General features: G+C 51.5%; 1 protein-coding gene across 5 annotated transcripts; it reads left to right on the forward strand.

Annotated features, from left to right (window-relative positions):
• The first annotated feature begins 33,882 nt into the window (after window positions 1–33,882).
• On the forward strand, window positions 33,883–109,104 carry LOC116938868 (uncharacterized). 5 transcript variants are annotated; one of them, XM_076060326.1, is made up of 2 exons: window positions 33,883–33,976; window positions 102,200–109,104. In XM_076060326.1, exon 2 carries the CDS (start codon window positions 102,209–102,211, stop codon window positions 108,089–108,091), a length of 5,883 nt encoding a protein of 1,960 aa, XP_075916441.1. In that variant the 5' UTR covers window positions 33,883–33,976; window positions 102,200–102,208; the 3' UTR covers window positions 108,092–109,104. The 5 variants fall into 5 exon arrangements, with proteins under 5 accessions (XP_075916441.1, XP_075916439.1, XP_075916437.1 ...); XM_076060324.1 differs by having other exon boundaries at window positions 33,900–33,976; window positions 100,457–109,104; XM_076060322.1 differs by lacking the exon at window positions 33,883–33,976 and adding an exon at window positions 42,754–43,902.
• Window positions 109,105–144,179: the final 35,075 nt, after the last annotated feature.

Below are 144,179 nucleotides of genomic sequence, written 5' to 3' on the forward strand. Positions count from 1 at the left end.
CTCAGCCGCTCACACGCTCACTCACCAATGTCCACTCACCCACACACCATCTCAAATGTACCCACGCTCACCGACTCGCCAAACACAGAAAGACAAAGATCCCCTGTATAGCCTTCACAGACTGTAGGGGCAAGTGCTGTTAGCGAGCACCTATGAAGGCCGGTACGGCACACGAAGTGGGTGGGTGGCCAGCACCACGCCCGGCCGCCTTTGTCTCCCCAGTGGCGATGTTCACACACCGCACCAGGTGCTCATCTGAGGCTGAGTCGACTTAGGGGAGTCCCAGGACCGGTTCAGATATTCGTCACTGCTGTTGGCCATGAGTGGGAATCCAACCCAGGTCGCCAAGTTCACAGTGCAGCGTAGTCCTAACCGCTACACTACGCGGCCACTCACCTGTTACAATCCTCAGCCCCTCACCTAATCCTCGCTCACTCACTCACCCAGTTACTCAGAGTCAGCCAATGTCTCCCACTCACCCACAGTCACCCCACATCTCCCACTCACCCACAGTCACCCCACATCTCCCACTCACCCACAGTCACCCCACACCTCCCACTCACCCGCTCACCCACAGTCACCCACAGTCACCCACAGTCACCCACAGTCACCCACGGTCTCCCACTCACCCAGTCACCCACAGTCACCCACAGTCTCCCACGGTCACCCAATGTCTCCCACAGTCACCCACAGTCACCCCACATCTCCCACTCACCCACAGTCACCCCACATCTCCCACTCACCCACAGTCACCCACGGTCTCCCCACTCACTCACACACAGTCACCCACAGTCACCCACGGTCTCCCACTCACCCACAGTCACCCACGGTCTTCCACTCACCCACTCACCCTATGCGACATGGGTCACTGCACGTCAACAATGAGGAATGGGGGGGGGGGGGGGTCAACGCTCCATCACCACGAGGAGGGGGTTTGGGGTGCCCAGAGCAACGAGGAGTGAGGAACCACAGTAGGGCAGAGCGAGTGGGGGGGGGGGGCGTTAGGGAAGAGGTCACGGGGGGGGGGGTGCGAGTGGGGGGGGGGTTCGAGGGGGGGGGGGTGGATATTTGGGAGGGGGGCGAGAGAAGGGGGGGGGTGTGGATGCGGGGAGCTAAGGGATGGATCAATGAGCCCCTTTGAATGAGAGAACGATGCATATTTTATGAGGTTTGTGATGTCGCGCTATCAGCGTCGTCACGGGACAAAGGCGTGTCCCCCCCCCCCCGGGATCGGAGCTCCGCAGCGAGCGGTGCACCACCCTGCGTCGCAGAAGCGGCCCCCGGAAGACGACCTCACGGAACTACTCCTGAAGACAAACTGCTCGGCCTCGCAGCTGGAATTTCGCCAAATGTAAACCTCTCACATCGTACTCCGAGTCGCTGCTGCTGCTGTTGTTGTTGTGCAGGCGTTGTTGACCGGGTTGAGACCATCATCGAGTCGCTCCACTCGGCAACCCGGTTTCATCACGGCTCAGTCTCTGTGGGTGTATTGGTCTCTCTGCGATCGTGCGGTTGTTCTACGTGGGGAGCGGTCGTGTAGGGGTTAGCGCTACGCTGCACTACAAAGCCGGCGACTCGAGTTGCATTCCCGCTCACGGCCAACGCCTTTGACGATTATCTGAACCGGTCCTGGGTCACCCGTAGGTCGACTCGGCCTCAAATGAGTACCTGCTGCGGTGTGTAAACATCAGCACTGGGGAGACAAAGGCGGCCGGGCGTGGTGCTGGCCACCCACCACCTTTGTGTGCGACGCGTCGGCCTTCATAGGTGCTCGCTAACAGCACTTACCCCAAAAGTCTGCTCAGGCTATGCAGGGGATCTTTGTCTGTGTCTGTGGATTTGTATGTGAGTCTACTAGTCTCTATGTGATCCTATGGGTCTCTATGTGTAGTCTAAGGGTCTCTATGTGAGTCTATAGGTTTATATGTGAGTCTATGAGTATACATGCGAGTATATGGGTCTCTACGTGAGTCTACGAGCCTTTATGTGAGTCTACACATTTCTATGTGAGTCTACGAGTCTCTATGTGAGTCTACGGGCCTCTATGTGAGTCTATGCGTCTGTATGTAAGTCTATGCATCTATGTGAGTCTATGGGTCTCTATGTGAGCCGATGGTGATCTCGATAATCTAGAGAACCCGGGTTTAATCACAGACTGCCTGAGTTCGATTCCACGCCACGGCTTTAACATCAGCGGCGAGGGCGATCCGCTCACTCCAAGCCACACCGAGCGGTTTGATTTCAACAGCCCCATGCAAGCAGAACAACGTCTGTGGGTTTATTTGTTAACCCTCCAATTGTTGAGATCTAACGGCTTGCTGCTGTCGCCGGTGGTAAAAAGAGATTCATTAATAGCTCAGTGGGCTTGACTCAGTGGGAAATCAACTCCTGATCCCGATTGTAATAATTGCCATTCAAACTTTGTTTTTAATTTTAACCAGGTAAGGCCCACTGAGATACGTAGTTGTGTTTCAGAAGCGACCTGGCTATCACAAACGACAGCTCAACGAAGTGGCTTATCATCACGTGGAAATGTGTAGCAGCCAAATACTCTAAAACGCGTGATGTTGTTTCTAAATGTGGAGGTGAAACACCGGAGGACCCGGAGAAACATCCACACGACCACGAGGAGAGAGAGAGACACACCGCAAACTACAAATATACAGCAGCAGCAGGCGTCATCAGGGTCGGGATCGAACCCACGACCTCCTGCATACCAGGCGAGGTAGTTAACATCTCCTAGCCACCACGGCAATCGGTGAGCCTGTAGGTCTGCGCCGCTCACCTGCGTGATGCGGGAGTCTTCACGGCCGCCGTGGCAGCTGAGATCACAGATGCATGGGAGGGGTGGTGGGCGGTGGAGGAGGGGGGGGCGAGAGATGGGGGCGGCAGTCCGGATGCTTCACTTCCCATCTTCATATTCTCATCGACATGACGCTATCCAGGCTGCCGGTCCTGATGAGCTCCAATATTCCTGAACGCATCATCAGCAACAGGAGGGACGTCACGAGCAGAACTACCGTCACCATTGATACTGTCGCCATCGCCGGCAACGTCATTGCGTTCATCATCAAGAGCAAGCGGCCGTGTGTTGTCGTCATGATCATCAGTAGAATCATCGACATCAGCAGCATCTGTAGTATCCGTATCACTAGCAACAATTGCATCATTAATATCACAAGCAGCATGACATGTTATCATCATCAGCATCAGAAACAGCAGGATCGTCCTCACCATGAGCAACAGCTAGATCCGCAGTCATATCACGATTAGCATCATCATCATCATCAGCAGCAATTACAGCAGCAATATCATCATGATCAATATCATCAGCTGCAGCTAGAGCAGCAGAAATATTATGATCAACATAATCATCAGCAGCAGCAGTAACCAGAGCAGCAGCAATATCATCATCAGCTGCAGCTAGAGCAGCAGTAAATATCATTATGATCAATATCATCATCATCAGCAGCTAGAGCACCAATAATATCATGATCAACATCATCAGCAGCAGCAGCAACCAGAGCAGCAGCAATATGATCATGATCAATATCATCATCAGCTGCAGCTAGAGCAGCAGGAAATATCATCATGACCAATATCATCATCATCATCAGCAGCAGCTAGAGCAGCAGCAAATATCATCATGACCAATATAATCATCATCAGCAGCTAGAGCAGCAGTAACATCATCATCATCAGCTGCAGGCGCATCGCCGCGACCATCACTGTCATCGCGATCTCCGCCGTGGGGTGGATGGGGGCGGCGCTCATTCATCGTGAACCGTTCCGTGTCGTCTGCGAGGTCCTGGGGCCCCGTGTGTGGTCTCGCATTACCGTGGCCACGTGGCTGTCACGCCGTGGAAGGGCCTGCCCGCCGCCGCCGCTGCTGCCACCTGAACGAGTGCCCGTGGATGTTCCCATGCGGAGTGAAAACCGTTGAGAAATCGGCTCGATAACAAAGGTTACATATTGGTGGAATGTCCTCTAGGGGGAAGGAAACGGACTGAAGACGTTCAGAGCCTCCGCAGCGGTTGCTGATGGTCTCGAGATCAGGGAGGCGGGCACGTGCGTAGCCGCACCTCGGATTAGCGCGGTTGGCTACGTACGTACGGCGCGAAAGAAGTCCAACGTGCATACATACATACAAGCATAGTTAGTCACCGCCTCTGCCCGGCTATGGGATAATCCGCGTGGGATGCACACGCGCGATTTTCACCGATATTGGTGAACACACGTGAACACACGTGAACACACGTGAACACACGTGCACACACGTGAACACACGTGCACACACGTGCACACACGGATACAATCATATGCATCATTCGTCTACGTTAGCACGCCAATTACATTGGCTCCCTGTTCTGGCGAGCATTCTGCCACCTAACTATCAGCAGAGACATCTACGTAGGAAGAGGCCTTCGCTACCAATATTATCCATGATCGAGGTTTTTGGGGTTAGATCGCGTAAATACAAACTCTGTCTGTCCGCCTGATGATGCTGGTTGTAATTACTGGCGAAACGACGTAACCCCGATTGTAAAGTTGTGGGTTTACTCTCCAACAAACCACCGCTGTGCTGTATTAGTAACGCATTGGCACGTTCTGTTTACGTGACACACCTCACTAGTTGGCTGTGTCGGGTGGCGGCGGGTTCAACGACACATTTATATATTTACGCGATCTAACCCAAACAAAAAAAAACACCTGTATTATGTTGTTGGTCGCGAAAGCCGGCTCCGTGTTAAACTGAATAAGCATCTCGTTCGAGACTGAAACATCGCACCCTCATGTCTTTGACATTCCTCCTCCGTGACACCACTGGCGGAGCCGTCAACCGCATGAGAACATCGGCGAGGCCGCTGCGCAACATGTCGTAAGTTTGACCATTAAACACCCGGCTACAGTAGTGCGACTGTGGACACGCAACGCCAACCTCAGGGCCACAGGGTAAAACCACTACAGCCCTGCCTACCTTCAATGGAGGAACGGCAGCACCGAAACGGAACTCTCCCTCTCTCTCTTTCTGCTGATGCCCTCTCGTCGTGGCCATCAGCAGATCTCGACACTGAGGATCTAGCCACCGACTCACGCCGCTGCTGCTAGCATCACGCGCGTAAGGACACAATTAGCACACTTCTTCTTACAAGGGCTGTTAAACTACAACTCTGAAACCGATAACCTATTGAAATAATGCTTACGGCTGTGCGGTGGTAGTGCATTATCCCATGACGGTTGTTGAACGATGACTACCGCTATTTAGCAGTGGTTCGCGTTGGTTTGCTAACGTCGCCGGTTCGCAGAATCGGGAACCGGTGATGTTTTTTTCCCCGTTGGAATTTCAAAGCAAATCATTTCCTAGCTCACACTCTTACGGGTTCCGGTCCGTCGCGAATGCGCACTAATCACGCGCGGTAAGCTCTTTGGAACGACACCGTCTTTAAGGCTCTTGCAAAACTGACTCAGCGATGGATCCCCAAACGCGAGCCGGTAACCCGTTGCGGGTCTTCGGAGCCAGAGACCCCGAGACTGAACCTATCGCACGAGGCGTCCGCGCGGCGGTGACAGCAGATCGCCGTGGGGCTGCGGATCGTAGACGGTGCCGATCTGGGTCTGTTGAGACCGGTGCACGTGCCGATCGGCAAGGTGGGATGGAGAGGAATTGTGCAGACTCTTGTAGATGTGTTGTTACGGTTGGCTACGTATGGGTGTGAAATAAGATCATACTTACATACGTGGGCAATGCTATGGTTAATACAAAATAAACATGTATTTTTATTTTACCCGGTAAGGCCCACTGTGCTATGTAGCTCTTTTCCAGAAGCGACCTGGATATCACAAATGATAGCACGGCGAAGCGGCTTATCACGTGTAAATGTGTAGCAGCCAAATACTCTGAACGCGTGATGTTGATTCTGAATGTGGTGGGAAAAACCGGAGGACCCGGAGAAAAATCCACGCGACCACGGCGAGAGAAACACCGCAAACTCCAAATAACCAGCAGCAGGCGTCAGGGTCGGGATCGAATCCACGACTTCCTGTATACCAGGCGAGGTAGTCAACATCTCCGAGCCACCGTGGCGCCCTCAATAGGTAGCCCGTGAAGCTGATCTCGTCTTGAAGTCGTGATCGAATCAAATTTCGCCTTCCGAACTCTCCAAACGAGCTGCAGCGTTTAGCTTCAAGGTAAAGGCGCAGGCCCGCAATTGCTCACTGCTGGCAGAGGCACGCCCCCCCCCCGTTCACTAACAGCCACGGGTACACGCTCCAGGCACACGCGTAACGCGTGGAGCAAACCAACGCGTGAACCACACACACATAGATACACATGTACGCGTGAACATGCGTGTACTCACGAATGGACAGCAGGCACCTTGTTGATGTCTTCACGCTACACGATGGGCAACACACATCAACAAAATACATAAACACACAGACACAAGACACCCCGTATAGTCTTAGGAGACTGAAGGGGGCAAGTGCTGTTAGCGAGTAGCACCTATGAAGGCCGGCACGGTGGCACACGAGGGTCTGGGGTGGCCAGCACCACCCTCGGCCGCCTTTGTCTCCCCTAAAGGCCGATATTTACACACCGCGCCAGGTACGCATTTAAGGCTGAGTAGACAAAGGCGATGCCCAGGACCGGTTTAGATAATCGTCACTGTTATCGGTCGTGAGAAGCGAATCGAATTCGGGTTGGCGGGTTAGCAGTTTAGCAGTGTGCTAACCACTGCGCCACCGCTCCCCACACAATACACGCGCGTTCATTCACACACGCGCATGGAAAAACACACACACAATACATAAGGACACAACATTTACACGACTAAACACACATTGCATAATAACAAATATAGACTTTTCGTGTAATATACACATAGGCATACATTTAACAGCAACAGGCATGGATGCGTTAACATCGGGACCGATATACATCTTATAAACATACACACACTCACACACACTCACATACACACACTCACACACACTCACACACACACTCACACACACACTCACACACACACATACACACACATACACACACTAACATACACACGGAGACATCAGCCGTACAGAATTATAGACTGTTGGGGTAAATGCTGTGAGCGAGCATCTATTAAGGCCGGGACTTTACACAAGCAGGCTGGTTGGTAACATCACGCCCGGCCGCCTTTGTCTTCCCAGGCATAGTGCCGCACAATAAGAGGCCTAGGACCGGTTCCAGATATCACTCGCCACTGATGTTAGCCGTGGGTAGCAATTGCAATACCAGTTATCCGTGCGTGCAGTGCAGTGCACACAAACAGCACACCAGTTCATCTTCATATCGCACATGCGCATACAATATTAATCGGATATGACTACGTACAATACTGCACTTTAATCATATAACCAACGTAAAATGAAACTAAAAAAATAATGATTCATAGCTTTTTGTCAATCCACCTCCACGCTGTGTCGGTTATGGGGATCGTTTGTCCATACTTCGCCACCCTGGTCAGTGCATGTTTTTTTATATAATAGGGGGGCGCCACTGACGTTAGCCGTGCACCCCGAATTGAAACCGGGGGTCGCGACGCAGCGCGCTAACCGCTGCCCCACCGCTCCTCACGCAAATTAACATGAAAGAACTGATTAGCAAACAACAAAACTCCACGTGTGTATATATACATAAATATGTATATATACATACATAAATATGTATGTATATATACATATATACATGTGTGTGTATATATATACATGACTACACAATAACAAACACAGAGGCACAGTATTGTTATCACGCTGACACACGAACGTGAATTCACACATATACGTAAATGACACATTTTGATCAATCCACAACCAATACATAGTTACATCATAACACATCGTCAGACAATTACTGGAGCTATGAATACATACACAATAACACACACACAATTGTATTTAATGTACATAACTATGTATTAAACTTTACACATAATAGTATATATACAGCCTCTAGCACATTTTATTGTACACACACACATTTGTTTAAACGTATTAGTACACCATATATACGTAAACATTAATACACACACGATAATAAGCACGCGGGCAGGTTTATACACGCACGTTAAGTGACAATACAAAGATTCCCCGTGTAGCCTTAACGGGCTGTTGGGGCAAGTGCTGTTAGCGAGTACCTATTAAGGTCGGCATGGCACACGAGGGGGTGGGTGGTCAGCACCACGACCGGCCGCCTTTGTCACCCCAGTGGCGATGTTTACACACCGCACCAGGTACTCAATTTGAGGCTGAGTCGACCTAGGGGAGCCCCAGGACCGATTCAGACAATCGTCACTGGCGGTGTTGGCCGTGACCGGGAATCGAACTCGGGTCGCCGGCTTCGAAGCGCAGTGCTAACCGCTGCACCACCGCTCCCCAAAGACAACAACATACATCACAAGCACATTCATACACACACGAATACACACACACTAATACACAACAACAACCGCCATTCGCCACTAAGTGGCGGTGACGTCACCACGACGCTTGTGCCAGGCCATGTGCACCTTGAGGCCACGTGAAGTGTCGAACGCCCGCTGGCAGGAGGTCACGGGGCAGACCCAGGTGCCACGGGGTGACTAAGATGACTGGCTGATGCACCACCTGTGCCCCCTACTGTGCCAACCTGCTGTGCTTTAGCCACCCGGCGCTCCGCTCGTTGTTGTGAGCGTCGCTCCTCCGCCCACCGTTGTTGTTGGAGGGCGACTGCCTCCAACTGCCCAGTAGCGTCCTTCACGAGCCTCCTCCACAGAGGCCGATCTTGACACCGCTGGTACCAGTCATCGGCAAGTCCACTCAGCTCCACGTCCCCCGGTACCACATCACTCCATCTCTTCTCTAACTCGTGCTGCGCCCGTTTAGCACCCTCGATCCGGCCGAACAAAAGATCTTTCAGCATGCGGTGGCTGGGCATACAGGCTACATGACCCAGCCAACGCAGCCTTGCCTGCCGGAGGAGCTCACCGATGGGACCTTGCCCAGATCTTTCAAGGATTTGTGAGCTCCTCACACAATCCAGCCTGGTTAAACCCAGGATGGATCGTAGGCAGGCTAGCCTATATGTTTCTAACCGGCGAAGATGTTCCATTAAGGGGGTCCACGTTTCGCAAGTGTAGAGAAGGGAGGGAATGACCGTGGCCGAGAAGACCTGAAGCTTAGTGCGGAGCTACAGACCAGGTAGCTTCCACACAGCGTTACGCAACCGATGAAAAGATATTGCCACTCGACTGATTCGGAGTGAGACCTCTGCTGTTAAACTGGAGCCGGTCATAAGCACGCTGCCCAGGTATGGGAAACTCTCCACTCTCTCCACAACTGCCCCATCACCGATTGGGAGTTGTGGGGTGGAGTGTCCGATGGTACAAAATACCCAGGCAGGTGCTTAGTTTTGGTGGGGCTGATGGTAAGGCCCCATCTCTTAGTGGCACGCTGCAGTCTCAGCAGCAGCGTCTCCAACTCCTCCTCTGAATGAGCAGCTATTACCAAATAATCGGCATACATAACGTGGTTGAGCAATAGGGAGCCATCCCTTGACCGCACCCGGGCATCGATCAGCCTCCCATTATATCTGTACCAAATGGAGATTCCCCCGGTACAGCTATTGAAGGCGTCACGAGCTACGTGGTCAAAATAGATGTTAAATAATGTGGGGGCCAGAGGACATCCCTGTCGCACCCCAAGGTGTACCATCACGAAGGTCCTTAATGATCGTGAGCAGAGGGTCAGGTACTTCAAAAGCACGAAGGACAACCCAGAGCCTAGGCCTACTGATGGTATCATAGGCCTTGACCAGGTCAATAAAGCAGAGATGTAGGTCTTGTTGGAATTCCCTACACCTCTGCTGTAGCAGACGGACAGAAAATACCTATCCGTGCCTGGCAAGGCACGGAGAGGTCCAGTGGTCCAGATATTGCCACTGTTATGATGTCATATAGGGCAGTCTGTGCACAAACGCAGCATTTAATAATACACAACAACAACAGCCATTCACCACTAAGTGGCGGTGACGTCACCACGACGCTTGTGCCAGGCTATGTGCACCTTGAGACCACGTGAAGTGTCGAACACCCGCTGCCAGGAGGTCACGGGGCAGACCCAGGTGCCACGGGTTGACTGAGTGAGATGACTGGCTGATGCATCACCCCCTACTGTGCCCCCTACTGTGCCCCCTACTGTGCCCCCTACTGTGCCCCCTACTGTGCCCCCTACTGTGCCCCCTACTGTGCCCCCTACTGTGCCCCCTACTGTGCCCCCTACTGTGCCCCCTACTGTGCCCCCTACTGTGCCCCCTACTGTGCCCCCTACTGTGCCCCCTACTGTGCCCCCTACTGTGCCCCCTACTGTGCCCCCTACTGTGCCCCCTACTGTGCCCCCTACTGTGCCCCCTACTGTGCCCCCTACTGTGCCCCCTACTGTGCCCCCTACTGTGCCCCCTACTGTGCCCCCTACTGTGCCCCCTACTGTGCCCCCTACTGTGCCCCCTACTGTGCCCCCTACTGTGCCCCCTACTGTGCCCCCTACTGTGCCCCCTACTGTGCCCCCTACTGTGCCCCCTACTGTGCCCCCTACTGTGCCCCCTACTGTGCCCCCTACTGTGCCCCCTACTGTGCCCCCTACTGTGCCCCCTACTGTGCCCCCTACTGTGCCCCCTACTGTGCCCCCTACTGTGCCCCCTACTGTGCCCCCTACTGTGCCCCCTACTGTGCCCCCTACTGTGCCCCCTACTGTGCCCCCTACTGTGCCCCCTACTGTGCCCCCTACTGTGCCCCCTACTGTGCCCCCTACTGTGCCCCCTACTGTGCCCCCTACTGTGCCCCCTACTGTGCCCCCTACTGTGCCCCCTACTGTGCCCCCTACTGTGCCCCCTACTGTGCCCCCTACTGTGCCCCCTACTGTGCCCCCTACTGTGCCCCCTACTGTGCCCCCTACTGTGCCCCCTACTGTGCCCCCTACTGTGCCCCCTACTGTGCCCCCTACTGTGCCCCCTACTGTGCCCCCTACTGTGCCCCCTACTGTGCCCCCTACTGTGCCCCCTACTGTGCCCCCTACTGTGCCCCCTACTGTGCCCCCTACTGTGCCCCCTACTGTGCCCCCTACTGTGCCCCCTACTGTGCCCCCTACTGTGCCCCCTACTGTGCCCCCTACTGTGCCCCCTACTGTGCCCCCTACTGTGCCCCCTACTGTGCCCCCTACTGTGCCCCCTACTGTGCCCCCTACTGTGCCCCCTACTGTGCCCCCTACTGTGCCCCCTACTGTGCCCCCTACTGTGCCCCCTACTGTGCCCCCTACTGTGCCCCCTACTGTGCCCCCTACTGTGCCCCCTACTGTGCCCCCTACTGTGCCCCCTACTGTGCCCCCTACTGTGCCCCCTACTGTGCCCCCTACTGTGCCCCCTACTGTGCCCCCTACTGTGCCCCCTACTGTGCCCCCTACTGTGCCCCCTACTGTGCCCCCTACTGTGCCCCCTACTGTGCCCCCTACTGTGCCCCCTACTGTGCCCCCTACTGTGCCCCCTACTGTGCCCCCTACTGTGCCCCCTACTGTGCCCCCTACTGTGCCCCCTACTGTGCCCCCTACTGTGCCCCCTACTGTGCCCCCTACTGTGCCCCCTACTGTGCCCCCTACTGTGCCCCCTACTGTGCCCCCTACTGTGCCCCCTACTGTGCCCCCTACTGTGCCCCCTACTGTGCCCCCTACTGTGCCCCCTACTGTGCCCCCTACTGTGCCCCCTACTGTGCCCCCTACTGTGCCCCCTACTGTGCCCCCTACTGTGCCCCCTACTGTGCCCCCTACTGTGCCCCCTACTGTGCCCCCTACTGTGCCCCCTACTGTGCCCCCTACTGTGCCCCCTACTGTGCCCCCTACTGTGCCCCCTACTGTGCCCCCTACTGTGCCCCCTACTGTGCCCCCTACTGTGCCCCCTACTGTGCCCCCTACTGTGCCCCCTACTGTGCCCCCTACTGTGCCCCCTACTGTGCCCCCTACTGTGCCCCCTACTGTGCCCCCTACTGTGCCCCCTACTGTGCCCCCTACTGTGCCCCCTACTGTGCCCCCTACTGTGCCCCCTACTGTGCCCCCTACTGTGCCCCCTACTGTGCCCCCTACTGTGCCCCCTACTGTGCCCCCTACTGTGCCCCCTACTGTGCCCCCTACTGTGCCCCCTACTGTGCCCCCTACTGTGCCCCCTACTGTGCCCCCTACTGTGCCCCCTACTGTGCCCCCTACTGTGCCCCCTACTGTGCCCCCTACTGTGCCCCCTACTGTGCCCCCTACTGTGCCCCCTACTGTGCCCCCTACTGTGCCCCCTACTGTGCCCCCTACTGTGCCCCCTACTGTGCCCCCTACTGTGCCCCCTACTGTGCCCCCTACTGTGCCCCCTACTGTGCCCCCTACTGTGCCCCCTACTGTGCCCCCTACTGTGCCCCCTACTGTGCCCCCTACTGTGCCCCCTACTGTGCCCCCTACTGTGCCCCCTACTGTGCCCCCTACTGTGCCCCCTACTGTGCCCCCTACTGTGCCCCCTACTGTGCCCCCTACTGTGCCCCCTACTGTGCCCCCTACTGTGCCCCCTACTGTGCCCCCTACTGTGCCCCCTACTGTGCCCCCTACTGTGCCCCCTACTGTGCCCCCTACTGTGCCCCCTACTGTGCCCCCTACTGTGCCCCCTACTGTGCCCCCTACTGTGCCCCCTACTGTGCCCCCTACTGTGCCCCCTACTGTGCCCCCTACTGTGCCCCCTACTGTGCCCCCTACTGTGCCCCCTACTGTGCCCCCTACTGTGCCCCCTACTGTGCCCCCTACTGTGCCCCCTACTGTGCCCCCTACTGTGCCCCCTACTGTGCCCCCTACTGTGCCCCCTACTGTGCCCCCTACTGTGCCCCCTACTGTGCCCCCTACTGTGCCCCCTACTGTGCCCCCTACTGTGCCCCCTACTGTGCCCCCTACTGTGCCCCCTACTGTGCCCCCTACTGTGCCCCCTACTGTGCCCCCTACTGTGCCCCCTACTGTGCCCCCTACTGTGCCCCCTACTGTGCCCCCTACTGTGCCCCCTACTGTGCCCCCTACTGTGCCCCCTACTGTGCCCCCTACTGTGCCCCCTACTGTGCCCCCTACTGTGCCCCCTACTGTGCCCCCTACTGTGCCCCCTACTGTGCCCCCTACTGTGCCCCCTACTGTGCCCCCTACTGTGCCCCCTACTGTGCCCCCTACTGTGCCCCCTACTGTGCCCCCTACTGTGCCCCCTACTGTGCCCCCTACTGTGCCCCCTACTGTGCCCCCTACTGTGCCCCCTACTGTGCCCCCTACTGTGCCCCCTACTGTGCCCCCTACTGTGCCCCCTACTGTGCCCCCTACTGTGCCCCCTACTGTGCCCCCTACTGTGCCCCCTACTGTGCCCCCTACTGTGCCCCCTACTGTGCCCCCTACTGTGCCCCCTACTGTGCCCCCTACTGTGCCCCCTACTGTGCCCCCTACTGTGCCCCCTACTGTGCCCCCTACTGTGCCCCCTACTGTGCCCCCTACTGTGCCCCCTACTGTGCCCCCTACTGTGCCCCCTACTGTGCCCCCTACTGTGCCCCCTACTGTGCCCCCTACTGTGCCCCCTACTGTGCCCCCTACTGTGCCCCCTACTGTGCCCCCTACTGTGCCCCCTACTGTGCCCCCTACTGTGCCCCCTACTGTGCCCCCTACTGTGCCCCCTACTGTGCCCCCTACTGTGCCCCCTACTGTGCCCCCTACTGTGCCCCCTACTGTGCCCCCTACTGTGCCCCCTACTGTGCCCCCTACTGTGCCCCCTACTGTGCCCCCTACTGTGCCCCCTACTGTGCCCCCTACTGTGCCCCCTACTGTGCCCCCTACTGTGCCCCCTACTGTGCCCCCTACTGTGCCCCCTACTGTGCCCCCTACTGTGCCCCCTACTGTGCCCCCTACTGTGCCCCCTACTGTGCCCCCTACTGTGCCCCCTACTGTGCCCCCTACTGTGCCCCCTACTGTGCCCCCTACTGTGCCCCCTACTGTGCCCCCTACTGTGCCCCCTACTGTGCCCCCTACTGTGCCCCCTACTGTGCCCCCTACTGTGCCCCCTACTGTGCCCCCTACTGTGCCCCCTACTGTGCCCCCTACTGTGCCCCCTACTGTGCCCCCTACTGTGCCCCCTACTGTGCCCCCTACTGTGCCCCCTACTGTGCCCCCTACTGTGCCCCCTACTGTGCCCCCTACTGTGCCCCCTACTGTGCCCCCTACTGTGCCCCCTACTGTGCCCCCTACTGTGCCCCCTACTGTGCCCCCTACTGTGCCCCCTACTGTGCCCCCTACTGTGCCCCCTACTGTGCCCCCTACTGTGCCCCCTACTGTGCCCCCTACTGTGCCCCCTACTGTGCCCCCTACTGTGCCCCCTACTGTGCCCCCTACTGTGCCCCCTACTGTGCCCCCTACTGTGCCCCCTACTGTGCCCCCTACTGTGCCCCCTACTGTGCCCCCTACTGTGCCCCCTACTGTGCCCCCTACTGTGCCCCCTACTGTGCCCCCTACTGTGCCCCCTACTGTGCCCCCTACTGTGCCCCCTACTGTGCCCCCTACTGTGCCCCCTACTGTGCCCCCTACTGTGCCCCCTACTGTGCCCCCTACTGTGCCCCCTACTGTGCCCCCTACTGTGCCCCCTACTGTGCCCCCTACTGTGCCCCCTACTGTGCCCCCTACTGTGCCCCCTACTGTGCCCCCTACTGTGCCCCCTACTGTGCCCCCTACTGTGCCCCCTACTGTGCCCCCTACTGTGCCCCCTACTGTGCCCCCTACTGTGCCCCCTACTGTGCCCCCTACTGTGCCCCCTACTGTGCCCCCTACTGTGCCCCCTACTGTGCCCCCTACTGTGCCCCCTACTGTGCCCCCTACTGTGCCCCCTACTGTGCCCCCTACTGTGCCCCCTACTGTGCCCCCTACTGTGCCCCCTACTGTGCCCCCTACTGTGCCCCCTACTGTGCCCCCTACTGTGCCCCCTACTGTGCCCCCTACTGTGCCCCCTACTGTGCCCCCTACTGTGCCCCCTACTGTGCCCCCTACTGTGCCCCCTACTGTGCCCCCTACTGTGCCCCCTACTGTGCCCCCTACTGTGCCCCCTACTGTGCCCCCTACTGTGCCCCCTACTGTGCCCCCTACTGTGCCCCCTACTGTGCCCCCTACTGTGCCCCCTACTGTGCCCCCTACTGTGCCCCCTACTGTGCCCCCTACTGTGCCCCCTACTGTGCCCCCTACTGTGCCCCCTACTGTGCCCCCTACTGTGCCCCCTACTGTGCCCCCTACTGTGCCCCCTACTGTGCCCCCTACTGTGCCCCCTACTGTGCCCCCTACTGTGCCCCCTACTGTGCCCCCTACTGTGCCCCCTACTGTGCCCCCTACTGTGCCCCCTACTGTGCCCCCTACTGTGCCCCCTACTGTGCCCCCTACTGTGCCCCCTACTGTGCCCCCTACTGTGCCCCCTACTGTGCCCCCTACTGTGCCCCCTACTGTGCCCCCTACTGTGCCCCCTACTGTGCCCCCTACTGTGCCCCCTACTGTGCCCCCTACTGTGCCCCCTACTGTGCCCCCTACTGTGCCCCCTACTGTGCCCCCTACTGTGCCCCCTACTGTGCCCCCTACTGTGCCCCCTACTGTGCCCCCTACTGTGCCCCCTACTGTGCCCCCTACTGTGCCCCCTACTGTGCCCCCTACTGTGCCCCCTACTGTGCCCCCTACTGTGCCCCCTACTGTGCCCCCTACTGTGCCCCCTACTGTGCCCCCTACTGTGCCCCCTACTGTGCCCCCTACTGTGCCCCCTACTGTGCCCCCTACTGTGCCCCCTACTGTGCCCCCTACTGTGCCCCCTACTGTGCCCCCTACTGTGCCCCCTACTGTGCCCCCTACTGTGCCCCCTACTGTGCCCCCTACTGTGCCCCCTACTGTGCCCCCTACTGTGCCCCCTACTGTGCCCCCTACTGTGCCCCCTACTGTGCCCCCTACTGTGCCCCCTACTGTGCCCCCTACTGTGCCCCCTACTGTGCCCCCTACTGTGCCCCCTACTGTGCCCCCTACTGTGCCCCCTACTGTGCCCCCTACTGTGCCCCCTACTGTGCCAACCTGCTGTGCTTTAGCCACCCGGCGCTCCACTCGTTGTTGTGAGCGTCGCTCCTCTGACCTCCGTTGTTGTTGGAGGGCGACTGCCTCCAAATGCCCAGTAGCGTCCTTCACGAGCCTCACACACTAATACACACATTAACACACACCGCACCAGGTACTCATTTGAGGCTGAGTCGACCTAGGGGTCGACCGGGACCGGTTCAGATAATCGTCACTGGTGTTGGCCGTGAGCAGGAATCGAACCCGGGTCGCCAGGTTCATAGCGTAGCGCGCTAACCGCTACCCTATCGGTCCCCACACACGAATATACGCACACACTAATACACTCACACACATTAACACACACACACTAATATACTCACACACATTAACACACACTAATACACACACACTAATGCACTCACACGCATTAATACACACACTAATACACACACACACTAATACACTCACACATTAACACACACACACACACTAATACACACACTAATACACATACACACACATTAACACACACACTAATACACACACATTAACACACACACTAATTAACACACACACTAATACACACACACATTAATACACTCACACACATTAACACACACATTAATACACTCACACACATTAACACACACACATTAACACACACACTAATAAACACACACTAATACACACACACTAACACACACATTAACACACACACTAATACACACACACATTAATACACTCACACACATTAATACACTCACACACACATTAACACACACACTAATACACTCACACACATTAACACACACATTAACACATTAACACACACATTAACACACAAACACCCCCACCCCCCCCACCACCTTCTACCCCCATCGCCACGCAGCTCCCCGCTAATGGACGCCGCATCTCTCATCCCGACTCGCGACCTCCCTCCCCTCTTCTCGGCGGCAAATTCACCCGATTATAATCCAGATTATAATCCAGATTACAATCTAGATTACAAATCACGGCAGCGCGAACTCAATTAGCGGCGTAAACAGCGATAACTGTTCCCCCTCCCTTCCTCCTCCATCCCATACCCCCCCCCCTCTCAGCCCGCCAACAAACCCCATACCCCTCGATATCCCCTCGATATCCCCTCGCTAAAGCAACAGCCCCGACACATGCACAGCGCACACTCATTCACAGCCAACCCCGGCGACGCGTAAAGACCCCCCTACACCCCCCACACCCCGTCTCTTGGCTTCAGAGGGCGAGCGCTTTGCCAACAGCATCGTGCGCCCTACTCATTTAAGGCTGAGTCGACCTAGGGGAGGGGGGGTGTGGCGGAGGAGCCAATAATAATAACAACCACTGCGGCGGAAGCCAGCGGCGTTTGTCTCACGAGCCCAATGCCGCCGATGAGACCCGCCAAGGTGGAGGCCGGTGCTTTGCTTTGCTTGCAGAAGTGGCACAAATGCTGCTGCTGCTGCTGATGTGTGGCAATGTTGGTGCGGGAAAGCTGTGGTCAGGCACCCACCCATCATGCCGTGTCGACACCCACACGCGGTTTAACCCACGTGTTCTTCTTGTCCAGGGGAATTGAGTTGTCAGCTCCATACGACGCGCAGTCGTTTCAATACATTTTGTTTGTCGATTTGTGTTTCTCTCCCCTTGTGATGGTGACTTTGTAGGATGAACGTTGAGCTTTATTGAGGGTGCACGGGGGTGACCAATAGGGTCTCGAATTGGTCTGTAATAAGGTAGGGCACTGATAAAGGGTTGACACGTATGTAGTAGTGTGGTGTATAGTAGTGTATAGTGTAGTGTATAGTCGTGTATAGTATATTTTAAAGTAGTGTATAGTGTAGTGTAGTGTATAGTGTAGTGTATAGTGTAGTGTATAGTGTAGTATAAAGTAGTGTAAAGTAGTGTATAGTGCAGTGTATAGTGCAGTATATAGTAGTGTATAGTGTAGTGTATAGTGTAGTGTATAATGTAGTGTATAGTGTAGTGTATAGTAGTGTATGGTGTAGTGTATAGTGTAGTGTACAGTGTAGTGTATAGTGTAGTATAAAGTAGTGTATAGTGTAGTGTAAAGTAGTGTATAGTGTAGTGTATAGTCGTGTATAGTGTAGTGTAAAGTAGTGTAGTGTATAGTGTTGTGTATAGTAGTGTATAGTGTAGTGTATAGTAGTGTATAGTGTAGTGTATAGTAGTGTATAGTGTGGTGTAAAGTAGTGTAGTGTATAGTGTAGTGTAAAGTAGTGTATAGTGTAGTGTATAATAGTGTATAGTGTAGTGTTTAGTAGTGTATAGTGTAGTATAAAGCAGTGTATAGTGTAGTGTATAGTAGTGTATAGTGTTGTGTATAGTAGTGTATAGTGTATAGTAGTGTATAGTGTAGTATAAAATAGTGTATAGTGTAGTGTAAAGTAGTGTATAGTGTAGTGTAAAGTAGTGTATAGTGTAGTGTATAGTAGTGTATAGTGTAGTGCATAGTAGTGTATAGTGTAGTGTAAAGTAGTGTAGTGTATAGTGTAGTGTATAGTAGTGTATAGTGTAGTGTATAGTCGTGTATAGTGTAGTGTAAAGTAGTGTAGTGTATAGTGTAGTGTATAGTAGTGTATAGTGTAGTGTATAGTAGTGTATACTGTAGTATAAAGCAGTGGATAGTGTAGAGTATAGTAGTGTATAGTGTTGTGTATAGTAGTATATCGTGTATAGTAGTGTATAGTGTAGTATAAAGTAGTGTATAGTGTAGTGTAAAGTAGTGTATAGTGTAGTGTAAAGTAGTGTATAGTGTAGTGTATAATAGTGTATAGTGTAGTGTATAGTAGTGTATAGTGTAGTGTATAGTAGTGTATAGTGTAGTGTATAGTAGTGTATAGTGTAGTGTAAAGTAGTATATAGTGTAGTGTAAAGTAGTGTATAGTGTAGTGTAAAGTAGTGTATAGTGTAGTGTACAGGATGAACGTTGAGATTTGTTAAGGGTGCACGGGGGTGACCAATAAGATCTGAATTGGTCTGTAATAATCAGGTAGGGCACTGATGAGAGGTTGACAGGTCATGGGGTACCAATGGGAAGTTCAAAAGAAGAACGTCCGATTCGTATGCGGGGACACTGGGACCGTCTTCGTTCATTTAAGTACCCACAATGCTCCACGCTGTCAATTCGTCGTTGTTGTTGTTGTTGTTTACGCTGTTGCTTCCGTAATGTAGGTGACACCCGTCACTCTGGCGAATGCGATTCCTCTATCTTGGGTCTCTGGTGGCGTTCTCATCCGGTGAGACGAAATCAACGTGGAACTCGATTGATTCGAGGTGTAAATAAAATCAGACGATGTGTTTTACCCCTTCTGGCAATAAAACAGGGAGGTGTTGAGATGTTGAAACACCAAATAAGATACATTTAGCAAGGCATCAAGTCTGCATTAACCACACGTACCTGTGGCAAAACATGTAAACAAACACGCTCTGATGACAATAATAATAATACAAAGAGCACTGTATTTGAAACTTATTGGCCTACACCAGAGACAACCTTCTTTATGGCCTTGTATCACCACCAGTGTCAGACCAGGCATTGATTCTCCTTCTCTCTCTATGTGTATACTCTAGTGTGTGTGTGCTGTCGCATGTGTAAACGCACAAGCACACACACAGACATCAGTCCTGACCTTAACTCGAACCTTCACTTCTCACCTCGCTGGTTGCGGTTTGGCTTCGGGCAGTGTTTTTTTTGGTACCTCGGCTCCAGATCAAGAGCCACAAACACTGTCCTACATACACAAAGACAAAGATCCCCCCGTATAGCCTTAACAGACTGTAGGGGCAAGTGCTGTTAGCGAGCAGCACCGGTGAAGGCCGGCACGGTACACGATGGGATGGGTGGCCAGCACCACGCACACACATTGTTAGACCGACACAGAGAAACAACACACACACACAGACGGACATATACATCCACACAGCCACACACAGATGGACAGGACGAAGACCCCCCGTATAACTTAGTTTTGGGGCAAGTGATGATAGCTAACACCAACGAAGACTGGGTCACCAGCACCACACCCGGTCGCCGTTGTATCCCGAGTGGCGATGTTTACTACACACCGCACCAGGTACTCATTTGAGACTGAGTCGACCTAGGGGAGGCTCAGGACCGGTCCAGATAATCGTCAGTGGTGTTGGCCGTGAGCGGGAATCGAACTCAGATTGCCAGGTTCGTAGTGCGGCTCACTAACCGCTACACTACCGCTCCCCACTGACACACACAAAAACAATAGCAAAGATTCCCCGTATAGCCTTAACAAACTGTTGGGGCAAGTGCTGTTAGCGAGTAGCACCTATGAAGGCCGGCACGGCACACAAGGGGCTGGGAGGCCAGCACTAAGCTCGGCCGCCTTTGTCTTTCCAGTGGCGATGTTAATCGCATCCGCACCAAGTACTCATTTGAGGCAGTCGACTGACACACGCACGCAAACACACACACAGACAGACTCACACAGACACACACACAGATATACACACACACAGACACACACACAGACTCACACAGACACACACAGACATACACACACACAGACTCACACAGACACACACACAGACACTCAGACACACCCACACTCACACAGACACTCACAGACACACACACAGACTCACACAGACAACACTCACACACACAGACTCACACACAGACTCACACAGACAACACTGACACAGACTCACACACAGACATACACAGACACACACAGATTCACAAACAGACATACACAGACACAAACACAGATTCACGCACACAAACTCACACAGACTTACATAGACACACACACACAGACATACATACACAGACAGACACACAGACAGACTCACACAGACAGCACTGACACACACAAACTCACACAGACCACACTGACACAGACTCACAAAGAGACACACACAGACACAGAAAGATTCACGAACACAAACTCACACAGACGCACACAGACACACACACAGACTCAGACTCACACAGACAACACTCACACACACAGACACACACACAGACTCACAGAGACACACACACAGACACATACACAGATACACACAGACACACACACAGACTCACACAGACAACACTCACACACAGACACACACTCACACACACAGACTCACATCAACAACAACCGCCATTCGCCACTAAGTGGCGGTGACATCACCACGACGCTTGTGCCAGTTCATAGTTCCATAGTTCCATTTATTTGGTATAGCCCTGTGAGCCATTCGGCTCTTGAATCGGGTGCAACCGCAAAAAAACATAAACAATAAAACATCTTAAAGTGACTTTGTGTGACTGTGCAAACAGAAAATCCAGGAAAAAACATCAAAATATTCCTGAAATAGCACCGTACACCAACGCCAGGACATGTGCACCTTGAGGCCACGTGAAGTGTCGAACGCCCGCTGACAGGAGGTCATGGGGCAGACCCAGGTGACTTACTAAGATGACTGAGATGACTGGCTGATGTACCACCTGTGCCAACCTGCTGTGCTTTAGCCACCCGGCGCTCCGCTCGCTGTTGTGAGCGTCGCTCCTCCGCCCTCCGTTGTTGTTGGAGGGCGACTGCCTCCAACTGCCCAGTAGCGTCCTTCACGAGCCTCCTCCACAGAGGCCGATCTTGACACCGCTGGTACCAGTCATCGGCAAGTCCACTCAGCTCCACGTCCTCCTGTACCACATTACTCCATCTCTTCTCTAGCCCGTGCCGCGCCCGTTTAGCCCCCTCAATCTGGCTGAACAAAAGCTGTTTCGGCATGCGGTGGCTGGGCATGCGGGCTACATGACCCAGCCCAACGCAGCCTTGCCTGCCGGAGGAGCTCAATCCAGCCGGGTTAAACCCAGGATGGATCGTAGGCAGGCCAGCCTAAATGTTTCTAACCGGCGAAGATGTTCCATTAGGGGGGATCCACGTTTCGCAAGCGTAGAGAAGGGAGGGAATGACCGTGGCTGAGAAGACATGAAGCTTAGTGCGGAGCGACAGACCAGGTAGCTTCCACACAGCGTTACGCAACCGATGAAAATATATTGCCGCTCGACTGATTCGGAGTGAGACCTCTGCTGTTAAACTGGAGCCGGTCACACAGCCACACAAAACAGACAACACACACACACACACAGAGACAAAGATCCCCCATATAGCCTTAACAGACTGTAGTGGCGAGCACCTATGAAGGCCGGAACGAGGGGGTGGGTGGCCAGCACCACGCCCGACCGCCTTTGTCTCCCTAGTGGCAATGTTTACACACCGCACCAAGTACTCATTTGAGGCTGAGTCGACCTAGGAGAAGCCCGGGACCGGTTAAGATAATCGTCACTGGTGTTGGCCGTGAGCGGGAATCGAACCCGGGTCGCCAGGTTCATCGCGCAGCGCGCTAACCGCTACACTACCGCTCCCCACACGCACAGACACACACAGACAGACACAGACACACACACACAGACACACTCACAGATACACACAGACAACACGTCTTACGGTTTTGGTCCGCGTCAACTCCTCCTCCTCCTCCTCCTCGTCGTCGTCTTCATCGTCGTCGTCTCGATCGTCGACCCGGCCACAATGACTTTGGCAGGAGCGGCGGCCCCGTAAAGGTGGGGGCGGCTCAGTGGTGGGGGGCTCAGTGGTGGGGGGCTCAGCGGTGGGGGGCTCGAGGCGATGCCGACTCTGGCGAGGCGCGTGGCCCCTCACCTGGGAACGTTGAGCACCATCGCCCACTGAACGTGCGGATGTCCCCCGTTGTCTCCCTGTGTCTCCCGTTGTCTCTCGGTGTCTCCCTGTGTCTCTCTGTGTCTCCCTGTGTCTCCCAGTGTCTCTCTGTGTCTCCCTGTGTCTCTCTGTCTCTCTTTGTCTCTCGGTGTATCTCTCTGTCTTCCGGTGTCTCCCTGTGTCTCTCGGTGTCTCTCTGTGTCTCCCTGTGTCTCTCTGTGTCTCCCTGTGTCTCTCTGTGTCTCCCATTGTATCTCTGTCTCTGTGTCTCTCGGTGGTGTCTCTCTGTGTCTCTATGTGTCTCCCTGTGTCTCTCTGTCTCTCTTTGTCTCTCGGTGTATCTCTCTGTCTTCCGGTGTCTCCCTGTGTCTCTCGGTGTCTCTCTGTGTCTCTCTGCGTCTCTCTGTGTCTCCCTGTGTCTCTCTGTCTCACGGTGTATCCTACTGTCTTCCGGTGTCTCCCTGTGTCTCTCTGTCTCTCGATGTATCTCTCTGTCTTCCGGTGTCTCTCTGTGTCTCCCATTGTATCTCTGTCTCCCGGTGTCTCTCTGTGGCTCCCATTGTATCTCTGTCTCTGTTTCCCTGTGTCTCTCTGTGTCTCTCTGTCTCTCGGTGTCTCTCTGTTTCTCGGTGTATCTCTCTGTCTCCCGGTGTCTCTCTGTCTCTCGGTGTCTCTCTGTGTCTCCCGGTGTCTCTCTGTGTCTCTCTGTCTCTCAGTGTCTCTCTGTGTCTCGGTGTCTCTCTGTGTCTCTCTGTGTCTCCCGCCAAAACGTGACAGCGCCTGCGGTGTCGTCTGCACCTCGAGAGGCCGTGGGAGACGCCACGCAACTCTCCTCTCCCCGACACTCTCCCCTACACTCTCTCTGCTACACTCTCTCCCCTACACTCTCTCCTACACTCTCTCCCCTACACTCTCTCTCCTACACTCTCTCTCCTACACTCTCTCTCCTACACTCTCTCTCCTACACTCTCTCCCCTACACTCTCTCTCCTACACTCTCTCCCCTACACCCTCTCTCCGACACTCTCTCCCCGACACTCTCCTACACTCTCTCCCCTACACTCTCTCCTACACTCTCTCCCCTACACTCTCTCCCCGACACTCTCTCCTACACTCTCTCTCCTACACTCTCTCTCCTACACTCTCTCCCCTACACTCTCTCCTACACTCTCTCTCCTACACTCTCTCCCATACACTCTCTCCCCTACACTCTCTCTCCTACACTCTCTCCTACACTCTCTCTGCTACACTCTCTCCCCTTCACTCTCTCCCCGACACTCTCCCCTACACTCTCTCCCCTACACTCTCTCTGCTACACTCTCTCTCCTACACTCTCTCTCCTACACTCTCTCTCCTACACTCTCTCTCCTACACTCTCTCCTACACTCTCTCTCCTACACTTTCTCCCCTACATTCTCTCCCCGACACTCTTTCCCCTACACTCTCTCTCCTACACTCTCTCTCCTACACTCTCTCCCCGACACTCTCTCTCCTACACTCTCTCTCTCCTACACTCTCTCTCCTACACTCTCTCTCCTACACTCTCCCCTACACTCTCTCTCCTACACTCTCTCTCCTACACTCTCCCCTACACTCTCTCCTACGCTCTCTCCCCTACACTCTCTCTCCTACACTCTCTCTCCTACACTCTCCCCTACACTCTCTCTGCCACACTCTCTCCTACACTCTCTCTCCGCTACACTCTCTCCGCTACACTCTCTCTCCTACACTCTCTCTGCTACACTCTCTCTCCCGGACACTCTCTCCGCTACACTCTCTCTCCTACACTCTCTCCTACACTCTCCCCTAAACTCTCTCTGCTACACTCTCTCTCTCCTACACTCTCTCCCCTACACTCTCTCCTCCTACACTCTCTCTCCTACACTCTCTACTACACTCTCTACTACACTCTCTCTCCTACACTCTCTCTGCTACACTCTCTCCCGGACACTCTCTCCGCTACACTCTCTCTCATACACTCTCTCTCCTACACTCTCCCCTACACTCTCTCTGCTACACTCTCTCCTACACTCTCTCTCCTACACTCTCTCTGCTACACTCTCTCCCGGACACTCTCTCCGCTACACTCTCTCTCATACACTCTCTCTCCTACACTCTCCCCTACACTCTCTCTGCTACACTCTCTCCTACACTCTCTCTCCTACACTCTCTCTCCTACACTCTCTCTCCTACACTCTCTCTCCTACACTCTCTCCCCGACACTCTCTCCCCTACACTCTCTCTCCTACACTCTCTCTCCTACACTCTCTCCCCGACACTCTCTCCCCTACACTCTCTCTCCTACACTCTCCCTGCTACACTCTCTCCTACACTCTCTCTCCGCTACACTCTCTCCGCTACACTCTCTCTCCTACACTCTCTCTGCTACACTCTCTCTCCCGGACACTCTCTCCGCTACACTCTCTCTCCTACACTCTCTCCGCTACACTCTCTCTCCTACACTCTCCCCTACACTCTCTCCTCCTCCTCCTCCCCACCACCCACACCCCACCCCCTCTGTTCTTCCCACCCCCCACACATTCTCTACCGAATCTGTTGCACGCGCCCCACTCTCTCTGCCCACACACTCTCCCATACAAACTCTCCCCACACACTCTCTCTGCCCACACACTCTCTCTGCCCACACACTCTCTCTGCCCACACACACTCTCCCTCACACACACTCTCCCCCACACACACTCTCTGCCCACACACACTCTCCCCACACACACTCTCTGCCCACACACACACTCTCTGCCCACACACACTCTCCACACACTCTCTGCCCACACACACTCTCCCCTACACTCTCTCTCCCCACACACACTCTCCCCACACACTCTCTCTGCCCACACACTCTCTCTGCCCACACACTCTCTCTGCCCACACACACTCTCTGCCCACACACACTCTCCCCTACACACTCTCTCTGCCCACACACACACTCTCTGCCCACACACACTCTCCCCTACACACTCTCTCTGCCCACACACACTCTCCCCTACACTCTCTGCCCACACACACTCTCCCCTACACACTCTCTCTGCCCACACACACTCTCCCCACACACTCTCTCTGCCCACACACACACACTCCCTACACAATCTCTCCCCACACACACACACTCTCAACAGGTACTATATCTGCCCATATACACACACACACACTCTCTCCCACACACACACACATTCTCCACACACACACACTCTCCCGACACACAACACTTTCTCCTACTCATTCTCCCTCCCCCACACTGCGATCCCTCCCCACACAATGCGGGCTGGCGAGCGGTACGCAAGTAAACTACAGCAATGGATTTTCAGCTGCGATTCCCTCCACGTGTCAGCGTCGTACCCACGCAGCAGCTGACCAGCACCCATGCAACCCAACCGGCCACCAAAGCAGGCGGCGCCCCCGCTTAGCTCCCGAGATCTGGTGAGATCTCTGGCGCATTCGGGGGCCGTGTAACGAGAGCCCTCTCAACCCCTCCTCCCCCCACCACACTGGCAGCCCTTCATTCTCCTCTTGCACGTGGCATCGCGTTCGGGAGGCACATGCCCAATCGTCGAAACTTGCTGATCAGAATCTGCGTTCGAATTCAGGACGCCCATTCCGCCCGGAGTGCTTTGCACTCATCGGTTGAGTTTGAGGGCAACTCGGGCACGCGGTACACGATGGAGCGGTGGGGTCGTGAGGTCAACGGCATCGGCTCAGGGAGTGCGGCAATCTGTGAGGTGGGGGTGGCCCAATATTGGAGTTGTCTCGCGAGGTCGCTCACAGAGGCTGTTCTAGATCGTGCCTCTTCTTGCCCTGCTCATCACAGCGTCGTCACTCACGCTCACGGTCTCGGACATTTAAGGCTGTAGGAGCGCTGCGTTTAAAATCAGTGTTTGTTGTTATTCGACATTGTTGTTGTTGTTGAAAACAAATCTCGTGGTGGTTGTCCAGGGTGGCTCCAACACGTAGCTTTGGCCACCAATAGGGGGAGGGTGGGGGGGGGCAAGGCATCCCACCCTGCCCCCACATCAACAACAACACACCAACAACAACACACCAACAACAACACAACAACAACACACCAACAACACACCACTGTAACACTCACCAATGAAACACGCAGATGTTCAATTCGTGAACTCAACAATAAGAGGCTGGCGTGTGCTGACGGCCGTGCCGCCGATGGCTTGGCAGAGCTCCGGATTCGTCTCCACGCACAGAGAGTCGAGTCGGACTGTAGCTTTGCTCCATCAGGCTGTGTGTGGGTATAGTTATTGATTGGCATTCAGAATCAGTATTTATTCCGGAGGAATCCGATAAGCAAAAAAGCTCTTCTTCATAGATGTCCAGTAGGGGGCACGCGGTCAGAAGGTTAAAACAACAACAAACAATATTATTTGATTCTTTCGGTAAAGTCACGTAGATAAAATTAAAAAAAATTTAAACAACAAACGTTACAAAAACGCGATAGGAGTGCAGAGTAGAGGAAAGGTAAACAAATAACTTTAAAATATATACAGACAAAACTAAACAATGTTTTACTCATCTTATCAGGTAAACCCCACCGAGGTATTGAGATTTATTTTTTCAGAAGCAACCTCGTCACAAATGATAGTTCAACAAAAGTGGCTTATCACGTGGAAATTTACAGCCGCAGGAAAAAAAGATATAATCTAAAACAATCTAAAATGAATGCGTGTTTCCAGACGACAATGAAGCAGAATCGCTGACAGCAAGGGTGGGGAAAACCCCCATTTTTTTGCCCGACAAATCGGGTTATTGGTTTTAATGGAATTAAACCCGATTTTGCCGATTAAAACCTGATTGTATTATCGGCGTCTCGTGCACACTTCAATCCTGCTCCTCCTCGTCTTCGTCGTCGCTCTCGCCGCTGGACTCGGTGTTGTCGTGGCCGTCGCCGGGCGTGGGGTAGTCGTAGAACGCGTTGAGGTTCGGCTTAATGAAGACGAGCTTCTCGACTGTGCCGGGCGCCAGGCTGCTCCTCAACTTGGAATGGATCAATCCCAGCGTCGAGAAGAAGTTTCGCTCAGACGCAGCAGCAGCAGCAGCAGCGGTCGACGTGGCCCCGCTGAACAGTTTGATGGCCGATCTTCTGGAGCGCGCACGGCGGCTGAGCCCGGGCCCCGGCCCGAACGCCGCTAATGGGGTGCGTGCGTGCGACTGAAATCCCGACTTAACTTCAATAAAAGCGAATAAAACCGGATTTGGGCAGGATCCAGGTGCTCCGGTTTTATATAAAAACCGATTAAAACCCGAATGAATGAAGCCGGGCCGTGCCAGCCTTGGTTGACAGTGGCAGAGGGGTTGAGAACCAGCGGCTGCTGGACAGCTGGGCGAGGAGAAGCCGGGCGAGGTGACCCATCCCTGGGAGCGCGGTGCATCCACAAAGCGACTCTTCAGTTCCTCACCCCGGGCCGTAGCTGGTTAAACAGAAGCAGGTCGTCTCGTGTGTAGTATTCATTCATTGCCTGATGCTGCTGCTGTTACGTTGGCAGAGGTAGCATCAGCACAATTAAACAGAAGAAGAACCCCCCACCCCCTCCCAACACATTCGCTTTAAATGGCTAATCTTTCTATCTTCTATACACACAAAAGGGAAATTCGTGAATGTGTGTCTGTTCAAAATGTTTAGCGTACTTCCCGACATGCATCAAACTTGAAATTTGCCATGTGGGTACTTTCCAGACTGTACACCATGCAAAAATTGTAAAAATAGACTTTTGTATATTTTTTTGGGGGGGCGCAATAATGGATATATTTTGCACGGCAAGTGAGCTGTGACGTCACATCTCTGTGATGTCACCCGCATGCGGCAGCGTTACGCAGTGCGCCTGCTGATGTCACGCCCCCCCCCCCAACCCTCCGCGAGTAAAGTGCCAGACAAATGTGGTGCTAGTATGTAATATGCGATGCTTCTCTCCGGCCTCTGTACGTATGTATGTACGTTGAACTTCTTTCTCGCCGTACGTAGCCAACCGTGCTGATCGTAGGTGCGGGTGAAGGACAGGAAACTAAACGCGAGAAGCAGTTCGAAAGAAATTCGTTTAAAACGATCTAAAAAAATCGTTTTAAATCGAACGAGTTTTCAATGGTTTGATTCAAAGAAGAAAAGCCCCTCATCTGCACTGTGTGTGCTATGAAGGAGGGCCATTTCCCGAAACGTCGCCGATTATACAGTGTTCTCCCTGAAGGCCACATACGGTGCTGGTATCGACCGTGTTGAGTATTGTCTGGAAGGAGGAGGCCTGGGCAGGGAGCTCCGTTGGCCGGAAGGGAACGGCGATGGGGGGAAGACCGGTGGCGGAACGGGAGTCAAAGGCGACCCCAGGGCACCACCTTCGTGGAGATGGAGCCGCGGGGGGGAGCTTCACCGAGCATGAGTGAGACGGTGGCAACACCCCGCCTCGGTGTGCATCCTAAGATTAATAATAGATACTGATCGATCAGCATGCATACACCGTGATAGAGTAAACACGTTGCATGCATCCCGTTGTCTATCCACTGCTGGTTGAAGTCTTCCGGCACGCCTCTGGATAATGGGGATTTATTAATCTTACTTCACCACGCCAGGGACAGCTTGCGATCTCCAGTCGCGATAGCTTGGCTGGGAGTCGAACTCGTCCGTGGCCGAGTTCACAGCGCAGCAGTTCGCTGCGGCAACCGCTGCGCCACCGCTCCACCCGACCGCCCAGCAGTGGCGAAATGGTGAAACACACAGCGCGATCCATTTATAGACACCCCACTAAAAATATATAACAAGGGCTGACGATTGATTGCACGTGCTCCGCCAATCCCAGTTGCACCCGTTGCATCTCTGGCCTAGCACTCTGCAAGACACGGAGCCACCCCATTGCATTCGCCGGCGTCAATCGATCAGCTGCCGAGGAGAGAGCGAGAGGACCATTATATATGCGTGGGGTATCTATAAATGGATAAATCGCCCTGCACCGTACTCTAAGCGTGCTGTGACCCCGCTCACAACGCTGAGCTCGAGGGAGCTCTGGAGAACCGAGCCAACTCCCCCCCCGCCGCCGCCCTCTCTCGAGGGTCTTTGGCCTAATCTTCCACGCTGATCAGACGGCGTGGGAGAGAGGTGGAGAGTCCCCCACGTGTCGTCGCCAGCACACCAAGGGGTGTTGGGTGCGGGAGTCCGCGCCTGGGGACGCGTGAACATCAACTCGGCCGACCAGTTACTTCTGCCGTGCCGGGAGATCGAGCAGGCGACCTGTGGGTTGTACAGCCGGTGGGATTGACCACGAAATGCACCTTGCAGGGTGTTAAGTCTGTGCAGGGTGTAGCCTGTGCATGGTGTAGTCTGTGCATGGTGTAGTCTGTGTAGGGTGTTAAACTGTGCAGTGTGTACTCTGTACAGTGTGTACTCTGTACAGGGTGTAGTCTGTTCAGGGTGTAGTCTGTAGGTTTTGTGAAACTGGACAATCATTCCCTATCCAAACCCTGCTTCCCCACCCCCACAACCCCTTAATATACCCCCAGCACCCCACCCCCCACTCACACACCCCCTCTCTCCACAACCCCAAATCCCTATCGCCTATAGAACTAATATGAAGATCGCAGTGCAGCCTAACAAAGAGTGTTAGCGAGCACCTATTGAGGTCGGAACGGCACGCGACGGGGTTGGTGGCCAGCACCACGCCCGACCGCCTTTGTCTCCACTCATGTTTAGACACCGCACCAGGAACTCATTTCAGGCTGAGTCGACGTAGGGGATGCCCTAGGTCCTTAGCGGGAATTGAACTCGACTCGCCGGGGTCGAAACGCCGTGCGCTAAACACAGCGCCACCGCTCCCCACACACACATACACCCTACACCCATCTCTCCCCACACACACATACACCCTACACCCATCTCTCCACACACACACATACACCCTACCCCCATCTCTCCCCACACACACATACACCCTACACCCATCTCTCCACACACACACATACACCCTACCCCCATCTCTCCCCACACACACACACATACACCCTACCCCCATCTCTCCCCACACACACACACATACACCCTACCCCCATCTCTCCACACACACACATACACCCTACCCCCCATCTCTCCCAACACACATACACCCTACCCCCATCTCTCCACACATACACCCTACCACCCATCTCCCCACACACACATACACCCTACCCCCCATCTCTCCACACACACATACACCCTACCCCCATCTCTCCCCACACACTCATACACCCTACCCCCATCTCTCCCCACACACACATACACCCTACCCCCATCTCTCCCCACACACACACATACACCCTACCCCCCATCTCCACACACACACATACACCCTACCCCCCATCTCTCCACACACACATACACCCTACCCCCATCTCTCCACACACACATACACCCTACCCCCATCTCTCCCCACACACACATACACCCTACCCCCATCTCTCCACACACATACATACACCCTATCCCCATCTCTCCCCACACACACATACACCCTACCCCCCATCTCTCCACACACACACACATACACCCTACCCCCATCTCTCCCCACACACACATACACCCTACCCCCATCTCTCCCCACACACTCATACACCCTACCCCCATCTCTCCCCACACACTCATACACACCCTACCCCCATCTCTCCCCACACACTCATACACACCCTACCCCCATCTCTCCCCACACACTCATACACCCTACCCCCATCTCTCCCCACACACTCATACACCCTACCCCCATCTCTCCCCACACACACATACACCCTACCCCCATCTCTCCCCACACACACACACATACACCCTACCCCCATCTCTCCCCACACACTCATACACCCTACCCCCATCTCTCCCCACACACACATACACCCTACCCCCATGTCTCCCCACACACACATACACCCTACCCCCACCTCTCCCCACACACACACATACACCCTACCCCCATCTCTCCCCACACACACACATACACCCTACCCCCATCTCTCCCCACACACACACATACACCCTACCCCCATCTCTCCCCACACACACATACACCCTACCCCCATCTCTCCCCACAAACACACATACACCCTACCCCCATCTCTCCCCACACACACATACACCCTACACCCATCTCTCCCCACACACACATACACCCTACCCCCATCTCTCCCCACACACACACATACACCCTACCCCCATCTCTCCCCACACACACATACACCCTACCCCCATATCTCCCCACACACACACATACACCCTACCCCCATCTCTCCCCACACACACATACACCCTACCCCCATCTCTCCCCACACACTCATACACCCTACCCCCATATCTCCCCACACACACACATACACCCTACCTCCATCTCTCCCCACACACACACACATACACCCTACCCCCATCTCTCCCCACACACTCATACACCCTACCCCCATCTCTCCCCACACACACATACACCCTACCCCCATCTCTCCCCACACACACATACATCCTACCCCCATCTCTCCCCACACACACATACACCCTACCCCCATCTCTCCCCACACACACATACACCCTACCCCCACCTCTCCCCACACACACACATACACCCTACCCCCATCTCTCCCCACACACACATACACCCTACCCCCATCTCTCCCCACACACACACATACACCCTACCCCCATCTCTCCCCACACACACATACACCCTACCCCCATCTCTCCCCACACACACACATACACCCTACCCCCATCTCTCCCCACACACACACATACACCCTACCCCCATCTCTCCCCACACACACATACACCCTACCCCCATCTCTCCCCACACACACACATACACCCTACCCCCATCTCTCCCCACACACACATACACCCTACACCCATCTCTCCCCACACACACATACACCCTACCCCCATCTCTCCCCACACACACACATACACCCTACCCCCATCTCTCCCCACACACACATACACCCTACCCCCATATCTCCCCACACACACACATACACCCTACCCCAATCTCTCCCCACACACACATACACCCTACCCCCATCTCTCCCCACACACTCATACACCCTACCCCCATCTCTCCCCACACACACATACACCCTACACCCATCTCTCGCCACACACTCATACACCCTACCCCCATCTCTTCCCACACACACACACATACACCCTACACCCATCTCTCCCCACACACACACACCCTACCCCCATCTCTCCACACACACACATACACCCTACCCCCCATCTCTCCCAACACACATACACCCTACCCCCATCTCTCCACACATACACATACACCCTACCCCCCATCTCCCCACACACACATACACCCTACCCCCCATCTCTTCACACACACACATACACCCTACCCCCATCTCTCCCCACACACACATACACCCTACCCCCATCTCTCCACACACACACATACACCCTACCCCCCATCTGTCCACACACACACATACACCCTACCCCCCATCTCTTCCCACACATACACATACACCCTACCCCCCATCTCCCCACACACACATACACCCTACCCCCCATCTCTCCACACACACACATACACCCTACCCCCATCTCTCCACACACACACATACACCCTACCCCCATCTCTCCACACACACACATACACCCTACCCCCATCTCTCCCCACACACTCTCCCCCCTCTCTCCCCTCCCCCACGTGTAGAAACTCGCGGTTCCCTGCGGCTTTAGAATTCATGCACAGAGGGAGGGAGAGACGAGAGGGGGGCGAGAGCGAGAAGGGAAAGAGGGGCGAGAGAGAGAGAGGTGGTGGGTGGAGAGAAGGGGGAGGGGGAGACAGGAGAGAGAGGGGGAGAGCGAGAGAGAGTGGGGGAGGCAGGATAGATAGGGGTGGGGGGGGAGACGTGGAGGGGGGGGATAGAGGGGAGGGAGACAGGGGAGGGGGAGAGGGGGAGGTGGGAGAGAGAGGGGGAGGGAGACAGGAGGGAGAGAGGGGGGGGGGAGACAGGAGGGAGAGAGAGAGAGGGGAGAAAGAGAGAGAGAGAGCAAGGCGGAGATCTCGGATGTGGAGTACAGTCGCATGGAATATGTGGTGGTGGTGGTGGTGCCGACTGTCGCGGTTTTAATAGACCTCGGTAAGAGCTTCTTCATTCATATTTAACTTTCGTAATTTTCACCTTCCGGATAATGCATTTCTTGAAATACATTTTACAAATATATATGTAATACTAATCATTACTATGGCGGGGTTGTATTTCGTCTTACGAGGTAATTTTACTGGGAAGTGAATTTGAGATTTAACACACGAGGCAAAGAGCAAGCCGGCTGAGTGACACGCGCACAACAAAAACACAACACACACACTATACCATACACAGTACACACACACTATACCATGTACACAATACACACACACTATACCATACACAGTACACACACACTATACCATACACAGTACACACACACTATACCATGTACACAATACACACACACTATACCATGTACACAATACACACACACTATACCATACACAGTACACACACACTATACCATGTACACAATACACACACACTATACCATGTACACAATACACACACACTATACCATGTACACAATACACACACTATACCATGTACACAGTACACACACACACTATACCATGTACACAGTACACACACACTATACCATATACACAATACACACACACTATACCATGTACACAATACACACACACTATACCATGTACACAATACACACACACTATACCATGTACACAATACACACACACTATACCATGTACACAATACACACACTATACCATGTACACAGTACACACACACACTATACCATGTACACAGTACACACACACTATACCATGTACACAATACACACACACTATACCATGTACACAGTACACACACACTATACCATGTACACAGTACACACACACTATACCATATACACAATACACACACACTATACCATGTACACAATACACACACACTATACCATGTACACAGTACACACACACTATACCATGTACACAGTACACACACACTATACCATGTACACAATACACACACACTATACCATGTACACAGTACACACACACTATACCATGTACACAGTACACACACATTATACCATGTACACAATACACACACACTATACCATGTACACAATACACACACTATACCATGTACACAATACACACACTATACCATGTACACAATACACACACTATACCATGTACACAATACACACACACTATACCATGTACACAGTACACACACACTATACCATGTACACAATACACACACTATACCATGTACACAGTACACACACTATACCATGTACACAGTGCACACACACTATACCATGTACACAGTACACACACACTATACCATGTACACAATACACACTATACCATGTACACAATACACACACTATACCATGTACACAATACACACACACTATACCATGTACACAATACACACACACTATACCATGTAGACAATACACACTATACCATGTACACAATACACACTATACCATGTACACAATACACACACTATACCATGTACACAGTATACACACACTATACCATGTACACAAGACACACACACTATACCATGTACACAATACACACACTATACCATGTACACAATACACACACTATATCATGTACACAATACACACTATATCATGTACACAATACACACAATACAATGTACACAATACACACACACACTATTTCATGTACACAATACACACACACACACTATTTCATGTACACAATACACACACACTATACCATGTACACAGTACACACACACTATACCATGTACACAGTACACACACACTATACCATGTACACAGTACACACACACTATACCGTGTACACAATATACACACTATACCATGTACACAATACACACACTATACCATGTACACAATACACACACTATACCATGTACACAATACACACACTATACAATGTACACAATACACACACTATATCATGTACACAATACACACACACTATACCATGTACACAGTACACACTATACCATGTACACAGTACGCACACACTATACCATGTACACAATACGCACACACTATACCATGTACACAATACACACACACTATACCATGTACACAGTACACACACACTATACCATGTACACAATACACACACACTATACCATGTACATAATACACACACTATACCATGTACACAATACAGACACACTATACCATGTACACAATACACACACTATGCCATGTACACAATACAGACACATATACACACAACACAGTTACACACACATACACACTATACCATGTACACAATACAGACACGTGTACACACAATGCAGTTACACACACACTATACCATGTACACAATACAGACACGTACACACAATGCAGTTACACACATACTATTCCATGTACACAAGACAGACACGTGTACACAACGCAGTTACACACACTATTCCAAGTACACAATACAGACACGTGTACACCCAATGCAGTTACACACACACTATACCATGTACACAATACAGACACGTGTACACAACGCAGTTACACACACTATACCATGTACACAATACATACACGTGTACACACAACACACACACATTATACCATGTACACAATACAGACACGTGTACACAACGCAGTTACACACACTATACCATGTACACAATACAGACACGTGTACACAACGCAGTTACACACACTATACCATGTACACAATACAGACACGTGTACACACAACACACACACAACACACACTATAAGCATCACATATACACAATTACACGTATGAACTCACACCACAGCAAACACACACCCTATACCATGTACACAATACAGATACATACAGAAGGACACAAAGACACGTACTCACAGTTAACACACACAAGCATCACATATACACAATACAGACACGTGTATGTACTCACAACACAGTTACACACATTAAAGAACATATACACAAAGACATGTACTCACACAGCAGGTAACACAACACATCACATATACACAACACAGACACGTGTATATACTCAACGCAGTTAACACACACTCTAACATATATACACACGCACACAAAGCACAAGTGTGTACAACGCAGTTAATCGGTACACACCGTGTACACACATACAACACATTATGCAATGTATCAATGCGTGTTTAACACACGCAGAACTTAACGCGTACACCATACACAACATGGCCTAAATAATGTAGCGTATTCATAACGCACCCAACACACACACACACGTCCTCAACACACAACCAACACACAATACAAATAACCACATACAACACAAGCCACACACATAAGGGGACAACAATCACCCATACAGCCTTTGACAGACTGTTGGGGCAAGTGCGGGTACACGAGCGTGTGCGAACATCACGCCCGACCGCCTTTGTCTCCTGAAGTGGCGATGCTTGACACATCGCACCAGGTACTCATTTAAGGCTGAGTCTACCTAGGGGAGAGGGATCGGCGCGGATATTCATCGCCGTGAGCGGGAATCGAATTTGGATGGTCGGGTTCGTAGAGCAGTGCGCTGACCACTCTGACACTCGTGCTGGAGGACACACGCAGGAACACACATTAAAGAGAGCACCACCACACACATTAAAGAGAGCACCACCACACACATTAAAGAGAGCACCACCGTGACACAACATCACAAGGATCACAACACCGCACGCGTTGCATGCAAGTGTACACATGCGCGTTCGCAATACGCATAGCACGCGGACCGCACACACACACCGCACACACATACACACCACACACAAACTCCACACACACACCACACACACATACACAGATACACACCGCACACATCGAACACACAACACACACCGCACACACAACACACACCGCACACACAACACACACACACACCGCACACACACCGAACACACGCACACACCACACACAACACACACCGCACACAACACACACCGCACACACACACACACCGAACACACACACAGACCGCACACACACACACACCGCACACACAACACACACCTAACACACACACACCGCACACACACACCGCACACACACACACACACCGCACACACCGCACACACACACCAGACACACACCGCACACACAACACACACCGCACACACAACACACACCGCACACACCGCACACACACACACACCAGACACACACCGCACACACAACACACACCGCACACACACACACCGCACACACACACACAACACACACCTAACACACACACCACACACACCGCACACACACACACCGCACACACACACCGCACACACACACACCGCACACACACACAACACACACCGAACACACACACACACACACCGCACACACACACACCGCACACACCGAACACACACACACAACGCGTCTATTCACTGCGCGACAAATGATGAGCTCAAGATGGTTAGGAAGGTCGCGTATGCACCGCGTGCAGCGATACACAACAGAGGCGCAACATGCAGCGCATCAACACAGACGAAACACGCGCACACACCCTCGCTCCCAACTTGCAACACACACAACACACACACTTAACGTGCATTACACACACGCGTGACACAACACAGCCACGCAGAACACATACACTGTATTCGCAGCAACACAGCAACACGCACGCTTATTGGCCTAAGGCATCTTAAAATATATCGAGGACCGCAGATCTTGGGCAACTGTTGTTAGTGCATGTTCAGAGACGGTGGCTTGTTGCTCTCATCTTCCCGCTCGTCTGTAATTCTTCCTCGCTCCACCTCCAAGTCGCTCTCAGACGAGAGAAAGAGAGAGACGGAATGCTTACCAAGTGAACGTGCTCATGAATCCGTACAATTGTCGAGGAGACCGCTTTATTTGCCGGTCCATGGCGGGTGGTGGAGGGTACACAGCACGTACACTGTATACTCACAGCACGTACACATTGTATACTCACAACACACACATATTGTGTACTCACAGCACACACACATTGTATACTCACAGCACATACACATTGTGTACTTACAGCACATACACATTGTGTACTCACAGCACATACACATTGTATACTCCCAGCACGTACACATTGTATACTCCCAGCACGTACATTGTATACTCACAGCACATACACATTGTATACTCACAGCACGTACACATTGTATACTCACAGCACATACACATTGTGTACTCACAGCACATACACATTGTGTACTCACAGCACGTACACATTGTATACTCACATCACACACACATTGTATACTCACAGCACGTACACATTGTGTACTCACAGCACATACACATTGTGTACTCACAGCACATACACATTGTATACTCCCAGCACGTACACATTGTATACTCCCAGCACGTACATTGTATACTCACAGCACATACACATTGTATACTCACAGCACGTACACATTGTATACTCACAGCACATACACACATTGTATACTCACAGCACGTACACATTGTATACTCACAGCACGTACACATTGTATACTCACATCACACACACATTGTATACTCACAGCACGTACACATTGTATACTCACAGCACATACACACATTGTATACTCACAGCACGTACACATTGTATACTCACAGCACACACACACACATTGTATACTCACAGCACATACATTGTATACTCACAGCACATACATTGTATACTCACAGCACGTACACATTGTATACTCACAACACGTACACATTGTATACTCACAGCACACACACACATTGTATACTCACAGCACGTACCCATTGTGTACTCACAGCACATACACATTGTATACTCACAGCACGTACACATTGTGTACTCACAGCACACACACATTGTATACTCACAGCACACACACATTGTATACTCACAGCACATACACATTGTATACTCACATCATATACACACATTGTATACTCACAGCACACACACACATTGTGTACTCACAGCACACACACATTGTATACTCACAGCACGTACCCATTGTGTACTCACAGCACGTACCCATTGTGTACTCACAGCACGTACACATTGTATACTCACAGCACATACACATTGTATACTCACAGCACATACACATTGTATACTCCCAGCACGTACACATTGTATACTCACAGCACGTACACATTGTTTACTCACAGCACACACACATTGTATACTCACAGCACACATACACATTGTATACTCACAGCACACACACACATTGTATACTCACAACACGTACACATTGTGTACTCACAGCACACACACATTGTGTACTCACAGCACATACACATTGTGTACTCACAGCACATACACACATTGTGTACTCACAACACATACACATTGTATACTCACAGCACATACACATTGTATACTCACAGCACACACATTGTATACTCACAGCACATACACATTGTATACTCCCAGCACGTACACATTGTATACTCACAGCAAGTACACATTGTATACTCACAGCACGTACACATTGTGTACTCACCACGTACACATTGTATACTCTCAGCACATACACATTGTATACTCACAGCACGTACACATTGTATACTCACAGCACATACACACACATTGTATACTCACAACACATACACACATTGTATACTCACAGCACACACACACACACATTGTATACTCACAACACATACACATTGTATACTCACAGCACATACACATTGTATACTCCCAGCACGTACACATTGTATACTCTCAGCACATACACATTGTATTCTCACAGCACGTACACATTGTATACTCACAGCACATACACACACATTGTATACTCACAACACATACACACATTGTATACTCACAGCACACACACACACATTGTATACTCACAACACATACACATTGTATACTCACAGCACATACACATTGTATACTCCCAGCACGTACACATTGTATACTCACAGCACATACACACATTGTATACTCACAGCACGTACACATTGTATACTCACATCACATACACATTGTATACTCACAGCACGTACACATTGTATACTCACAGCACGTACACATTGTATACTCACAGCACGTACACATTGTATACTCACATCACGTACACATTGTATACTCACAGCACACACACATTGTATACTCACAGCACGTACACATTGTATACTCACATCACGTACACATTGTATACTCCCAGCACGTACACATTGTATACTCCCAGCACGTACACATTGTATACTCACAGCACGTACACATTGTATACTCACAGCACATACACATTGTATACTCACAGCGCACACACACATTGTATACTCACAGCACACACAAACATTACGTATACCGCACACACATTCACAACTGGCATACTCAAACATGTAATCACAGCACCTTTCAACAATTGACTGCCATGTCAGTTCGAACACACGTTATATAAATTGCACTTACGCTATATGTATGCTGTACACACATATACTATATATGCTACACGTGAGTGTATGTATACACTGCATATGTTTACGTGCAGACCCTTCCGATGTAAACTCTAGACTGCAAGTGTTCAAGCGACAGCCGCTTCTGCCATAACGTTTCATCCAAACGTAGACTTATCCCAATTAATCTAACGACAAAAAAAATACATGTTAAGTGAACAAAGTTAAAGTCACACTGGGAACAAACACGGTTCGTGTTGAACTTAAACAAAACCGCATCGGATCGCCGCATCCTCTGGGTGCATTTCAAATAAAGCCGTTGTGCCCGCATCGCGAGCGATCAGCTGTGCGAAAACGAAATCTCTCTCGGAGCAAAAAAAAACCGGTTTTAAATCATCGCCTGCAACCGCTGTGCCCACGCGTCTGAGCGGGTAGTTGCGCACCGAGCGCGTTTCACGGGTACTTTCACCGCCGAAGTCATCGGCAAAAAAAATATAATCAGTTTCGCAAATCGTGCGACGGAAGTCGCCACGACCGTCGCACGAAGCAAACCGGTGGCGCGGTCGCTCGCATGCAACCGGTTGCTCGTGCAACCGGTTGCATGCGAGCAGACACCCGACATGTGAGCGATTCGGTTGCGCGGAACGGTCCCCCTGAACCCCGTGGGGGGGGGGGGGGGGCTTCCACACTCACCACCACCATCCACCACCACCCACCACTACCCACCACCACTACCCACCACTCACCACCACCACCCACCACCACCACCCCTCCATCTCACCGCATAGAGCGGCGTTCTAAGCTAACTCGTTATCGCTTTCTCGTTCGCTTTGAAGCTAAATAAAATGAATACATCGGACGGACAAGTTCCTTGCATTTTGAGTTTGAAAACTCCTGCACTGCCACTGCGGTTCCCTCGCCGTCTCTTCAGACATCCATCGCGCGGCCTCTCGCAAAGACGTCGCCCTTCCCATTCGCCTCTGTCCGTGGGCTCTGTCACCCACGTGCTCTGCTCCGGATTCTCCTCCCTCCCAGTAGCCTCCGATTGTCCCCGATTCCGTTTGGTGGCACCGAATTCGCTGCCCTCTCCGCCTTCGTGGCACCGAAATGGTTTTAAACGATCAGCGGGGTCTCTCCGCAGCTTGAATCTCTCTACTTGGCGAGCTGCGAGACGTGCAGTAGTATATAGACAAAGACAAAGACAAAGAACCCCCGTATAGCCTTGGTGGACTGCTTGGAGCGAGTGCTGTTGGCGAGCACCTGTGAAGGCCGGTACGGCGCACGAAGCAGTCGGCACCACGCCCTTCCGCCTTTGTCTCCCCAGTGGCGATGTTTACACACCGCACCAGGTACTCATTTGAGGCCGAGTCTACCTAGGGGAGGCCCAGGACAGTCACTGGTGAGCGGGAATCGAACTCAGGTGGCCGGGTCCGTAGTGCAGCGTGCTAACCACGACACTGCCGCTCCCCTACACGTGTGTGTGTGTGAGTACATGAATGTTGTTCACTTCCCACGTGTGTGTGTGTATACATATACACACACACGTGGGAAGCGATTTTCTGATGAAAGGAAAACCCCGCTGCACGTGTCATCGCTAATCTTCCACGACGATTGCCACCCTCTCTTTGGCTTCTCTGCGCGCTGTAGACAAGGGTTATTGCCCGAAACGTCGCCGATTGCATGCGTTTCAATTCGTTTTAAGGCCACAGTGTTCGTGACGAATATGCTGAGGTTTTCCCCTCCAGGGCTCTCTTTGAGTCGTGAACGTACGGCGAGTGGATGTCGTGCATTGTAATAGCCACACGCAGTTGATTATAACACAACAGGTAGTTATTGTTACGACGACGCCGGCGATGACGATCATGACCACTGATGATGATTGTGATATTGATGCGAGGTATTGTATTCAAATGTGTGTGTGTGTTGTGATACGTCACGAATCATCATCCACAGCCCTTTGCCAAGGCACTGTTGGATGGACGAAGCATGGCTATGCATATATCGGTCGAGCGAGTTGATCGACCATACTTCACTTTGGTTAATGCGGTGGGGGGGGGCTTGTGCATGACCGGTGGATGGGAATCGTGCTTAGATTGACAGTGCGGTGCGCTAACCACTGCGCCACCGCTCCACCCCACACTGCTGTATATACGGTTTAACGTTCTCAAACATTTTTTGACCGGCTGTCTTCTATAAGCATTAGCACGGAGCAATTGTACTGTGGATGCTCGAACACACACATGCAGCCTGCACAACATAGTACTTGTTCGGAGTTTGAAATCCCTTCTGATAATATTCATGGCATCGCCAAACGCTCGGCTGACTTTAGGCCGAGTCAACCCAGAGGAGGCCCAGTCCAAGTTTTTTTTGTTTGTTCACATTACAATTACAGCATCGCACCAACCCCCCCGCTGGCGGTGAACGCGTATCGTTGCCAGGAATCGAACCCATCGGCCTTCGATGGCGTAGCCCGGCAGCGTGAATCACTCAGACGGCAGGCGGCTGGCTACACCCCCACACACACACACAGGCACACGTGCTCGTCACTCCATCCGACTCGCGCAGTCTTCGCGTGGAGCACCGCGCGGTGAAGTATGGCCAATTGACGGGCGTGGAGGAGGCCCTCATCCAGCAGTGGATTTGGCGATGCTGCGCGTGAGTACGGACGGCGCTGTGTCTCTCGTGCTGCGCGCTGTTCGCGCGGAGCGGTTGCGCCTTGGGGTTGTCGCTGCGCTGCGAACCCGGCGGTCCGAGTTTCGAGTTACCGCTCGCGACCAACAACAGTTGCGGATGTTTGAACCGGTCCTGGGCCTCCCCTAGGTCGATTCAGCCTGAAATAAATTAGACCCGGTGCCGTGTGTGAACATCAGGTGGTGGTGGGGTGGGGGAGACAGAGACAAAGGCGGCCGGCCGTCGCTTCTGACCAACCCACCCACCCGCTCGCTCTCTCGTTCGTGCCGGTGCCGGCACTGAGTTTTTATTTTTTCGCCGTTCAGGGCCATACGGAGCGGTGGTGGTGGTGGTGGATCTTTGCCTCTGTCGTGTTTTCTTGGCACACGAGGCTCTCTCTGGGGCTCGGCCCCACGAGGCGAGGCACCGTCCGGCAGTTGTCGCAGTGGCAGCGACTTTCTCGGCTTTGTGTTTCGCCTTTCGTAGCCGACGCCGCTGCTGTGGACGCCGCTGCTGCACTGTCCAAGTTCTGGGGCCTCCTCTCTCCGCCGAGGTCGACACAGTTACCACCCCCCCCCCCCCCCCGAACTTTTCAGTATTGGGAAGACAAAGGCGGTCCTGGCCACACCGCTCATTCGTGTGTCGTTGTCGGCCTTAGCATGTGCTCTCAAACGGGCACGTGTAATCCCCCCCAACGGGCGGGGACCTTGTACAGCTTAGGCGGGGAATTGTTCTGGTTGTCTGCTGTGCTTGCTCGAGGTGCCGAGGCTCACCTGCAGTGATGGATGGTCCGGTTTGTAATTACGGCCGCCCTTACACTAAACTTATTTTATTTCACCAGGCATAGCACACTGAGCTGTGTAGCTCTTTTTTTCTGAAGCGACCTGGCCACAAATAATTGCTCAACTAAGTGTGGCTTATCACATGGAAATGCATATCAGCTGAATACTCTAAACGAGTGACGTTCATTCTAAATGTGGAGGGAAAAACCGGAAGACCCGGAGAAAAATCCACGCTACCACGGGGAGTACATGCAAACTCCAAATATACAGTCGGGATCGAACCCACGACCTCCTGAACACCTGGCGAGGTAGTTAACATCACCTAGCCACCGAAAGCTAAGCAGGCTAGGAGCTTGGCGAGTACTGGACTCGAATCGGAGACTGTCCTGGGAATACCGCAGGCTATGGCCAATGTAAGTCAGTACAGCGGGTGGATTATTCAATACAACCATCCGTGCTGAGCACACGGTGCGTGTTGTGGTGGGGAAGGGGGGGATGTTCTCCAGGGCTCCCGGGTTTCCTTCCACGCAAAAGTCGAACTCCCGTTGAATTGTATCGGTCGGGGCCACCATCCTCTCGACACGCAGAGTCGTGCGACTCGGCGAGGCTTCTTCATCCGGCCAAAGGAGTGAATCCCTACTCCCCGTGTTTACTGTTCGAAAAAATAAATACGTTATAACAACACATCCTCCGTGGGGCAAGTGCTGTGAGCGATCACCCATGATGGCCGGCATGGCACACGAGAGGTGATGGGTAGCCAATAACACGCCCGGCCGCCTTTGTCTCCCTGGCGCCGATGTTTACTACACGCCGCACCATGTACTCATTTGAGGTTGAGTCGACCTAGGGGGCAGGGGCCCCAGGACTGGCTCGCATCAACGTCACCGAAGTTGGCCGTGAGCGGGAATCGAACTCGGGTCGCCGCTTCCCACACACCCGCTCGCTGGATTGGTAGCCGAGCGCGCTCCCCGCTATACTTTACACATATACACACACACACAAGCATAACTCCCGTGTACGCTGTCGCAGGCTGTGGTGGCAAGTGGTGTTAGCGAGCACCTATTGGGGCCGCGCTGTGGGCAGCGGCAATCGCGATCAAAACACGTGTCCACCAGACACCGCGACTCGCACACCGAGCGAATGGACTGCCTACGCCACAGCTGGACTGCAGGCCCGGATTAACGCAGTGGCTACAACAACAGGCCGGGCCTCTGGAATCGAGAGGGCCCAGAATTTGTGTGTTTTTTATACACACTATTGTTGTTTGTTTTATTTTACCATTTTCTAAATTTAATTACATTTTTATACCTACGTGACTTTACCGAAAGAACCAAAGAGTATGGATCCCTGCAGTCACGAACGCTTCAAATCAACATTACACTGTACATTGCTTTATAATGGTTCAAACGCAATACTTTATCGTGATAAGGACGCGCGTTGAACTTGTTTAGCACCGTACGTAGCCATCCGTGCCCATCGGAGGTGCATAGGATGCGCATGTAATATGCGACGTTTAGAACAATGGCCCCTCCTACATAGCACGTGGCCATTCGGAAGGGGCATTGTTCGAAACATCGCCTATTATTTTCATGTGTATCCTCCAAAGGCCGCGCTGCGTACGATTGTGTTGGAATCCGTGGTGGTTGACGCTGCGTGTGCAGTACCAACAGCAGCAGCAGCACTGCTAATTACACCAATTAACAGAATCATAATCTGTATTTATACTGCAGGAGGAATCCGATGAGCTATAAAGCTCTTTGTCACAGATGTCCAGTTGGGGTATGGGGTAAGCACGTTACAACAACAGTTACACAAACACGACAGTAGCGCGAAATACAGGAAATGTAAACAAATCGACCCAAACACATACTAATACAACTAAACCATCCCCATCTTACCAGACAAAGCTCACTGAGGTTTGTCAACTTATTTTTCAGGAGCGACCTGGCCACCACAAATGATAGCTCAACATAGTGGCCCCGTCATTTTGGACATTCACAGGCAACAAAAATCATCAAAGTCATCTCAACGCATGCGCCGCCGTGATTGGCGCAGATAACGTCGCTACGCGGAGCGCTCGCTCCAGGTTACTTGCCGAAATAAAGACACGAGTTTTGTTTGTTTACATGAAAGGGAAACAACAACAACAACACGCGTTTAAACTTCACGATTCCGAGTGAACATTTCATGAATATCTCAACAAAGGGCTCGAGCCAAGAGCTGTGGTGGTGACCCAGTCAAGGGGTAGGAATTTAATTTACAAATTGTAGGGGGCAGGGGATTGCCCCCCCAAACTATAGCAGCCCCCCCCCGCCTCCTCCTCATCCCGCCCATTAGCCTTGATCCGTCCCTGTTGATATGGAAAGACGGGGGGGTGGGAGTTGGTTGGTTGGTGGCGGTTGGAGGATGTGAGATGTAGGGGAGAGATTTGGGTAGGAGTTGGGGGGGGGGTGAGGGGCGATGGGGGTGGAGGGAAGATGAGATAGGAGGAAAACATGGTTGCGGCAGGGGTTAGGGGGCTTGGCAAAGAAGGGCGGTTGAGAGTTTGCAATTGGCGAGAGTGATATTTGGTCTGCGTGGTGTTCACGGTAGGCGAACACAGCGCGAAGACAACGAGCACCTGTGGAGGCCGGCACGGTGCACGAGGGGGTGGGTGACCAGCAACACGCCATGCCACCTTGGTCTTCCTCGTGTGTGATGTTTAAACATCGTACTCGGTACTCATTTGAGGCCGAGTCGACCTAGAGGATGCCCAGGAGCATGAGCGGGAATCGAACTCGGGTGACCGGTTTCGTAGCGCAGCGTGCTACCCGTTGTATTACCGCCCCCCCTCGGCACACCAAAGACAAAGGTCCCCCGTCTAGCCTTAACAGACTGTTGGGGAAAGTGCTGTGAGCGAGCACCTATGAAGGCCGGGGCTGTGTCACACGAGTGAGTGGGTGGCCAGCACCATGCCCGGCCACATCCACGTAAACACACACACACATCCACGTATACACACACACACACAAAATCACATGTACCACTCACAATATACCACATACAACATGCACAACACACTGGAACCACACGTACACAACCCATACAGGGTTAGAACACGTACACTACAAACATGATGCAATACAACCCATACGCACAAATACACACGTACGCACACACTAAATACGACACTCCCACACACGCACAGCCAGTGCGTGTGTATATACACACACACTTTGTGTTGAGCACCACGTGACATTTAATGTTCTTAAATACGTGAATTCTAACACGTGATAATGATAACATTTATATGGCCGGCTATGCACTGAAGCGTGTAATAATCCACTTACACACACATTTGACATTCCAGTATTCACCTCATTCTAAATGCACTGCTGGATGGACGGTCTCTCTTCACCCCGTCTTCATCCCGCACGGCTCCAGTGGTGTCCCAGTCCACCTTACAAACATTCGACTTCGCAATACGCACGCAACAGAGAGTTAATTTATACTCTTCAATGGCACGCACACACATGTTTTTTAAAGGACGTACGCGTGTCTACTTTCATGAACACGAATTCGGGCAGTGCATTCCATTGTGAAATCGTTCAAAGTGTTAATTTGTTTGTAACCAGGCGAGGAGGACTCAAAGGAGAGCAGGAGGAGTGTCGTTCGCAAGCGTGACCCCTGCGGGGGTCACCGCGATTGTAAAAGCCAAACAAATTAAATAAAGTAACAGCAACGAAGCGAACACAAATACATTCACATCGCTCACCGTTTTAGCATTTGGACAACACACAGCTACCATAATCAACTAGCCACTACAACAACCAACCAGTCATCACAACAACAAGCCACGACAAAAAAAACAGCCAGTCACTACAATAACTAGCCACAGCAACAACTACCCACCACAGCAGGTAGTGACTACAACTAGCCACTACATCAACCATCCAGCCACTACATCAACCAGCCACTACATCAACCAGCTAGTCACTACAACAACTAGCCACTACATCAACCAGCCAGCCACTACATGAACCAGCCACTACATAAACCAGCTAGTCACTACAACAACTAGCCACTGTATAAACCAATGGGCCAGCCACTACAATAACTGGCCACAGCAACAACTGTCCACCACAGCAACTAGCCACTACATTAACCAGCTAGTCACTGCAACTAGCCACTGCAACAACCAACCGGCCAGTCACTACATCAACTAGCCACTACATTAACCAGCCAGTCACTACATCAATCAGCTAGTAACAGCAACAACTAGCCACTGCAACAACCAACCGACCAGCCACTACAACAACTATCCACTGCTACAACTAGGCACCAAAACGACCATCCACTAAAACAACAATCATCCGTCGCAGCAGCCAGCCACGTCAACAGCCCACCAGCCACCACCATCACCACCACCACAACAATGGGACGGCGACAACAACCGGCGAACAGCAAGCATGCGCCACAACAATGAGACGGCCATTTCGGGAAAAGCGCCGTGTGCCCGTTGGCGCGATGTAGTTGACGATGTTGGAGGTCGTCACCTCGTTACTTTGCTAAAACGTGACCGAGTCGGCTTACCGTCATCACCAGCAGCTACGACAACTGGGGGGGAGGGGGGGGGGTAAGAGAGGTTGACTCGCGCAGTCCTTGGGGCGAAAGTAAATATCAGCAGAACTCTTTGCTCTATCGGGGCATACGATAGGAGGAATAATAATCATCATCATATACATTTACATTTCATCCGGAGATCCGGCCATGGATGGAAAGGCAGGAGACGAACAGAGAAGCCCGCTTAGGGCAGACGTCCACAACCGACGGCCAGTGTACATGTTTACATGTTTGCATGTTTCCATGTTCACATGTCTACATGTGGGTGAGCACGTGCGAGTCGCACTGCCAATTCGGCCTCTTCCCCGCCCGTCCTGGATTCCGCAGGCCGACGCGAATCCGGCAGCGTCGATGTCTTGACGTGAACAGCAGACTCGGGCAGGCAGGACGCCCCTGGGTTCACCACGCAGATGTTGGAGTCTCAGCAAGAAGATGCCCTCCCGTCCATTTTGCAGAGATTGTGATTCTGCACCCTCGCCCGATTATAGACTGTATATATATACTGTACCGGTTCTAGCACGGGGTTTTATTTTATTGTTGACGTCCCATTTGTCAATTTCCCCCACGCCCGCGCGCCGCTGGATGAAAGAAAGCCTTCTCACGCCCTGTCGCTCCTCGGGGTGGATTGTTGAACCATACTTCGCCGCGCTGGTCAGAGCGGGCTTGGTGAAGGATGACCGTCCTGCTGCTGCTCATACTGCCGCTCCCTATTTCTCCCCGATGTGTTGTTATTCACGGTGTCCGACGTTCCGTGCAGAACAATACCCTGAAACAACCCGAGGGCTAGGCTACTCGTCACCGATTGTTAGCCCTGGCCGGGAATCGAATCCTGGGTACATCGGCGTGTTACGGCAACCGTTGCGCCACGGCTCCCACACCCTTGCAACACAGGCTATATACTATTTGTTTTGTGTGTGTAGCAGTGGAAGATGCCGGTACACGCTCGAAAGCCCTTTCACTCATACATAGAGGACTATGCAGGTTCATGCTCAACAGCACTGGACCCTGTCGCTGTGTGCACGTGTCTTTGTGTGTGTGTGTGCACGTGTCTGTGTGCACGTGTCTGTGTGCACGTGTCTGTGTGCACGTGTCTGTGTGCACGTGTCTGTGTGCACGTGTCTGTGTGCACGTGTCTGTGTGCACGTGTCTGTGTGCACGTGTCTGTGTGCACGTGTCTGTGTGCACGTGTCTGTGTGCACGTGTCTGTGTGCACGTGTCTGTGTGCACGTGTCTGTGTGCACGTGTCTGTGTGCACGTGTCGGTGTGTTTAGTATGTGTGCCGTGCCAGGCCTTCGTAGGTGCTCCCAAACGGCACTTGCCCCCGACATAATGTTAAGGCTATACGGGGGATCTTTGCAGTTGTGTATATACATACACACACTGGTTCGTGTTGTATAACTGGGCGGTGGCGTTTGCACAAATACGACTTTTATAACTACCGGCTCTGCAACTGTGCCACACTAAACACACGCGCACACATATACACAGAGATAAAGATCCCCCGTATAGCCTTAACAGACTGTAGGGGCAAGTACTGTTAGCGAGCACCTATGAAGGCCGGATCGGTACACAAGGGGGTGGGTGGCCAGCACCACGCCCGACCGCCTTTGTCTCCCCAGTGGCGATGTTTACTACACACCGCACCAGGTACTCATTTGAGGCTGAGTCTACTTAGGGGAGGCCCGGGACCGGTTCAGACAATCGTCACTGGTGTTGGCCGTGAGCGTTCATAGCGCAGCGCGCTAACCGCTACTCTATCGCTCCCCATCATATACACATACACACATTCACATACATATATACACATACACACATACATATATACACATACACACATTCACATATATACACATACACAACAACAACCGCCATTCGCCACGAAGTGGCGGTGACGTTACCACGACGCTTGTGCCAGGCCATGTGCACCTTGAGGCCACGTGAAGTGTAGAACGCCCGCTGGCAGGTCACGGGGCAGACCCAGGTCCCACGGGTCGACTGACTGAGATGACTGAGATGACTGGCTGATGCACCACCCGTGCCCCCTACTGTGTCAACCTGCTGTTCCCTAGCCACCCGGTGCTCCGCTCGTTGTTGTGAGCGTCGCTCCTCCGCCCTCCGTTGTTGTTGGAGGGCGACTACCTCCAACTGCCCAGTCGCGTCCTTCACGAGCCTCCTCCACAGAGGCCGATCTTGACACCGCTGGTACCAGTCATCGGCAAGTCCACTCAGTTCCACGTTCTCCTGTACCACATCACTCAATCTCTTCTCTAGCCCGTTCCGCGCCCGTTTAGCCCCCTCGATCCGGCCGAACAAAAGCTGTTTCGGCATGCGGTGGCTGGGCATGCGGGCGACATGACCCAGCCAACGCAGCCTTGCCCGCCGGAGGAGCTCACCGATGGGACCTTGCCCAAATCTTTCAAGGATTTGTGAGCTCCTCACACAATCCAGTCTGGTCAAACCCAGGATGGATCGTAGGCATGCCAGCCTAAATGTTTCTAACCGGAGAAGATGTTCCATTAGGGGGTTCCACGTTTCGCAAGCGTAGAGAAGGGAGGGAATGACCGTGGCCGAGAAGACCTGAAGCTTAGTGCGGAGCGACAGACCAGGTCGCTTCCACACAGTGTTACGCAACCGATGAAAAGATATTGCCGCTCGACTGATTCGGAGTGAGACCTCTGCTGTTAAACTTGAGCCGGTCATGAGCACACTGCCCAGGTATGGGAAACTCTCCACTCTCTCCACTCTCTCCACAACTGCCCTATCACCGATTTGGAGTTGTGGGGGTGGTGTGTCCGATGGTACAAAATACCCAGGCAGGTGCTTAGTTTTGGTGGGGCTGATGGTAAGGCCCCTTCTCTTAGTGGCACGCTCCAGTCTCAGCAGCAGCGTCTCCAACTCCTCCTCTGAATGAGCAGCTATTACCAAATCATCGGCGCGCACACATATACACATACACACATATACACACACATATATACACATTCACACATACACACATTCACACACATATATACACAGTACATACACACGTTATTCACACATATATACACAGTACACACACACGTTACTCACACATATATACAGTACACACACGTTACTCACACATATATACACAGTACATACACACACGTTATTCACACACGTGCACCACCCAGGGCTTCATTTCTCGCTGATTATTCTCCCTGTCGCTGCTAGACTGGTAATAGGTCACGGAACTTTGGGAGTCATAGCCATCGCGAGGAGGTCTACTGGATGTGGCGTCCATAAACAAGGTTTTTGGGATAAATCGCGTAAGTGTAAATGTTGTGTCGTAACCCTCCACCACCCGACACAGCCAATTAGTAAGGGATTTGTCCACGTAAACAAAACGTCAAGTAATTACTACTGCAAATTAGTTACTACTGCAAGTATTAACTAATTGTAGTAACTATTTGGCGTTTTGTTTACGTGACAAATCCCTTAAAAATGGCTGTATCGGGTGGTGGAGGGTTACGACACAACATTTACACTTACGTGATCTATCCCAAAAACCTTTATTATGAATGACATTGGTCGCGAAAGCCTCCTACGTGGTATACTGGATGTGGCGTGCCGGATAGCGGGCACATTTTTCCCGCTGAAATACATTTTTCCCGCTGAAATTAAGCAATGCATATAAAGTACAATACACATACTTACGCACCTTTTGTCACACACACACACACATGTACGTATACTCATATACATACACTGATACACACACCACTGGATGCGTACACACTATTATCACACAAACATGATTTAGACTTTCTGGATGTCATCAGCAGTCATTCTTCAGAATAAAAAATATTAGTTTTTTTGTCTCCCGGAGGAGTTATAAAGTTACTTCTCACAGATGTGCAGTCGGCTTGCTAGACCGGTCCACAGCTTTGTTCGCTCGAACGAACCCTGTTTGATAATATTATTAACGTACAGACTTGCAGAGACGAACTCAAGACACCTACACTTATATTTATATAAGACAAATATCAGCTGTATAGCCTTTACACACTTTTTGGGCAAGTGCTGTTAGCGAGCACCTATGAAGGCTGGCACGGGGGGGGGGATGGGCGGCCAGCACCACGCCCGGCCGCCTTTGTCTCCCTCGTCCCGATGTTACACAGCGCCGGGTACTCGTTTTTTAAGGCTGAGTCGACCTAGGGGAGACCAAAAACCGTTTCATGTATCTGTTTCAAATTCACGTATACGTACTAACACGTGCACACACTTATACACAAAAAATACGTGCACGCACGTATACACACAACACACGTGCACGCACACAAACACGTGCAAGCACGTATACACACAACACACGTGCACGCACACAAACACGTGCAAGCACGTATACACACAACACACGTGCACGCACACAAACACGTGCAAGCACGTATACACACAACACACGTGCAAGCACGTATACACACAACACACGTGCAAGCACGTATACACACAACACACGTGCACAGGTGCCGATGGCAAGCCATCAGAATCAACTGTCCACACCGTTTTAAACGCCGTTGACGACTCTGGTTCAGGTCACGCTCTCTGAAAACAAAGCAAAGGATATGCGTTTTGGAAAATAACATTTATTGGGACTGCTTTTTATTTGTAATATATACATATCGCTCATCCCAAGTTTATGAACAGAATGGCAACCAGAATGTTAACTGAACATCTTTCAACTAATCTGTAGTATGACGATAATTATGATGATGATGTTAGTGGTGGTGGTGATGTTGGTGGTGGTGGTGGCGGTGATGATGTTGTTGGTGGTGGTGATGATAATGATAACAAACATCATTGAATAACATCAATATTTGGAAGATGAGTTTAAAATATATATATAAATCGTGATTCATCCGTTAACAGGTGTTTCTCTCGAGGGAGCGATCCTCGCCAGCCAATCCACTGCATTCAACCACGAGTTAGTAGTAGTAGTCGTGGTAGTAGTCCGTTTCCCAAGCTCGGGTCACACCGTTTCAATACTACGACTGTCGTAAGATGTGGAGATGGACTTTACTCTCCCCTTACTCTCAGACTGCGTTCTGTTTGACGCATTGCTGCCTCCTGCTCGCGTTACGTTTGCCTCTCGTGTTCTGAGCGTGATGACAACCAATCGTCTTACGATGAATCAATAATATTAACGGTGAATTGTTTGTTTTTACGAAGTGCCCTAACATCTCGTGCATCTCACGGGGTTGTTTGTTTTTGTTGCCGAGCCTGATTCTTCTTCTGTTGGGATTAATCCACGCTTCCTACGGCGCAGGTCAAAGGGCTCGCGCATTGTGTGCATGGGCAGGAGGAGTAGTGAGTGTGCATGGGGAGGAGGAGTAGTGAGTGTGCATGGGGAGGAGGAGTAGTGAGTGTGCATGGGGAGGAGGAGTAGTGAGTGTGCATGGGGAGGAGGAGTAGTGAGTGTGCATGGGCAGGAGGAGGAGTAGTGAGTGTGCATGGGGAGGAGGAGTAGTGAGTGTGCATGGGCAGGAGGAGGAGTAGTGAGTGTGCATGGGGAGGAGGAGGAGTGAGTGTGCATGGGGAGGAGGAGTAGTGAGTGTGCATGGGGAGGAGGAGTAGTGAGTGTGCATGGGGAGGAGGAGGAGTAGTGAGTGTGCATGGGCAGGAGGAGTAGTGAGTGTGCATGGGGAGGAGGAGGAGTAGTGAGTGTGCATGGGGAGGAGGAGTAGTGAGTGTGCATGGGGAGGAGGAGGAGTAGTGAGTGTGCATGGGGAGGAGGAGTAGTGAGTGTGCATGGGCAGGAGGAGGAGTAGTGAGTGTGCATGGGGAGGAGGAGTGCATGGGGAGGAGCAGTGGGTGTGCATGGGGACAACCTGTGCATGGACACGAGGAGTGGGCGTGCATGGGCAGGCCGAGGAAGAGTGGGTGTGCATAGGTAGGACGAGTGGATGTGCATGGGGAGTAGGTGGGCATGGGCAGAGTGGGGTGCATGGGGAGGAGGGGAGGGGTAAGCGAGGCCGGTTGAGTGAGGTGGGGGAAGGGATCTGGGTGTGTTGGTACGACGACGACGAGGAGGGTGGGGGGACGATGTTTAGGATGTAAACATTCTTAGATTCGTGTTCACATAGGCCTACACGCGTTACATACACGCGCACATACTCACCCGTACACACTCCGTACATGTATCCGAATACGCACACCGCGCTGCGCCTTGTACATGCCGGTGTATCAATCCACTGCTGGATTGGGCATCCCAACACCTTGTGGGGGGGTATCGGACATTGGACCATACTTCCCCACGCTGGTCAGTACCCGTTGAGATGGGTGCGGGGGGAGGGGATGTCGCAGCACAGCGCTGAGATTTTGCCGCTGTGCCCTTTGCTGCACGCGACCCCTACAGCACCTCTTTTGTGTTTGTGCATCACGTGGTGTGCCCATCCGAGCACTGTCCAGGCTCAAACGCTGCTTAGCTTCCGAGCTTCGAATGAAAAATGAAAACGAATTCACCCCGCACCACCACCACCACCATCCGCGCAGCCTGGAGAGAGAGAGAGACTCATCCAGCAGTGGATATGCAGACGCGAGCGCTCGCACCGGGCGTCTGTTTCGCTTGGCTTGCACACGTGGGGCGCTGCCTCGTCGCCCCACACGAAGTCGGTTCCCGCTCACGGCCAACGCCAGTGACGATCGTCTGAGCCGGTGCTGGGGCCTCCCCTAGGTCGACTCGGCCTCGAACGAGTACCTGGTGGCGGTGTCTTAAACATTGAGTACTGGGGAGACAAAGGCGGTCGGGCGTGGTGCTGGCCACCCCGGCCGCTTAGTGCGCCGTGCCGGCCCTTCGTAGGTGCTCGCTCACGGCACTTGCCCCAACAGTCCGTTGGAGGCTATACGGGGGACCTTTGTCTTTTGTCTCTTGTGTGTACGTGTGCATGTAGGTCAGAGGCGACTGCTGCTGATCTGTACGCTTCTTGCTCTGCAGGAGGGACGGGGGGTGGGAGGGTGGCAGTGGAGGGAGGGAGGGGCGGGCATGGGGCCAGGATGGGGTGGGAGGGAGATGGGGAGGGGGCATGGGGACACGGGGGTCGCGCTCCCTCGTGCCGTGTCGCCTACTTTGTGCATCTACCCCGAAGCCCACTCATCGATCTCTCTCCGCCTCTCTACCTGTCTAACAATCTGTCTCTGTCTACGTGACTCCCATCATCGTCTCCGTCGTCGTCAGCCATTGTCTATACGCTGCTGGATGAAGGCTTCGACACACCGTCGCCACCCCTCGGGGTGCAGTGCCGTTGTCCGTTCTGTATCGCCGCTGCACGTGCGCCGATCTCGGCGCTCCGTCTCCGCGACGGCCGTACCCCTCTATACAGCTCTCGCCTGAGCGCCCGAACGTCTCTTGGCGTGCAGTAGATTAAAAGTTGAACACGTAGACTTTCGCGACCATTATGAAGATTTAAAGTTGGCTTCAAGCGGGTCGTCCTCGTCGTTTGCCTCGGTCGCACTTGACACGAATTTGGCAAAAAAAAAAAGATCGGACGGTCGCTTGTTGTGATCTATTTATTTTTTCTACCTACGTGACTTTACCCAAAGAACCAAAGAGTAAGAATTGGCATTGCTCCGTGTGGCGCCGTGTTTGTTGTGAAGGATCGGAAACCCTTGTTCGTATAAGTTGAAACTAAACACATTTTTATTTTACCATGTCAGGCCCACTGAGCCCCATGTAGCTCGCTTTCAGAAGTGACCTGGCCACACAAATGGTAGCTCAACGAAGTGGCTTATCGTCATCACGTGGAAATGTAGCCAAATACTTTAAACGCGTGGTGTTGTTTCTAAATGGGGAGGGACACACCGGAGGACTCGGAGAAAAATCCTCGCCACCACGGGGACAGAGACACGCAAACTCCAAATATACAACAGGCATCAGGGTCGGGATCGAACCCATACCCTCCTGTATCCCAGGCGAGGAAGTTAATCTCCTAGCCATCGTGGCTCCCTTGTCCATTTTGTTCAAATGAAATACCATGTAAATATAAAATTATATACCGTATATATAATTATATACCGTATATATGTATAATTATATAGCATATATACAAGTATATACCGTATATATGTATAATTATATACCATATATAACTATATAGCGTATATATTATCACATACCGTATATATAACGATTCACAAAAAACACTCTTCTGAGACGTCTTCGCAGCACAGAAGAGGAGGCCAAAATACGCACCCCGCCCCCCGTAGCTCGAGTGGCAGTGGCGTAGGCAAGACATTACAGGGCTGCGCCTTTACCCACGATCCTGTGATCAAAACAACTGCCAATCCTGTGGAATGAATACGGTGACGCTGACTTCATCCCGGTAAATTCGCCCTTTTGGGCCACTCTGTGTCAGTGTGTGTCTCTCCATCTGGCTACCAAAAAAGTATTCCGCCATCGATATTTTTAAAATCATTTGACGATCTTGTGTATCGGTCTTGCCAGTGAATTGTTCATGAGAAGTGATTAAAAAAAATTAGATGCCCACTAAATAATCATCATCATTCACTCCAGGTTCTCTATGAACTTATTTTGATATATAAATGAAGGATTTGGGAATATTTTGGTCCCGTATCGAATGATACATCTTCGTTCATCGCGGGTATAATTATGTATATATTAACCTCTGATATGTTGTGAACCGTTTAAATTAGAAAACACGACCATGGTTTAAGAAAAGCTTTATATCTTGTCTGGGCTGAGAGGTGGATTCTAGCGCTGGTCCGTATGGGGCGCTGATTTTAGTCATTTATATGAACTCAGAAAAAGTCAAACCGATTTCCGGCTCAAATGAGCAGCATCGAGGAATTGGTGTGCATCTCCCGTTTACATCCCTTGCAGAGCCAGTGGTTGAAACTCCACATTCCCATGACGGGGGCGAGTACGTACACATGGCAACCACTGTTGACATCCGCCACAAGGTGGTAGCCAACCATGGTTTGAACTCGCGCACCGCCGCTTGTGAGCCACTCGCTCTACCCACGAGCCACGCGGCTGGATATATATGGGTCAGTGATTCTTTCCAGACGTACAGTATTCCTTTCCATTTATTGTATCTTGCCCACGATGACAATGTGTTAAGGAGCGAAATACATGATAGCCACGAGGAGAAGGCTTGTTCGTACGTTTGTTGAACTTCTTTCACACTGTTCGTAGCCAACATCACTGATCGGAGGGCAATCAACTAAACACAAAAAGCAGTTCTAAATGAATGAGTTTTCAATCTGGATGATGATTTGAAAGTGCATAGTTATAGTGGCTTCCTAATGTCGGAAGAGCGTTCCAGACGGCTGCAGCAGCGCGTCATCTGAAAGCGGCCGCTGCGATGCGGTATCCACCGTCTCTGTTCGATGGCTGAGCCAAAAGCCGCCGCTGCTGCTGCGAGGATGTCCGGCTTCGTTAGAGTTTGTGTAAGTTTTGCTCTTTTTCTTCCTCCTCCTCCTCCTCCGTTGAAGGAGCTCAGGCTACAGCGGTTCACAATGCGGCCCACAGTTTTGAGTTGCATGGCCACAGTCACACTCCTGTGGCTTTGCGTCTTTAATTTTGCTTTCATGAAGGAGATGAGCGCTTCGGCCTCAAGACGTTCTGATGCGGTTGGGTGCGAGACGGTAGTCCATTCTCGCCGCCCACCTGCTCCGTGTTACCTTAAACGTGAACTAATAGCGTCATCTGGACGAAACGGACATCGTTAATTCGAATTATCCATTAAACTAAAGAGAGCCTCAAAGAGCCGCGAGACTCCTTTCAGGAGGATCCTGCGGAATTTGGATTTTTGGCCCCACAGCTACTCTTCTCGGGAGAACGGGTTTGGTTGAAGCCCAGCACTTGGTGGCATCTTCATCATAATCACCGCACGTTGCCTGCCTCTTGTGTTACAATTATCTAATTAGTCCACCTGATCCTGGAAACCCTGGGGTGGACTATGCTGGCTTCTCAACCTGCAGCAGCGCCCTATGTCTTCTCGCTTTTCGAATTAATCAGAAATCTGGCTATTTAGACTGGAGGAGGAATCCAATGAGCTATTGAAGCTTTTTTTTTTACTGATGTCCAGTAGGGACGGGTCAGCAAGTTACAACAGCAAACAATACCAAACACGATCGGTGTGTAGAATATAGAAAAGGTAAGCAATTGGCGAAAGTTAAATAAATACGAATAAATAAAGTCTATAAGTACAAATAGCGCAAGCACATTCCTGATGGGGTTTTCTGTTTTTTTTAAACACCGAAAATGCAAACGTGGGCAAGGCAGAAAAACAACAACAAAAACAGTCCCAGACCACACCAAGACAACATTAAGATTGCACGTAATAATAATAACAAAAATATTACGTATAAGATAAGATCATTAAAAAAAATCAGAATAATGTTCGATGCCACATTGTCATACGTGTATTTTTAAAAATATAGCCCCGGATTGATCCCGGGTACGTGACGTCACCGGAAGCGACGTCACGTCTGCGACCCGCACTTCTGCTGAAAAGTGGCATCACGTGGTCACCGAGACATCAGCGCGTCGTGAAGTTGTCATTAAACAACCGAAATCTGAAATAAATAAATCTTAAACTTATCTCCAACTTGGAAATACGAACCGCCACTGCCGATAGTCCCACAATCCCAGACCAGTGGTGACAATTCCTTTATCTGGCAAATTCTGTCCTTGCATATGGCAATGTGTTCTTCGTAAATCTCCCTACGTATACTCCGACTGATGCTTCTGTTGTTGTGGAGTAACTCATGCAGCTCTAGGATTTGGTGTTACATGTTATTTACTTAGTTTAATGTAAAAATTCGGTCACAGTCCCTATGATCACTGTTACGTTGCAATTATGGCTTTATTTTTTGGTGATTTCGAAAACGTTTTTTGGTTTGGACATGTTTGTTTTGTTGTAGTACGGAGTTAGACTGATGGCCTTAATCTTAAGTTTTCTTGTGGTTGTTGTTGTTTGACTTGCATCCCACTGGGATTTTTTGCACACAGCGTTGGTGTACGGTGCTTTTTTTCAGGAATATTTTTGCTATTTTTTCATGGATTTTCTGTTTGCACAGTCACACATAGTCACTTCAAGATGTTTTTTTGTTCGTGTTTTTGTTTTTTTGTTTGTTGTGGTTGCACCCGATTCAAGAGCCGAATGGCTCACAGGGCTATACCAAAATAAAGAAACTGAAAACTGAAACCCTCATAATGCGACAGTTACAGACACAAACCACAGTAGCGCGATTGTGGCCATGTAACCCGAACTATGGACCACTCAGTGAACTCATAGAGACATACAATAGAGACTCATAGAGATACGTAGAGATACATAGAGGTTCCGCAGATACCCGTAGAGATACATAAATATACATTTAAGGACAAGCTACAGGAGTGCAATTGTCATGCAACCCAAACTACAGACCATATAGTCAACCCATAGAGACACAATAGAGACTTATAGAGATGCATAGACACATATACTCATTAAAAAATACATAGAGACGCATAGAGATACATCGACACACAGAGACTCAGATGCACAAAGTAGACTCCAAAGATACATAGAGCCACGCAGAGATACCTATCGACCCATAGAGGGTACATCGAGATGCATGAAGCATTAAGCCACAGTGCGATTGTGGCCATGAAACGTAAACTATGGACCGCACACATTCGCAAACCAATGTGGTCTGCGGTCCTTCAATGGAGGAGGAACAGGGACACGACACGAACTCTCGCTCTCTGCTGAAGCCCTCTCGTCGTGGCGAGCATCAGCCAGGGCCTCGACATTGGCAGCATCGAGCTTCTGAACGTATTGCAAGAATATGGCCAATCTAAAAATAGAAACCCAATGCAGGACGTGGGACAACATTGTGGACTGTGTGTACTGTTTGGTACTACATGGGCTGTGTGTGTACTGTGTGCTACTAGGCAGGCAGCTGTCTCCTCGTGCAATGTTTTTTGGAACGCATCTACTACTACTGCCACGGTGGCTAGGGAGATGTTAACGACCTCGTTTGATATACAAGGAGGTCGTAGGTTCGACCCCAACCCAGACGCCTCTATATCTAGAGTTTGCATATTCTCCCCGTGGTCTTGTGGATTTCTCTCCGGGTCCTCCGGTTTTCCCCTCCACATTTAGAATCAACGTGAATTTAGAGTATTTGGCTGTGATGTTGATAAACCACTTCGTTGAGCTATCATTTCTGATCGCCAGGTCGCTTCTGAAAAAGAGCTACATAGCTCGGTGGGCATTACCTGCTAAAATAACATTAATAAAAAAACTGTTTAGTTTAGTGTCCTAGAGGGAAGACCCCCGACTTAAGTTTTATTGTCAACACGACTCGCAGGTAACCGAGCCTGACACGCACTTCCACTGACAAGTTTGATCCCCCGTTTAGCTCGATAGCAAATATTGTGTAAACAAACCATGCACAGACGTCATACACACACGCAGACATATACACACGTATGCACATACAATACACAGAATAACAGGTCCCTGCAGGGTGGGCTGGTAGGAACATTGGAATTTTGCGCAATTTTATTTTTACACCCCAACAGCACGAGATTCACTTCGTTAAAGTATTGAAAGGGGACGGACGGACACATTAATCTATTGCAGGCTGGTACACTCAGTTTACAACTTCGTTCCTACCAGTAAAACTCCGACATATAGTAACCACACTTACACACATAGCATGAATACAAATGCGAAGATGACCCGTATAGCCTGTGACTATCAGGGGAAGTGCTGTTTGCGAACACCTATGAAGGCCGGCACAGCACACGAGGGCGTGGGTGGCCAGCACCACGCCTGGCCGTCTTTGTCTCCCCAGTGACGATGTTTACGCACCACCACACTAGGTACTCATTTGAGGAGTGTACAACAGAACTACTCGTGAGTGAACCAATGAGTGATTAATTTTATTGACCAAACATCCCATTCATGGAAGACCCTCTTGGGGAGGCCCAGGACCGGTTCAGATAATCGTCACTGCTGTTGGCCATGAGCGGGAATCGAACCCGGGTCGTCGGTGTTTTTAGCGCAGTGCCCTTACCTCTGCACTAAAACTCACAGACGCACACACACTCGTACATAATACTACATAAGATAATGTTTTCCCCCTTTTTTCTGGCAACAAAACAGGTGTTAAGATGTTAAAACACCAAATTGAAACCTTTTACAAGGAATCGTGTCTGCATTAACCACAATACTTGTGGTCGCAATGCAAACAAAAAACATACTCTGATAATAAATGCATTGTCTTTGAAACTGATTTGTCCACACCAGAGACAGCTTTCTTTTGAGCCTCGTCTCAAACGGTGTTAGACCAGAGGACGCCAAAAGGCGTACGGTACAATACTCCATAGGCTCACGCACAGTCACACAGATCAACAGCAAGAGGAGACGCCATTCGCCACGTGAAGTGGAGGTGACATCACCACAGCGCTTGTGCCAAGCTAGGTGCCACGTGAAGTGTGGAAGGCTCGCTGTTGGTTGGAGGTCACGGGATAGATCCAAATGACACGGGGCTACTGATTGAGATGACTGACAGATCACATGCAATCTCACGCACGCTGTCTCGCCCATGTACACCTTAACCTCATGATGCCACGGTGGCGAGATGTTAACTACCTCGCCTGGTGTATAGAAGGTCGTGGGTTCGATCCCCGACCCTGGCACCTATATATTTGGAATGTTCTCCTCGTGGTCGCGTCGACTTTTCTTCTGGTCCTGCGGGTTTTTTCCTACGCATGTATAAACATGCGTTCAGATTATTTAGCTGCTATAAATGTCCATACGATGAGCCACTTCGTTGAACTGTATAGCTCAGTGGGCCTTACCTGGTAAAATAAAAATTGTTTAGTTTTAGTTTGCAATGATGTCCGAAACGCGCTGAAGTCGCGAGGATTTTAACTAAAACGCTCTTCGTAATGCATTCGCTCTTCGAATATCGAACTCCCACGTTCTTCTGTATCAGCGAATCTTAATTAATCGCGAGGCTTCCGAACGAGGGGGGGGGGAGCATTCACATTAAGGCAAAACACATTTACGATTACAGCCCTTGGGGAAGGAGGTCTTCATCCAGCAGTGGATTGATCACGGCTGATAGCGATGACGAGTGACGATGATTGAAGACCTATTTATTGTAAACTGATTATCCGCTGAATGTTGCTGCAGCTGCTGCGTTGGCAGCGGCGCACAATTAACGACAACATCAACAACAAACAAAAACACATTCGTCAATAATACAATTGCGGTCTTACAATAATAGATAATCGGCGACGTTTCGGGCAACGGCCCTTCTTCGTAACACCTGTGTTAGCGATGATGAATGTGTGGAGTTTTTGTTGTATTGATTCTAAACGTCATTGTTAAGTCAGTCGGGTTTATTCTCTCTCTCTCTCTCAAACGTGTGACTGCATCTGTCCACGTGTCGTGAACTTCATGATGATGATGCTGCCGATGATGATGATGATGCCGGGGTAGCGGCAATAGTCTGTGACAACCGGCAGGTTTAAAAATAAAAGAAAACCAACAACATGACGCTCAAATGTATCAGCGGCTCTTCCTCCACGTGGCCACCGCACTCATTCGGACCATTTCTCTGCCAGATGTAAACGCGAGCGGCGTGTGGGGGGGATGGGGGAGTGGGGGGGGCGACGTGAATTGAGAGTGTGTGTATGTGCCAAGATGTGTGTGTGTAGAACTGTGTGTGTGTGTGGTGGGGGGGAGCGGTAGTGTAGCGGTTAGCGCTACGCTGCGCTACGAACACGGCGACCCGAGTTCAATTTGGCCAACACCAAGTGACGATTATTTGAACCGGTCATGAGCCTCCCCTAGGTCGACTCGGCCTCAAATGAGTACTTGGTGCGGTGTGTAAACATCGCCACTGGAGAGACAAAGGCGGCCGGGCGTGGTTCTGGCCACCCACCCCCTCGCGTGCCGTGCCGGCCTTCATCGGCGCTCGCTATCAGCACTTGCCCCAACAGTCTGTTAAAGGCGACACGGGGGATCTCTGTCTCTGTGTGAGTGCGCGACTTAAGGAGGAGAGAGAGAGAGCGAGAGGTAAGATGTACGTACAAATGACAGCGAGAGAGAGAGAGTTAAGCGAGTGACATGGCTATTAATGTTCACGAAGCCAAGCGCAGATCGCATTAAGATCAACAGCACAACAGTAGCCACAGCATAAGTAGCAGCAGTAGTCGCAACAACGGAAGTAGAAGCAGCGGCGGCACCAACAGTAGCCACAGTCACAGGAGCAGCAGCAGTAGCAACAACAGAAACAACATCATCAGCAGCAGCAGTAGCAACAACAAAAACAACATCATCAGCAGCAGTAGCAACAACAGAAACATCATCATCATCAGCAGCAACCACAGAAACATCATCATCAGTAGCGGCAACAAAATACGCAGCAGCAGCAGTAACAGCAGCTGCAGAAAAAGCAGAAGCAGCTGCGGTTGCATCAGCGACAGCAGGAAACAGTGGCGTGCCGTCGTGTGTGCGAGCGCCTATTAGAGCCGGCACGTCACACAAAGCACGGCACGCCCGGCCACCTTTGTCTCCCTGGGGCTGACGTTTATTGTGTACGGCGGCTGGATCAGCCACTTCTTTTTTGTTAAAGCCGAGTCGACCTATGGGAGGCCCAAACACCGATTCAGAATGGAATTCGGGTCACCACAGGGTTTGTAGCGCAGCGCGCTAACCACTACACTTACGCTCCCCGCAACCACATTGAAATATAGACAGTACAGACATACATTCACACACCCCGCACACACCCCACACACAGACACCACACACACGCACCCCGCACACACACCCCCACACACACATGCGCCACACGCGCATCACACACAGACACTACACACACCGCACACACACCCCACACACCCTGCACACACACACCTCGCACCCTGCACACACACCCCACACACACACCCTGGACACACACACACACATATATCCGGTACACACACACACCACACACACACATATCCCGCACACACACACCCCGCACACACACCACACACACACACCCTGGACACACACACCCCACACACACACACACACCCCAAACACATACACCCCACACACATCCCACACACACACACACACCCCACACACACACCACACACACACACCCCGTACACCCCACATACACACCCCCCACACACACACACCCCACACACACACCACACACACACCACACACACACCCCACACACACACACCACACAGACACACACCACACACACACCCCACACACACACCCCACACACACACACCACACAGACACACCCCGTACACCCCACACACACACCCCACACACACACCCTACACACACACCCCGCGCACACACACACACCCCACACACACACCACACACACACCACACACACACTCCGTACACCCCACATACACACCCCACACACACACCCCACACACCCCACACACACACACCCCACACACACATATTCCACACACACACACACCCCACACACACACACCCCACACACATAAACCACACACACCACACACACACACCACACACCACACACACCCCACACACATACACACACCACACACACCACACACACCACACACCCCACACACACCCACCACACACACCACACACACACACTTTGCGCACACACACACCCCACACACACACCACACACACGCACCCCACACACACACCCCCCCCACACACACATATCCCACACACACACCACACACACCACACACACACCCCACACACCACACACACACCCCACACACCCCACACACACACCACACACACACACCCCCCCACACACACCCCACACACACACCCCGTACACCCCACACACACACCCCACACACATACACACACCCCACACACACACACCCCCCCCACACACACCCCCCACACACACACACACCCCACACACACACCACACACACCACACACACACCCTCCACACACACAGGGTTTTCAATTAGCTTTCATTGCTCGTCGAAATAAACAAATCCCACGTATTCGAGTAAAGAGAAACAAAAAAAAACAAATTATCCCCACTGATGACAAATCCTTAAAATAAACATTATTTATATATATCCCTTCGATAATTATCAATTGCTAAATGAAGAAGGCCTGACTCACCACGCCGCGTGGGTTATGCGGGTTGGTTTGACCATACTTCACCCAAGCTGTCAGTGCAGTGGGCGTCACGGTGGTAAGGAGCTGTTAACTACCTCGCCTGGTGTACAGGAGGTCGTGAGTTCGTACCCGACCCTGACGCCTGCTGTTGTATATTTGGATGTTTGCGGTGTCTCTCTCACCCCGTGATCGCGTGGATTTTTCTCCGGGATATCCGGTTTTTCCTTCCACATTTAGAATCAACATCACGCGCTTAGAGTATTCGGCTGCTATAAATGTCCAGGTGCTAAGCCACTTTGTTGAGCTATAATATGTGATAGCCAGGTGGCTTCTAGGGAAAAAAAATATCTCTATAGCTCAGTGGGCCTTACCTGGTAAAAGAAAAACATTTAATAGGTTTGGCACCGGCTAGCGTGGGTGACCGGTGTGGGGTGATCGGTCCAAAGCACCGGTTCAAAGGTTACTCACGCGCCACTGACCGACGTGAACCACGACCGGGAATGGAACACGGCTAAACAAGAGTTTTAGCCGTGCCGCCACCGCTCCAACCAGACAAATGTGGCTGTCATAGATTCACTCTTTTTTATCTCTCTCTCTTTCTCACCAATGCACAGCGAGTTGAGTGAGAAGAATTTGGTCTGCGCCGTAAGTGGAGTCACGATAAGTGGGGAGCTGATTTTTTCCACTCATAATTGGAAGTCACGCCCGTATACACAGACATGCCCACGTGTCATGCGCACACGCGTGTGTGTATGCGTGTGTGCCCGTGTGTGTGTGCCCGTGTGTGTGTGCGCGCCTGTGTGTGCGTGCGCGTGCGTGTGTGTGCGTGCGTGTGCGCGTGCGTGTGCGCGCGCGTGTGCGTCTGTGCACACGTGGGGAGCGGTTGGCGCAATGCCCCACTGACCGGGCTCACGTGGGGTTTGATTCCCGCACGCGGCCAACACCAGTGACGATTGTCTTGAAGCGGTCCTGGGCCTCTCCTAGGTTTACTCAGCCTCAAATGAGTACCTTGTGGGGGTGTAGTAAACATCGCCGGATGTGGTTCTGGCATCCCGCCCCCCGGCCTTCAGCAGATGCTGAACAGCACCTGTACGCCTCAAAGTCCGTTCAGGCTATAGGGAGATATTTGTCTGTGTAGGTGTATGTGTGTGTATGTATATGTATCTGTACGTGTGTACATGTGCACGTATGTGTGTATGTATGTATGTGTACGTGTGTGTATGTATATGTGTGTACGTGTGTGTATGTATGTGTATGTATGTGTGTATGTCTGAGTGTGTACGTATGTGTACGTATGTGTATGTATGCGTGTGTGTATGCGTGTGTACGTATGTGGGGAGTGGCAGTGTAGCGGTTAGCGCGCTGCGCTACGAACCTGGCGACCCGAGTTCGATTCCCGCTCACGGCCAACACCGGGGATGATTGTCGGAACCGGTCCTGGGCCTCCCCTAGGTCGACTCAGCCTCAAAATGAGTACCTGGTGCGATGTGAAAACATCGTCACTAGGGAGACAAAGGCGGCCGGGCGCGGTGTTGGCCACCCACCCCCTCGTGTGCCGTGCCGGCCTTTGTTAGGTGCTCGCTAACAGCACTTGCCCCTACAGTCTGTTAAGGCTATACGGGGGATCTTTGTACGTGTGTCTACGTGTGTGTACGTGTGTGTGTATGATGGAAGACCCTAAAAAGGCCACTTGGAACACAAAGAGGGCACTTGGGGACGTGGCGGTGCGGTTTGGGGGGAGTAAGGGACGGGTGATGCGGGGGGGGGGGGGGGGTGATGATGGGAATTCCAGGTTTGGTGAGCGGATCACGTCCATAATTGACAATTGTTGTAATTGACGAGAAGGAGGAGCGCGAGGCGCTGAATGAAGCGAGCGGGTTGCGTGATCCCCTGTGTTGTTGGTGCGTGTTGTTGGTGCGTGTTGTTGGTGCGTGCTGGTGGTGCGTGCTGGTGGTGCGTGCTGGTGGTGCGTGTTGTTGGTGCGTGTTGTTGGTGCGTGTTGTTGGTGCGTGTTGTTGGTGCGTGTTGTTGGTGCGTGTTGTTGGTGCGTGTTGGTGGTGCGTGTTGGTGGTGCGTGTTGGTGGTGCGTGTTGTTGGTGCGTGCTGGTGGTGCGTGCTGGTGGTGCGTGCTGGTGGTGCGTGTTAGTTGTGCGTGTTGGTGGTGCGTGTTGTTGGTGCGTGCTGGTGGTGCGTGCTGGTGGTTCGTGCTGGTGGTGCGTGTTGGTGGTGCGTGTTAGTGGATATGGTAATACGTGCTTGTGGTGCGTGCTAGTGGTGCGTGCTGGTGGTGCGTGGGGAGCGGCAGGTCGTCACAGCCTCAAATGAGTAACCTGCTGCGGTGCGTAAACATCCGCGCTGGGGAGGCAAAGGCGGCCGCGCGTGGCGATGTCCACCCCCCCCCCCCTCTTTTGCCGTTCGGGCCATTTTTGATAGGTGCTCGCTAACAGCACTTGCCCCCAACAGTCTGATCAAAGTGCTATACCGGGGGTGGGGGGGGGGGGGTCTTAGTCTTTGGTCGAGTCGAGGCGACTGCATCTGGGCAGCAGCCTCCCCTTGTTTGTTGACGTTTCCCGTGCGGCGTCAACATTCCCCCTTTCTTTGCGGACAACCATTTCAAGGAATGCGTTTTCTCGATTGTGGCGAATCTCGGCGTGCGCGGCGCGAGCGTATCGCATCATCCCACAAGCGCAATTTGTGTTGTGTGTGGTGCCTTCATATACAAAAGACAAAGATCCCCCGTAGATCCTTAACAGACTGTTGGGGCAAGTGCTGTTACCGAGCACTTACGAAGGCCGGAACGGCACACGAGGGGGGTGGTTGACCAGCACCACGCCCGGCAGCTTTTGTCTCCCCAGTGGCGATGTTTTTACGCACAATACCAGGTACTCGTTTGAGGCTGAGTCGACCTAGGGGAGGCCCAGGACCAGTTCAGATAATCGTCATTGATGTTGGCCGTGAGCGGGAATCGAATTCGGGTCGCCGGATTCGTAGCGCGACGCGATAACCGCTTTACTACCGCTCCCCACATATACACACGACGTAAACACACATACACACACACACCCACATATACACACACCCACACAATGACAAAGATCCCCCGTATAGCCTTAGCGCACTATACGCGCAAGTGCTGTTTCTCGAGCACCTACGTATGTACTCTGTGTACGTATGTCTAACGTCTTTGTGTATCGTGTGTAGCCAACCGTGGCGAATCGGAGGTGCGAAGGAAGGACAACAAAACTCAACACAACAACAGGCAGTTCCAAAGAAATGAGTTTTCAAAAACGACGAAGGCCGACACGTGGCACACGAGCGGGTGGCTAGGCTAGCACCATGTCCTTATTGGCAAAGTTTACACATCGCACCAGGTACTCATTTGAGGATGAGTCGACCTAGATGAGGCCCAGGACTTGTTTAGATATTCGTCACTGGTGTTGGTGTCCGTAACTCGGGTCGCCGGGTTCGTAGCGTGGCGCGCTAACCTCTACACCACCGCTCCCCATACGAGCATACAGTACGTATACATGTATAGAGTACACCCATTCACGGATTAATGTCTCAAGTAATATAATGCGGGGTTTCCCATAGCGGCGGGGATATCGTTTCCGGAATTCTGCCCCTTACAGCTCCGGCTAAATTAAGTGGTGGGTGTGTGTGTATGTGTGTGTATGTGTGTATATGTGTGTGTATGTGTGTGTATTTATGTTTAGTGCGTGGTGCTTAATTCGAGCCGTGATATTTCAGGAATGCCGTTCCGGGAATTATTTTTGCATCCAGCCACATCCGTCTCTCCTAAATGATGTCCTCGTGAGACCGATTTTGTCAAACGTATAGTTTTCATGTTCATGTACGATACGATAATGCATGACTATTACTCATATGTAATGATCTTAGTCTAAGTGGTAGTGCCGTACGCCAATAATCCCCGACGCCAAACCGCTGGCCTAAGCAGCGTTCCGGGAAAAAAAATAAGCCCAAAACTTGAGCGAGAGGGAAAAAAAAGGAATAGAGCACGCGGGAGGTCTGATGTTTCTTCTTCTATCCTGCGTGTGACTCGGGCGATATCAAGGCGCGGAGATTCTTACTCGCGACTTGGTCCGAGACGCAAATCGATCGGCCGCTAAGACGTCGCCAGCCCCGGCGCCCGAAGGCGACGTTTCGATGACGAAACGAGGGAACTCGTCCGGTGACGACACAGTCGATGGCGCGTCGCGTCACCATCAGGGCCGCCAATCAGAGCGCCTGTCGAAGTGACGCGACATAAACCTCGCCCTCTTTCCCGCACCTTCGATTAGCACAGTTGGCTGTGTACGGTGCTAAAGAAGTTCAACATACATTAACGTCCCCCCTCCCCCCCCCCCCGCAGTTTATGTCGTTTCGCAAATACGTCGTCACTTTATTACCCGATTTGAGTCACCTCAATCCCGCACTTACGTCGTTGACAGCATCGCCCGCCCTCTCGTTATCCGTCGCCTCTCAGCCTTCGCCTCCACCTACTACCCTTACGTTGGTTTGAAGTTACGTCGTTTCGATATTCGTCGTCGCACCTTTCAGGAACGCATCCCCGACGTAAACCTGGGTACTACTGTTGATATCGATCTGTGAACGTGCGTCGATATTGATGTCATCATCATCATCATCGTCCATCATCGTCAGCCATTGTCAATCCACTGCTGGATGACATTTTTACTGGTGTATATTTTTTTTGTATGTGGAGAGTCGCACATGAAGAAGGAGGCGTTGCAATGTCTGCTTGTATATCCGACGTGCATAAAATAACAACAGACGTATACATTGTCGAGCGATTGTTTATTCGCAGCTGTGTGGTCTCGGCTTCGTGCGTGTGTTGGTGTTGTGTGCACGTGCCGGCCTTCGTATGGTGCTACTCGCTCACGGCACTTGCCCCACATTTCTGTTGAGGCTATACGGGGGATCTTTGTCTTTGCGCGTGTGTGTACGCGTGCACACGCGGGCCTGGCCATTTTCACACGAATTTCCCCTCTCGGATTTCCCGTTCGTGCACAGCACTGAGGTCGCGTTTAATGCGGCTCCGCTCTGTGTCATCTGCCTCGCGCAATGTGTGTTTTGAGTGTGTGCGCGCACGTATGTGTGTGTGTATATAAACAACACACACACACACAAACACGCTGTATATGTTTACGTGTGGAGGAAAAGGCAGTCGAGCGATTAGCGTGCTTGCACAACGAACCCGGCGACGCGAGGTCGATTCCCACTCACGGTCAACACCGGTGACTGTTATCTGAACCGGTCCTGGGCCTCTGCTAGGTCGACTCAACCTCAAATGAGTACCTGATGCGGTGTGGTAGTCAACATCGCCACTTGGGAGACAGAGAGGGCCGAGCGTGGTTGCTGGCCACCCCACCCCCTCGTGTGCCGTGCCGGCCTTCACAGGTGCTGCTACTCGCTAACAGCACTTGCCCCGACGGTCTCTTACAGGCCATACGGGGGACCTTTGTCTTTGTGTGTTTGTAGCCAACCGTTGCTAATCGGGGAGCGGTGGCGCAGTGGGCACGCGCACTGACGTTTGAGTCCCGACCACGTGATGCACGGTGGCGAGTGCTTTGCGAACGCGCCCTAGGGCTCCCCTCGGCAATGGGGAGACAAAGGCGGCCGGGCGTGGCACTGGTGGGCACACCCATCGCTCTCGTCCGGCGTGAAGGCAGAAATGGGTGCTCGCTAACAGCATTTGCCCCAGCAGTTTCTGCATCCTGTACAAGGGATCCTTGTCTCTCTGTTTGAGTGTGTGCGTTTATATATATAGTGGGTGTTTACATATATACATATATGTGTGTGTGAAGTATTTCGTCACACACATGAAGTTGTGTGAATATACATGCGAATGCGTATAACATTGAATATTGCATAATGTATTACAAATATACTGTGTGAGTTTCAAGAGGGTCCTGAGTGATTGGGATGTTTGGTCAATTATATTAATTACTCATCCGTGCATTCACGAGTAGTGCTGTTGTACACTCGTGCATTCATACGGACACACTGTGGTCGTGTGCACGAGTGTGTGTCGACTCATCCTCAAATGAGTAGCTGGTGCGGTGTGTAGTAAACATCGCCACTGGGGAGACAAAGGCGGCCGGGCGTGGTGCTGGCCACCCACCCCCTCCCTCGTGGGACCCTGCCGGCCTTCATAGATGCTGCTACTCGCGAAGAGCACTTGCCCCAACAGTCTGTTACAGGCTATACGGGGGATCTTTGTCTTTGTGTACATCAACAATGTTCACACGCCCATCTGTGACTCATGGCGTCCCAGTGAGTACATCAACCGACATCACTCACCACCAAAACCTCACTCGCCAAAACTATTTAATGTACTTAGTGTAAAACCTCTCCTTCCTGAAAATGGCCGGTCGACCGAAACGTCGACAACCTTCTCTATTGTCAGTAACAGTTGATTTGTTATTATTTTAACACTTTTAAAATGTACATATATATTACGGTGAGCGAATCAGCAATGTGAGAACGTGTGCAGTGTTATACCCTGTGTGTGTATATACGTACAACAACGAGCGGAGCGCCTGATGGCTAAAGCACAGCAAGTTGGCACAGTCGGGAGCACGCACAGGTGATGCATCGGCCACTCATCTCAGTCAGGCGACCCGTGGCACCACTGAGTCTGTCCCGTGACCTCCTGCCAGCGGGCGTTCGACACTTCACGTGGCCTCAACGTGCACCTAGCCTGGCGCAGGCGTCGTGGTGACGTCACTGCTACTTGGTGGCGCTTGTTGTTGTTGTTGTGCGTCTGTGGGGAGTAGCAGCGTGGCTACGAACCCGGCGAACCGAGTTCGATTCCCGCTCACGTCCAAACAACGGTGACGATTATAGTGGACCGGTCCTGGGCCTCCCCTAGGTCGACTCAGCATGTATTGTGATTCGGGTTGTGGTGCGTTAACATTGGCACTGGGGAGTCAAAGGCGGTCGGGCGTGGCGGTGACCAAGCACACCGACCTTGTGCCGTGCCGGCCTCCTTCACAGGTGCTACACGCAAACATTACTTGCCCGAACAGGCCGTGAAGGCTATACGGGGGATCTTTTTTCTTTGTAATACATGTGTGTATGTGTGTGTGCGTGCGTTTGTGTGTAAATACGAATGCGCGTGTACGTGTGTTTAGTGCAATTCACATTGGTGAAATGTGACAACATTATCTATATACGTACAGTGAGGGAAAAAAGTAGTTGATTCCCTGCTGATTTTGTACGTTTGCCCACTGACAAAGAAATGATCAGTCTATAATTTTAATGGTAGGTTTATTTGAACAGTGAGAGACAGAATAACAACAACAAATAATCCAGAAAAAACGCATGTCAAAAATGTTATGAATTGATTTGCATTTTAATGAGGGAAATAAATATTTGAGCCCTCTGCAAAACATGACTTAGTACTTGGTGGCAAAACCCTTGTTAGCAATCACAGAGGTCAGACGTTTCTTGTAGTTGGCCACCAGGTTTGCACACATCTCAGGAGGGATTTTGTCCCACTCCTCTTTGCAGATCTTCTCCAAGTCATTAAGGTTTCGAGGCTGACGTTTGGCAACTCGAACCTTCAGCTCCCTCCACAGATTTTCTATGGGATTAAGGTCTGGAGACTGGCTAGGCCACTCCAGGACCTTAATGTGGTTCTTCTTGAGCCACTCCTTTGTTGCCTTGGCCGTATGTTTTGGGTCATTGTCATGCTGGAATACCCATCCACGACCCATTGTCAATGCCCTGGCTGAGGGAAGGAGGTTCTCACCCAAGATTTGACGGTACATGGCCCCGTCCATCGTCCATTTGATGCGGTGAAGTTGTCCTGTTCCCTTAGCAGAAAAACACCCCCAAAGCATAATGTTTCCACCTCCATGTTTGACGGTGGGGATGGTGTTCTTGGGGTCATAGGCAACATTCCTCCTCCTCCAAACACGGCGAGTTGAGTTGATGCTAAAGAGCTCCATTTTGGTCTCATCTGACCACAGCACTTTCACCCAGTTGTCCTCTGAATCATTCAGATGTGCATTGGCAAACTTCAGACGGGCAAGTATATGTGCTTTCTTGAGCAGGGGGATCTTGCGGGACGCTGCAGGATTTCAGTCCTTCACGGCGTAGTGTGTTACCAATTGTTTTCTTGGTGAATATGGTCCCAGCTGCCTTGAGATCATTGACAAGATCCTCCCGTGTAGTTCTGGGCCGATTCCTCACCATTCTCATGATCATTGCAACTCCACGAGGTGAGATCTTTCATTGAGCCCCAAGCCGAGGGAGATTGACAGTTTTTGTGTTTCTTCCATTTGCGAATAATCGCACCAACTGTTGTCACCTTCTCACCAAGCTACTTGGCAATGGTCTTGCAGCCCATTCCAGCCTTGTGTAGGTCTACAGTCTTATCCCTGACATCCTTGGAGAGCTCTTTGGTCTTGGCCATGGTGGAGAGTTTGGAATCTGATTGATTGCTTCTGTGGACAGGTGCCTTTTATACAGGTAACAAGCTGAGATTAGGAGCACTCCCTTTAAGAGTGTGCTCCTAATCTCAGCTCGTTACTTGTATAAAAGACACCTGGGAGCCAGAAATCTTTCTGATTGAGAGGGGGTCAAATACTTATTTCCCTCATTAAAATGCAAATCAATTTATAACATTTTTGACATGCGTTTTTCTGGATTTTTTGTTGTTGTTATTCTGTCTCTCACTGTTCAAATAAACCTACCATTAAAATTATAGACTGATCATTTCTTTGTCAGTGGGCAAACGTAAAAAAGTCTGCAGGGGATCACTGTATGCGTAAATGCGCGTGTATGCGCGTGTGAAGTCGTGCACGTATCCCCCGCGAAAGTGTTGCTTTGATGATGCGCGTCTGTGCCGCCGTGTTAGCTGCGTGTTTCCCTTTTCCCGACTGTAAATACTGTTTTTTGTTTTATTTATATCGCGTAAATAATAATAATAATAAATAAATGTGCCGTTAAAACCGCCACCACCCGACGCAGCCAATTAGTAAGGATTGTCACGTAAACAGAACGTGACAAGTCGTCACTAGTACAGCACGCCGGTGTGTTGGAGAGCAAATTCACAACATTTAAAATCCGAGTACGACGTTTCGCCAGTTATTACAACTAGCTTCATCAGGCGACCGCGTGCCTGTGTTCGTGTGTCTGTCTCAATGCGTTTCTTCGTGTGTGTGCGTGCGTGTGGGCGTGTGTGCGCGTGCGTGCCTCCGTGTCTGCGTGTTAACCTGCGCGCGTCCACGCTTCAATTCGCGTCTCAATCTGCCGCTGTCTCACTGCCCGTACGCAAAGACGAAGCGACCACCCCCCCCCATCCCGCCCGTTGCAGCCTTCGCAGACTGTCGGGGTGCAAAGTGAGAAGGCCGACACACGTGGTGGTGGGGGGGGGGGTCAGTACCACCACAGTCAGTACCACCACGCACGGCCGCCCTTGTCTCCCGGTTCAGATAATCGTACAGAGCACACGTACGCGCTGCGTTCTCTCTGTGCGCGTGTAGAGTGTATTCTCTTTCGTAAGGCCTTCACCCTGCAGTGGTATATACACTACGGCCGATGATGCTGTGTGTGTGGATCAATATATATGTATACCTATATGTAACTGTGCATATAGGTATACATATACCGTGTTGAACATCGTAGGCAAATATATACACACGGTGTAGAGAATTCAACAATGCATGTACACACGACACATAGCCACCCACATGCAGACAAATACGTTAAACGTATCGCATAGCGTACAGGCCACGTTTATACACACACACGTGGACACAAGACGCACACACACACACTGGTCATACCACGACAAACACATGCAGAATAAACACTGATATTGGCCTTAACAGACTGTTGGGGCAAGTGGTGTTAGCGAGCACCTATGAAGGCCGGAACGGTACACGAGGGGGTGGGTGGCCAGCACCACGCCCGACCGCCTTTGTCTCCCTAGTGGCAATGTTTACACACCACACCAGGTACTCATTTGAGGCTGAGTCGACCTAGGGGAGGCCCAGGACCGGTTCCGACAATCATCCCCGGTGTTGGCCGTGAGCGGGAATCGAACCCTGGTCGCCGGGTTTATAGCGCAGCGTAGCGCTAACCACTACACCGCTACACCACCGCTCCCCACACACACACACGAACAAACACACACACGAACAAACACACACAGACACACACATACACAGACACACACGAACAAACACAGACTCACACACGCACAAACACACACAAACACACACAAACACATACACACACGAACAAACACACAAACACACACAGACACACACACGAACAAACACAAACACACACAAACACACACACAGACACACACACACGCGCGCGCATGCACACAATCCTTTCGGTATCCTAAACATTTCTGAGGATTAACCCCTCCGCGCTTGAAGCCCCGGCGCTTCAAGGCGCCGGGGCTTAGGGAGTTGGAACGGAGCGGCGCGCCCTCGCGGCCTCTGTTGGCGCACTGCAGCAGCAGCAGCACGGGCCTGGGGGCCCCGGGCGGAGAGACGCCGCGCAGGAAGTGAGGAAATGGCCCCGAGCAGCGCGATCAGCTGCTTGAGTTGTCGCGTCTCTTCGAGCGCGCCCAACCCTAACCCCTTAAACCCTCGCTCTAGACATACCCTAGCTCTAGACATACCCTAGCTCCAGACATACCCTAGCTCTAGACATACCATAGCTCTAGATATACCCTAGCTCTAGACATACCCCAGCTCTAGACATACCATAGCTCTAGACATACCATAGCTTTAGACATACCCTAGCTCTAGACATACCCTAGCTCTAGACATACCCTAGCTCTAGACATACCCTAGCTCTAGACCTACCCTAGCTCTAGACATACCATAGCTCTAGACATACCCTAGCTCTAGACATACCCTAGCTCTAGACATTTTCTAGCTCTAGACAAACCCTAGCTCTAGACATACCATAGCTCTAGACATACCCTAGCTCTAGACATACCCTAGCTCTAGACATACCCTAGCTCTAGACATACCCTAGCTCTAGACATACCCTAGCTCTAGACATACCCTAGCTCTAGACATACCCTAGCTATAGACATACCATAGCTCTAGACATACCCTAGCTCTAGACATACACTAGCTCTAGACATACCCTAACCCCTTAAACCCTCGCTCTAGACATACCCTAGCTCTAGACATACCCTAGCTCTAGACATACACTAGCTCTAGACATACCCTAACCCCTTAAACCCTCGCTCTAGACATACCCTAGCTCTAGACATACCCTAGCTCTAGATATACCCTAGCTCTAGACATACCTTAGCTCTAGACATACCCTAGCTCTAGACATACCCTAGCTATAGACATACCATAGCTCTAGACATACCCTAGCTCTAGACATACACTAGCTCTAGACATACCCTAACCCCTTAAACCCTCGCTCTAGACATACCCTAGCTCTAGACATACCCTAGCTCTAGACATACACTAGCTCTAGACATACCCTAACCCCTTAAACCCTCGCTCTAGACATACCCTAGCTCTAGACATACCCTAGCTCTAGATATACCCTAGCTCTAGACATACCTTAGCTCTAGACAAACCCTAGCTCTAGACATACCATAGCTCTAGACATACCCTAGCTCTAGACATACCCTAGCTCTAGACATACCCTAGCTCTAGACATACCCTAGCTCTAGACATACCCTAGCTCTAGACATACCCTAGCTCTAGACATACCCTAGCTATAGACATACCATAGCTCTAGACATACCCTAGCTCTAGACATACACTAGCTCTAGACATACCCTAACCCCTTAAACCCTCGCTCTAGACATACCCTAGCTCTAGACATACCCTAGCTCTAGACATACACTAGCTCTAGACATACCCTAACCCCTTAAACCCTCGCTCTAGACATACCCTAGCTCTAGACATACCCTAGCTCTAGATATACCCTAGCTCTAGACATACCTTAGCTCTAGACATACCCTAGCTCTAGACATACCCTAGCTCTAGACATACCATAGCTCTAGACATACCCTAGCTCTAGGCATACCCTAGCTCTAGACATACCCTAGCTCTAGACATACCCTAGCTCTAGACATACCCTAGCTCTAGACATACCCTAGCTCTAGACATACCCTAGCTCTAGACATACCCTAGCTCTAGACATACCCTAGCTCTAGACATACCATAGCTCTAGAGTCTAGACATACCCTAGCTTTAGACATACCATAGCTCTAGACATACCCTAGCTCTAGACATACCCTAGCTCTAGACATACCCTAGCTCTAGACATACCCTAGCTCTAGACATTTTCTAGCTCTAGACATACCCTAGCTCTAGACATGCCCTAGCTCTAGACATGCCCTAGCTCTAGACATACCCTAGCTCTAGACATACCCTAGCTCTAGACAAACCCTAGCTCTAGACATACCCTAGCTCTAGACATACCATAGCTCTAGACATACCCTAGCTCTAGACATACCCTAGCTCTAGACATACCCTAGCTCTAGACATATCCATACCCTAGCTCTAGACATACCATAGCTCTAGACATACCCTAGCTATAGACATACCCATACCTTAGCTATAGACATAACCTAGCTATAGACATACCCATACCCTAGCTCAAGACATGCCCTAGCTCTAGACATACCCTAGCTCTAGACATACCCTAGCTATAAACATACCCATACCCTAGCTATAGACATACCGATACCCTAGCTCAAGACATGCCTTAGCTCTAGACATATCCATACCCTAGCTCTAGACATGCCCATACCCTAGCTCTAGACATACCCTAGCTCTAGACATACCCATACCCTAGCTCTAGACATACCCATACCCTAGCTCTAGACATACCCATACCCTAGCTCTAGACATACCCTAGCTCTAGACATACCCATACCCTAGCTATAGACATACCCATACCCTAGCTCTAGACATACCCTAGCTCTAGACATCCATACCCTAGCTCTAGACATGCCCATACCCTAGCTCTAGACATACCCTAGCTATAGACATACCCTAGCTATAGACATACCCTAGCTATAGACATCCCCATACCCTATCTCTAGACAGACTCATACCCTAGCTGTAGACATACCCATACCCTATCTCTAAATATACCCATACCCTAGCTCTAGACATACCCATACCCTAGCTCTAGACATACCCATACCCCAGCTCTAGACATACCCATACCCTAGCTCTAGACATGCCCATACCCTAGCTCTAGACATACCCATACCCTAGCTCTAGACATGCCCATACCCTAGCTCTAGACATACCCATACCGTAGCTCTAGACATACCCTAGCTCTAGACATACCCTAGCTCTAAACATACCCATACCCTAGCTGTAGACATGCCCATACCCTAGCTGTAGACATACCCATACCCTAGCTCTAGACATACCCTCGCTGTAGACATACCCATACCCTAGCTGTAGACATACCCATACCCTAGCTCTAGACATACCCTAGCTCTAGACATACCCTAGCTGTAGACATACCCATACGCTAGCTGTAGACACACCCTTACCCTAGCTGGAGACATACCCTAGCTCTAGACATACCCTAGCTCTAGACATACCCTAGCTGTAGACATACCCATACCCTAGCTGTAGACATACCCATACCCTAGCTGTAGACATACCCATACCCTAGCTCTAGACATACCCCAACCCTACCCGGACATACCCATACCCTAGCTCTAGATATACCCCAACCCTACCCGGACATACAATGCCCTACAGCGAGCCTGACATAACGGTCCCCTATGAGTCTCTCCTAAAGCTACTCTAATCCTAACCCTGTGCCAACTCTCACACCAACCACGATCGAACCCTAACCCCACCATAGCCCTAACCGTAACCAACTCGAACTCTTGCCTTCACCCTAGAGCCCTACCATGCTTCCTCGCCTTAGCATCGTGTAGCCTTTCTCTAAACTAGCCCCTAACCCTGAGCCCTATCGTGCCTGCAACCCCGCTCCAACATTACCTCTAACCCTGGGCTGACCCGAACACAACCCTCGCCTAGCCCTACCCTAACCTCACCCTAGCGTATAACGTTCCTGAACCGTAACACCACCCCTTTACTCGAGTCTTCTCTAACCCTGATGTTAAAGATAATGTCCATCCCGGCGTCAATCCACTGCTGGATGCAAGTCTCCGCCGTGGTGGTCAGGTTGCTTGGCCGGATTGATCGTGCAGTGCCACAGTGGCTAGGAGATGTCAACTACCTCGCCTGGTGTACAGGAGGCCGTGGGTTCGATCCAGACCCCGACGCCTGCGGTATATTCCGAGTTTGCGGCGTCTCTCTCTCTCGCCGTGTTCGCGTGGATTGTTCTCCGGGTCCTCTGGTTTTTTCCCGTGCACATTTATAAATCAACGTCACGCGTTGAGAGCGCTGTATTTGGCTGCGATGCATTTCCACGTGATGAGCCACTTTGTGGAGCCATCACGTGTGGCCAGCTCGCTTCTGAAAAAGAGCTGCGTTGGTCAGTGTGGGTCTTCTCTGCTAAAATACAACGTATTTCCAGCGCGTAGTTTTAACCTCTGCATCGGTAACGCGTGTGCTCAGACAATCGCCCCTGGTGCTGACCGTGAGCGCGAAAAAATATACTGCCGAATACACGCATGCTCACCTAAAACCCACGCTCACTCACGGGCACGCGTACACGCATGTACATGAAAGTTCCAATTCACACACACACACAATGTATGCTACGTGTATACGTGAAGTGTTATGGCCAGTATCCTGCACACATCTGTGTATGGATGATATAAAATGTTTTAAATTGATTTGTTTACCTTGCCTATACTTTGAACTCCTGTCGTGTTGTTGTTGTATTGTTGTTGTTATAACGCTCTCACCCGACCCCTACTGGACATCTGTGAAAAGGAGCTTTATAGCTCATCGGATTCCTCCAGTGTAAATACAGATTCTGATTCTGCTGCTGTAAACGTGCAGTATATTCATTCTAATGAGAATATCTTTCCCGTAGGTCGCACACACGCGATACGCTTCTCGCTACGCACCTTGTACAACTATGCATATATATAGAAAAAAATACACGCAACTATACTTGACAGCTCTCTGTAAGTCCAGTGCCGAAGGTCCATACTTCACCATGCTGGTCAGCACGGGTTGGTGAAAGGGTGGAGGAGCGAGTGCCCCAAACCCAACGCCCTCCCATAGCCAGTCCGGACATCACTCGGCCACCGATGTTGTGCCGTGGCCTGGAGTGGGAACTTGGCTGGCCGACTTCATAGCGCGACGCGTCTGCCCGCACCCGTTCGCTCTCCGAAAACCGGCTCCAACTCCACCACGTTAAACTGCAGTTATATTACACTGCATGGATGTGATGATGTTACACGATACACCCACAGGTACACACACACGTACACACACACGTACACACACGCACGTACACACACGCGCGTACACACACACGCGTACACACACACACGATACACCCACACGTACACACACACACATGTACACACACACGTACACACACGTACACACACGATACACACACGCGTACACACACGTACACACACGCGATACACCCACACGTACACACACACGTACACACACGCGCGTACACACACACGTACACACACACGTACAGCCTTGGGCTATGTACTTCAACCCCCCCCCCTTGCCCCCCCCATGCCTCCCCCCCCCCCCAACGCAATTAAAACACCCCCCGCGGAGCGCGGAGGGGCTGACGCTGACGGCTACGTGGATGTCAATGCGGGCCCGGAGTTTAACTGCGATCTCGGCGCCTGCGTTGGGGGTGTATGACGGCTGCCTGTGTTTTGTCTCTGCGCGCTGCGTGTGTGTGTGTGCGTGTGTGTACGCGTGCGTTGTTGTGCTTGTCAATCAAAAGACAAAGGCAAAGCTGCCCCGTATAGCCTTTAGCTGATTGCTCGGTGGCACGTGCTGTTGCGCGAGTCGGTACGCGTGAAGGCCGCCTCGGCGCACGGAGAGGTCGGTGGGTGGCCAGCGCCACGCCCCCCCCCCCCCCAGCTTTGTCTTCCCAGTGCCGATGTTGGTTACACGCACCGCACCAGGGACTCGTGTTGCAAGGCTGAGTCGACGTAGGGGAGGCCCCGGACCGGTTCAAATATTCGTCACTCTTACCGGTCACGAGCGGCAATGGCTGAACTCGGGTGGCCGGGTGGCGTGCACTCAACCGCTGCACTCACCGCTGCACCACCGCTCCCCGTTGTGCGTGTACGCGCGTGCGTGCGTGCGTGTGCGTCAATCACGCACATACGATACAAAGACAAAGGTGTCCCGTGTGGACTGTTGGGAAAGGGAGTGGGGTTGGGGGGTGGGTGTTGTTCGCACGGACACAGACAGCGCACGCACAGCACAGAACGTACAACCCATGCGTGGTGTACGCGTGCACGTGACAGTATGTGTGCAGATATGTACTGTACTGTTTATATACTGCACCGTTAAATACAAATGCTTGCTTTGTACTTTGCCAATTCGATGCTGGAGCGAGGTCTCCCCTGCGTGACAACCCCCATAATCGCCGCGTCGATAATGGGGGTTGTTTGACCATACTTCACCACGCCGGTTGAGTGCTGGTTGGTGGGGAGGGGGGGGACAAGACGGGTTCAGAGGTCACCCGCCACTGATGTGAGCCGTGGTCGGGAATCGAGCTCACGTGACTGGGTTCACAGCGCAGTGCGTTAACTACTGCGCCACCGCTCCCCACCATCGCGTGTATGTATATATACACACATTATCGCGCGTGTGTGTAAGTGTGTATATACACACACCATTCAAAAAGGTAAACGTGTTTTCCACCGTTACTTTTTATTCAGGAACAAAACATTAGTTCCAGGGTATTGCAAAAAAAAAACACGTGTTATTATTTTAATAAAATCTGTCTTCACAAAAAAATATATTGTACATTTTAATTGAGTTCAAGATGTGTGGTTGTATATAGTCTTCAGTGTACTCCTGACATGTTATAGTTCTAGGAAGGATTGCAGCTTCGAAAAAAGAAATGACTCAATCGCGTTCCTAGGACGGACTGATACCCACACATTTACTACAGACACCATAGAGGCGTTTGGACAACGTACACATACACACTGAATGTATGCACACACGCACATATTCAACGCTTGCTCACACATACATACATTCAACGTACAATAATTCATATTCAAAAGACAAAAAAAGACCAGATCCCCCGTTTAGCCTTTAACATGCTGATGGGCAAGTGCTGTTCGCGAGCACCTATGAAAGCCTTCACGGCACGCTAGGGGACTGTGTGGACAACACCACGCCGGGCCGCCTTTGTCTCCCCAGTGTTGATCTTTACACATCGCACCAGGTACTCAATTGAATGCTCAGTCGCCGTATGCAACGCAGATTCTGCAAATGCACACACGCTCGCACACACAGGCCACGCACTCATATACACATGCACGTATACATTCATGCGTCGACGAAGTACACACACAAAGACAAGAGTCCTCCCTATATAGCCTGTAACAGACTGTTGGGGCAAGTGCTGTTAGCGAGCACCTATGAAGGCCGGCACTGTGGCACACGAGGGGGGGGGGGGTGGCCAGCACCAATCCCGACCACCTTTGTCTTCCCAGTGGCTTCCCCCATAGCACATACCCACGCGTGCACACACCACTCAAAGCGCTGTGATCAAACGCACGCAGCAACTCATTAGTTCGTGTGTACGGGGGGTGGCGCAGTGGTTAGCGCACTGCGCTATGAACTCGCCAACCTGAGGTCAATTCGCGCTCAGGGCAAACCACAATGACGAGTGGCCACCATCAGGTGCTGATGCGCCGCCAGTCCACCAACCCCCGTGCTGGCGGAGCAGAGAGGCCTTCTTCATCCAGCAAGTGGACCGGACAAAAGGCCCGATACATCATTATTATTATAATGATGATGATGATGACGATTTCAATGCAAAGTACGCGATGTAACAAAGACGGCCGGTGTTAGTGGTCAGCGCACCGGACTTGCCATGCCGAGATCCGTGGGTTCAACTCCATCCCCCGGCACGCTCGCTCCCAGCGGGTGGGGGGTAAAGCGTGCGGGGCATACGCCCACTTGTCACAACACGTCGGGGCAGCGTGGAAGAGTAGGCCAAATACCCTCTGTGGAGGCCACAAAGCAGTTGTATATCACATAGACAAAGGTTCCCCGTATAGCCTGAGCAGACTGTAGGGGCAAGTGCTGTTAGCGAGCACCTATGAAGGCCGGCACGGCACACGAGCGGGTGGGTGGCCAGCACCACGCCCGACCGCCTTTGTCTCCCCAGTGGCGATGTTTACACACCGCCACAGGTACTCATTTGAGGCTGAGTCGACCTAGGCGAGGCCCAGGACCGGTTCAGAGAATGGTCACCGGTGTTGGCCCTGAGCGGGAATCGATCTCGGGTAGCCGGGTTCGTAGCGCAGCGTAGCGCTAACCGCTTACACCACCGCTCCACCTGCAGTATATAACAACAACGCGGGGTTTGTACACGGAATGTTTATTTTGAATGCAGCTTGCGACTGTCGCCGACTTGCCTACGCGTGCTACGGCAAAGACAAAGACCCCCCCCCCCCCCGTGTAGGCTACGAACACTGTTGGGACAATGGAGGATGTCACGGCGAATGACCAAGAGGCACTTCGTTTAAGGCCGAGTCGACCTAAGCGAAGCCAAGAACCGGTTCAGATAAACGACATCGCTCCCCACAACGCTGCATATCGATGCTCTTACACACAAAGTGCACGCGTGCACGCATTGCGATGCCGCATGTATTGACATCACGTAACCAATGTTGTGCACATATACACATATACAGTACTGTTATGTTGTATATACTGTATGTGTTTCGCCTGCATAAGGACAGTCGACCGAAACGTCGAGATTGCGCGTTCCAATCTGTGATATTTCGACCCATGTAAAGCTTTGAGTGTGATCCCCAACTCGGCAATAGAGCAACTCGTGGTGTGTGGACGTGAGTCCAGCCCCGTGTTGCCCTCCATAGTTATGTTGTTGTGTCGTGCCCGTGTGTGTCAGTGTGTGTGTCAGTGTGTACCTGTGAGTGTGTGTGTCTGTGAGTGTGTACCTGTGAGTGTGTGTGTCTGTGAGTGTCTGTGAGTGTGTGTGTCTGTGAGTGTGCCCCTGTGAGTGTGTACCTGTGAGTGTGTACCTGTGAGTGTGTGTCAGTGTGTGCCTATGAGTGTGTGTGCCTGTGAGTGTGTACCTGTGAGTGTGTGTGTCTGTGAGTGTGTCAGTGTGTGAGTGTGCGTCTGTGAGTGTGCGTCTGTGAGTGTGAGCCACGTGTGTGAGGGGAGCGGTAGTGTCGTAGCGGTTAGCGCACTGCACTGCAAACCCGGCGACACGAGATCGATCCCCACTCAGGGCCAACACCGGTGACGATTATCTCAATCGAGGTCCCCGGGCCTCCCCTAGGTCGACTCAGCCTCAAATGAGTACCTGGTGCAGTGTGAAAATATCGCCACTAGGGAGACAAAGGCGGCAGGGTGTGGTGTTGGCCGTGCTGGCTTTCATAGGTGCTCGCGAACAGAACTTGCCCCAACACTTTCCCCTGTTAAGGCTATACGGGTGATCTTTGTCTGTGTGTGTGTGAGTAGGTGTATGTATGTGTGGGGAGCGGTAGTGTAGCGGTTAGCGCCCTTCCCTAAAAAACATCGCCACTGGGGAGACAAAGGCGGACGGGGGAGGTGTTGGCCACCCACCCCCTCGTGTGCCGTGCCGGCCTTCATAGGTGCTCGCTAGCAGCACTTGCCCCAACAGTCTGTTAAGGCTATATGGGCGATCTTTGTCTTTGCATGTGTGTTGGCCACCCACCCCCTCGTGTGCCGTTCCGGCCTTCACGGGTGCTACTCGCAAACAGCACTTGCCTCCAAACGGCCTGTCAAGGCTATACGGGTGATCTTTCCCGTCGTGTGTCTGTGTGCGTCAATCAATAATACTGAGACGTGTCTCACTGAATATATCCGGGTGCGCCGCTCGACTCGGGCTAAGGCACGTACGTGACTCAGTAGCCTGGGGCTCGTTTTGCGCGGTGTGTGGGTCTTCTGGATGTGGTGTACCGGGACTCGGATGATGCATTTCTTCTCGCACGTTTCCCGCACGCATTACGATAACACGCACGCGTGTTATTTTTTTTGTTTGTGCGCGCGTGTGTGCGTGTGTGCATGCGCGCGTGCGTGTGTGTGTGCGCGCGTGTCGGTGCGTGCGTGTGTGTGCGCGTGTCGGTGCGTGCGTGTGTGTGCGTGTGTGTGCGTGTGTGTGCGTGTGTGTGCACGCATTCGAACGCGGTCGCACACCGTGCATCGTTAATACTCAGTCGATCGCGACTGACTGCTTCTCAGTAGCAGTCGCACACCGCTCGATTTCATCACGTGCATGGTCGAGTCTAGACGCGCTCGTGCAGTCTAGAGCGCTCTTAAATGCAACATTCATTCCTTAAATGTTAATCCCCATCGAGAAAGGGGTACTCACTGATAATAAACTCGACTTTCCGAAGCGCCCCTTCGCAAAGAAAGCAGGACGCGCCCGAGGTTTTAAAGTTCTACATTTTTGGTTGTTGACGTTCGCGCCCGGCGCTTAAGCGACGATGCCCGTCGTCGTCGTTGAACCGAGAAATTCGCCCCGGGCGGAGGGTGACGCTGAAGCCGATAGACAGCAGCAGCAGTCCGCAGCCGAAGTCCGCTGCGAACTCCGAGCATGGGAACACGAATGTGCACGCGCCAGCGGCTGGCGCGGTGATTAAAGCAGTCGAGTTAGACCAACCCCCATCACCATCATCGCCTAAGATTCGGGGTTGGGGGGGGGGGAGAAGTCGATAAATTGAGTACCAGACTCGGAGTAGAGTGCGGCATAAGACGAGTTTTGACACAGCTACTGCATGCGCGTCGACGAGTGTGGGTGGCCTTGCTTCAAAGGCGCTCGCTCAAGAGCACCGGCCCCGACAAATCCGAGGTTCGATTCCACCTCACCGATGACGCCCGCGAGCAAAGTTGGTGTCCGGACCCGCTTACGAGGTCGGCTCAGTCCGGAGCTGCGTGTGGCCGGGCGTGCGTCGCGTCGGACCTTAATAGATGCTCGCTAACAACAGCAGGTGATCCTGCCGATTGTGCCTGTGTGTGTTTGCTTACTGTGGGGGGGGGGGGGGGGGTGTTTGCATACGAAGACCCACACTGCCAATATGATCGCAGCAATGAATGTATTGATTGGCACGCGCGAGCGTACAAACCGCACGGAGGCCTAAGTTACCGCGTGGTATATATATATATTCCCATCGCTTCTCTGTTGGTTGTAAGGTAAAGGTGCCTTGCACCCACACTTTACCCCCAGCCCCCGCACGCCCGACTTTGTTTGCCAAGCTGGTCAGTTGGGGTTGGTGGTGGTGGGTCACAGTAGACCCCCTCGCCGCTGATGCTCGTCGTGGCCTGGAATCTAAATCAGACGGTTGAGTTCATAGCACATTGCGCCAATCACTGCGCCACCGCTCCCCCTCTTACACGCATATCATACGTGAACATACTTATATCCCGCACACGTAAACATATAGCATGTGCGTGACACGTACACCTACACACATTTCGAGCTAATCACGATAGCTTTGGTACTTTCCACATATCGTCGCATAGGCTATGACCAGTATGGGCCAACTCGCGGTCACCGAATTGCACGAAAACAATCAGATTAGAGATGTTTCTTGCATGTCCGTCTGTCCATAACAGCATGCTCTGTGGGAACATTCATAACCTACAGCGTCACACCCCGTGTGTCTCCGTGACTGTGTGATTCACCACGTGTCTCGTAGTGCCACACACCCCGTGACTGTGAGATTCACCACGTGTCTCGTAGTACCACACACCCCGTGACTGTGAGATTCACCACGTGTCTCGTAGTTCCACACACCCCGTGACTCTGAGATTCACCACGTGTCTCCTAGTGCCACACACCCCGTGACTGTGAGATTCACCACGTGTCTCGTAGTGCCACACACCCCGTGACTGTGAGATACACCACGTGTCTCGTAGTACCACACACCCCGTGACTTTGAGATTCACCACGTGTCTCGTAGTGCCACACACCCCGTGACTGTGAGATTCACCATGTGTCTCGTAGTTCCACACACCCCGTGACTATGAGATTCACCACGTGTCTCGTAGTGCCACTCACCCCGTGACTGTGAGATTCATCACGTGTCTCGTAGTGCCACACACCCCGTGACTGTGAGATTCACCACGTGTCTCGTAGTTCCACACACCCCGTGACTGTGAGACTCACCACGTGTCTCGTAGTGCCAGGTCTGTCCTACCCTGCACAGGCGTGCTTACGCGTTCTGTGTGTTAAGTTAGCACGGTCGTGTGTGTACGCTCGCCCACGTACGCGTACAGATGAATTCAATCCGTGCGGGGCTTTTGAGCGTCATCCCCTCGCGTTGCGTGGCGGGTTTTCTCCGTGCTCTCCAATTTCCCCCGACACGAAACCAAACACTCATTAATGGAATTGGCCAAACATGGCAGGGTAACAGGACCCTCCTGGAAGAATAAAAAATAGTCTCGAGACTCGACGAGGCTTCGCAGGATAAACAAAGGCGAGCCGCCGGCTTTAGGGAAGGTTTCTCTACCGCCCACCGCTTAAATCAACCCTTCACCAACCCCGACACGATTGTCACGCGTTTCGAAGATATGATTATTATTTATACGTGCCAATGTATTGATCAATTTCTGATCAATAAGGCTCCTGGCTCAAGCCGATTCGTGACTGAACTCCATCAACCTCGTCGACGTACGACGAGGTTTCGCCCGAACTGGACATCTGTGAAAAAAAAACACAACAACGTCATAGCCCATCGGATTCCTCCAGCATAAACAATAACAAAGCATATTGCGACTGGGAACTGCAGCGGCGTCGATAGCCACCGTGAAGGTGGCGAGCTCGGGGAGGGGGAATGGAGCGAGAGGCTCCTTCGAGACGGCTGGCGAGGGTCGTCGGCGGCACCCCGAGTTGGAGCGAAGCTTCGCGGAGTTCGTCGACGATGTTGGCCTCAGCCGTGCGCGGTCTCGAGAGCTGACGAGCGTCCAGGAGGGGAATTCTCGCTTCGGGAATTCTAGCTTCGAGAATTGATGCGTGCATTGCTGCGGCACACGTAATTAATGGTACGTGTGTGTATATTTAGGTTTTAAAACGTCGTCGGGTGGTGGAGGGCTAATTGACGACAACACATTGATGGTTGGATTGGCTATTAAGTTGATATAGAATGTCTACGTGCATCTCCTTTGTAGACTATGACAAGGCCATTTGCTTGTTTTTTTTTTACGTGAGCTCTCGCACAGCAGGGCGAAGATAAATGCAAAAACGAATATTCCCCAAAATACTAAATATTAAACAATTATTGATCGGATACACAATGCACAGAACAACACAATACACGCAGTTGTACGCACGTGTTGTTTATAAAACGGACTGACCCACACACAATCTCCGACACAAGTAAACAGGCTGTAGGGGCAAGTGCTGTTAGCAAGCATCTATCAAGGCCGGCCCGGCACTTGAGGCAGGGGAGTGGTCAACACCACGCCCGGCCGCCTTCGTCTTCCCAGTGCTGCTGTTCACACACCGCACCAGGTACTAATTTAAGTCTGAGTCGACCTAGGTCGCCTCACACACACACGTATGCACCACGGAAGCCTATACAATACCGTACACACGCACGCACACACGCAACGCACGCTATGCTGAAGATGTCCCGACACACACACACACACCGCGGCGGCACAATGCGTCACACGCTTGAGTGTGTGACACGGCAGCACCACGCAACGACACAGACACAGACACGCGAATACGCAGGGACCACACTCTCGCCCTTTACGAGTGCACACAAACGGAGCAGCCACACCGAAACGGTTCGCAGTTCACGGGTTTACGATTACTCTGCCTCGTGCTGTGTCCCATACCTACACCATGTAATGCATAAGTGTACCCCCCCCCCCCCCCACTCGTACTCACAAAGACCCCCATATAGCCTAGAGCAGGCTGTTGGGGTGAGTGCTGTAAGCGAGCACCTCTGAAGGACCACACGGCACGCACGGACAGAGGCGCCGTATTTGTGTCTCCCCATTGGCGATGTCTTACACACGGCACCGGGTGTTCCTTTAAGGCTGAGTCGACCTAGGGGAGACCCCCGGGACTGGTTCGGATATATCACCCGTTTTTATTTGGTCGCGAGCGAGAATCGAACTCGAGTCGCCGCCGGCGGCGGGGGTGGGGGGGGTGTTCGTAGCGATGCGCGCAAATCGCTGGGCCACCGCTCCCCACAATTGTGCACGCGCACAGCACGCGCACGTGTACATAACGCCAGCACGTGCACGCGTCCGTGCATATAGGATAGGCACAGACCCACGCGCGCACACACAACAACGCAAACACGCGTGACGCGTGTCTATCACTCCGATGCAATTGCGAACCACGCAATTGTAAAGGCACACGCACGATCGTAAACACGGAGGCACATTCACGATACATCGGCGCTCTTGTGAACGCGCGCAGTTCCACGTGCGCCTGGACGTACACGCATGGCATGCGCACGTACACAAAGTGACAGTGACCTCACGTACACAGTGTAACGGTGACCTCACGTACACAGTGACTGTGACCTCACGTACACAGTGACAGTGACCTCACGTACACAGTGTGACGGTGACCTCACGTACACAGTGACTGTGACTTCACGTACACAGAGTGACTGTGACCTCACATACACAGTGTGACGGTGACCTCACGTACACAGTGACTGTGACCTCACGTACACAGTGACCTCACGTACACAGTGTGACGGTGACCTCACGTACACAGTGTGACGGTGACCTCACGTACAGAGTGACTGTGACCTCACGTACACAGTGACTGTGACTTCACGTACATAAAGTGACGGTGACCTCACGTACACAGTGACAGTGACCTCACGTACACAGTGTGACGGTGACCTCACGTACACAGTGACTGTGACCTCACGTACACAGTGACTGTGACCTCACGTACACAGAGTGACTGTGACCTCACGTACACAGTGTGACTGTGACTTCACGTACACAAAGTGACGGTGACCGCATGTACACAGTGACCTCACGTACACAGTGATGGTGACCTCACGTACACAGTGACAGTGACCTCGCGTACGCAAAGTGACAGTGACCTCACGTACACAGTGTGACTGTGACCTCACGTACACAGTGTGACTGTGACCTCACGTACACAGTGTGACGGTGACCTCACGTACACAGTGACAGTGACCTCACGTACACAGTGACATGACCTCACGTACACAGTGACAGTGACCTCACGTACACATTGATCATCAGCACTTGTACACGCGTGCGGACGTGCAGACCAAAGACAAAGATCCCCCGTATAGACGCAACGGACCGTCGGGGCAAGTGCTGCCAGCTTGCAGCAATGAAGACCGACCCGGCAGCCGTGCAAAGACTCACCCACACACATTTGCAAACACATAATGTATAATGCATAATTATATATATACACACTCACGCATACACGTGCACACATATAAACTATTATACACACATGGTATATATATACAAACGCACGCATGCCGAACATAATCGTACACACGCCCATTAACAATATGTACATATATACATAATTGTAAATCCCAACACATCCCAACACAATTCGTAGATTTACCCCACACTTGGAAATGCACGGAAGCATTCGACAGAACAAAAACACGCAATATTTGCGAACACACACATGGAGACACACGTGTTGTACACACACACACATGGAGACACACGTGTGTTGTACACACACACAGACACGTGTGGTGTACACACACACACATGGAGACACACGTGTTGTTGTACACTCACACACATGGAGGCACACGTGTTGTTGTACACACACACACACGGAGACACACGTGTGTTGTACACACACACACACATAGACACACGTGTGTTGTACACACACACACACCTAGAGACACACGTGTGTTGTACACACACACATAGAGACACACGTGTGTTGTACACACACACACACATAGACACACGTGTGTTGTACACACACACACACCTAGAGACACACGTGTGTTGTACACACACACCTAGAGACACACGTGTGTTGTACACTCACACACACGGAGACACACGTGTTGTACACACACACACACGGAGACACACATGTGTTGTACACACACACACACATAGACACACGTGTGTTGTACACACACACACACCTAGAGACACACGTGTGTTGTACACACACACACACCTAGAGACACACGTGTGTTGTACACTCACACACATGGAGACATGTGGTGTTGTACACACACAGGCACATGGGGACTCACGTGTTTTTGTACACACAAAGATCCCCCGTATAGCCGTAACAGACTGTAGGGGCAAGTGTTGTTCGCGAGCACCTATGAAGGCCGGCATTGTGGCACACGAGGAGGGTCAGTGACCAGTACTACTCCCGGCCGCCTTTGTCTCTCTTGTGTACTCAAACACACATACATAGATACCCACCAAAACGAATTGGTAGTCACAAGCACACACACATATACACCTCATACACTCGCACATGCATAGACACACTATATATACACGCACGCACACTCTATACACACGCACACATGCAGACACTCACCACACACAAAGACACACTCTCGCACACAGGCGCAGGCCTTATATAGTCACAAACACAAAGATCCCCTGTGTAGCCCGAACAAACTGTTGGGGCAAGTGCTGTTAGTGAGCACCTATGAAGGCCGGCACAGCAGACTCGCACGCACATACATACACACACAGACATAAAGAGATGTTCTCACCTATAGACAGACTCACGCATCATAGACAGACTCACGCATGCATAGACACACACACACATTAGATACAGACTCATGCATAGGCACACATAGACAGATTCACTAAATACACATGCAAGACAGACAAAGATCCCCCGTATAGCCTTAACAGACTGTTGGGGGCAAGCAAGCGCTGTAAGCAAGCGCCCATGAAGACCAGCACGGCACACCAGAGGGTGGATGGTTGTCCACAGACAGACTCACACACGCAATGGACACACGCGCACGTGTAGGCAGCAAGACACACACACACACACGTTGCCTCGTTAGGACGAGGGGGCGACCCGGCACACCACATCGCCACTGCGTTTCATTCTGCAACAAAGCGCGTCCCGCGCGCCCTTTGTGGCCGCATCGGAGAGGCTGCGCGTGCATCGCCGGACGGTGGCTGCGGGGATGGCACCACCACCACGCGTGTCCCCCTGCCTCCTGCCTGTCGACCTCGTGTGCGTCGCCAGCAGACCCCTTCAATGTCTTTACACGTGAGCGGCTCGCGGCACCCGGCCCTCGTTTAGCAAAAAAACAAAGGCGGCCGGGCAAGTAAACGAGTGGCGTGCGGTCACGGTTTGCGCCGTGCACGGGGCGGGGGGGTGCTGGTGAGGCTGTGTACGTGGGAGCGGTGGCGCAGCGGTTAGCGCGCTACGAAAGCGACGTGGGCTGGCGGATCCCGAGTTCGATTCTCGCCCACGGCCACCAACACCAGTGGCAATTATCTGAACCGGTTCTAGGTCTCCCCTAGGTCAACTCAGCCTCAATTTAGTACCTGGTGCGATGTGTAAACATCGCCACGAGAGAGACAGAAATGGCCCGTGTAGCCTTGCCAGGCCGTGGGGGGCACGTGCTGTGGGCGAGCAGCGCCTGTGAAGGCCAAGACTGTGGCACACGAGGGGGTGGGTGGCCAGCACCACCCTCGGCCGCCTTTGTCTCTCCGGTGGCGGGAATAGAACTCGGGTAGCCGGGATCGCAGCGCAGCGCGCTAACCACAGCGCCACCGCTCCACACATACATGATAAAGACACGTACACTAACATGTCAATCCGCTGCTGCATGAGGGGAGTCACCAAGTCTATAGGCCACTCATTTAGCGATTCACCCCTCCCTTCATCCCTAATCCCCATCCAGTGGTTTCGATGAATTATCACGATTCGATTATTATAATTATCATCATCATCATCGCGACCGTTCCCACTGTTTCCACTCCAGATGTTCTAGTTGTTGTCTTCATAGTGGATTGACGTGAACAAATCGTCTGCAACAACAACAACCAAAATCACCGATCCTCGCTCGCTCCGAAGTGATCCCCGTTATCGTGATCGTCAGAACGCGAAAAGAATAAGATTCGATGATTCATGGCCACGTGCCCACGAACACCACGAACACAAACTGTGGAATCGCATCCCCTCGCTGCAGTGCGCGTGCGGGGGGTCTCTCTCTCGGATTTGTTGTTGTTTGTGTTGTTGTCTGTGTAAGTATTCATCACCCTCTACTTAACAACAACTACCCACGCGTGCGCTGTTGTGTACGAGTCGGTGGTTGCCCAACGAGTTGCGCCTACTTGCGTCGCTGCGACCCCCCGGCCAACCTGAGTTCGACTCCTGGTCGTGTGGGGGTGGCGAGAGAGAGAGGGAGAGATGGCGGGGGTGGGGGGGGTCCAAATACAAACAACGCCGCTATGTTGTGCCTCTCTCTCGCAGACCGACTCGCCTACACACGAATATCACCGAGTACAGTGATGGCAGTGGTGGTGGTGGTTGCTGGCTGGCGGGCTGGTGTTGCCGGGATATGAATACACATCACAAACTGCATTTTGAGACAAAGGCCGACGGTCGGGTCTTGTACCACGTTGTGGTTCCAACACCACCACCACCACCACCACCCACTGCGCCGTAGCGGTGTTAATGTGTGCTCGCTAACAGCACTCCCCTCCCCCCGTACACACACCACTCGCTGTGCGATGCCGAACGGAAGGGGACGCGCGTTTGAACGACTTCGCCGTCGGGGGTCTGTGCCAAGATGCGCGCTGCGTTTCCTCCTCTGCTCTTTTAGCGACAACGAATGCGTGCGGGCGTGATGTAGGGGCGGGGGGGGGGGCCCACGGTGTAGGTGGTGGTGGTGGTGCTGGGGGGCTCTTGTCTATAACATCAGCAGCATCGAGCGGGCCGCTACGTATTTAACAGCAGCCCTGCTGATGAGACTCGGCGTGGTGGGGGGTGGAAGTTGAATACCGTGCATCCGTCTGCTTCAAAACAAAATGCGGCCTGGAAATGTTTCTAATAAAAAAAATAAAACCCGCAAGGCAGGCGGGGGATGATGGACCTCGGTGGGATTGGTTTTTAACCTTGGAGACTGTGTTGTCTGTGTTGTCTGTGTCTGTGTTGTCTGTGTTGTCTGTATAGTCTATGTTGTCTGTGTTGTCTATGTTGTCTGTATTGTCTGTGTTGTCTGTATTGTCTATGTTGTCTGTGTTGTCTGTGTTGTCTGTGTCGTCTGTGTCTGTGTTGTCTATGTTGTCTGTGTTGTCTGTGTTGTCTGTGTTGTTTGTGCTGTCTGTGTTGTCTGTGTTGTCTGTTGTCTATGTTGTCTATGGTGTCTGTGTTGTCTATGTTGTCTGTGTTGTCTGTATTGTCTGTGTTGTCTGTGTTGTCTGTGTTGTCTGTGGTGTCTGTGTCTGTGTTGTCTATGTTGTCTGTGTTGTCTGTGTTGTCTGTGTCTATGTTGTTTGTGTTGTCTGTGTCTATGTTGTCTGTGTTGTCTATGTTGTCTGGGTCTGTGTTGTCTATGTAGTCTAAGTTGTCTGTGTTGTCTGTGTTGTCTATGTTGTCTATGTTGTCTATGTTGTCTGTGTTTTCTGTATTGTCTATGTTGTCTGTATTGTCTGTGTTGTCTGTGTTGTCTGTATTGTCTGTGTTGTCTGTATTGTCTGTGTTGTCTATGTTGTCTGTGTTGTCTGTGTTGTCTATGTTGTCTGTGTTGTCTGTGGTGTCTGTGTTGTCTGTGTTGTCTATGTTATCTGTATTGTCTATGTTGTCTGTATCGTCTGTGTTGTCTGTGTTGTCTATGTTATCTGTATTGTCTATGTTGTCTGTATTGTCTGTGTTGTCTATGTTGTCTGTGTTGTCTGTATTGTCCGTGTTGTCTGTGTTGTCCGTGTTGTCTGTGTTGTCTGTGTTGTCTATGTTGTCTGTGTTGTCTATGTTGTCTGTGTTGTCTATGTTATCTGTATTGTCTATGTTGTCTGTGTTGTCTATGTTATCTGTATTGTCTATGTTATCTGTGTTGTCTGTGTTGTCTATGTTGTCTGTGTTGTCTATGTTATCTGTGTTGTCTGTGTTGTCTATGTTATCTGTATTGTCTATGTTGTCTGTGTTGTCTGTGTTGTCTATGTTATCTGTGTTGTCTGTATTGTCTATGTTGTCTGTGTTGTCTGTGTTGTCTATGTTATCTGTATTTCTATGTTGTCTGTGTTGTCTATGTTATCTGTATTGTCTATGTTGTCTGTGTTGTCCGTGTTGTCTATGTATTCGTCCCCGTGCCTGCTGCGTCCTGTCGATGTCTTTCGCAATGATATTGCTCACGACGCAGTTACAGACATCGGCGACGGACTCTACCGGTGCTCGTTCTGCGAAACCTTCCGTATTTAGTTTTTTTTAAAGATATTTATGGAACACTGACAACCAACGGAGCCAATGGTTCACATACACACGCACGCCGCACACAGTAACACCTCGCATACACAGAGTGTGACCGCTGCTGTTTTGTGTGAATAAATAATGTACAGCCCCCTTTGTCAATCCCAATGAATAAATGCCTCCACTAACGCCGTGCCGGTCATGGGGTGGTGGAGTTGGTGAAGGGGGGGGGTGTTTGACCATACTTCACCACGTGGGTCATTGTCAGCTTGGTTAAGGGAGTGTGTGGCCAGGACAAGTTCAGAGGGCGCTCGCCCTTCTTGGGAATCAAATCTGTTCGTGTACACGAACGCATGCGAGGTATACTCGTACAGGTATACACAATCCTATATATGTGTGTGTACGTATATACATAATGGGGAGCGGTAGTGTAGCGGTTAGCGCGCTGCACTACGAAACCGGCGACCCGAATTCGATTCCCGCAAACGGCCAACACCGGTGACGATTATCTCTGAACCGGTCTTGGGCCTCCCCTAGGTCGACTCGACCTCAAATGAGTACCTGGTGCGGTGCATAAACATCGCCACTCGGGAGACAAAGGCGGCCGGGCGTGGTTGCTGGCTACCCACCCCCACGTGTGCCGTTCTGCCCTTCATAGGTGCTCGTGAACAGTACTTGCCCCAACAGTCTATTAAGGCTATACGGGGATCTTTGTCTTTGTATACATAATGTATACACATACAGGGCGGCCCAAAAGTCAAGACACAGGGTTATATTTATTTTAACAAATCACATCGGGTTATTTCTTTTATTTGAACACACGCTCAAACTGATTATCAATAACATTGGAAATTAATTTAAATTAATTAAAGACACCCTTTTTTAAGATTACAGCTGCCTTCTTTAGCGTACATTAAAAACGAATTGAACCCGTTCGTCTTTAGTGAGTCGTCTCTCCATTTATAAACCTCACACGAAAACGAACGCAAACGATCGATAGTTATAATAGATAAAATATAAACTTGAAAATGTTTCTGAATTTTTTTGTTAAACCGGTGTTAAAAGAAAATAAAATAACCCCGTGTCCTGACTTTTGGGCCGCCCTGTCGACACACGCACAAGCACACACATCTGTTCGCCCACACCAAGCAACCATCATGCTCGATCCACTGCTGGACGAAGAACGCCTCCCCAGGGCCGTCGCCATCCCTCGCGATCTCTCGACTCGACGACACCCAAGAGCATGGCACAACCGAGGCGAAATGTCGCTCGCTCCATCTCTGCGCGGAAGGAAATCTCCCTCTCTCTCTCTCCTCTCTCTCTCCCCTGTCTCTCTCTCTCTCCCCCCTGTCTCTCTCTCCCCTGTCTCTCTCTCTCTCCTCTCTCTCTCCCCTGTCTCTCTCTCCCCTGTCTCTCTCTCCCCTGTCTCTCTCTTTCTCTGTCACGATCTCCGGCTGCGAACTCCCACGTCGACTAAATAAAGCGACTGCTGGGAATCTCCCGCTTTGGCGGTGGGTCACGCCGCCGTAAAAAAATAAAGATTGCAATGAAATCGCGACGGGCTCGGTTGAGATCGCATGCAGCAGCAGGAGGCGACGCCTGATGTTGCTGTTATTCCCCATACAGACAGATATCCCTCCCCGGGGAGCCTGAGCCCGGCCGCCTTTGTCTCGCCAGTGACGACGTTTACGCGTCAACCACGCATCCCGCCAGGCACTCATTTTGAGACTGAGTCGACCTAGGCGAGACCCAGGACCCGGTTCAGAATAATTGTCGCCCCCCCCCCTCCCCTCCCCTCCCCCCGCTGGTGTTGGTGGCCGTGAACGGGAATCGAACTCGGGTGTCTGCGGGTTCGCGGCGCAGCGCTGAGCGACGCGCCGTCGCTCCTGGCCGGCGTGCACGGACAACGTCGACACCCGCACAACCTTCGACTCGTTACTTAAATTGCCGACTGTCTCTGCACGTTGATTGACTTTCCTAGAGATAAGGCGACCTGCGGCGTCATGCAAATCTCTGTGTGTGTGGGGGGGGGGGGGTCATGGGGGGTAGGGTGCGGGGAGGGGGAGGAAAGCGGCGCGGGTTTGTGCGTGCGTGTGTACACAAAGACAAAGATCCCCCTTATAGCCTTTAACAGAGTGTTGGGGCAAGTGCTGTTCGTGAATAGCAGCACCAATGAAGGCCGGCACGGCACACGAAGGGGTGTGTGGCCAGCACACACACACACACACGCGTGCGTGTGTGTGTGCTGGCCTTCATAGGTGCTCGCGGATAGCACTTGTCCCAGAAGTCTGTTAAAGGCTGTACCGTGGGATCGTTTGTTGGATGAAGAGAGGTGGGCATTGTGATGGTCGAGTCGCGTGTATGAGCGAGAGAAGGGGGCAGGAGGGACGATGCCTGGGTGGCTGGAAGAACGATGGGGGAATGGAATAGGGGGCCAGGGGCGGTCGGTGGAGGAGAGGAGGGGGGGGGTGGAAGAGGGAGAGAGCGATGGTGGTGGTGGTGGGGGGACGAGGAGGAGGGAGGAGGGGGTTTGTGGTGGGGGTTCCTCTCCGTGACCTGTCTGCGCCGTCCAATCAGAGCGCGTCTCAATGAAATTAATTGCCGAAGGTGGTTCGCGAGGAGCGGCCTCAGTAGCCGCGCCTGCACGCCTCGTGCCAGTCGCACAACGAGGCGCGCCGGCCGGGGCCGCCGCCGCCGCCCCCGCCGCATCCACGCGACTCATCGCCAGTGGCAGCAGCAACTTAAAGTTTCACCCATGCGCGAACGTCTCGGTTGCGTCAACCGGGAGCAACGTCGCTCGCAGTCGCAAGCGACTCGCGTCTGCCGCTGCTCGGATTCGGGTGAATGTGGAGGTATGTGGGTGAAGGGGGCTCTCTCGCTCTGTCTGTCTCGCTCACTCTGTCCGTGTGTCGCTCTCTCTGTGTCTCTCTCTCTCTGTCTGTCTCCCTCTCTGTCTGTCTCCCTGTCTGTGTCTCTCTCTCTCTCTCTGTATATATCTCTTGTCTGTGTGTCTCTCTCTGTGTCTCTCTTTGTCTGTCTGTCTGTGTCTCTCTCTCTCTGTCTGTCTCTCTGTCTGTGTCTCTCTCTCTCTGTCTGTCTCTCTGTGTGTGTCTCTCTCTGTCTCTCTGTGTGTCTCTCTCTGTCTGTGTCTCTGTCTATCTGTGTCTCTGTCTGTGTCTCTCTCTGTCTGTGTCTCTCTCTGTCTGTGTCTCTCTCTCTGTCTCTCTCTGTCTGTGTCTCTCTCTCTGTCTCTCTCTGTCTGTGTGTCTGTCTGTGTCTCTGTCTGTGTCTCTCTCTGTGTCTCTGTGTGTCTCTTTCTGTGTCTCTCTGTCTATGTCTCTCTCTCTGTCTGTGTGTGTCTCTCTGTCTGTCTCTCTCTGTCTGTGTCTCTGTCTGTGTCTCTCTGTATTTCTATTTCGCCTGATTTTGCGTGATGACGACACCGGCCACCTCGGACCGACCACCCCTCCCCACCCAGCAACCCATGCCGGTCACGGCTCGAGATGCCAGCGGCGAGTGATCGTCTTGTCTGAACCGGCGTGCCGCCTGCACAACTCTGACCGACTGACCAGCGCGGTGAAGTATGGTCAAACGAATGCTACGTGTCCACGACACACGGCGGCGTGGAGAGGCGTCCATCCATCCAGCGGTGGATTGACAAAGGGGAGAGCGGGCGGGGTGCTGGAGCGATTCAAGTGAATGCGGGGAGGTGTATTGTTGTCCTTGCAAGCAGCATCAGCAGCAGCGATATTAAAACAATGACGCTAGTGCGGATTAATTGTAATCGTATGTTTCAGTTGCCGTTACGATGGTTTAAATAACACAAAGGAGGCGAGTGTAGTCGGCGTTTGATGTGCCGCGTCTTTGCCGCGTGCGTGTCTGTGCGTGTCTGTGCGTGTGTATGCCACTGTAGTGAGAGCGTGCGTGTGATTGTTAACGGTGTGTGTGTGAGAGGGATTGTATGGGAGTGTATGTGTGTGAGAGGGATTGTATGGGAGTGTGTGTGTGTGAGAGGGATTGTATGGGAGTGTGTGTGATTGTATGGGAGTGTATGTGTGTGTGTGAGAGGGATTGCATGGGAGTGTGTGTTTGTGATTGTATGGAAGTGTATGTGTGTGTGTGGTTGTATAGGGAGCGGCAGTGTAGCGGTGAGCGCGCTGCGCTACGAACCCGGCCACCCGAGTTCGATTCCCGCTCACGGCTACCAACACCATTGAGGATTAGCTGAACCGGTCCTGGGTCTCCCTTAGATCGACTCAGTCTCAAATAACTACCTGGTGCGGTGTGTAAACATCGCCACTGGGGAGACAAAGGCGGCCGGCATAGGTGCTCGTTAACAGCACTTGCCCCAACAGCCTGTTAAGGCGATACGGTGGATTTTCTCTTTTGTCTTGTATGGGAGTGTGTATATCTATGTGTGTATGTGATTGTATGGGAGAGTGGGGTCTGATTGCTTGAGCGAGTGTGTGATTACAAGAGCTGGTATTTGATTGTTATATTTTCGCACGTGTCTGTGTGTACGTGATGGTGAATGCATGCCAGCGTTTGGTTGTATACGTGTGGTCATGAGAGGTGCTCGCCACCAGCACTTGCCCCAAAAGTCCGTGTAGGCTCTACGGGGGATCTTTGTGTATAATGAAGGTGGTGATTGTGCTCGACGCCCGAGAATGTGTCTGGCATGACATATTCGTGTGTGCCATTGTGCGAGGCTACGATTGCCCGCGTGTGCAGTACCTGCACGACTGTATTTACAATTGCCCGCATTTGCGTACAGGTGTGTGCTTCATTGCACGTGCACACACACACGTTCTCACACACACACAGACACGTTCTCACACACACACACACACGTTCTCACACACACACGTTCTCACACACACACGTTCTTACACACACACACGTTCTCACACACACACACAGACACGTTCTCACACACACACGTTCTCACACACATACACACACGTTCTCACACACACACACGTTCTCACACACACACACACACGTTCTCACACACACAAAACAAAGATCCCCCGTATAGCCTGTAACAGACTGTAGGGGCAAGTGCTGTTAGCGAGCACCTACGAAGACCGGAACGGCACACGAGGGGGTGGGTGGCCAGCACCACGCCCGGCCGCCTTTGTCTCCCCAGTGGCGACGTTTACACACCTCACCCGGTACGCTACACACACACACACACTCACCTGCGCATATTTCGTTGCAGAAGCGCTGCATGGCGAACACTACTATATTGAGCGCCTCTCCTCTGGGCGCTTCAAAGCCACCTCTATACTCGGCCGCGATAAAGAGGCCACACGGAGGAGGAGGTGGAGGAGGTGGTGGTGGTGTTGGTGGCGGCCTCCACTGGCCCAACGGCACCACGGGTCTGCCTCGTTCGGGCTTCGCGTCCGTGGACGGAGTGAGCCTGGGCTACCTGCTGGTCGGCGGCGCGCAGATGTTCGCCTTGTCGCAGGTGTTCACCGACCTGCTCAAGAACATTCCGCGCACCACGGTGCACAAGCGCATGGACCACCTGAACGTGACGAAGCACTACTGCGACCTGCAGGGCCTGCGCGAGCTCAAGGAGATGCGCTCCATCGCCTTCCACGCCGCCAAATGCACGCTCATCTCGCGCAGGGACGTCGAGGCGCTCTACCGCTCGTGCCGCTCCGAGCGAGTGCTCAGGACTAAGAGGCGCAGAGTCCAACAGAAGCAGCAGCAGAAGAAGCAGCAACAGCAGCAGCAGCAGCAACAGCAGCAGCACGAGCAGCAGCAGCGGTGGTCGCGACCTCTCCCCGCCGAAGACGCGACCTCATTCAGCGACTGCAACTCAAACTCCTCGGCGAAGGAGAACCGTCTCGGTGAGGATGCAGGGGGCGTCTTGCTCGTCCACCACCAGCACCACCACCAGCAGCAGCAGCACCACCACCCGCAGCAGCACAACCACCACCACCACCACCACCCGCAGCAGCACAACCACCACCGCGCTCCCCCGAAGCTCTCCGCGCGGCGCGTTCCCCCGACCGTGGACGCGGCCTGGCCGGGATGCGGCGGCGGCGGCTTCGACTGGCGGCCTCTGCTGCTCGGCTCCGCGGCTCCAAGTTCCTCCTCCTCCTCCGCCTCCTTCGCAGCGGTGGCGGCCGCGGCGGCGGCGACGTCACCGGCGCGGGGCGCCGTGGCCGTCGTGAACCGCTCCGTCGTGCAGATGTCGGCATCTGCGTCGATGACAACGACGACGACGATGATGATGGTGATGCCGAGCGCACGCACGATCACGGCGGCGTCCGCTGGCGCGCCGCTCGGCTACTGCCTGACGGGTTCGTCGCGCAGGGCGGCGGCAGACGAGGTGGTGGTGGAGACGTCCTCCTCGTTCGCGCATCCGCCGCCGGGCAAAGTTGCGCACGCGCCGAGTCAGCAGCGGCAGCAGAAGAAGAAGCGCCACCGCGCCGAGGAGGTGGACGAGGTGGCAACCTTTGTTCCCGGATTAACGCGGCAGAGAGGGCAGCCGCTCGCGTGCGCCCCAGCGGCGTGGGGTCACGGCGGGCGGCAGGCGGCGCGAGGCGCGCGCGATGCGTGCAGCGTCGCAGGGACGGACTCCGACTCCGACGATGATGATGACGATGATTACTGTGATGATGATGATGATGACGACGACGACGAGGAGGAGGCTGCGGCGGAAGAAAGTTTAGATGGCGACCGTGTTTACGATTACAACGAGCCAGGCGAGACGGCAGGAGCGGGGTGCAGGAGGGTGAGACCGGCCAAACGAAAAGGCGACGATAGCAGCGGCGGCGGCGATGCTCGTGTTTACCACTACGATTACAACGAGGCCGACGACGACGATGAAGAAGACGATGATGATGATGATGACGAGGGCGATGATGGTGATGAGGATGACTCCACGTTCTGCTCCACCTCGGAGGCGACATCGGCGAGTGACGACGACGATGATGATGAGAACGACATCGACGCCGCCTCTTCCGACTCGGCCTCGAGTCGGGCCTCGATGCAGAGCATCCGATTCCGGCACCCGGGCCCCGCGGCGCTCGGCGCTGGGAACTCTTACGGCGGGGGCGCGTTTCAGCAACAACAACAACAACAACAGCAGCAGCAGCCCTTGTTTGGGGGTCTCGCTGTGTCCCCCGCGGGGCCCAGGGGAAGCGTGTGGGGGGAGGTAGCGGAGCGCAGCGCCGCTACCGCCGCCCCGAGTTTCCACGCCCTCCTGCGGGGCGACGCGCGGCCCACGGCCCCCCCCCTGCTCCACGTCCCCCCCGCCGCTGGGCGCCCGCGCTGCGGCTTCCTGGCCCGCTCGCTCCGCGGTGGCGAGCGGGCGGATCTCGATGGCGTTGCCGACGAACGGAAGAAGGATTACGGTGGTGGCGGTGTTGTTGGTCGCGTAACCAAGAAGGATTATGATGGTGGTGGTGGTGGTGATGAGCGGAAGCATGGTGGCGATTATGACGATCGTAAGAACGGTAACGGTGGCGATGAGCATGATGAGGAGGAGGAAGTTGATGAGCGGAAGTTACGGAAGATGTCTCGGAGAGCTGCTGATGACTGCGGGGGCGCGCGAATCGCAGTCGCCGTCAAATCCGCACCGCGTCGGACGCGACTCGAGCAGCAGTGGAACGCGCGCGGGAGGTCGCGGCCGTCCGGCAGCAGAAGAGACGCGGGAAGCTTCCAGCGGTCTTCCTCGTTACCATCATCAGTGCCATCATCATCAACAACAACATCGTCATCATCATCATCATCAGTGCCATCATCATCAACAACAACATCATCATCATCAGTGCCATCATCAACATCATCATCATCAGTGCCATCATCATCAACAACAACATCGTTATCATCAGTGCCATCATCATCATCAACAACAACATCATCATCATCAGTGCCATCATCATCAACAACAACATCATCATCATCAGTGCCATCATCAACAACAACATCATCATCATCAGTGCCATCATCATCAACAACAACATCATCATCAGTGCTATCATCATCAACAACATCACCATCATCAGTGCCATCATCATCAACAACAACATCATCATCATCATTGACGTCATCATCAACGACGTTAGCATCATCATGGACATCGTCACTTTCATCATCGTCGTCGTTGTTGTTGATTAAGACGACAGCGGCAGGGGTTGCTGATGGCCACGCTGTCCTACGCGCTGCTCGGAAAAGGCGGAGAGCTGCTGTCATTTGTGACGACGATGGCGACGATGTAGCCGTCGCCGTTATGGCCGGCTCTGTCGCCCATGCTGCTGTTAATTTAGTCACCGCTGCTGCTGCCACCGCTGCTGTCACTGCTGTTGCTGTTCCCTCTGCTCCTGCTGTCGCTGCTGCTGCTGCCGATTATAAAGTTGAACGTCGGCTGTGCGTGAGAGCAGCGCAACCTCGACCTCCGAAGAGGAGGAGGAGGAGCAAGGGGGCAAAGGCCCTGGAAACCTCGAACAGAGGCGATCCGCAAGCTATGCGCTACAGCCCAAAGATGCCTGAAATCAGCAGCAGCAGCAAGGATAGCAACAGCCTCAGTAGATGTTGTCACAGCAACAGTTGTTGTTGTTGTCGTCGTAGTAGTAGTGGTCGCCACGGTAATGCCGCCACCTCGACTACCTCAAAGCAAGCGAGCACGCGACCTGCACGCACTTTAAGCGCACGAGAACGCACCTCGTGCAAGAGGAGGCAGCCAGCGGGCGAGTGTTGCAAAGGGCAGACGCAGGAAGATAGAACTCGTGTTGGTAGAGGTAGTGAAGGCAGGGGTAGTGAAGGCAGGGGTAGTGAAGGCAGGGGTAGTGAAGGCAGGGGTAGTGAAGGTAGGGTTAGTGAAGGCAGGGGTAGTGAAGGTAGGGTTAGTGAAGGTAGGGTTAGTGAAGGCAGGGGTAGTGAAGGCAGGGGTAGTGAAGGCAGGGGTAGTGAAGGAAGGGGTAGTGAAGGCATGGGTAGTGAAGGCAGGGGTAGTGAAGGCAGGGGTAGTGAAGGAAGGGGTAGTGATGGTAGGGGTAGTGAAGGCAGGGGTAGTGAAGGTAGGGTTAGTGAAGGCAGGGGTAGTGAAGGCAGGGGTCGTGAAGGCAGGGGTAGTGAAGGTAGGGTTAATGAAGGCAGGGTTAGTGAAGGCAGGGGTAGTGAAGGCAGGGGTAGTGAAGGCAGGGTTAGTGAAGGCAGGGTTAGTGAAGGCAGGGTTAGTGAAGGCAGGGGTAGTGAAGGCAGGAGTAGTGAAGGTAGGGTTAATGAAGGCAGGGGTAGTGAAGGCAGGGTTAGTGAAGGCAGGGTTAGTGAAGGCAGGGTTAGTGAAGGAAGGGGTAGTGAAGGCAGGGGTAGTGAAGGTAGGGGTAGTGAAGGCAGGGTTAGTGAAGGCAGGGGTAGTGAAGGCAGGGGTAGTGAAGGCAGGGGTAGTGAAGGCAGGGTTAGTGAAGGCAGGGTTAGTGAAGGCAGGGTTAGTGAAGGCAGGGGTAGTGAAGGCAGGGGTAGTGAAGGCAGGGGTAGTGAAGGCAGGGTTAGTGAAGGCAGGGTTAGTGAAGGCAGGGTTAGTGAAGGGAGGGGTAGTGAAGGCAGGGGTAGTGAAGGCAGGGGTAGTGAAGGCAGGGTTAGTGAAGGCAGGGGTAGTGAAGGCAGGGGTAGTGAAGGCAGGGCTAACACAGGTATGGATCTTAAGCGTAGGACTACTGAATATCGGCCTCGTGAAGGCAGCGTCGGTAATGCCGGGACCCATGAACCACGACCCCAGCAAGAGATGTATCGTCAAGACGGGAGCCGTGAAGACAGGGAGGTTGAAGAGAGGGCTCACGAATGCAGACCTCACGACCACAGGGCGACTAAAGACAAGGCTCATGAACAGAGCAAGCGCGAAACAAATTCTCGGGAAGACGTGGACGGCCATCGCGGAGATTCGAGTCAACGAGATGCGAGGCGAGGAGACGGGGCTCGTGGAGGCAGGGGTAGTGAAGGTCGGGCCCGTGGAGGCGGTGCTCGTGAAGCGATTCGTGATGAAGAGAGGACTCGGAAAGACCGGAACCGTGAGCACAGCAACCACCAAGATGGGGCTGGAGAAGACAACACTCACAAAGTCAGGAGTGGAGCAAAGAGGAGTGGAGTAGAGAGGAGTGGAGCAGAGAGGCATGGAGCAAAGAGGAGTGGAGTAGAGAGGAGTGGAGTAGAGAGGAGTGGAGCAAAGAGGATTGGAGCAGAGATGCATGGAGTAGAGAGGAGTGGAGCAGAGAGAAGTGGAGCAGAGATGCATGGAGTAGCGAGGAGTGGAGCGGAGAGGAGTGGAGCGGAGAGGAGTGGAGTAGAGAGGAGTGGAGTAGAGAGGAGTGGAGTAGAGAGGAGTGGAGTAGAGAGGAGTGGAGTAGAGAGGAGTGGAGTAGAGAGGAGTGGAGTAGAGAGGAGTGGAGTAGAGAGGAGTGGAGCAGAGAGGAGTGGAGTAGAGAGGAATGGAGTAGAGAGGAATGGAGCAGAGAGGAGTGGAGCAGAGAGGATTGGAGCAGAGAGGAGTGGAGTAGAGAGGAGTGGAGCAGGGAGGAGTGGAGCAGGGAGGAGTGGAGCAGAGAGGAGTGGAGTAGAGAGGAGTGGAGCAGAGAGGAGTGGAGTAGAGAGGAGTGGAGCAGAGAGGAGTGGAGTAGAGAGGAGTGGAGGGGAGAGGAGTGCAGTAGAGAGGAGTGGAGTAGAGAGGAGTGGAGGAAGAGGAGGAGACCGGGTGCAGACGCGATCGTCGAGGCACAGGGCGGGCCCCGCCGGCCTCGTCTCAGGGAACGCGACCGATCCGTGCACCGCGGCCTCCTCGCCAGCCACGCGCTCCTCCGGGCCGCCGCCGCCGAGGAAGCGCAAAGCGACGGCGGCCGCGGCGGCCGCGGCGGCCGCGGCGACGGCAGTGGCCACTGCGGCGGCGCTGGGCAAGAGGGCCTTCGACTTGATGGGGAATTTCGCGTCCCCGGCGTCGCTGGTGGTGGGCTCCGACGGGGACCTGTGCCCCGCCTACTCCGTGAGCTGCTCTCGGGGCGCCGCCGCTCACGGCCACAGCGGCCACCCCGTGTGGAGGTGGCGCCTTGGGGGGGCTGTGCTGCCTTTGCCCCCCAGCCACAGGTTCAGGCGCTTCGACTCGTGATGGGGGGAGCCGTGGCGGTCGGCGACTCTCGAGCCAGCGCGCATCTCTACGTCCATGGTGCTTTGTTTATATATGTGTGGACGTATGTGCGTCACGAACTAATTAATGGCTACGCGCGTAATTATTTGCACGGTGGTCTGGGTGCTCGACTCTCAATCGCGAAGGTTGCGAGTTTTTTGACGTGAATCATCTCGGCGAGCGACGGGGCGGGGGGGGGGTCGCGTCGCTTGGCCAATCATCCCTGCAGGGTCGTGAAAGTGAGCACCACTTTGCAGGAAAGTCGGCAGCGATCGTCGGGGAGCATGGGAGAGACTGGCCGCCCGCCATGCGAATGTGGAATTTCCACTTTACTGCTGACCTCTGGGTCACCAACGCTTGAACAGGAAGACACTTTCTCTTCTTCTACGTCGTGTGACTATTTGAATAGCACCAGGGCGAGAGGACCGTCGATGATGATGATGGTGAAGATGATGATGATAGTGATGGTGAAGATGATGGTGGTGGTGGTTATGACGGTGCAACACAGAGACTGTTTTTTTTTTCTTTTTGGGTTTTCATACTGCGGTGTAAATCAGGGTTGACCTATGAACTACTGATCCACGGTGCCTACGTCATTACAATTGATGCCTCGACTGAGTCTGTTCCGTGCCCCACGTTGGCCCGCCGGAGCCGCGACGCTTTCGGGCAGACTCGGGTCATTGGTGTTGTCGAATCGAGAACAGCGTGCTTGATTTTTTTCTTATTGTAATAATGATTATTATCATGATAATAATCATGATGATGATTTTTTTACGTAATTTATTAATGCCAATGACAATTGTGTTTGGTGTGCTTGCGATATTGTTTTCTTTTTTACACTTTAAAAGCGATTCAATTGAGCTCCTTGTTATTTATTGTTTGTTATTGTTTCATTTCGGTGTTTTGATAGAAGCTACAATTCTTGACTCTTGTTTTGTTTGTTTTTTCCCCTCTCTGCGCGATAAATTTGAATTAAAGAGAATGGGTTCTTTTTATGACGCGGATGTCGGTTGATTTGGGATCCACTCTCTCACTGGCACTTCCACTAGCACTCTCTCTCACACTCTCACTGGCACTTTCATTGGCACACTCAGTCTCACTTTCACTGACACTTCCACTGACACACTCTTTCACTATCTCACTGGCACTTCCACTAGCACACTCTCTCACACTTTCACTGGCACTTCCATTGACACACTCTTTCACTGTCTCACTGGCACTTCCACTGGCACACTCAGTCTCACTTTCACTAACACTTTCATTGACACACTCATTCACACTCTCACTGACACTTCCACGAATACACTCATTCACACTCTTGCTAACACATTCACTAACACCCGCGCTAACATTGGGCCGAACGCTAAACCATAACAGTCTATTTAATAGTAACACGTTCACTAACACTCATGAGACACTCACAGACCCAACACTCGCTACATTAGCACTCCCACTAATACAGCGATACTAACGTTCCTACTAACATTTGTACGAACACACACTAACTGCCAAAGACAAAGATCCCCCGTATAGCCTTAACAGACTGTTGGGGCAAGTACTGTAAGCGAGCACCTATGAAGGCCGGCACGCCTCACGAGGAGGTGGGTGGCCAGCACCGTGCCCGACCGCCTTTGTCTCTCCAGTGGCGATGTTTACACAGCATGCCAGGTACTCATTTGATGCTGAGTCGACCTAGGAGAGGCCCAGGACCATTTCAGATAATCGTCACCGGTGTAGGCCGTGAGCGGGAATCGAACTTGGATCGCCGGGTTCGGAGCGTAGCGTAGCGCTACCCACACTATTACACTCGCCAACACTCTTACTAACATACTTAAAAACTCACTCATACTAACCCTAATAATCTCACCGGCACTCAACGACATTTGTCTTACGGGAAACATGATCGTGCTCCTATCCTGGAACTTAACTCGACGTTATGGTCACGCGTAAGTTACGCTTGAGTTACGCACAAGTGACCGCTACGAGCGCCTATCGATGCCCGAACGGCGAGCGAGGGTGTGTGTGCCAGTGTGTGTGTGTGTGTCAGTGCGTGTCTTTGTTGTTTTTGCCTGTGTGTGCGCGAGTGAGCGTGCGAGTGTGTGTACGTATGAGTGTGCCTCAGTGCGTGTGTGTGATATTGCGTGTGAATGAGAGTGTGCGCGCGTGTGTGTTTGCGTGAGCGAGTGAGTTGTGTGGTGTGTGTTTGTGTTTGCCTGGGGGTATGAGTGAGCGTGTGTCGGGGGGAGCGGTGGTGTAGTGGTTAGCGCACTGCGCTACGAATCGGGTGACCCGAGTTCAATTCCCGGACGCGGCCAACAGCATCGGTGACGGTGTGTGTGTAAAACATCAACATTGGGGAGACAAAGGCGGCCGGGCGTGGTGCTGGCTCCCCACCCACTCGTATTCCGTGCTAACCTTCATAGTCGCTGCTCGCTAACAGCACTTGCCCCAGCAGCCTGTTAAGGCGTGTGTTGGTGCATGTCTGTCATCAGGGCTCGATCTGCCTGCGTGTTGTTGTGGGCGCGTGTGAAGTTAGCACAGCATCACACCGGCGAGCACACAGAGGCGCACGGACATCGTCAGTCATCAATCGGGCACGATCTATCCACTGCTCGACGAAGGCCCACCGGAGGCCGCCGCACGCATTGCGCGTTCCTGCGGTGGAGAGAGAGAGATCCACGAGAGAGAGATCCACAAGAGAGAGATCCACAAGAGACAGATCCACAAGAGACAGAGAGAGATCCACGGGAGAGAGATCCACAAGAGACAGAGAGAGATCCACAAGAGACAGATCCACGGGAGAGATATCCACAAGAGACAGATCCAGGAGAGAGAGAAATCCACAAGAGAGACAGAGATCCACAAGAGAGACAGAGAGAGATCCACAAGAGACAGATCCACAAGAGGGAAGGACAACAAACTAAACACGAAAAGCAGTTCGAAAAAAAAGTTGTGTGTGTGCCACCCCTAGGTCGACTCAGCTTTAAAACGAGAACCTGGTGCGGCGTACAGACGTCGCGACTGCGATGACAAAGGCGGTCGCGCGCCGTGCCGGGCTTCGTCGGTACTACTCGCTAACAGCACTTGCCCCGTGTTGAGGCTGCACGGGGGATCTTTGTCTTTGTTGATTGTGGTGAGCGACGGCGCACTGAGAACCCCGATACCCCCCGCCCCCCCGAGATCGTGGGCCTCCCCCCTCCCTAGGTCGACTCAGCCTTAAACGAGTCGAGGGTCTTGCTGCAGGCGTGCGTGTTGACATCGCCGCTGTGGAGACACGGGACTGCCTGGCATGGGGTCTCGTTGTCATCGGAGGTCGCCCACATTACAACGATGACCGTATTACTATTTATTATTATTATTCAACGGGGGAAATTTTAATGATTCCACTACTGTACTTTTTGATAATTAATTTTACTTTAGAACTGCTTGTTGTTGTGTTCAGTTTGTTGTTGTCACCCCCCCCCCCCCCCACCCCCCAGACAACTCCGATTAGCACGGTTGGCAACGTACGGTGCGAAGAAAGTCCAACACACACACACACACTACAATGGAACCTCTATCCGATTGCATAAACGATTGTGCATCGCGAGAGACCGTGTGCATTGTGCAGGTTCCAAGTCACGTTATACAACAGGTAACATATCATTAAATATTAAATCACGTTCAGCCTGTCGTAGGGGCGGAGGAGGGGGTGCTGTTTGACCATACTTCACCACACTGGTCACGAAGAGGGTCAGGAGAGCCGAGACGAGTTTGCGATGCCACATCGCCACTGACAGGACACCAACTTCGGACGCGAGGTTCACGACAGCGAAGTGACGCCATGCACTGCACCACCCGCACCGGTTCAGGGTTTAAACAAACAGACAAAATGCGACGAGAGTCGATCCCAATTCGAAGCGACAGAAAATAAAGACGACGTTTCGGTTCACGGGCCATAATCACGGCACGTGTTGAATGCGCACGTGCACCGTCAGGAACGTTAACCGCCTCTGTAGTGTTATCCTGCGTCTCAGTTGTCGTCATCACACAAAGACAAAGATCCCCCGTATAGCCTTCATAGACTGCAGGGGTAAGTGCTGTTATAAAGGTCGGCATGGCATGTGAGGGGTTGGGTGGGCAGCACCACGCCCGACCACCTTTGTCTCCCTAGTGGCGATGTGAACACATGTGAACACATCGCCACTGTGAACACATCGCCACTAGGTACTCATTGGAGTCGACCTAGGGGAGACCCGGGACAGGTTTGAGATGATCGTCACTGGTGTTGGCCGTGAGTGGGAATGGACTTCGTGTCGCCGGGTTCCAAGCGCAGCGCGCTAACCACTGTGCCACCGCTCCCCACTACACCCAGACACAATGCACTCCTCCGATTAGCACGGTTGGCTACGCATGGTGCGAAAAAAGATCTAAGTTCACACACGCGCGTGTACAAGCGCTGTGGTGCCCTAGTGAGTTCCCCACAACGTCTACGTACGCATCAGCTGTATCCATGCACACGTGTGTGCACATGGACCCTGTGGGCCAGGGAACTCACACAAATCAGGGATGTAAATTTGAAGAAGAGGAAAATGAGGTGTCCTAGGGCATGGACGCATCGCTCGACAGCGAGGTGGACGAGACTTGCGGACGGAATGGCAGTCAAAGGAGAGAATCTCCCCTCCCCCCACCACACGCCCTGAGAGGACGATAGCCGCGGAGATGGAGTGACCAGATCAGTTCATGGCCAGGAGTGAGATGGATGGCAGCAGTAGCAGCTGACAGCGTGGGGAAATCTTCATTCAGCAGCGGATAGACCAGGCGCCCTGTAAAAAAATAACATGTACTAAGCACTCACAACACAGCAACTCACTCACCACACTGCAGGTCACAACAACTTACTCACTCATGCACTCATGACACTGCAGGTCACAACAAGTCACTCGCTCACCGACTCACCACACTGTAGACCGCAACAACACGCCCACTCACTCACCTACTCACTCACTCACTCACCTACTCACTCACTCACTCACCCAATCACCCAATCACTTACCCACTCACCCACTCACTCACCCACTCACACACTCACTCACTCACCCACCCCCTCACTCACCTACTCACTCACTCACCTATTCACTCACTCACTCACTCACCCAATCACTCACCCACTCACTCACCCACTCACTCACTCACCCACTCACTCACCCACCCACTCACCCACTCACTCACTCACCCACCCACTCACCAACTCACTCACTCACCCACTCACTCACTCACCCAGTCGCTTGCTCCACCTGCTCCACTTTGGACTTCGCTCCTCCCATCATCGTCTCTCATCCTAAGCTCTTAACAATGAAAAACCTCGCTCAGTTCACCACACGTGTTACACTCGCATTACATAGCAACGTTGATAACGGTGCTATTTGTTGCTGGCCGGTTGAAGTTTTACACGTTCGGGCTCTGTGCTCAACAACTGTGTTAAAAAAAGGCAAACCAACACCCATCACCACCATCACAACAAACCAACATCCATCATCACCATCACAACAAACCAATCAACACCCATCATCACAACCACCATCACGCATGCACCCTATTACAACCTCATAGAAGAATGGTACAGATGGAGTCCTGTGCTATATAGAGGCAAAGGGATGCACATTATTCTACGTGATTATCCACACACACACATCTAAATACAGCTCTCGTGTCTCAAGAAAACAATTCATGTAAAACACAACTTAGCTGAACTATAAACATATTATTACGCGTTTGATTTAACACGTGGTTCGCTGATCGGCCTGCAATCGATGTTTAATATCACACACGTGTTTACACGCATTGCTACACACGTGGCGTACAAAGTACGCCAGGGCAAGTTGTGGTCGCGAGTGCCTTGAGCCGATGTTTACACACCGCACCGGGTGCTTGTTTAAGGCTGAGTGGACCTCCGGCGTGGCCAGGACCACGCTCGACCGCCTTCGTATCCACGGCAGTGCCGACGTTGTTCAACACACAGCCCAACAGCTACTGCTCACTGAACGCAACCTGGACGCCGATGTTCGCCGTGGCCAGGACTCGTGTTCGCAAGGCGCGGTGCGTGAACCACCGCGTCACCAGCAGCCACGAAGCACACAGACGAAGACCCCCTGTGTAGCTTTTAACAGCAGACTGTTGGGGCAAGTGCAATCGGTGAGCACCCAGAGGGTTGGTGGCCAACACCACGCCCGGCCGCCTTTGTCTCCCCGGCACTGCTGATGTTTACACACCTGCACCGGGTAGCGCGTTTAAAGGCTGAGTCTACCTAGAAGCACGTACGGACACGGTGTGCTATAGGCGACGGCGAGACTGTCGGGCCCTCGGCTGGGAATGACAACGGCGGACGTGGCAGAGGTCACAGACGCTGAGAGCCCGGGTTCCAAACGTTGGTCTCCGATGCAGAACGGGTGTGAAAGTTGTGCCCTCTACTGCGTACGCCAGAGGTCACTTGCAAGGTTCTCAGAGGGAGCTCCTCGATATCGACTTCAGTGGGCTGTTTTCTAACACGAAGCGATCTCTCTGCTGTCAAGAAGGACCGTTTCTGAATCGTCACCTTTTACATTTGTTTTTCTATTAAGACCACACAATGTAGTAGCATCATCACCATCACCACCACCGCCACATGTGCTTCGTCAGAATCAGAATCTTTATTTCTACTGGAGGAATCCGATGAGCTATAAAGCTCTTTTTCACAGATGTCCAGTAGAGAAAGGTCAGAACATTACAACAACAAACATTACAAAAAAATACACGATAGCACTGCCAAGTATAGGAAAGGTAAACACATCAATAATATATATACAAATAAAACTAAACTATTTTTTTATTTTACCAGGTAAGTCCCACTGAGCTAAGTAGCTCTTTTTCAGAAGCGACCTGGCCACAAATGACAGCTCACCGAAGTGGTTTATCATCATCATCATCACGTGGAAAATGTATAGCAGCAAAGTAATCTTAACGAGTACAGACCGCATGTTTCTAAATGTGGAGTGGGGGAAAAAAACCTGGAGGACCCGGAGAGAAATAAAAAAAACAATCCACGTGCCGCCTATCGCACAGAGGGCATCAACAGGAGAAACAACAACAACAACATCAATAGACACACTCAAAACACAACAATGCACATGGCGCTATAAGCACGTGGGGGAGGGAGGGAGACCTGACCCCGACTCGAACCCTATCCGACCCCGGTCCTCGACGCCGTGACGGCTCACGCACCCGCGGCCCCGTGACAGCTGTCGTGACAAATCGTGACTCGTTTGAAAGGCCGTGGTTGATTACTGATAAAAAAGCGGTGATGGATGATTCCGATTGCGATGTGACAATGCGTTCCGCTGTACGCAAGGGGGTACGGGGCAGGGCATCCTCGGGGTTAGGGGTTGGGGTCACGAGAGGGGGGGGGGGGTGTGGGAGTCCGTGGTTAGCGCGGCGCTGCGCTACGAACCTCGGCCACCCGAGTTCGATGCCCGCTCACGGCCACCAACACCAGTGACGATTATCTGAAACCGAGGTGCTGGGCCTCCCCCCCGCTAGGTTGACTCAGCCTCAAACGAGTGCCTCGTGGGGCTGTGTAGTAAACATCGCCCACTGGAGAGACAAAGGCGGTCGGGTGTCGTGCTGGCCACCCAGCCCCTCGTCTTACCGTTCTGCCCTTCGCTGATGCTTGCTCACAGTAATTGCCCCAACAGTGTACTAAGGCGATACGGGGGATCTTTGTCTAAGGTAAACCCGCGGTGTATTTTTAATTAGCTTATGACTACGTTAAGCTTGAGTTGTGCGTAATTCACTCAAGTAATTGGACCACGCATCCCAAGCAGAACCTGCCTTCAATTGAAAGTGCCACTCACGTTGCGCATCACATGCACACACACCACACACACTCCACACACACACACTCCACACATACACACTCCACACACACACACTCCACACATAAACACCACACACACACACACACACTCCACACACACACTCCACACACATACACACACACTCCACACACACACACTCCACACATACACACCACACACACACACAAACCACACACACTCCACACACACTCCACACACACTCCACACACTCCACACACACACACTCCACACACACACCACACACACTCCACACACACACACACTCCACACATACACACATACACTCCATACACACATACCACACACACACCACACACACACCGCACACACTCCACATACACACACCACACACACACACACTCCACACACCACACACACTCCACACATACATACCACGCACAAACTCCACACACACACACACTCCACACATACACACATACACTCCACACACACACACACACATCACACTCCACACACACACACACACCACACACACCACACACACACCAAACACACACACCCTCCACACACACACACCACACACACTCCACATACACACACACACACACCACACACACTCCACACATACACACCACACACACTCCACACATACACACCACACACACACACCACACACACACCACACACACTCACTCCACACACACACTCCACACATACACACACACCACACACACACTCCACACACACACACCACACACACTTCACACACACACCACACACAAACTCCACACACACCACACATACACCACACACACTCCACACACATACACACACTCCACACACACACGCACACCACACACACACCACACACACTCCACACATACACACCACACACACACACCACACACTCCACACACACACCACACACACTCCACACATGCACACCACACACACACACACACTCCACACACACACCACACACACTCCACACACACCACACATACACACCACACACAAACTCCACACACACACCACACACACTCCATACATACACACCACACACAAACTCCACACACACACACCACACACACTCCACACAGAGACACCACACACACTCCACACACACACACCACACACACACTCCACACATACACACCACACACAAACTCCACACACACCACACACACTCCACACATACACACCACACACACACTCCACACACACACACCACACACACTACACACACACACACCACAGACACACTACGCATACAAACTCCACACACACCACACACACATCGCACACACCACAAACACAAACTCCACACACACTAAACATTCAAACTCCACACCACACACACAAACTCCACACACACTACACACATACAAACCATACACACTCCACACACACCACACATACAAACTCCACACACACACAAAGTCCACACACACACCACAAACACACGCTCGACACAATAAATTGTCCCCCTTATAGCCTTTTAACAGGCTGTTGGGGCAAGTGGTGTTAGCGAGCACCTATGATGAAGAAGGCCGGCACGGCGCACGAGGGGGTGGGTGGCCAGCACCACACACGGCCGCTGTTGACTCCCCAGTGGCGATGTTTACACACCGCACCAAGTACTCATTCGAGGCTGAATCGACCTAGGGGAGGCCCAGAACTGATTCAGATAATTGACATTGGTGTTGGCTCTGAGTGGGAATCGATTTCTCGTCGCCGGGGTGGTAGCGCAGTGCGCTAATCACTGCGCCACCGCTCCTCGCAATCACAAAGACCCCGCCCCCGTGTCGCCTTTAACAGACTGTCGGGGCAAGTGCTGTTAGCGAGCACCTATAATGATGAAGGCCGGCACGGCACACACGAGGGGGTTGGGTGGCCAGCACCACGCACGCACGCACACACGGAAACACAGCGCACGCGCACAAATGAACACGCGCGCGCGCCGCGGTGTCGTGATGTCTCGGCTCTCGTCTCGAGCTGAGTTGCCGTCCTCAGCTCAGCCAGGCATGGAAGAGATTTCCACGTAATTGGGATCCGGCTGTCTGAAGCTCGCTGTGTCCGCGCACACTCTGTGTCTGTCTGTGCTCGCCGTGTCTGTTTGCTGGCTGTGTCTGCGCAGGGATTGCCAGTCTTCTGTGTGTCTGCGCGCGCTGCGTGTATTATTTATTATGGGCTGCTGTAACAGACGTGGAAAGTGCGTTTCGAGTTTTAATTTACCCCGTGCGTGTGTGCACATTTGTGCGTGAATGTGTGTGCGTGTGAACGTGTGTGTGTGAACGTGTGTATGAACGTGTGTGCATAAATGTGTATGTGTGAACGTGTGTGTGTGTGAACGGGTGTGTGTGTGAACGAGTGTACGTGTGTGAATGTGTGTATGAACGTGTGTGCGTGAATGTGTGTGTGTGTGCACGTGTGTGTGTGTGAATGTGTGTGCGCGTGTGAACGTGTGCGTGTTTGTGTGCTTGTGGTTCACGCACTGCCCTACGAACGTGGCCACGTCGGTTCACGGCAGCTGCAAGAGACATCCTGTACCTCAACGACTCACTCAGCCTCCCTCGTGCCTTGTGCATACTGGGAAGGCGAAGTCAGCCGAGCCTGGTGCTCGCTACACAAGCTCCCTCGTGTACCGTCCGAGGCTCAATATGTTGGCTCGCGAGCAGTTCTTGCCAGAACCGCCATGGTATATGTATACGGGGTATACGAGACGTCTTTGTGTGTGTGTGCACATCTTCATCCGTGAGCGTGTGTGTGTTTGCGCGCTGTGCTACGAACCCCGGCGACCAGAGTTCAATTCCCGCTCATGGCCAGCACCAGTGACGTATTTCTGAACCGGTCCTAGGCCTCACCTAGGTTGACTCAGCCTCAATTGAATAGCTGATGCTGTGTGCAAACATCGCCACTGGGGAGACAAAGGCGGCTGGGCGTGGTGCTGGCCACCCACCCCCTCGTGTGCCGTGCCGGCGTTCATAGGTGCTACTCGCTAAGAGAACTTGCCCCAACAGTCTGTTCAGGCTACTGGGGTCTTTGTCTTGTGTCTGTGTGCTCCGTAAAGAGAACGAGAGATCGGAGAGAAAGTGAGAGAGAACTGCATAGAGCCGAAGAGAGAGAGAGAGAGACCTCGTGACCTAATGATCTCGATCTAAACACGTGGCGACGTGCCGGCTACAGTAATTGCGTGGTGACGGAGCGCGCGCAAAGCTGTCCGCCTATGGCGAGACAGCTTAGCCACAGTGTAGCCACGGCGATGCTGTCCGCCTATGCCTATACGGTATCGGCATAGGCGTCCAGGGCACGCCGAGCTGCGTTGGCTTGCGGGTTGCCGAACGAACACTTTGTTATGAGGTCGCACTCGTTACGCACAGAGTGCTCGACACAAATGCACCGCAAAAACGTTCCCTGATCTCGTCCAGGAGCATTACCCATCACGCGATCGAAGACGGCGGTCACCGCATCATCATCACGCGACGCTTTCGGAGCCGTCTGGAACGCTCTTCCCTCCGATATTAGGAAGCTACCGGAGCTCTTCACTTTTAAATAATCTAGATTGACGAATTCATTTCTTCGGAACTGCTGTCCGTGTTTTACTTGCTGTCCTTCCCCTCCTGCGCCTCTAATTCGCACGGTTGGCTACGTACGGTGCGAAATAATTTCAACGTACAGCAAAGCAATCGAGATGCGACGTACGTAGAGCGATACACAGCATACGCAGTTGCAGTAAACACAGCGCAGCTACAGACAGCATGACCCAGCTACATGTAGCACAGCAGCACACACCTTACTCACAACGATTCACAGCACATAGATCGTAATGCACGGCACAACTCCAGTACGTACAACATATACGCAGATATCCACAGCATAACCCATCCAGTGCATGCAGCATAGCTACCGTTATGCAAAGCGTAAACTCGATTTTCGACAGCGATTTCAGACCGCCTATTAGATGTACTAATGTCTGATATGGCTGTTTTTCACAATGGGCACCCAATACAAAAAATACGGCATAACCACAGCGATATACAGCAGTATCACAACCATATACAGCAGCATCACAACCATATACAGCATAACCACAGCGATATACAGCAGCATCACAACCATATACAGCATAACCACAGCGATATACAGCAGCATCACAACCATATACAGCAGCATCACAACCATATACAGCATAACCACAGCGATATATAGCAGCATCACAACCATATACAGCATAACCACAGCGATATACAGCAGTATCACAACCATATATAGCAGCATCACAACCATATACAGCATAACCACAGCCATATACAGCAGCATCACAACCATATACAACATAACCACAGCGATATACAACAGCATCACAACCATATACAGCATAACCACAAGCGTATATAGAATAATCATGGGAATAAATACCATAGCCACAACCACATACAGCACACCTACAACAATAACCAGCTCAACCACAACTATATGCAGCATAACTACAACTATACACAACATACCCATCGATGAACACGCCATATACACCATTAACCACAGCTAGATGAAGCAATTACTACAGCTATGCATCATAGCATAACACCGCGAACACAGTCAAGAAAGAGCTCGTACACAGAACCCCATCCACCGCACAGAAAAAAACAGCTACGTCCATAGCATAACCCTGCTTGAGAAAAGCAGTGTGCTGTGTGTGCATGCTGTGTGCGCACGCTGTGTGCATGCTGTGTGTGCTGTGTGTGCATGTTGTGTGTGCATGCTGTGTGTGCATTCTGTGTGTGCACGCTGTGTGTGCACGCTGTGTGTACATGCTGTATGTGCACGCTGTGTGTGCATGCTGTGTGTACATTCTGTGTGTGCACGCTGGGTGTACATGCTGTGTGTAGATGCTGTGTGTACATGCTGTGTGTGCACGCTGTGTGTGCATGCTGTGTGTGCATGCTGTGTGTGCATGCTGTGTGTGCTGTGTGTGCATGTTGTGTGTGCATGCTGTGTGTAGATGCTGTGTGTACATTCTGTGTGTGCACGTTGTGTGTGCACGCTGTGTGTGCATGCTGTGTGTGCACGCTGTGTGTACATGTTGTGTGTACATTATGTGTGTACATGCTGTGTGTGCATGCTGTGTGTGCACGCTGTGTGTACATGCTGTGTGTGCATGCTGTGTGTGCATGCTGTGTGTGCATGCTGTGTGTGCACGCTGTGTGTACATGCTGTGTGTACATGATGTGTGTGCACGCGGTGTGTACATGCTGTGTGTGCATGCTGTGCGTGCACGCGGTGTGTGCATGCTGTGTGTGCATGCTGTGTGTGCATGCTGTGTGTGCATGCTGTGTGTACATTCTGTGTGTGCACGCTGTGTGTGCATGCTGTGTGTACATTCTGTGTGTGCACGCTGTGTGTACATGCTGTGTGTACATGATGTGTGTGCACGCGGTGTGTACATGCTGTGTGTGCATGCTGTGTGTGCACGCGGTGTGTACATGCTGTGTGTGCATGCTGTGTGTGCATGCTGTGTGTGCCACGTACGTACACAACAATAGCCGCCACTGCGGGGAAGATTTCTACCCCGCAGGGATTGAGTCACCGATTGCCACTCGCTCCGACTGGAGGCGGAGCGAGTGGCCTTTGGGGATTTCGCGACGCCGCCGCTGCTGCGTTGGCACCTCCGATTAGCACAGTTAGCTAGGTGCGGTGCGAAAGAAGTTCAACATACATACATGCATACATACAACAACAACAGCCACAGATACTCAACACATTTGTCCACACGCAAAAAAAAACTTCCCTCTTCATGGCCAAAGAGAGATTCTCTTTCAAACGATCTCTAAGCTTTTGGTCTATTTGGTACTTCTTCATGTGCTCTATGTATAAATATGGCCATTGCCCGAAACGTCGCCTATTATATATTCAGTTTGTGTTGTTGTTTGGTTACCACTGCCAACGCAGCAGCAGCAGTAGCGCCACAAAACCATTCTGTCCGTGTTTGAAATATATTCGATATGTCATTGTTTTCCTTTTAAGGGCGGTGTTCTTCTTGACACATTGGCCGATGTATACTATACAGACAATAGAGCTTAGCTATGGGCCGTGGGTTTGATCTCAGACCCTGGCCGTGCCTGTGGCTGTATACAGTACTTGGAGTCCACGTGCTCTCGCTCTCTCTCTCTCTCTCCTCGTGGTGGTGGTCGCGTGGATATTTCTCTGGGTCCCTCAGTGTTGGCCTCCACATTTACAAGCCACACGTATTTAGATGGCATGCTGCAACTATACATTTCCACTTGTGATGATGATGATTATATATGCTACTTCGATGAGCTTACATGTGTGACCGGGTCGCCTCTGAAAAAAAATAGCTCATAGCTCAATGGGCTTTACCTGGTAAAAATCATAAAATAGTTGAGTTAAATTTGAGATGTACAAGCCAAAACATTTTGTCAGGATTCTTAATCTTAATAAAATACGAATACACCTCATGGTGAGTTCAACATTATCAAAGCCGTCTCTATCCACAGGAAGAAAAACTTCTGTTGTTGGAAAATTCATCTTTCAAAATAATTCCTCGTAACTGCAGACTGGGGGTGGAGCGGTGGCGTTACGGTTGGTGCGCTGAGCTTCGATGAGCCTGGAGATTGCTGATCGTCTGAATCACCGTTTAACTTGTGGACTCACCTGTTTAATTACGTGCAATTGCCAAGTGTAGTGGACTCGCAATTATACTTTGCGTATATACACAGCCGAAAGTCAAACGTACTGACGCGAGACCACAATTGTGCATGCTTATATATGTGGTGTGCGTGCAAGTGTAATGGTGTATGTGTCGCGTGCATGTGGACTGGATACCCACAACATCCCACGTGCACGTGTGTTCATGCCTCGCACGTGCGTGTGTGCAACGTGAGTGTACAGAGCATTGAGTGTGGATTCCCCGGTGAGCGAGGCAGTGAGTGAACGCGTGCGGTCAAAGATCCTAAACTATGTAGTTCTCATCATCATCTTCATTATTATGTAGTTCTCATCATCATCTTCATTATTGTGTTGTTCTCATCATCATCTTCATTATTATGTTGTTCTCATCATCATCTTCATTATTGTGTTGTTCTCATCATCATCCTCATTATTATGTTGTTCTCATCATCATCTTCATTATTGTGTTGTTCTCATCATCATCTTCATTATTGTGTTGTTCTCATCATCATCTTCATTATTGTGTTGTTCTCATCATCATCTTCATTATTATGTTGTTCTCATCATCATCTTCATTATTGTGTTGTTCTCATCATCATCATCTTCATTATTGTGTTGTTCTTATCATCATCATCTTCATTATTATGTTGTTCTCATCATCATCTTCATTATTGTGGTGTTCTCAGGATCATCTTCATTATTGTGTTGTTCTCATCATCATCTTCATTATTGTGTTGTTCTCATCATCATCTTCATTATTATGTTGTTTCCATCATCATCTTCATTATTATGTTGTTCTCATCATCATCTTCATTATTATGTTGTTCTCATCATCTTTATTATTATGTTGATATCATCATCATCTTCATTATTATGTTGTTCTCATCATCATCTTCATTATTATGTTGTTCTCATCATCATCTTCATTATTGTGTTGTTCTCATCATCATCTTCATTATTGTGTTGTTCTTATCATCATCTTCATTATTGTGTTGCTCTCATCATCATCATCATCATCTTCAATATTATGTTGTTCTCATCATCATCTTCATTATTGTGTTGTTCTCATCATCATCTTCATTATTGTGTTGTTCTCATCATCATCTTCATTATTATGTTGTTCTCATCATCATCATCTTCAATATTATGTTGTTCTCATCATCATCTTCATTATTGTGTTGTTCTCATCATCATCATCTTCATTATTGTGTTGTTCTCATCATCATCTTCATTATTGTGTTGTTCTCATCATCATCTTCATTATTGTGTTGTTCTCATCATCATCATCATTATTATGTTGTTCTCATCATCATCTTCATTATTATGTTGTTCTCATCATCATCTTCATTATTATGTTGTTCTTATCATCATCATCATCATCTTCATTATTGTGTTGTTCTCATCATCATCTTCATTATTATGTTGTTCTTGTCATCATCTTCATTATTGTGTTGTTCTCATAATCATCTTCATTATTGTGTTGTTATCATCATCATCATCATCATCTTCATTATTATGTTGTTCTCATCATCATCATCATCTTCATTAGTGTTGTTCTCATCATCATCTTCATTATTGTGTTGTTCTCATCATCATCATCATCATCATCTTCATTATTATGTTGTTCTCATCATCATATTCTTCATTATAATGTTGTTCTCATCATCATTTTCATTATTGTGTTGTTCTCATCATCATCATCTTCATTATTGTGTTGTTCTCATCATCATCTTAATGATTATGTTGTTCTTATCATCATCTTCATAATTATTATGTTATCATCATCATCATCATCTTCATTATTGTGTTGTTTTCATCATCATCTTCATAATTATTATGTTGCTCTCATCATCATCATCATCATCTTCATTATTGTGTTGTTCTCATCATCATCTTCATTATCATGTTGTTCTCATCATCATCTTCATTATTATGTTGTTCTCATCATCATCTTCATTATCATGTTGTTCTTATCATCATCTTCATAGTTATGATGTTCTCATCATCATCTTCATTATCATGTTGTTATCATCATCTTCATTATCATGTTGTTCTCATCATCATCTTCATTATTATGTTGTTCTAATCATCATCTTCATTATCATGTTGTTCTTATCATCATCTTCATTATTATGTTGTTCTCATCATCATCTTCATTATTGTGTTGTTCTCATCATCATCTTCATTATTGTGTTGTTCTCATCATCATCTTCATTATTATGTTGTTCTCATCATCATCATCATTATTGTGTTGTTCTCATCATCATCTTCATTATTGTGTTGTTCTCATCATCATCTTCATTATTATGTTGTTCTCATCATCATCATCTTCATTATTATGTTGTTCTCATCATCATCATTATTGTGTTGTTCTCATCATCTTCTTCATTATTATGTTGTTCTCATCATCATCTTCATTATTGTGTTGTTCTCATAATCATCATCTTCATGATTATGTTGTACTCATCATCTTCATAATTATTATGTTGTTCTCATCATCATCATCATCTTCATTATAATGTTGTTCTCATCATCATCTTCATTATTATGTTGTTCTCATCATCATCTTAATTATTATGTTGTTCTCATCATCATCTTCATTATTGTGTTGTTCTCATCATCATCTTCATATTATGTTGTTCTCATCATCATCTTCATTATTATGTTGTTCTCATCATCATCTTCATATTATGTTGTTCTCATCATCATCTTCATTATTATGTTGTTCTCATCATCATCTTCATTATAATGTTGTTCTCATCATCATCTTCAAATATTATGTTGTTCTCATCATCATCTTCATTATTGTGTTGTTCTCATCATCATCTTCATTATTATGTTGTTATCATCATCTTCATTATTATGTTGTTCTCATCATCATCTTAATTATTATGTTGTTCTCATCATCATCTTCATTATTGTGTTGTTCTCATCATCTTCATTATTATGTTGTTCTCATCATCATCTTCATTATTATGTTGTTCTCATCATCATCTTCATTATTGTGTTGTTCTCATCATCATCTTCATTATTATGTTGTTCTCATCATCATCTTCATTATTATGTTGTTCTCATCATCATCTTCATTATTATGTTGTTCTCATCATCATCTTCATTATTATGTTGTTCTTATCAACATCTTCATTATTATGTTGTTCTCATAATCATCTTCATTATTATGTTGTTCTCATCATCATCTTCATTATTGTGTTGTTCTCATCATCATCATCTTCATTATTATGTTGTTCTCATCATCATCTTCATTATTGTGGTGTTCTCAGCATCATCCTCATTATTATGTTGTTCTCATCATCATCTTCATTATTGTGTTGTTCTCATAATCATCTTCATTATTGTGTTGTTCTCATCATCATCTTCATTATTGTGTTGTTCTCATCATCATCTTCATTATTGTGTTGTTCTCATCATCATCTTCATTATTGTGTTGTTCTCATCATCATCTTCATTATTATGTTGTTCTCATCATCATCTTCATTATTATGTTGTTCTCATCATCATCCTCATTATTATGTTGTTCTCATCATCATCTTCATTATTGTGTTGTTCTCATCATCTTCATTATTATGTTGTTCTCATCATCATCTTCATTTTCATGTTGTTCTCATCATCTTAATTATTATGTTGTTCTCATAATCATCTTCATTATTATGTTGTTCTCATCATCATCTTAATTATTATGTTGTTCTCATCATCATCTTCATTATTGTGTTGTTCTCATCATCATCTTCATTATTATGTTGTTCTCCTCATCATCTTAATTATTATGTTGTTCTCATCATCATCTTCATTATTGTGTTGTTCTCATCATCATCTTCATTATTGTGTTGTTCTCATCATCATCTTCATTATTGTTTTGTTCTCATCATCATCTTCATTATTATGTTGTTCTCATCATCATCATCTTCATTATTATGTTGTTCTCATCATCATCTTCATTATTGTGTTGTTCTCATCATCATCTTCATTATTGTGTTGTTCTCATCATCATCTTCATTATTATGTTGTTCTCATCATCATCTTCATTATTGTGTTGTTCTCATCATCATCTTCATTATTATGTTGTTCTCATCATCATCTTCATTATTATGTTGTTCTCATCATCATCTTCATTATTGTGTTGTTCTCATCATCATCTTCATTATTGTGTTGTTCTCATGAAGATGATGAGGAGGCTTCGGTCCACTACACTGGCTGTGGCGTCTCATCCACACTGCGTTTAACCATCACCACCACCACCAACACAACAACCCCATCACCATCACGAAAACGACCCCATCACCACCACCACCACAATCCCATCACCACGACAACAATACCATCACCACCACCACACCACCAACCCCATCACCACCAACACCACAACCCTACCACAACTACAATAACAACCACCCACTCACTCACTACACCGCAGGTCACAACAACTCACCCACTCACCCACTCACTCACCACACCACAGGTCACAACAACTCACCCACTCACCCACTCACTCACCACACCGCAGGTCACAACTCACCCACTCACTCACCACACCACAGGTCACAACAACTCACCCACTCGCTCACTCACCACACCACAGGTCACAACAACTCACCCACTCACTCACCACACCACAGGTCACAACAACTCACCCACTCACCCACTCACTCACCACACCACAGGTCACAACAACTCACCCACTCGCTCACCACACCACAGGTCACAACAACTCACCCACTCGCTCACCACACCACAGGTCACAACAACTCACCCACTCACCCACTCGCTCACTCACCACACCACAGGTCACAACAACTCACCCACTCACCCACTCGCTCACTCACCACACCACAGGTCACAACAACTCACCCACTCACCCACTCGCTCACTCACCACACCACAGGTCACAACAACTCACCCACTCGCTCACTCACCACACCACAGGTCACAACAACTCACCCACTCACCCACTCACTCACCACAGGTCACAACAACTCACCCACTCACCCACTCACTCACCACACCACAGGTCACAACAACTCACCCACTCACCCACTCACTCACCACACCGCAGGTCACAACAACTCACCCACTCACCCACTCACTCACCACACCACAGGTCACAACAACTCACCCACTCACCCACTCACCACACTGCGGGGTCACCCCACTTATCTTTCCGCCTCTTTCCTCGCTACCGCTCCACTTTGTAATTGCCTCATCCCATCGACACCATCGGCTCTTGTCCCTCCCCAAGCTCTTATCGAGCCGTCCCTCGGGCACACTGCGAAGCATCGGGACGACCGCCCGGGCCCCGCGCTTTAGGGGGCGGGGGGGCGGGCACGCTTAGACGTCACGGTGTGATCAGATGTCATACTTTCGCCATGGACGACCCTACTGATCTAGACTACTATATTCTGTATTACATTTCATAATAGTGCTGTTTGTTGCTGGCCGATCGACGTCTTTGGGCTCTTTAGTCAGCGACTGTGTTAAAGGAAATGCACACACACACGCACACACATATATAGAATACTCCAATAGGCATATGCTGCACATACACGTATAGTCGTGTCCATATTTGCCCACAAACACGCATTTACACACAAACACTCGCACACAAAAGCAGTAATCATACGCATCCATTTACTGAAAGTCAAACACATATTTAGTACTCGCATAGGTACACGAGGCATCGTGTACGCATACACTCACGCACACTCATGCACACTCATGCACACGCTCACTCCTATACCAACGTATTCTCACATGCACACGCACACTCATTTCACACACACACTCCTATATCAACTTATTCTCACATGTACACGTACACTAATTTCACACACACACACTCCTATACCAACTTATTCTCACATGTACACGTACACTAATTTCACACACACACACTCCTATACCAACTTATTCTCACATGTACACGTACACTAATTTCACACACACACACACACTCCTATACCAACTTATTCTCGCATGCACACGCACACTCATTTCACACACACACACACACTCCTATACCAACTTATTCTCACACGTACACTCATTTCACACACACACACTCCTATATCAACTTATTCTCACGTAAACACGTACACTCATTTCACACACACTCGTATACCAACTTATTCTCACGTAAACACGTACACTAATTTCACACACACACTCCTATATCCACTTATTCTCACATGTACAAGTACACTCATTTCACACACACACACACTCCTATATCCACTTATTCTCACGTAAACACGTACACTCATTTCACACACACTCCTATACCAACTTATTCTCACGTAAACACGTACACTCATTTCACACACACATACACACACACTCCTATACCAACTTATTCTCACGTAAACACGTACACTCATTTCACACACACGCTCCATGCGTCCTCCATCCGTGCTGTCGACTTCCTGTTCAATCCCAGGCTCCTCCTGGTCGTCGTCTTCTGCCGATGACGGACCACCGTGGGATGATGACGAGGATGGATGGCAGTGACGTATGCATGTGGAACTTATTTCGCACCGCACGTAGCAATCCGTGTAAATCGGAGGTGTTATTGGTACGCAGTCTTGAAAAGAAATGGGTATTTAGAGGCGATGTGCATCCACGTTGGCTTGTACTTACTCCTCAGTTACACACAGCTACTCATACACGCACCTTCGATTAGCACGGTTGGCTACGTACGGTGCGAAAGAAGTTAAACATACGTACAATACATACAAAGGCACTTACTCTTACATTCACACGTATAGCCTTAACAGGCTGTTGGGGCCAGTGCTGTTAGCGAGCACCTATGAAGGCCGGCATGGCACACGAGGGGGTGGGTGGCCAGCACCACGCCCGGCCGCCTTTGTCTCCCCAGTGGCGATGTTTACTCCACGCCACCGCACCAGGCACTCATTTGTTGGTGGTCGTCAGCTCGGGTGACCGGGTCCGTAGCGCAGCGCGCTAACCGTTGCACCGCCGCTCCCCACTCATACACACACTCGAACGCGTGTACACAGCTTGGTAGGAGGGACCTTAACGATATTAAATACAGTTTCGATGTATACCGTAGATAGATTGAAAAGGGAACGTTGCTGAAAGTTGAGTCCAAGTCAAACGCTAATAGCTCGAGGAATATCGACTTTAATCGTCACCCTGCAACGCACACCGCGCCGCGTATCAAACAGCACCTCCCCTTCACACAACACACACCACACACGCACACAACGCACACTAAAGTCTACATTGTATACTGTATTCCTGTACAGAGCATTGCTTCACGCTTTGCGATCAGGGCCGGCTGGCCGTATACGACACCGCAAACGTGCAGCGCGTAACCATCTCCCACGTGCGCCGTGAGCAGCAGCAGCAGCATCACAACTCCCACGTGCTAGCAGCAGCATCACAACTCCCACGTGCTAGCAGCAGCATCACAACTCCCACGTGCTAGCAGCATCATCACAACTCCCACGTGCGAGCAGCAGCATCACAACTCCCACGTGCTAGCAGCAGCATCACAACTCCCACGTGCGAGCAGCAGCAGCAGCATCACAACTCCCACGTGCTAGCAGCATCATCACAACTCCCACGTGCTAGCAGCAGCATCACAACTCCCACGTGCTAGCAGCAGCAGCAGCATCATCACAACTCCCACGTGCTAGCAGCAGCATCACAACTCCCACGTGCGAGCAGCAGCAGCAGCAACATCACAACTCCCACGTGCTAGCAGCAGCATCACAACTCCCACGTGCTAGCAGCAGCATCACAACTCCCACGTGCGCCGCGCCCGCGGGAGTTGTGATGCTGCTGCTGCTCGCGTTTTAACTCCACAGTTGTTGATTCGCGTCCACAGCCACGCGAGACGGGTGTGCAGCTTTGCCAATTAACGAACGGTAATAATTAGTGTGCGCTCATTAATGGATTCATTGACGAGGGGAAATGCGAAGTCCGATCGGTTCTTCGCGTTACGCGTTCGTGGCCGACCGGGCGCCGCGACTTTTGCGAGCTGTCACGGGATAACCAACGCAAAGCCTCTTCCCTGTTTCTCTCTCTCTCTCTCTTCTTCAAATACAAAAAAGACGTGTTCTACAACCTATTTACATGATCCACCGCTGGATGAAGGCCTCCACCTCCTGCCAGAAGTGGAGACAGAGAGAGAGAGAAGTTGCCCCGGTACCGTTTCAGATATAAAATAAACAACGACGGCGAGCCGCTGATGTCTGTTCGTAATTATCCGTGGTCGAGAATCGACACGGGACTGGAGGGCTGGATTCATAGTGCGAACCGTGGCACGCACAGACACACAGACACACACACACACACGGGCAGCCTCACGAGGCAGCTGAAGCAGGGGCCCTCGCTCGAAACGTCGGCAGCCGCGTTGCACACGCGTGTAACGCTTCGCGGCAGCAAAGGGAGCGACGAGGCTCTCTGCATTCCGTTCGCCCACCGTCGTCGGCCCTGTGGGTGGCGCGGTCTGTACCTCTCCAGCAACGACAGCAGCAGCAGCAGCGATTCCTGTGTATTACCCGCACATACCCAAGTGGCAAGCGCTGTTAGCGAGCACCTATTAAGGTCAAACGACGGCAGCGAGCACAGCAGCCACGCCCGGTCGCTTCTGTCCACGCACGGCAGACCAGAACCGCTGCGCGTGCACAGCGGTTCTGGTGCGCGGGTCCCCGCTGTGTTTAGTTACTGGCGGACTGCGAGTCGAACCCTAGGTGAGCGGATCATAGCGGAACGCGACAACAGGAGCCGCCATTCGTCACCGAGGCGTGGTGTCGTCTCTGACGTGCTTGTGCCAGGCTAGGTGCATTCCCTGTGCAAAGCTCCCGCGTGTAGCCTTCAACAGACTGTCGGGGCAAGTGGCCCTTAGGCAGCACACACGAAGGCCGGCACGGCACACGAGGGAGTGGGTGGCCAACACCAAGCCCGGCCGCCTTTGTCTCCCCCAGTGCTGGGTGTTTACACGCCGCATCAGGTACTCATTTAAGGGCTGAGTCCACCTAATTGCGGCCCAGGAGCGGTTTAGATATTTGCCACCGATGTTGGTCGTGAGCGGGAATGGAACTCGAGTCGCGTATCCGCAGTGCGCCAACCACTGCTCCACCTATCCCCATATTGTTTATACAAAAAAGACAAAGATCCCCCATATAAACTTTAAGATACTTTTTTGGGGCAAGTGCTGTTGGCGAGTACCAATGTCTATACATACATACACCCACATACGCATACATACACCTACATACATTTACATACATACACATGCATACACATACATACACACATACACACATATACATAAACACACACACCCACATACATACACACACTTACACACATATATATGCATACATACACATACAACACATACATACACCTACATATACATACAACAACCGCCATTCGCCACTAAGTGGCGGTGACGTCACCACGACGTTTGTGCCAGGCCATGTGCACCTTGAGGCCACATGAAGTGTCGAACACCCGCTGGCAGGAGGTCACGGGGCAGACCCAGGTGCCACGGGTCGCCTGACTGAGATGACTGGCTGATGCACCACCTGTGCCCCCTACTGTGCCAACCTGCTGTGCTTTAGCGACCCGGCGCTCCGCTCGTTGTTGTGAGTGTCGCTCCTCCGCCCTCCGTTGTTGGAGGGCGACTACCTCCAACTGCCCAGTAGCGTCCTTCACGAGCCTCCTCCACAGAGGCCGATCTTGACACCGCTGGTACCAGTCATCGGCAAGTCCTCCTGTACCACATCACTCCATCTCTTCATACATAAACATACATACATAAACATACATACACATACATACATACACACACATATATACACCTTTATACATACACACACACATACACACACCTACACCTACATCCATACACATACATACACATACATACACCTACATCCATACACATACATACACATACATACACGCACACTGCGGCGTGACATTGCACGGGGATACACGAAGCCCCATATATAGAAAATAAAAAAAACACAATTTTGCCAGCCGAGCGGTCCCGACTTCGGCCGTATCCAGCAGCAGCAACAGCGTTTTGTTTAAATCAAGCAAAGCGTGGCCCCATTTTCCACATTTTGGGTTTCATCGGCAGCGTAAGGCTTTTTAAAATTAAAATTTAACCGACTACTGGGGGTGATCTGTTGCTATTGGCAAGAGGACCCCCCTCTGTACCGCGGTGTTTTGAAAAAAAACAAACAATAAAAATATATACATATATGTTTAAGAAACCTTTCCAAAGATGTCGTTGATGGTCGAGGTATTCTCTTCGTGAGTGTCGCGTATTCACGGCCTCGCCCGTTGTCAGTGGCGAGTATTCGCTACCTTCGTCAACTCGCACTGACCCACGTGGTGAATGATGGCCAAAGAACCCCCCGTGAAACACAACGACGTGGGGGATAGCTTCCATCATCTTACGAGTGGATATTGACCGAGGGATGATAATTATAATTATTATTTTTGGTAACGGAAGTTATATAAACGTGATGTTGATGTGTCAAGAGCTGAAACGATGATAAATTATTGATTCAAAGTGAATGCGTGTGGGTGTGTGTGGCTATGGATGTGTGTGTGTGTGTGTGACTGTGGGTATGTGCAGCTGCGCAGGACCCCGGTATCGCTTCCCGCTCACGGTCAAAAGCAGTGACGGTTATCTGAACCGGTCCTGGGCCTCCCCTAGGTCGACTCAGCCAAAAATGAGTACCTGGTGTGGTGTGTAAACCTCGCTACTGGGAAGACAAAGGCGGCCGGGCGTGGCGCTGGCCACCCACCCCCTTGTGTGCCGGTGCCAGTCTTCATAGATGCTCGCTGACAGCACTTGCCCCAACAGTCTGTTCAAGGATATACGGGGGATCTTTGTCTTTGGATGCATGCGCGTGTGTGTGGCTGGGTAGAGATGGGGGGTAGGAGGAGGGGGTAAGAGGAGGAGGGGGGGAGAAATGCGAAGGAGGGAGGAGGAAGAGGGGAGGAATTGGTGGGAGGATTTCGAGAGAAAGAGAGAGGGAGGGAGAGAGAAAGAGAGAGGGAGGGAGAGAGGGGAGAGCGAGCAGCCATTTTCGCTTAAGCCGGACTCTCGTCTCGGATCGCTCGCGGGGGGGGGGTGACGGGGGAGGGGCGCATGGGGGGGGGGGGTGGAAGGGGGTGGGGGAGGGGTGCAGAGCGAGGGGTGGGGGGTGAACGTGGGTGGGGGAGGGGAAACTGGGAGAGAGATTCGCGAGCAGAGGAAGAGGAGGAGAGGGAGGAGGAGATGGAATGAGCCGAGCACAGCCGCGCGCTGCGTGGCTCTCCGTGCAGAAACGCCGCCGCAACGCACAGTGCACAACAGCCTTGTCCGCGCTCGCTGCTGTTGCTGCACAGCTATCATTGTGTTCTCGTGTACACGGTGCAACGCGTGCGCGCGTGTGGCGCCCGTGTGCGCTAACGTTGCGCACGCGATAAAGCGTGGTTTTACGCTCAAAATGGCGACACAAACATTATGGTTATCGAGACACAAACCTCGCTTTAGATCGGCGCCTGCCAACTTTGTGTAGCGGGTTGCCGCATGTGTGCGTACACACGTTGTGTGGGTTGTGTACGCGTAGAGGATGAGGCGGTAGCAGCAGCAGCAGCCCCGGCTCTGTGCGCGCAGAACGCGTGGGGTCGAGTCGGACCGCGCGTGTCGTGCCGCCTCTGGGTTCTCTGTCCACGTCGCGTGGCTGGAGTCGTGTTGCGGTGGTGGTGTGCCCGCTGTTGCGGTGGTGGTGTGCCCGCTGTTGCGGTGGTGGTGTGCCCGCTGTTGCGGTGGTGGGGTGCCCGCTGTGGTGGTGGTGGTGTACCGGCTGTTGCGGTGGTGGTGTGCCCGCTGTTGCGGTGGTGGTGTGCCCGCTGTTGCGGTGGTGGTGTGCCCGCTGTTGCGGTGGTGGTGTGCCCGCTGTGGTGGTGGTGGTGTACCGGCTGTTGCGGTGGTGGTGTGCCCGCTGTGGTGGTGGTGTGCCCGCTGTTGCGGTGGTGGTGTGCCCGCTGTGGTGGTGTGCCCGCTGTTGCGGTGGTGGTGTGCCCGCTGTGGTGGTGGTGGTGTGCCCGCTGTTGCGGTGGTGGTGTGCCCGCTGTTGCGGTGGTGGTGTGCCTCTTCGACAGCGTGCGGTCGCTGTGGTGATGTGGTCGGCGTGCGATTGATGCACGATCGCTTTCCGCACGCGGAGTGGCACGGCAGTTTTTATATATATACGTATCTTTTTCGATCGATCTCCGAAACAGATCATTCTAACAATGCGTACAACCCTCCCGGACAATGGAGCCGGGAGCCCTTCCAAAGTAGAAATCCGCACTCGATAATTGCGGCGTAAACGGGTTGCTGGTTAGCGTGCGACTCGTAGGTTGTTGTCGGCAACAATAACGCGGAAACCCGGAACGCTCTGCGCATCGCCAACAAAAAAAACCGGAGCGACGTTTTGCGCGTCCGAATGTTTCCCCATCGTTTTGTTGGAAGGGAGAAGAGGCAAAAAATAAGATACACCCCACCATCGGATCTTCCTTTTGGGGAGGAGGGCGTTGTCGATGTCTCTGTGTCTCTCTCTCTGTTTCTCTGGCTTAGATCGTGGCCGAACAAATTGGCAGCGGGGGAATCATCGCCAGTGCGATTGTTGAGTTGGGGGGCCCGTTCCGTGGAGACGCCACGCGTCTTAGATTGAAGGCGTTGGGATCGGACTGCGCCCTTTAACTCGCTAGCGCACGGCACGACGTGGAAAAGATTACATATATATTACGTACATATTTATATACGTGTAATATATAGTACATATATACGTACAATATACAATACATGTACTATGTATATACAATACATGTACTATGTATATATATAAAACAATGGCTTGGGTAGGCCTTCATTATTATTCATCCAGCAGTGGATTTATCATCGCTACTCATGCTCAGGTACGTGTTTATTATATCAACAAAAATTATTTCAAAATATTTTGCACAAAAATTGCTCCCAACGGGAATTATGGGGCGAGGGGGGGCGGTTGAGGTGGGGGGGGGGTTTGAGGGGGGGCATAAATTTGAGGGCAAATGTATAAAGACAAAGGTCCCCCGTATAGCCTTAACAGAATGTTGGGGCAAGTGCTATTAACGAGCAGCACCAGTGAATGCCGGCACGGCACACGAGGGGGTGGGTGGCCAGCACCACGCCCGGGCGCCTTTGTCTCCCCAGTGACGATGTTTACTACACCGCACCAGGCACTCATTTGAGGCCGAGTCGACCTAGTGGAGGCCCTGGACCGGTTCAGACAATCATAATCGCTGGGTGTTGGCTTTGAGAGGCGATCAAAGTTCGGGTCGCCGGGTTCGTAGCGCAGCGCGCTAACCGCTGCACCACCGCTCCCCAACCGACGCGTACAGACACGCACAGACACACACATCGTGACGAACGTCCGATTCCGTCTCAGATTTCACCAAAGTTCTCGCGAAAATAAGCCCCGAGGTCTCTCAGCAGCAGCAGCAGCAGCATCAACAACAAACGGCTCCGATGCTGATTCCCGTAGACACGCGTGAATCCGGCACAGCTCTGTACATCTCCGTGTTAGTTAAAGGACATTTGGTGAATCCGGCACAGCTCTGCACATCTCCGTGTTGGTTAAAGGACATTTGGTGAATCCGGCACAGCTCTGTACATCTCCGTGTTGGTTAAAGGACATTTGGTGAATCCGGCACAGCTCTGTACATCTCCGTGTTGGTTAAAGGACATTTGGTGAATCCGGCACAGCTCTGCACATCTCCGTGTTGGTTAAATGACATTTTGGTGGAATGTTCATGCGCAAGCAACGATCTCAAGCGTGCCCACGAAGCGTCGAGTCTCGCGATGAAGAGAAGCGAAGCGGCCCTTCCGTCGTCATCATCATCGTCGTCGTCGTCACCACGATCCATGGGGCTGATAGCCCGTATGTGTCCACCGATTTTTTTTGTCATGCGTTAGTTTGCTCTCTCTCTCCGGCACTGTTCCCTCTGCGGCTTACATTGAACCTGGGATCGGTGCTTTGTTATCAGCCGTACGAAAGAAATATGAAGACCGCCACGGCGCATTCATGCACAGTACATGTGACGCCATGATAGTCAATCATGGTGATCATCAGCCATGATCGATCCACTGCTGGACGAAGGCCTCGCCAAGCCGCTTGCAGTCTACCCGAGTGTGCACGTATATACGTAATCTTAACACACGAACCGAGGCGACATCGCACTGACAATTTCCGATCTACATCTCTCGCACAATTTACCCGCCGTGCCCTTAACGGACCAGAAACGCGGGCATTGACCACAATCGGATTGCAAACCAAATCGACGTCGCGGGGTGTGATGAGTCGGTGAGTTGAGTTTTGGAGTCGGGCCACATTGACGAGCTCAGAAGCGACTTTTGTATCAATGGCGACCGCGGCCAGCTTAGCTTAAATCAACATGTGGCACGCGATTCTGTTCTTACGTATGCCGCCACTCGATGCCAATGTCGAGGTCTGCTGCAGCTGCTGCTGCTGCTGGCCATGAAAAGAGAGGGCTTCAGCAGAGAGAGATTTCGCGTCGTTTTGCTCTTCCTCCTCCGTGGAAGGAGCGCAGACTACGCTGGTGTCACTATTACGGCCCCATTGTTTGGGTTGCATGGCCACAGTCGCACGTCACTGTGACTTGTGTCTGTAAATTATGGTATACTGTTATTGCACACGAATGTCTCATTTGCGCACGTTTCAATTCGATTCGAAGACGCGTGCTTTATTCAAAGGGCAATTAACGTAAACACGAGTGGATCGAATTCACGCTTTGCTGTCCAATTATCTTCCTTTCCGCTTGGTGAAATCGCACCATCACCGCCACAACAACCACCACCAGCCACAATAACCACCACCACGGGTGTGAATCATGAAGACGGCGTGAATGTGTTCAGCAAATTCATCAGCCACCTTTGAATCTGGCCCCCGTGTCTTCCTGTGTCAGCTGCTCAATTACACGCATACACGTAGCTATATATATACACACATATAGATACATATCACCACTATCACCACCGTTCATAAACAGCCATGCTCAATCCACTGCCGGATCCACGGGCGATGCAAACACAGCCCCTGCGCGCGAGCTGAACTCGTCCGCTCCATCTCCTCCCACCGCTCGGCCCGTGTTTCCCCGCCTTTAGCTGCCACCACCGACCTCGACCCGCGAGCCCTTCGCGACTCGCGCGCGGCACGAGGTGGCCCTCCAGACCCCGCGGCACGAGGTGACCCTCCAGACCCCGCGGCACGAGGTGGCCCTCCAGACCCCGCGACACGATGTGGCCCTCCAGACCCCGCGGCACGAGGTGGCCCTCCAGACCCCGCGGCACGAGGTGGCCCTCCAGACCCCGCGGCACGAGGTGGCCCTCCAGACCCCGCGGCACGAGGTGGGCCTCCAGACCCCGCGGCACGAGGTGGCCCTCCAGACCCCGCGACACGATGTGGCCCTCCAGACCCCGCGGCACGAGGTGGCCCTCCAGACCCCGCGGCACGAGGTGGCCCTCCAGACCCCGCGGCACGAGGTGGCCCTCCAGACCCCGCGGCACGAGGTGGCCCTCCAGACCCCGCGGCACGAGGTGGCCCTCCAGACCCCGCGGCACGAGGTGACCCTCCAGACCCCGCGGCACGAGGTGACCCTCCAGACCCCGCGGCACGAGGTGACCCTCCAGACCCCGCGGCACGAGGTGACCCTCCAGACCCCGCGTCCCCTCGTCCCCGACTCGGCTCCGCTGCTTCTCCACGCCGCCGCGTGTGCGCGCCTCCCCAGCCTCCGTTCCAACCACATGGCCCTGTTGATGTTCCGTGTTTCCATACACGTGGTGGTATAGCGGGTGAGTGTGTGTGTATATATATACACAATATAAATATACAACACTGATGAAAAAAACCCAATAAGATGTTGCTTTATATTATTTGAGTGTGTTCACGATAATATAGACATACTAATAATTAATCTATGTGCGATTAACTTATTTCGCACCGTACGTAGACGACCGTGCTATAGATCCACTGCTGGATGAGGGCTCCCACTAAGCCGTCCGTGTTGGTGATGGCCATTGTTTGGCCATACTTCACCACACTGGTCATACTTCACCACCCTGGCCATACTTCACCACCCTGGCCATACTTCACCATCCTGGTCATCTCGGGTTGGTAATGGAGGTCGATTCAGACATACATTTGACATTAAAAGATATTCAAGAACATTCACCAAATCCATTATTAACACGAATATGCAGTTGGCTAACGTTTCAGGCAATTTCCCTTTTTCAGGGAAGCATAGATTGCGTATTTTTTTTCTCCTCTAAAGGAGGGCCGTTGCCCGAAACGTCGCCTCACTATTTAGTTTGTTATCAGGATCGTGCTGATGGCGAAGATGACAATTTGTGATCTTACTTGCACACTCGTATTAATTGTGTGCATATGTATACTGTGTGTATGTACGCACATACGCACAGTACGTACCTATGTACTTACATATGTACGTATGTAGTGTTCATAGGTTTCCCATAACATCACTCGTTTTAGTAATCTAAACGGATAAATGTGAAATGTTTGTGTTTCCTGGTGGGGGAGTACGTATGCATATATGTAAACCCTTCAAAAATCAAAAAGTATAATTTAGTTATCCATTTTGTTAATTTAATGGTTTGTCTGTTAATCAATGTCGACTATTAGTGCAACTATGAATATACCTCTTGAATTACTGGTCACCATAAATCATTATTAATAAGATGTAAAATAAGTCCAGTCTCCAACTCGAAGTATCCACTCAATATCTCTCCAGCCTCTCCATCTATGTGCTCTGAAGATCGGCCATCACCCGAAACGTCGGCTATTACATGTGTTTTTCCTCTTTAAGGCCAAACAAAGTGCTATTGACGAATGTTCAAAAAGGTTTATGTATGCGTGGGCTTTAATTTACGGTAACAAAATTACAACAGCAACACACACACGCGTTTATATTTTCGAGGCAACAATAAAATGTCTAAATATGTTAACCACAAAACATTTGTAAAGTACACAGCTACGAACCCCCCAGTGATCCTTATGGTAATTCCGTTGCTGTGCAATTTACCATTTTTCCAATATGTGTGTGTGTCATTTAGGTCGACTCAGCATTAAATGACTACCCAATGTGGTGGTGTATAAAAACAAAAGCAGCATTGGGGAGACAAAGGCGGTCGGACGTGGTGATGGCCACCCACCCCCTCGTGTGCCGTGCCGGCCTTCATAGATGCTACTCCCTAGCAGCTTTTGTCTCCAACGCTGTGTTACAGGTTACACGCGGAATCTTTGTCTTCGTATGCTTCCAAAGTGCCCAATAACTCGGACAGGAACTCACAAAGGTTACACACTACGTATATACATAGACAGCGTGCATGGTAAATTGAATGGAAAAAATGCGTAGAATATATTGCTACAATTACCCTTACGCGAGGACACTTATACAAAGATGATTATATACTGCACACCAAGTCTGTTTGTGTGTACCTCAGTGTAAGTGTACAACGCTTGCGTGTTAAATGTCCAACGCACGATTCCATATCGTCGCATGTGACACTTTGGTTTAATGACTCGTACATATGAACGTGGAATTTCCGTCACCGACCCAGGGACCGCACGGCTCGTTGGAGCGTGAACTCGTTTCGTGAACACGTTCGTCTGCCACGCCGAGTTCACGCGCAAGCATTATTTATATATTTATGCAATTCACACGGGCTATGCATGCATTGTGACCCCTTCATTCACGCAGTCGACGTGTACGCGTGCACGTCCTATCGTCATTGCACACGACGTTCACGCGTACATCGTGCGCAGCATTTCACGCACGTACGTCTGTCATTCCTCACGGCGTTCACGCGCTTTATTTCACGTGAAACCGTGTGCGTCCGTAGATCATTCCCAAACAAAGGACGCTCACGTTGTGCGCGGTGAACTTTTTTCGCAGCGTACGTAGCCCAGCCGTGCCGATCGGAGGCGCGGGGGAAGGGAGGCGCGTGAATGGTGCGCGCGTGAGCCTCGCGTGGAGTTCATCAAGGATGTGCCACGTGTTTGAGTGTACGTCCTTTATTGGGCTTGAAGTTAGCGTGAACCCAGTCGTGTTAGCCAGAGTTTACAAACCCACTTACATCGCACGAGAGAGAGAGAGAGAGGGAGACAGACAACACCTCCCCGACTCAACGCGATCGTCAATAACCCTGTGGCCTTGGCATTATATTTAATAGACGACGTTTCGGGCAATGACCCTTCCGAGCATTGTGTGCTGATGCGGTTGTTGTTGTTTGTCCTTGTGCCACCACTGCCAAAGCAGTGACCCCCACCTAATGTATTATATTTGGTGAGTCACAAATTTGAAAATAAAATAAGGATCTTACGTAGACCGAGTGAGGTTGTTATTGATGAGATACCGATTGCGTCATGCAGTTGTCATCTCTTGCAGGGGTCCACTCAGACGAAGATGTATTTCTTCAATGGGTTTGTAAAAAAAATACCGCTAAAACTATCCCACAGTACCAGCCACACCAAAAAATGTATTCAACACACTCAATATTCATGTCTTTATTTACAAGGAAACATATGTCCCTACAGGGGTATCAGTTTATTCAAACAGTTTATTCAAACAGTTGATTGAAAAGTGCGGTTGTGCTGGTGTTAACCCCGTTTAATATCCTATGTGGTGTGTACCTGAATCGTTTTGGGAGAAAAATACTTTTTGGAAAAAAAGGAAAAAATAGATGTAGGTGACACATTGGGAAACGGCCGTACTTCAGAGCAACATCCATAGAGAGGCCAGAGAGAGAGTTTGGAGACTGCACTTGATTACAACATGCGGAGAGGGCTCGCTGAGAAGGACATCTAAAAGATGTTCTTCCATTACCAGTTTTTTTTTTAATTGGCACGTGAATAGTTAGACAAGCAGTAGCTATTGGGTGACAGACAAACCGTTGAAGAGGCGAGAGTGAAATCCACACGTACCCTGGTACGTATTTTACATCACATCACGCGAGTATCTCGTTCACGCGATGGTCTGGTCAGTCGCACAAATGTGTTGAGAATGCAATCTGTGGTGAAGTATGGTCAAAAAACAAACCGCGTAAAGGAGGCTTTCATCCAGCTGTGACCTGGTAATGTTTCTGTGAATCATGTTGTTGTTGTTGTTACTGTTGTTGTTGTTGTGTATCGTCTAATAAGGAGCGGAGACGATTGGCGAGGGGTCGGAGTGGAGAGGCGGAGTATGCCGGACAGAACGTTCACAATCAGAAAATGTAAATACACTGGAGGAATCCGATGAGCTATCAAGCTCTTTGTCACAGATGTCTAGTAGGGACACGGAGTCAGAAGCGACGAGCTGGATCCTGGAAAAGGAATCATCGAGGGAGGGAGGGAGGGCAAGCGAGCCAGCCGGGAGAGATGCGCCCATCCCCAGCGCTTTGGACGATGAACGAGAGTCGGCTGGGAGGGAGTGGAAGCATCACAACCAGAATCTGTAATTAGGAGGAATCGGATGAGCTATGAAGCTCTTCATCGCAGATGTCCAGTAGGGGCGGGTCAGCAATTGACCCTCCACAGTGACGATGACGACGGTGATGGTGACGATGGGGTTGGTAATCACGGTGAAATTAATTGCATCCCGTCTGGTGATGCTCACAGAGCCTTCGTTTGTGATAGCCAGGTCGCATCTGAAGAAGAGCTGTGGGCCTTACCTGGTGAAATAAACAAAATAGTTTCGTTTAAAATACGAGGAATACCTTGCAGAGCACGTGAGTGGATTTGACAGCAATATATCACTTTCACGCGAATAGGGAAATACCGATGATCACACGATTACATATATAACATCGCCTGCCTACCTGTGTTACCCCTAACCCGACCTCACTCCTCTAGCCCGAACTATAAACTCTAGCACCAACTTACATGGCAAGCTTAATTGTAACCGTAACAACTCATCCAAACGTTCTCCCTACCACTAAAGCGCACACAATGCTCCGCTCAAGACAAACTCAACTCCCGACCCAGACTCTGACCCGGACTCTAACTAACCCCTTGCTTGTTTGACCATACTTCACCCCGGCTGGACCTTGCTGGGCGTGCCCAGATTCGGTTCCATATGTCCATTCGTCACTGATGACAGCCGTGCCTGGGGAATCGAACTTAGGTTACCCGTTTCCTTAGCGCTCGTGGCATGGCCACTGCGCCACCGCTTGCCAACAAAAATAAACCACGTGTGTGTAAAGGCAAAGATACCCCCTGTGGTCAGAACAGACTGTTGGGGCAAGTGCTGTTAGCGAGTAGCACCTATGAAGGCCGGCACGGCACTCAAGGGGGTGGGTGGCCAGCACCACGCCCGGCTGACTGTCTCCCGAGTGGCGATGTTTAGACGCCCCAACAGGCACTCATTAGAGACTGAGCCGACCTAGGGGAGGCCCAGGACCGGTTAAGATAATCGTCACTGGTGTGGGCCGTGAGCGGGAATCGAACTCGGCTCGTCGGGTTCGTGGCGCAGCGTAGCGCTAACCGCTGCGCCACACACACAAAACGTGATCCGTTTATAGCTACCCCACTAGGATACCCGGGTGGGATTAAAAAGAGAACAACATTTATTTATTAAACCACCGACGCGTCTCCCAGCGATCTCAACAGCCGCATTAAGAGATGCGTTAACGCTCTTCTCCCTCAGACAACGGAGCCTTCGCCTTTACAAATATCCAGCCCTGCCGTTGCGAGTCCAGTAAGAAGGTGCTTGGAACAGTGGGGTATCTAATAGTGGATCGCCGTGTATGTACTCAACACACAATTACAAAGTACGCCCCCCCCCACTCCAACAATATTAAGGCGATCACGGTGCACGTGGGTTGGTGGGGGCCAGCTGATGTGGTCATTCCTACTCCCAGCCGCCTTTGTCTCTCCCGCACGAATGCATAGATGCAAGGTCGCCCAAAAGTCAGGACACGTAGGGACACGTCTGGTGATTGTTATTTTGTTCAACAAATCACAAAGGGTGATTTTATTTATCTTACCGCAAACTCACTTATATTAACGTTCATGCACGACGTGTGAATTAATTTAAGACGTCATATTTTTTTAAAGATTAAACTTGTCAACTTTGAAGATTCATCAACTGTTTTGTCTCCATTGTCTAATCAATTGTGTGTTGTCTCTATTGTCTCATCAATTGTGTGTTGTCTCCATTGTCTCATCAATTGTGTGTTGTCTCTATTGTCTCATCAATTGTGTGTTGTCTCCATTGTCTCATCCATTGTGTGTTGTCTCTATTGTCTCATCAATTGTGTGTTGTCTCTATTGTCTCATCAATTGTGTGTTGTCTCTATTGTCTCATCAATTGTGTGTTGTCTCTATTGTCTCATCAATTGTGTGTTGTCTCCATTGTCTCATCAATTGTGCATTGTCTCTATTGTCTCATCAATTGTGTGTTGCCTCTATTGTCGTATCAATTGTGTGTTGCCTCTATTCATT

This window comes from Petromyzon marinus, chromosome 4 (genome assembly GCF_048934315.1).
Source record: "Petromyzon marinus isolate PM22_M1 ecotype Great Lakes invasive population chromosome 4, UKy_Petmar_22M1.pri1.0, whole genome shotgun sequence".
Lineage (NCBI taxonomy): Eukaryota > Metazoa > Chordata > Hyperoartia > Petromyzontiformes > Petromyzontidae > Petromyzon > Petromyzon marinus.